This window comes from Syngnathoides biaculeatus, chromosome 22 (assembly GCF_019802595.1).
Source record: "Syngnathoides biaculeatus isolate LvHL_M chromosome 22, ASM1980259v1, whole genome shotgun sequence".
Taxonomy (NCBI): domain Eukaryota; kingdom Metazoa; phylum Chordata; class Actinopteri; order Syngnathiformes; family Syngnathidae; genus Syngnathoides; species Syngnathoides biaculeatus.
The window spans coordinates 8418986-8563164 of NC_084661.1; the positions used below are offsets into that span (position 1 = coordinate 8418986).

Below are 144179 nucleotides of genomic sequence, written 5' to 3' on the forward strand. Positions count from 1 at the left end.
AAAACAATCCAGCATTCTAATGTTGATCACAAAAATCTGCAACACCAGTTCTAATATCATAATAAAAATAAATATGTATTTGTTATGCAACAAAGTGGAGCTAGGAATTGTTAGTGGTCTTTTTCATACTGTCAAGAAGCCCTAACAATATGTTTACATGTAATATGTCTTACCTTATGCCCGTTAATTTCACTCCGACATCCGCCTTGTGAATCTAATCCTTCCTCTTACACGTCCCCTGCTAGCACGTCATCCACCTCTCCTTCGTCGCCATGCCCCCATCTGTCATGGCAGCTTGTTACCCATCATCATCATCATTTCTTCATGACAGATCAATGGTCTCTGCAGAGACAGATATCATTTCCTCCGCGCTCACAAGTAGCGATGTGTCGATCCTGTGTTTTCCGTCATTTTCTACTATTTTTAGACCGGGTACATAAGCGCATAATTGGATTTGCCGGACAAGCTAATGGCAGCGGGGCAAGTGAAGGCCCAATCCAGTGGAGGCAGTACTGTGTTAATGAGTCATTTCAGCCGCAATACTCTGTTGCTTTCAATATAGCTCACTTGTTGTATTCGAACAGTTCACCATTTTATGAGATGTGTCAGACATGTTCCAGGATTCATGCGGCAAAAGATGTCATCGAAAACTGGAGGTTGGTCCAACGTGGCGATGATCTTCTAGGCTTGGAACTGTTGGATGCTCAGTGTGTTGTGAGGTTGTCATGGTGAAGCAGGATGGAGTTGTTCTGCCACAATTCTCGCCTCTTCTCTGGCATTAAACAAAGCAAATGCTGCAGCGTGGTTTTGGAGATTTGCACTGAATGGGAGACTTTGTAGTTTAGGTTTCAAATATATTTTCTAGGGCGGCATGGTGGGTCAGCTGGTAAAGCGTTGGCCTCACAGTCCTGAGGTCCCGGGTTTAATCCCTCACCCACATGTGTGCAGTTTGCACACGTGCCTGCGTGGGTTTTCTCCGGGCACTCCATTTTCCTCCCACATCCCAAAATTGAAAAATTAATTAGACACTCTAAATTGCCCCAGGTGTGATTGTGAGTGTGGCTGTTTGTCTCGATGTGCCCTGTGATTGGCCGGCAACCAGTTCAGCGTGTACCCCGCCACCTGCCCGTTGACAGCTGGGATAGGCTCCAGCACGCTCCGTGACCCTCGTGAGGATAAGCGGCAAAGAAAATGGATGTATCAATGGATATATTTTCTGTGACTTCAGTCCTGGAACTTTTCTGACACCTCACATCTCATAATTCTGGAAAAAGTGCAAAAGAAGGAAATCACGCATAAAAATGGTGCATCTTTTTTTTTTTAAACAAGTGATTCAATAAACACGTACAAAGTATTATCATATTATCATCTATGGTGGCTCTCTGGTTGCATCTTGTCTTAAGAAAACAGAGGTAGATGTAGATGTTCAAACTTCCCACTGTTGCTGTGATCTTTGGCATTCACCCAAGCCGGGAGGATTCAGTGCTTCGACCTGTTTTGTGGAATGCGGAATTAAATAGTTTGCCCGTTTACTGGACTGGCTGCAAAGGAATGGGTGCCATGTATTAAAACTTGGCAGTTTGAATAATGTGATTCGTCCTGTTAATTTTGCTCCCTTAAAAAGTTTTACTCCGCATACATAAAAAATGTTTCCTAATTTAGATGTGAATACACTCCAACAAAAGATGCAACTCTGCAGATAAAACACATTTTGATTGGTTGATTTCAAAACAATTGTGGTGGTTTTTAGACCCAGAAATATGAGAAAAATGTAAATGTCCCAATATTAGTAGTACAATTCCATTCCAGCATGTTGCCAATTTTATGCCTCGAGTGTGTTGTCACATCCTGCTTGGCCAATGAGTATTATCCATCCATTCATTTTGAAGCCGCTTATCCTCACTATGGCCGTAGGAGTGCCAATCAAGGTTGCGACGAAGTAATACATCCATTTTACATAACGGTTATCCTCACGTGAATATCAGAATAGTCTTTTATGTTTGAACCGTTATGTATGTTCGTATTTTATAATCAATAATTAGAAACGCGCCGTTTTAAAGCTAAACAAATGCTGTTCGATGTACTGTAAACAGCATCGTGCTCTTGAATGCAGCGTCGTCTCAAAACGTTGCGTAATGGCCGTTTCCGTCTTCCGCATTTTTTTTTTCCGCAACAACCGGGAAAGGGGCTGGCGCTCTTGAACGCTCTGTGGTACTCCTCATTGTGCGCCTGAGGAAAACGTCGCAAGGTTCCGCCGACGTCGCTATGAAATGGCAGAAAGTGTTTGTGTCACCCAAGCTCAAAGATTAGGTTACGCCGAAGCCACACATGTATATTGCCGGGACCCCGGCCTGTTAGTTTGAGTGCGACCGGAGCGCCTCCCACGAAGGCTTCAAGTGTATTTTTGTTGGGTCTCCAAAACCGCCCAGGTTTTGTCTCCGGCGGGCAGCGAACGGCAACTGCGGGTCGACACTGTTGGAATTATCCGGAGAGGTAGGAGCTCAATGTCTGGTTGTTTTTCATCCCTGTTGAGCGTGTGTGTGGTGTTATTGTCAACAGTTGGGGGGTGGGGATGGCTACTGCCCAATTTGGATCACGTTTGGGACTGTAAATAAGTGTTTGCTACGACAATCCAGGACAGCAGATAGCTCAGGTCTGGCCTAACTGCCTGGTACATTGTTATGTTCACCCCCCCCTCACCCGTCTTTTGGTCGCATAGTAACCACAAAGTATGAAAACGTTGTTTGGCTAAAGCTGTGATATATACTATTAAAAGCATAGAACCGCGTTTGTCCAGTCACATTTACACCGTTGCATACTGTACCGTCAATGACCATTTAAAAAAAAAAAAAAAAAGATGTACGACCAGGGGTTTGAAATGAACAACTTGACATTTTCAATAATTTGTGGGGTTAATCTGGATACAATAGGTTTTAAAATGTCTCCAAAAAACAAACTAACCAAAACACCGGACATTCAATGTCAATGGTCTCGCTGACCTGCGAATTGCATTTTGAATATCCACTTTTTGGAATTGCATAATGAAGCTTGCTTCTTTTGCTGCAGTAATTTAATACTGTCTGTTGAAAACAATGCACGGTTGCCTGATAGCGCAGGAGTCCATAATCTCTCTGGTTCTTTTATTTCACATTATTTTGGTATTAATATATGAATGGTGGCACGGTGCCTCAGCTGGAAAGCATTGGCCTCACAGTCCAGAGGTCCCAGGTTCGATCCTTAACCCGGCTCGAAATTGCCTCGAGGTGTGATTGAGAGTGTGGCTGTTTGTCTTTATGCGCCCCGCAGTTGGCTGGCAACCAGTTTAGGGTGTACCCCGCCTCCTGCCCATTGACAGCTGGGATAGGCTCCAGCACGCCCCGCAACCCTCGTGAGGATAAGTGCCCAAAAAAAATGGATGGTTGGATGGATATTTGAATATTTGTCACCTCAACACTACCCATTAATAATCTTTTTTTTTTTTTGCTTAGAAAAAAAACAACAATACAGAAAACAAAATGGTTGAAATAGATGGCCATGCCACGCAGAGGTTTCTACCTCTTTTCTCATTGCCACTAAATTTCTGCTTGCTTTCATTGGGTCCTTGTAACGCTGCTGACCTCGCAACGTAGATTACATCCATTTTCCCCAGTTATACAGCCAGTAATTATTGTAAATGAAAACCCATATTAGCATGCAGCTTTATCTCATGACACTCAGCCAAGATTTTAGGAATGTACCCATCATTCAATTTCAAGTGATACATTCCACACATAATTTTCGCCAAAACAGGTACATGTACCACAATAGTGCCTTTACAAATCTTTCGATAACATAGTCATGTTGTAAGTAGCTGTCTTGATGATAAACTTGGTGGCATTTCCCATCTTTGCCGGTGGCAGATTCACTATCAGGAAGAATATTAATAACCGACCAAAGCATTTGTCATATAGCTGTTGTAATTGTTTGGCACACTGACTAGTTTATCCATCTATTTTCTTCGCCGCTAATCCTCACAAGGGTCGCAGGGAGTGCTGGAACCTATCCCAGATGTCAAGGGGGCAGGAGGTTGGGTACACCCTGAACTGACAAACAAACGGCCGCAGTCACAATCACACTTAGGGGCAATTTCGAGTGTCCAGTTAATGTTACATGTTTTTGGGATGTGGGAGGAAACCGGAGTGCCCGGAGGAAACCCACGCAGGCACGGGAAGAACATGCAAACTCTACCCCGGCGGGGTTCAGGTTTGAACCGAGGACCTCAGAACTGTGAGGCCAACGCTTTACCAGCTGACCCACTGTGCCCACTGACTAGTTAATACTTTCTTTTAAAGTAGAGGTGTTACCTGTAGTGGGAAATGCGCATAAATCTCATTTTGAGACAAAGCAGAACAACAATCTGAATAACATTTGACTTTTTTTTTTTTTTAAATCTTGAAGTAACCATGTGTAGTTATGCCTCCAGCCATTGATTTAGAAAAGAGCAAGCCATATTTACCAAGGCGGCAACATTATCAACATGGCAAGACTTGTCTGTGTGGACTTTGACACGTATTTGGCTCAATCAACAGTAAGGGCTCCATTTAAAATTAATATCTGTGATTGCAAGTGCCTTACTATGTGTTCTTGTATTTCTCCCTTATTTTTACTCACGAAGGTGCTCCAAAGGGCTGTCTGCAGTGTACTCTATATTTGTCAAAATCATCATTAAACAGAAGATGATGACCACAGTGTTTGTTTGGAAACATGGAAAGCAGCTGCGGTTGTCCTCCTCCAGTCCAAATATCAATAGATGTTGCTGACCTCTCTAAGTCCTGCTGCTGCCACTTGGTCACCCAAATTTAAATTCATGCAGCCCATTTTCATTCATTGATTGTCTGAAATCCCCGCGATACCTGATGGGAGATGTGCGTGACGCGCATATTATTAGAACATTTGGAAACTCGATTAATGGTGTGACAAATTTGACTTTGTGATATGGTATTTGGGGTTTGTGTGACAGACTCACATGAAGGGTAGTGGTGCGTACCTGTGGGCTGCCTGGCCCCTTTGCCAGACTATCAGGAAGGGAGTGAGTGATGTTATGATAGGAGTTCAAAGAAGAGGAGGAGGCAAAGCTGAGCAGGAAGTTTAAAACAGGATTCAGAGGAGGCTAACAAGATGGCATGCCTGGAATTAAAATGGACCCACTGGACTGTAAAATCTTCCTTTACAAAGATATTACATTGGTACTTTGACTTACGAGTTTCTCAATGTACAAGCTGTCGTTTGGCCAATTTGTTTTATTTCAGTATTTCTGTTGTGAGCAAAACGAGTGCTAAATTGTGACAGCTAACTTCATGAGAAGGAGCAGCCAGTAAACAATTCAAGTGCTCGCTTCAAGGTATTTAATGCCACTCCCATTTGTACCATAAAAAAAAAACCATAAAAACCATAAAACAACGAGAATTACATGTGTGTTTGTCTTTACATTTCCAAACAAACCATTTATTTGTGTGTGCTGAAGGGGAGTCTGACTTGATTCCGATCTAACTGCCATCTACTGATGAAATATTGACTGATTGATGAAATTCAAAATTGTCTGCATTTTTTTTGCCAGATCAAGGATGCTTATTTGCTCCAGATATTTCCTTGAAGTAAACTTGTTGCCGTAGTTTAATGTCCCTTGCTGCTTTGTCCGTATTAAATTAATGAATGCCAGTTTGGGAGCAGGAAAAGGTTACAAAACTGTCAACAACTTTGGACCAATGCAGTTAATTTACTGGTGGGGCCGGTTGCCCAAATACTCTTCCACTGCTGGCCCGCAGCTGACGTGGGCTGTTTTAGGAAGGGCACGGGGTGTAAAAACTATGCCAAACAAAATCATTTGAGTAACTTGTTGTGGCGACCGCTGACGGGACAAGCCGGAAGTCACATATATGAAAACGCAGTTAATGGTCTGCAGTGAACTTGACTATGAGGGACAGTAAATTAAAAGTACAATGGATCTTTGAAGGCTAATATGCGCTGAACGGAGGGTTGGTTGGTAGTCACGGAAATGAAGACCAGGTCAAGTCATGGTCTGAGAAACATCCAGCTATCATAGTTGGGCCGCTCTCCTCAGCACAGTGATCCAAATCCCTCTAATGATTCTTCCTTTTTGGAGTCGGCATGAGAGTCAACTTCCTGCTTCCACTCATCATCTGCCTATCTTTTTGCTCCATTGTCTCAAACACAATTGTTAAGGGTGTTGTTAAATTAATTGTTGTTAAATCGGTGTGGTGGCAGTAATGTCATTTCATGCTAAATCCACCACAGAGTAATAACCTTTACGTTTAGATATTCATTCACAGCACTGACATTTGGTTGTTCATTTTCTGCCACTTTAATTTCCTGCCTGCGTATGACTGTATTTAATAATTACATTTATAGTTGTAAGTCACAGTGTTAAATAGAGTAATAACCATAATTGACTTTACCAGTGTTTTAATGGGAAATGAAAATACATTTAGCCAGTTTGTTGTATATCACTTTGACAGTTTTTTGGATATTCAACCCCAGCTTTGGTACTGCCAAACATTTACTGTGTGTGATAAATGAAGAAATGGATCTATAAAAGCACATCTAAGCTTCAGTTTGCAAAATGCTGTTATTCTGAATGGATCTGGGGAGTTTCCTCATTTATATTTCATACAATTAATCGTTTAAACTTCCTCACTGTATAAAATTAAAGGCACAATTTTTTTCCCAATCAAATGTTTTTTTTTTTTTTCCTCTCTCTTCAAGTGTTGAGCATAATCCTCCACTTGGATGGTCAGTCACAGTCCAAGGCGAAACAATGAACCGCAACAAGCGTGAAAAGGAGTACTACAGTATAGATGTGGGCGACTCAACTTTTATGGTTTTAAAGCGCTACCAGAACCTCAGACCCATTGGATCCGGAGCACAGGGAATTGTCTGGTGAGTCACTTATATTTTCCGCTTTTTTTTTTTTTTTTTTTTTTTTTTTATTGTTGGAGTGACCTGTTGCTAATTTGATCCATAAGGAGGTGTTGAACAGTGCAGAAACACATTCGGCATTGACCTGCATTTCTGCACATCTTGCACAAAAAAAAACAAAACAACAAAAACAAAAATGTGCTACTCACTTACTTACATGATGAGAACTGTGTTTGTGTTTGTTTTTGTATTTTTTTCTCTGTGATGACTACATCTGTTTGGGGAGTTTTGAGGCTCAATCTAGTATGGGAGTTAGTATCGCTATCACACTACATGCAGGAGTGTTTCATGTACATTGTCGTTGTGATAATCCACCTATCATATGCCTTCTCTTGCCACCTTATAACAAACATTAAAGGTACACTTGTTACATGTTTGTCGACTTGAAACACGAACAGAACCGTGTAAAACAGGGTTATCACTAATTGCCTAACATTGATTTGTCTAATTGATATTATTGATACAGTATACTGAGTACAATTACAAAGATTGAATTTATTTGTTGACTTTTAAGATGCCTGTTTGAAAGCAGAATAACATTCACACATCTCCACACAATGCTCTTTTGTTCAGACAACAAATATGTAAATCTTCAGATTTTGTTCATGTATAAGATAGGAGCCAACCAAAATCCTGCAAGAATGTGAACCAATGTGAATGTTAAGACTCAAGCCCACAACCCCTCTTGATATGATTTTCCAATGAATTTGGCTGCACCTTGTGTCCAGCGGTTGCCTGAATCTTTGCTTTGCATTTTCTCTTCAGTTCGGCTTACGACCACAACTTGGAGAGGAACGTCGCCATCAAGAAGCTGAGCCGACCCTTTCAGAATCAAACTCATGCAAAACGAGCCTACAGAGAACTGGTGCTCATGAAATGTGTCAACCACAAGAATGTAACTTTTATTTCAATTTTATTCAAATTTTGGGGGGATGGCAGACTTAATTTCCATAAAAATGCAAACACAATATATTAAAATGCACACAAAACCGGGGTGACTGCACTAGACGCAATGCGTACCTTACAAAACTTCCATCTGAGAATTTAATATGCAGAACTTACCCCAGGGAAAAGCTCTGGAAAATCTGTTTTGCTTCTCAGTCAACATTTGTTCGGCAATATTTCATTTTCTGTAATGCTCATATATGATTGTAGGTTATTTGAAGAAGAAGAGTCATTTTTTCTTTTGACATCCTAATCTTGCATCCTAAAATTGTCCAAGATTTCTACCTGACACTGCGTATAGTATAAGTCAAGATCATAGGATTACGCTGTCTTTTATTCACCATGCAGCTATCCGAATGTAGAAATGAAATATACTGTTGATATTGATAATAGCTCAGGCAGCTGCAACCTTTCAAATGAACAGCGAGCATTGTCAGCATTGTGATGGTGGTCGTGTTGTCATTATTTAATAACGCTTCATCCGCAGCAAAGTAATAACCTTTTTATTTCGACAGATAATCGGTCTATTAAATGTATTCACACCACAGAAGACACTGGAGGAGTTCCAAGATGTGTGAGTATAACCCGATTAATAGCGCAGCCCGCTCATTTCTTGTAAATTAATATAGGAGGAAGCACACAAGGGGTCTTGGATTATATTTGCTGACATTTATTGGAGCTCAAATAGTTCATCTAAATATCTAGTTGGTGTTTAAGACTCTTGTACTACGCTCAGTATTTACATACATACATATTTCAACATCTATAATCACAAAAAGAAGGCATGCGTTATGTTTTTTCGCAGTCAAATGTCGTGCATCACATTTTAACATTTCATGAGTTACATTTTAAAACAGGTTCCTGACATTTAAACTACCCAGACGTGGAGTGGAAGGATGTAGTATAATGCATAGTGCAGTCCTGGGAGTAGAATGTGTGCATTCCTCTTTGTGTGTTTGTGTTTCTTGTTTCTGCCTGATTGCAGCTCAAAAGGAAGCTGAACAAATGGTAGCTGGAGGGTTGCAGGATAAGTTCCAGGATGAAAGAGTAGGCCTTCATCTATATGGGTGCACACTGAGTTAAATTTCATTGTGTATGGCTTTTGCACATTTGTACACAGTCATTTCTTTGCCTGTTTAATGACCCATTGGTGTAGTGTGCTACTTCATCTGGACACAAATAATGAGCCGAAAAGTGAGAGATGCCGTCATTTAATTATGAATTTAAAGGTTCCTGACAACATTTCATAGAAAGTGACATAACAGCTGTCAGATAACATTATGTTATCATTTATGAAAAGGGGAATTCTGTCTGTCAGTTCCTAAATGCCATGGAATACAAGTGCTGTGTTTCTGTGGAATTGTTTTAAAAACTTGGTTTTAATATAAAAATAAAACTTCCAAGTGTGATGGATTTATAATTTCCTGTGACTAACATAGCCACAGTTTTATTCGGAGCATGGTCGCATTTTGAGAACTCAATATATGCCTTAAAAGGTAAATCTCGAGAATATCTTAAGGGATCCATTGCGGTTTCCGTGACTAGTGATGGTCATTTGACTACATTTTCTTGATCAGTCAATCAATCAATCATTCTTCTTTCTGTACATGCGTACCCCTTACCGGTTATCATGACGAGGGTAGCAGGCGTGCTGGATCCTATCCCAACTGACTTTTTGCGAGAAGCTGGTGGAAGTTTTCAGCAGCCAATGGCAGGGGACAAACAACTGTTCACACCTACGGGGCAATTCATTTAACCTACCATGCATGTTTATGCGATGCGAGAGGAAACAAGAGTACCCAGAGAAAACCCATGCAGGCACTGGGAGAACATGCAAACTCCACATAAGAACCCAGGTCCGCACAACTGTGAGGCAGATGTGCTCACCAGTCGTTCTCCGTGCTGCTGTCAATCAATCAGTTCCACAAAGTTCTTCTCCGGTCAATTTAGTTACATGAACAATGCATTTCTAGTTAATACTGACAAAACCCCCAACATATAATTGGGTTAACATTCAGTTCTGATGTTTGTGTGGACAGCATTCCTTTTAACTGAGTTTATTTTATACCTGTAGTTACATCTTTGTGTATGGCTGTACTTCCGTGCATGTGCGCGCGTGCGGGATGAACTGACCTGGATGTCTTTGCAGATATCTCGTTATGGAGTTGATGGATGCTAACCTCTGCCAGGTGATTCAGATGGAGCTGGACCACGAGAGGCTGTCCTACTTGCTCTACCAGATGCTGTGTGGAATCAAACACTTGCATGCCGCTGGAATCATTCATAGGGTCAGTTCACACACATTTGGATTCATTGACATTTAGGTACAAAAAAAAAAATACCCGACAGAGTTATAAGGAGTTGACATCTACAAGTTGGTGAAACACTGTTGTTTTCACCCTCAAGGGATTGAACATTGCAGACAAAAATAATACTTAAAACTCCTTGTCACACATGCACGTCCGCACATTGCCTTCTGTCAATCACCCACATTGAAGAAGCAGCAGAGAGCCTCTTGCTTTGCCAAGCAGAACTAATTGAGCCACAGGCAGGCAGAGAAAACTAGCCTCAATACACTGGCACGTCTTGGCATGCAAAGCCTTCACGAGGTCAACAGATGACTCATGGCCACACATTTGACTCTTAAGTCCTGTAAAGAACTTAAACAGGCTCATTAAAGAGCTATACCATGGCTAAATTTTATAGTCTCGCTGCTCAGGTTAGGGTTGACCCAATAGACCAGTTGGATGCATCCAACACTGCAAATCACTGCTATATCTGATAGGACTGTTATGTGTTTTTTTTTCACAATTGCACAATGTTCACAGAACTTAAATCACCCCTACATTGGGAAATTTACTGAAACTTCACGACATACTGGCGATTGAACGCAAACAAAGTTATTGCCGCTGATACTAATTTGTGGTAACCTTGTAGGTTTGCTTGCACTTTGACTTGATGTTATCATGTAGTACTATAGCCTGACCTGTGCCGTTGCTTGGCCTACTATAGTGTAGCTACAATCTGATGCATATTCTGCACGTATTATGTAAATGAGACTATTACATCACAGTCTGGGAAAATTCAGAAAGGTAGCTTATAAAAGATTTCTGTTTGTTTTCACACACCGAGGTGGGCAGGGAATCCAGAGATCCAGCAATTTGTACAGTACTGGCGATTAAAAAGTTAATTTTCCATAATAAATCCCTTTTAAAATCTACACTTTCCTTTTATAATTCATGTACTGTATTTATAGAAAATGAATTGGCAGGTTACTGTTAATTATCTAAAAAATGTGGGAGTTCTTGTTTTCCTTTTTCGTTTTTTCATTCACCTCATCCACCACTGAGATTTCTTTTTATTTTGATCATTTTGTGTGTATATTAGTTCTCGTAACATCCACTAAATTGGCATCTCCTTCATAAATAAAATAAATAGAGCTGATGAACACACGAATTATAACACACCGTAATTATTGTGCTTTCTTGAATTTATTTTTAGTGGAATGTGCAATTTCTGGTGAAATCAGTTGTGGTTACCTGGGAATATATGGCTGAAGTTTTATGACAGTTAGCCTTTCTTTGCATTTTGACTTTGAAAATGAGTTCTCGAATTCAAAGTTTTCACTCCAATTGCTCTTACAGTGTAAAATGCAATGCCAACAATTAACGTAAGATAAAACTACAGTACATCCATGAAAGAAAGTTCTATATTCTAACCCATTTTTCTCCTTCCAAACTGGTTTTGTAGTTTCCGTAATGTTTAATTTTACCCTGCAGGACCTGAAACCAAGTAACATAGTGGTCAAGTCAGACTGCACACTTAAGATCCTGGACTTTGGCTTGGCTAGGACAGCTGCCACAGGACTCCTCATGACGCCCTATGTGGTCACCCGCTACTACCGTGCCCCTGAAGTCATCCTGGGCATGGGCTACCAGGCTAACGGTAAGTTGTTGGTGGTGGGTTTTTTTCTTTGTGGCAGGATTCTTTCCTTATTCTTCCAAAGCTCACACTCGGGGGCGGGGGGTGGTCTTGGTAATATTGACATCTTTACTCTGTGGGGGCGTACTTCCTGTGCTCAACAATGCATTGGCATGTGTTTGATGTTTTATGAGGTTGTCCTGATTGTCATGCAGCCTGGCTAAAATTCAGTTACAGCCTCTGCCTTGGCACCACGTCCCATCAAATGCAGATGGGTTGCCTTAATTCCTTAATGGCTGAAAATTACATTGTGACAACAAAAACTGTGAGGAAAATATATTCTTTTTCCCATTCTGACTCAATTCATACATCATTGATAATATTGAAGATGCATATTGAGGTACATTCGTATGAAGAAGGCCAACATAAAGTTTCCCATATTACTGTAAATTGATGCCATTAATTGAATATGGGCACAATATGATATGGCTTAGCACCTCGGAAATAATCCAATGTGTAACGATTTACCACAGCCAACATGTTTTTGTTTTTGGAAGACAATTTTTAACTCTGAGTGTAATGAGTTCCATGATAAGAAACAATGCTTTTGCTTCAAAATTGTTTTATTTATTGATTTTTTTTTTCTTTTTTTTTCACCCCTGACCGATGTCATTGACGCAAATCTTTCCCTGTTGATGTTTCTGTTGCTGATTGTCTCTTCCCTCCTTTTAATGCTGCACATTTGTAGTGGATATATGGGCTGTGGGCTGTATTATGGCAGAAATGGTTCGCCACAAAATCCTTTTTCCAGGAAGGGATTGTATCCTTGAACTGCTTGCAGCCTTTATTTAAACTACTCACGCAACAAGCTTTTTACATTCAATTGTTTTTCCCCTGAAATGGATCGCATCTTGATCATGCCTTTTTCTTCACGGGAGCTCCCTGGTGCATTATCTGATCCTCCATCTCCTATTGATGAAACACTCTTAAGTGTTGACGAGTTCAAAATGTTTTTTGTCGGATTATACTATCCACAGAGTTTCTCATTATTTTTTTTGGGTTAAAGTGCATGCATTTCATTTGAGCCTACCCACACACCTCATATTGCAAGCACATCACGTTGTTCCATGTGCTCATGTTTTTTTTTTTTTTTTTTGTCTTTTGAAGTTCTTATGAGTTTTATTTAATTTCCGTCCTGCATGCTAATTTGGTGGTTGTCATTCCATTTTTCAGTTGATGTCTGGTCTGTTGGCTGCATCATGGCTGAAATGGTCCGGGGTAGTGTGTTGTTTCCAGGCACTGATCGTATCCTTACATCCAACCATCACCCAAACTCCACCAAATGCCATCGTCTCTCATTCTTTTAAGTCCTTGTTCTAGTTTTTGCACATAACAAGAAGTCATTCATTCCATTAGGTTATTTTGATTTTGAGTGAGTGAGTAAGTAACATTTACTGTACGCTTCTGTGAGTTTGAACTTTTCATTCCGTGATTCTGTTGAATACAACTAGGGAGAGCCCTCCTACCACTTGTGGTACACGTACCACACTTTGAGAACCATTGTATTAGACCAGGGGTCCAGAACCTTTTCGACTGAGAGAGCCATAAAGGCCAAATATTTAAAAATGTAATTTCAAAAGAGCCATACAGTATTTTAAAAACTAAGTACGAGTGTATTTGTGCATTTATGTAAGACCAACACATTTAGAGTACAATAAGTCTCTGAATTATTTTAAATAACATTTTTATGCTGTTGCTCACCAATGATGACAAAAGTGCTTCTTACCATTAATGCGACAGCTAGTGCTGCACAAGTTTGCTGATGGCTTTGAAGTTCATACATCGTCAGATTAAGCTTCACACAGGCGTTGAGACTTCCATCTGTTCATTGTGAACGTAATTAAATTATATTTGCCATCATGCCGGTACGATGGTGAACAGTTCTTGCCGAGAAAGGCCTGTCTTTTATTCGTTTGATTATCTTGTCTTGATGCGAAGTTGGACAAATGTTTATTGGCAATGTCGAGGATGAACGCTTCGGCATACTCCCCATCTGTGAATTTAAACACACAGCAGAACCCTCCATCTCCACAAAGGCTGTCCATTTTTGATGAATTTTCGGTACGCCTCATAGTTTTTTTGTTTAAGCGACCTTTGTCAAAAGCGCTGCCATAATTAGATGTTCCGACACGATCAGCGTTAGAACCTTCTGCACCTCAGGACAGACTACCACGCAAAAACTACGGCAACCCCACTAGGCCAAACTGTCTCTTCGTCATTTGCGTTGCCTCCCACACTTAACTACGGCAACCCCACTAGGACAAACCTTCTCTGCACGACAGAAATCACATGTACAGTATGAGGGATCCGCGAGCATTATGCAACCACCAAAACAGCCAAGTATGGCTCGTGAGCCATAGGTTCCCGCCCCCTGTATTAGACCAACCTACCCAATTGTTTGTTCAAAAGGACTTAGTTTGTGAGAATGCATATATCATGCAAATATCCTAAATAGGATGCACAGTTGAATAAATTATAGTTGAATGAATTGAGTTTACGCTCAACTTGAGAACTATTTTGCAGTTTGAAGGACAAACGAACAGACGAGAAAAAAATGCCATTTTATTTTTCAAGAGCAATGAGTGGATAGGGGCAACATAAAAAAAAAAAGAATATTTAAAAAGTCAACAAATCTCAAATTGTCCAAAAATGCAAAATAAGGAATTGCTTAGCAAGGAATAATGAGTTGAAAATGTGGCAGAATCCCCCCTTGATTGACAAAAGATGTCTATATTTCATTTGAACCATTATGGTTTATTTAATTGCAGAAGCTAAATAGGATTCTCATGAGTTTCAAGATGCAGATCAGAATACAGGGCGTCGACTGTTGACTGTCCTGACATATGTGGTTTTGAGGTGCAAACAATGAACTGGTCTGCGTGGCGGCGTACAAGTACGTCATTGCTCCGGCACACTCAGTTAGCCCTGTACTTTTTCATTTAACTGTTTTAAATATATGGCCGAGAGGTGTTTTTCCTACAAACATTTACTGTAATTACGTTTTTAGCACTTCGTTAGTGGTTCCAGTGCATGACTGCAGGATACGTCACAGCCTAGCAGGAACAGAACTCTGTCGGTAACTTGAGAATCTATGTCCATGTTGTGCGTTTTTGTTTTTACGATTCCAACCTGGACAACTTGAGTGAGTGTCACGTGCTTCACTTTTACAATCTTCCAAATATTTGAAAGATGCTTATTCATTCAGAAGTGTGTATCCCTTCTAGTTTACTAATGTTCAAAGTTTTGATGTGCACCACTGGTTGTAATGTCTGGACCACCCAAGTTTGTTAAACTTGAAATCCTGTTGGCCCACAAATACCAATTTAAGCAGCCTAATCATGTTATAGTGGGCCAGTTCTTTTCTTAACATTTTAAATTAAAGATATTGACCAGTGGAATAAGGTGATAGAACAGTTGGGGACGCCATCTCAGGAGTTCCTGATGAAACTCAACCAATCGGTGAGGACCTACGTGGAGAACCGACCGCGGTACGCCGGCTACAGCTTCGAGAAGCTCTTCCCTGACGTTTTGTTTCCGGCAGACTCTGAACACAATAAACTGAAAGGTAAATATGACGTGCCTTTTCACCTTAAACGTCCATCCTGTGAAAATGATGATGTGGATTGTGACTTCAGAAGCCAGCAAGCACATTTAAATAGCTGTTTCAATCTTATCACACACTTGAGGCTCCCAAACAAATTCTCATGTTTTGATAGTTAATGGTATTATGCAACAATATCTAAATGTGCTTGGACAGAAGATGTTGTCCTTAGATTTTACACGTTAAAAGCTAAATTGATGTTGAGGAGGTATCTGACACGTTACATAGTAAATCAGAAAATCTGCCGGGTACGTTTGCCGTACCTTGCAAACTGCAGCCGACAGCACAGCACAAGTGACAAGTCACTGCCTTTGAATAAGCTCTTAATGTGGAAGCTGACACTTCAGCACCAAGTTGTTTACAGAGGCACAATTTAACCTCAAGCGTGTCTTCATGAGGAAAGGAGAGAATATGACAAGAACGATCAGGGTAAGCAATGCAAAGGAGTTGTAGAGGAAGGGCTGGGAAGTAGCACATATTCTTTCCGTCCTCAGTTCAAGTGTAGGAATATTGGATTTGACAACTGTGTTCCTTGTTACGGCCATTTAGGTTGCTTTATGATGGATAATCATAATTCAGTAGACCCTTGCTAGTTTTGTTTTTCATTGTCAAGAATGGATGTAGGGATCCAAGTGGTTTTTAAAAAGTATGAAAATGTTTGATTTATGTAGTTGGATTTTTAATATTTGAAATGTGATTGTGATAAGTGGCACATTTGAAATTGATTGGCCTCCAGTTTGATCTGCTCCCAAAGCGATTCCCCATTCAGATTAATGAAACAAACAACATAGCTACCTGCTCCTCCATTCCAAGTTTGTTGGCTCCAAGTCTGGTAACAGCGCGCATATCAGCCCAGACTGTGAGGGGAAAAAGTGAATGTCTGTAAATACATACCAAAAACAGTAAATTAATTTTAGCTGTGAGGAAATAAGTTCAGTCAATCTAAAACAGAATCATGCAGTTGATCACAGCTAGGTAGAGAATGCAACCAAAGAAAATGGACGGGTACAATATTCTGCAAAAGTGAGTCGACCTCATGTTTTTGTAAATATTGTCTTATCTTTACAACAGTAGAGAAATGACAATGTGCTCTTATGAAGTAAGGGTGCAGCTCGTTTACTCTCCCCTCAAAATAACTCAGCCATTAATGTCCAAACCGCTTGCAACAAAAGCGAGTTCACCCCCTAGTGAAAATCTCCATAACTAGGTCCAAGTTGTCAGTATTTTAACAGCCCTGCCTTATAACCCTCTATGGCATGGATTTTTTATTTTTTTGGAAATGACGCATGTGAAACGAGTTGAGTTTTAAATTCTGTTTTTCTCTCCACCAAAACTTTGCCAGCAAGTCAAGCCAGAGACCTGCTGTCAAAAATGCTGGTCATAGATGCTTCAAAACGGATTTCTGTGGATGAGGCCCTCCAGCACTCATATATCAACGTCTGGTATGACCCCACTGAAGTGGAGGCGGTAAGTACTCGCTGAAAATAGTTGTTCAGTTCCCCTCCACGTTCTCAGTCATGTTGTGTGAGTGCGTTTGAAATCCCACCCATTTTGTTGCAGCCACCACCAGCGATCACTGACAAGCAGCTGGATGAGCGGGAGCACACGGTGGAGGAATGGAAAGGTAGGAAACATCCCGTCTGTGTGTTCTCTGCTCTTGGACAGGCTGATGCCGATGCTCAGCCGTTAGCGCTGTGTTCATTATATAAGAGCATTTTGACAACGTTATCCTCAACTGTTGCTTGTTTACCCACTTTGTCCTTCTGTGGGGGATTATGCTCAAATGTTGAAATCTTCCTAGCAGCCCCCAATTCAACAGAAGAACTTGCTTCAAAGCGTGTCTTCAAATTTTGTCACTTCCCGATGCAATAAGGCTTGCAAAACACACTAATACACGCGTCAGCTTTATTTCCAACCTATCTGCACTCACAAGAATTTAGCTCTGTTTTGTATTGCACTGCCATTAATAAAACAAAGGAGTAATTTCAATTGATGTTTTTTTCGCTCAACAATTTAAAACAGTTCCTAGGTGTCTTAATAATATAACATGCTTTTGTCCAAATATTCCAAGGATCCAGATAGGGTGGGTGACACGGCCTAAAAATACAATGCCCCGATTATTATCATAATTTTCGTTCCACAAAAACTGGGTTCTGTTTGTAATTGATTTTATTTCCTCCTTTGTCTACAGAAAAAGCAATTGTCGGTGACATTATTCAAAACAATTTTGGCTTTCTTTTCATTTTTTCGCTTCTCGGATTTGCTTTAATTCCCCTTATTACCAAAACAGCTTTCAAACGTTTTTTTCTTTCTTGTACTTATTTCCCCGAGAATCAATCTCCACAGAAATTATACAAACTTTTTTCTTTTTTGTCTTTTTTCTTCTTTTTTTCTCTTTAAAGAATGGCCCTTTTTGTCATGTATGTAAACAATCCTTAATAATTTTAAATTTTAACAGTGTGGTTACTGTAATTGCCTTCCACCGTGTTCCTCTTTTGTCATATGGGAAGACTTTGACGCGCTCATGTTGTCTGTTTCTTCATGGGAAATAGTTTCCAGTCGTTGTTTTGTTTTTGTTTTGAAATTGTCATGTGTGGTGGGAAAATTCACTTAAGTGGGCAGCACTGGCACTGTTTATGAACCAGCTAATCCCATGTTGTTGGTGTAAGCAGTGCATGTTAATAGGGGTATTGTTTGAACTAAGGATGCTGCTGAAAAATGAAATTGTTAATCTGTATTCATGTCCAAATTGATGGCACTGTTGACTGGAAATGAGTGTGTTTTTCTTTCAGAGTTAATATATAAAGAAGTCTTGGACTGGGAGGAAAGGACAAAAAATGGTGTTATCAGAGGACAGCCAGCATCCATAGGTTAGTGTTAATCTGCTTGATGTAATTGAACATTTTTTTTTGTTGTTTTGCAGTGTTGACACTTCTCTGCTGCATATTTGCAGTTTGAAATCGGCAAATTCACCCATTAGCATTTTTGTAAAAAATTACCATTATTTCCCGAAAAACCCAGTTACACCTGGACACTATTTTGGGGCTCAGGCCAAAGCAATAGAAATATTACTTAGGCACAATCTTGTGGCGTCTTGAGGTCAAGGAACTTTGTTGAAGTAAATTGAAAGGTTTAATTTCGACTAACGTAGTGCTTTGCCAACAACATTTTTTACGAGTGCTTCAATTAGGTCAACTCCTAGAAGCGAAAATACGTTTAAAAGTGGAACAATAATTTGTTCGATCATATGGTTAAATCATGGTCATTCCCCATAATGCACTTGGGTTTGGGCATGTGCAGATTCCTCCAATGTGTAGAAAAAGAAGAAGACCTTACCTTTACCCTGCGTAGAAGAAGAAGAAAACTGAGTTAGATTTTGGTTGGCTAAGAGAAGAACGAAGCATGACACGCATGAACGCAAAATATTTTTTCAGTTTTTAATTTAATTAATTTAGCATCTTTCACAAAAACTGGCTGCATGCGAAGGACAGCCAATGGAAATTAAGTGTGGAGGAGTGTGAAACAATCAACTATCACCAACATATTAAAAGGCGGGATTGCTACGTGTGGAAAACGGCACCACTTCGGTGATAACTCGAGATGATAATGACATTGGGAGCAACAAAGAGACCGAAATGGTGCATGACAGAAACTTTCTGAGGGTCTTCAACTCCAGTACTGAAGACGACGAATTTAGTGGTTTGAGTGAACAGGAGGAAGGGAAATAAAACCAATTACTTTTCTGTTGTGTTTGAGCCGTTTTACTGCTGTGTTACAGTTACTATTTGGAAACAAGATATATAAATAAACATTTACTTAGTCTTTCTGTGTGAATATCTAATTTCACAACTTACTGATACGTACGGTGTATATCCGCAGTGTATTAGTTGGCGCTGCTCGAGTTTGGAAAAAGTAAAACAAAACGATGCACCCGAGTGGACGCTGTCGTCCTAAAAATACGGTAGTTCTGATCCAGTGCTCTGTCCCCGCTTTCCCATAGCACAGGTGCAACAGTGAACAGTGACCCCCAGCAGCAGCACCAGCACCCCTCCTCCACGCACTCCCCCGCCCACGACGCCTCCACGTCCACGGACGCCGAAACAGGCGGAGTGCTGGGCCGCTGCAGGTGACCATCATGTAAAACACCTCCTCTTGCTCTTGCTCTTGACTGTCTTCAAAAGACAGATCTTTTTTTTTTTTTAAGTTCATTTGAGTAAACAATCTCAAGGCAAGAGCTGATTTTATCGATTTCACTACGGCATGGTTTGTAAAAACCAGACTGTGATGACCTAAATGTGTTTTAATGTGGAAAGCCTGTAAGCTACTGTTTTGACAAGCTGTCACATCAACATCCGGTGACATTGTACAGTTTTGACACTAGATCGTCGGTAGTTAATTGGCACTCCCCTCGTCTGTCATTCAAAAATTATTCAAGGCTGTAGACATGTTGTTTCGATGAAGTGGAACCTCCAAAGTCAAACGCAATCAGGCCCACTGGACTGTTTGGCTTCCAAGTCGTCCTCCTTTCAAAACAACCCCCCCCCCCTAAAAAAAATATGTAAACAAATTGTACTGGCCCTAGTGTATAGACAATCATTAAATAACGTTAACCACTATAATATAACAATGATAAAGTATAACTCCTTTCGTTCACCCTCAGGAAGGTGTTTCCAGAGCAATATTGTCATTTAATGGATTTTTTGGAAGTAGAAAGTAATGTGCACATTTGCGTTTCATAGATTATCATTATTATTATTATAATGGCGGAAGGACGGAACTACGTTGACATGAGTTGTGGAGCTTCATTTAGATAAAAGTAATGCTTTGCAGATTCACACAATTTGCGGCTGGCCTCTGTCTGTTCCTACACTGCATTAAGATCATTTGATTGGTAAGGTATAATTCAATTTTAATTACGTGTATTGCTTATTTTACCAAGCAGCCCCACTATTTTTACGCACTCTACGCAAAAAGAAAAAGCTAAACACATCCATTGAGATGCTCACTGAGTCAGTCTTACAAAGTTTGCTTACTTTACAGGTGCATATTCCCCGATTGTTGTTCCATTTTGGAGGTTTCCACTGTGTGTGTGGATGGAGGGTGTGTACATGGCTCTAGTGTGACAATGGTCAAAGTGTTGCACGCAAGAATGTTTCCGTTGACAGGTTTTCAGGATTTAGAACGTGTGACGATATGTTTTTTTTTTTATGTGAAAATGGAGAGGGAAAACAAAAATCCCATCATTAGTAACTTTTAATACCGTTGTGTGTTCATGATGTCCCTTCAGACGGCTGCGGCTAAAAAGAAACCAAGAAAGTTGCATGTTTAAACAGCAGCACAGACAAAAAAATTAAGAAGAAATGACACTCTTACTTTATGCAATAATGTTGTCCTTTGAAGTGTTTGTACTCAAGAGAAAAGTGCCTGTTGTACTGTAACGAGTCATTTGTGTTGTTTTGAAGGCATCTGGACAGGTAACAGTAGTTTCCATGGAGAACCACTAGTCTGTGAAAAAAAAAAAAAATGCATTTGTATATTTTTCTACTTTGTTTTCATTTTGAACCTCTGGGGACACCGTAGGTGACAATGTGTCTGAGGCAGGGCAGTGTCACCAAGGTCTTTCATCAAAGTTTAACAATCAGCTCCCTTTACTTTCTCCGTGAGACGACATTGCTCTTATGATATTAGTAGGGGGGAAAACGGATGCTGGAATAGTTTGCTTAGCTAAACAAGCGTGGATCTTTTCATGTGAGGCGTGTCCATATCTTTTATGATTTTATATTGTTCCTTTTTTTTTATTTTGGAAAGGTGCAGAAAACATGACAGAAAAAGAGTCTTTTCCTCTAGTGCGTACATAGCTAGTTCCTGAATGCTGCTTTGGCAACATGGTCAGTTCTTTTAAATATGTCAAGAACTACTGTATGATGGCTCCTTAAAAAAAAAAAAAAAAAAGAATACAAATCTGAACTTTACTTTGGCTTGCACCAGCAAACTGTTTAAGGTTGGAGAGCAAGTTGAACAACTCTTGTGATATACAATAACAGATCACCAGCACGTCTCTAAAATGTATTTTTTTAAGATATCCTTACTAAGTTTTTCATTTTTTTTAACACAAGTAGAATATGGTAAAAAAAAGTTCATCATATTGATAGTTCAATTCAAAAAGTAAATTTATAATTTTTGTATACATTATAAATGTGTTCGTTTTGCAGCTGCTATCTAAAAAGAAATGTTTATGAAAGCACTTTTGGGTGTACATCAGGCTACCATGAAAAAAAAAATATATATATAAAAATAGACACACACACACACACACACACACACACACGTATATAAATAATTAATTTGGAGATGGGTCCCTTACAGAAATAAACTAACCTACATACACTGATGCTGAAGTTAAGTCAAAATTCCAGGACATATTTTTATGAAAAATCTAAACTAATTCCAACCCCAAACAATTGAAATGGTGCAACCCAAATTGAAGTCCAGATGTTTGAAGTGTAATCTGTGCTGTAATGTGCTTTGCTTTAAGATTTCTTCTCGAGCAAGGCAGGAAAGTTTTTTTTTTTTTTTTTTTTTTTTTTTTTGACTGTTATTCTCCCTGAAAACAAATCACTATTATTTTGAAAGTGCTCTTAATTTTCCCCGCGCAGCTTTACAGTTGCAATCCAATCGGGTCTCCGGTCTCAGCTCTTTCCGAATCACTTATCTGTCTGCTTTGATGAACTACCTCACGCTGAGTTTCTGCCACTTTTTGCGTCGTCGTCGCTCGCCTGCATGACAAGACATGTGAATAACAAATTCCATTATTATTTATTTATTTGACTGAGGGGGAGGGAAAAAAAGGTGTACTGTGTCACATTCAAATGATTTTGTACATAATGTAAAGTTCACCTACCAGTGAGAGGAGAGTCCTATGTATTTTCTTTGTTGTTGTTGTTTTCAAACTTAAATGTGCAATACCTTCAGCAAAGTGGGCTCTGTTAGCGTCGCCTGAAGGTACTCAAAAAGTGTTGGTACTGTCAAACCCCCCCGACCCCCCCCCCCCCTTTTTTTTTTAGTATGAATAAGATCAATTTGAAGTCTTCAGTCTTACCTGCTTGACAGATTGTAGGCTGCGGAAAAAAGACCAACAATGATAATAATAATAATCATATCATATATATGTATGGTGCTGGTTTGGACTTGTTTGTGAGTGACTCCAGCCAAGAAAGCAAAGTAGGCCCAAGAATTCCCAAGGAGATTAAAAAAAAAAACAAACATGCACTGGGATCTCCTGATGCCTCCTCTCTAACTCAATACAATGGAAGAACAAAACAATGTGTACTTCAAATAAAAAGAATACACTTTGACGATCGGTTGTCTTTTTCTTCATTGATCACACAGTTACCGTTTTTACCAACATCGTTTCATACAAATTTAACATGTTCATTTGGATGAACTTTTCATCTTTATTCTCTATATGTGTCCATTCATTACAATCATGTATACCCAAATAAATAAAAAGCACCATCAATGGATGACCCATAAAAACATTTAGACTTAGTTGTGACATTGCATTTATACATATGAGGAAAATGAATCTTTCTACTGGACTGCTGTGACAACTGATACGGGTGGTTGGTAGTAGTCTTCCAGGACATTCATGTGCAGTAAAAATCCTAACATCTGCCTATAAAATGCAGTGTATTTAAAATAACAAACAGTGATGTGATTCTTAACCGAAGCAAATTTTCGTGGTTTGGCCCTTTTGTTGAGTCATTTTTAATCAGCATGCAGTGCTCCATGAACAAATATGCACAGGCTTTATTTTCTTCCTAAGAGAGTTAGTCAGACACGAAAAACGGAGGAAGCGCTGACCAGTGCATTTCCTCTCAGGCTGGCTTCATCAAACACGAGTACATTCACTACAAGGGAGGGTACATTCTTTCCATTCAAAAAAAGCACAAAATCACTTTCACAATAATTGGCACCTTCTAAGTTATTGGTCAGCAGCACTTTTGTCGACATGGTCATCATGAGTAAATGCAACAACGTGTTCTTGAGGGACGTTACGTCTGCGGACCAGTCAAGCAGCGCTATTGTTTTTGTTTTAATGTTTAAAAGGACTTCACCGAAGGCACAACCAGGAAATACCGTTGTTTGTTTAAAGGCAGTGTTGAGCTTCATGTGCCAAAGTCAACATGGCAGCCAGGTCAGAAGCGTTTTGAACTGGCCTTCACTTGAACCATGACACACTGAAGGTTTGACCTGGAAGTCACGTGACTGAAGAGGGCTTGAGGGCAAATGCAGACAAGACTCGCTGACGGTCTAAACACAATACAATTGTGTGTATGTTCCATTATGTGAGTAGAGGAACTTCCACTTTACTGGCTACTAAAGTACAGTAGGAATAGTTAATAATAAATAATTGAACAGATGTGAATTTAGCAACATGGTTTGGGATGATAGTGAAGCCCCACCTATTCGCAGTCCACTATTCACAAATTCATCTATTCGCATTTTTTTTTTCCTGTGGTACCTATGTTCAGCTATTCCGTTGAAAATTAGCATTTTTTTCGTTTCTTTTTTGTGCACTTTCTGAAACACCTTAAGACTCCATAAAATGCCGTTATAGCCCTGGCTAATTAGAAAGTAGTAATTGGAGTCAAGGAAGTATGTTGGAGTCAAACATGTTGATTGTTCTAAGATCAATGTATGATGGGACCGTGCGAACTTTAACCTGATTTCTGTCACATGTATGCTTTTGCTCCGTTTGAAAGGCTATGAAAAAGCTCAAGCGAACAAACAACCGAGGTCTTAATTTTTGAGTGAAAATAGCTATTTTTATGGATGTTGGGGTGTTTGCGTTATGTTTCTGTAGTATTGGTATATTTTGTTCAAGTTTTAATATAGGGTATTCTCAACCTTTTGGTGGGGATGCGGGGTTTGTCAATTCCTCGTTTTCCTATTCGCAGAAGGGCTCTGCCCCTCTTACTCTTAAATAGTGGGGGTTTAATCTACGTTAATATTTAGCAAATATGTCACCAAGTGACACAGCAGAGATAAGTATTGCATGATCGTTTGACTCGCTACAGTTTGGTCACATTGATCAGTGCTCACCAGTAAAGAAGAGTGACTGGTTTCTTGTTCCGTGTGAAGCATGCTAAACACCTCAGAGTCCGACCCCGATTCCTCTTTCTGAGTCTCTCATTTATTTTCAGTGCACTCAAACATGGCCAAACATCCCGCTGCATTGAGGATGCTGTGAGCCCTTTTCTAAACCATATCCTGACTTCATCCCACCTTACAGGTCAAATATCGCTGGTCCTCGTACTCATGGTAAGATCTCCCAGGGTTGAAAAGAAGTCCTCCATCTCCTTCTCCAGAAGTTTGTTGCGATTCTCGGCATCCTCCCGAGCTCGCTCTGAGTTCCGGAGTTTGATTTCCAGCATGCATTGCCTCTTCTTCTCCTGCTCCATCTCCTGCTCTAAACGCTCCATGTGAGCGTATAGGACAGCACTGGAGTCCTCCAATCTGTACACACCCATACAAATGCACCATCACTTAATTTAGATAGACAGTACTCTCCAATATTCTACAGACGGTACTCACTTTTGAATTCTGGCCTCATAAGCAGCCTTCTGTTTCCTGAGCTCGTCCTTGAGATCCTCTACCTGACCGCTCAGTGTGACGTTCGTTGCGTCGCCATCCTCAGACATGATGATGGACGGAACTCCAGCTAGCATGCTCGCGTTGCCATTTTCACTGCAGGCCGCACTGCTGCCGCACAGCTCCATTGCCTCACAGCTGTCCTGCTCAGAGCTTGGATCCGTGGTGGTCCCACCGTCGCCTCCCGTCTCGGGCTCCCTCTGACCCTCCGTCCACTCTCCCTTGTCCCCACCTTCACCCACCGCTCCACAGTTGTGTTGGGCCGAGGGATCGCCGCTACCAGGATCTGGCACTGAGGTCTCACAGGAAGACGTGGACCAAGGTGTGCTGCCAACACTCTGAACGCTGCCCATGCTGGAGGAGGAGGTGACGTTGTCATAGGTGGAGAGTCTTTGTGAGGAGCCGGTGGAGTCCCGGTCCCGGGTCGACCTTTCACCTGATGAGGTGCGTCTGTGCCCCCTCAAGGAGGACAAACCGTTCATCAGCCAGTTACTGCTTCCTCCTCCACCAGAAGGCGCGGCACTTGGTTCCACCCCGGAGCCGCTCTGCTTAGGCTGCGGCTGACAACGAGGTGTAGAGGAGCTTTTAAAAGAGTACTTCCATGACGGGATACTCTTGGCCTGTTTACTCGGGCTCACCACCGTCTCCCCCTTTGCCGACGAAGGCCCCAGTTTTGGTCCAGGGTTCGGGGTCTGCGTGGTGGTGACAGCGCCGCACAGTTTGGCTTCGAGTGATGAGGCAGTGCTGTTCAGTTCTTGCTCCGGGTTAGAGATCGAGGAACTCTGCAAGTCCTCTTCAGAGATCCAGGCACCAAGACTACGATTGAGGAGCTGATGCTCAGCTTGGGGTACACTGAGGCCCTCTTGGTGCCTCCCTGAGTACAAACACTTGTGTTCCCTGATCAGGATCGTCATTAGGTGCTGGACTAAAGAGGTCCCTAGGGAAAAGGGATCACATTCACTTTCATGTCATGTATTTTTGGAGCTTTTAAAGCTCTATTCCAATCATACTTGTAGAATTCCTTTGTAATTTTATTTCACATTCTCAACAAACCTTGGCGTAGTCCTCATCACGAATCACCATTTTTATTGCTCACAAATGACTCCAGAAGCACATTTGATCAAATGTCTTTTCCAAATTTTCCAAATGTTATGTTTTTGTTGGCTCTTTAACTGGTGAGTCCCAACATTTATTGAGCCAAGACATATTTTAGATTGGCAAAATCTCATGGCACAGCACCAACCTAAAGGGAATGTACTGAAATAATGACAATACCATCTCGACAAGGATGTTACAGCTTTGTAGTGTACTCATAAATGCACTCTCGTGAAATTTGGGCCTGTAAATGAATACAAATCAGACACACTCGCCGGAATCGATGAAAGACAAACTGAGATTTAACCATTTTCAGGCCAGTTAAGTTCAATTAGATAATTTCCTACAGTATACTTGATAATCTCTCACGACGGCACAGTGGTTGGCAATCATTGATTTAAACAAAATGAAAAATAGAGCAAATGTCCTTCCAAAAAAATTATTTCACCTTCAAATCAATTCCGAATAAAAATGAATTTGTGATTGTCGTTCCTGTACCTTCCATGATGGTGACCGGGTCTTCCATCTTAGGTCGAAGGATGTTAGGCCCAAAAACTGTGGCGAGGTTCTGGACGCTCATTTTGTTTTCATTAGAGTGAGATTGGACTTCATCAAGGAATCTACGAGGGAACGGATGACATTCATCAGTAGGTTATTTCATGTATACGCTTATAAGAAATGAAATATTGACATGCCAACTAAACCAAACCCTACTTGCATATGTACTTGAGGAGATTGTAGTTAGGCAGAGGTAGTGTGCTGACTTGCTTCCCGAGCTCCTGAACTCCCTGTCGGAAAGGCAAACTTTGAAACAAATGGAAATAAACGAAAGCAGCAGCAGAGTGTGTGCATACCTCCTCCTCGTCTTTGGCCAAAAGGTGTGCGCATGTCAGAAAGTCTTCATATTTGCAGAACGGAATGACAGGTTCAGGCAGCTCTCGCAGGTACAACTTCAGCAAGGATGCCACAGTGTGAACATCTGTGTTGCTGCGGGGAATTCACAAAAATGAATGGAAAAGTTTTTTTTTTTTCCCCCCTTCTCAATTGTTTGTGATGTGCCCACCTGTCAAAAAGAGGCTTGTCACCACAGTCGAAGGCCTCCTGGAGATCTTTGACTAGGTTGGCCTGACCTGGCATTCGAAAGAGACCCTCCTCGTCCAAGCCCCTCTCCCTGATGAAATCCACACACTGCTCCACCAGCAAGGGGGCCAGCCGGGGGCCAAACTTCTTCTCATACTGCACTGTGTCCTCCAATCTCTGGCCAAATATCCCTGGAGGAATGTAAAGTACATTCATATAGTTACACTGTGCGTGGACGATCTTAAAATGTACATGAGTTCATCTGCAAAAGCGGAATCTTCTTGGTTGTTTTAACAACAATTCTACATCTAATTACAGTCAAATGCTGCATATTCATTCATGTTTCATTTTCTGAGTTAAGAGCATTCATTTAAACAAAAGTATTGCTTTGCCATCATCTTATGATGTCTTGACACACTACAGTATATTGTCAAGGCATACTTCTTTTTCTGTCGGCTTGTCCCGTTAGGGGTCGCCACACCATGTCATCTTTTTTCATCTAAGCCTATCTCGTGCATCTTCTCTAACACCCACTGTCCTCATGTCTTCCCTCACAGCAGTCATCAACCTTCTTTTTGGTCTCCCCCTCGCTCTTTTGCCTGGCAGACACCTCAGCACCCTTCTACCAACATATTCTCTCGCCACTGGACATTTCCAAACCATCTTTGTCTGCTCTCTCTAACCTTGTCTCCAAAACATCCAACGTTGGCTGTCCCTCTAATGAGCTCATTTCTAATCCTATCCAACCTGCTCACCCCAAGTGAGAACCTCAACATCTTCACAGCCACCATCTCTAATCCGTACATCATGGGCGGCCTCACCACTGTTTTATAAACTTTGCCCTTCATCCTGGCGGATACTCTTCTGTCACATAGAACTCCAGACTCCTTCTGCCAACTGTTCCATCCCACTTGGACCTGTTTCTTCACTTCCTTACCACACTCACTATTGCTCTGTATTGTTGACCCCAAGTATTTGAAGTCGTCCACCCTCGCTATCTCATCTCCCTGGAGCTTCACTCCTCCTCCGCCCCTCACATTCACACACATATATTCAGTTTTACTTTGGCTAATCTTAATTCCTCTCCTTTCCAGTGCGTATCTCCATATTTCTAATTGTTCCTCCACCTGCTCCCTACTTTCACTGCAGATCACAATATCATCTGCGAACATCATGGTCCAAGGGGATTACAGTCTAACCTTGTCTGTCAGCCTATTCATTAGTACCGCAAACTGGAAGGGGCTCATTGCGGAACCCTGATGCAGTGCCACCTCCACCTTAAATTCTTCTGACACACCAACGGCACACCTCACCATTGTTCTGCTGCCTTCATACATGTCCTGTAATATTCTAACATATTTTTCCGTCACACCAGACTTGTGCATGCAGTACCACAGTTCCTCTCTTAGTACTGTCATAGGCTTTCTCTAGGTCTACAAAGATACAATGTAGCTCCTTCTGACCTTCTCTGTACTTTTCCATGAGCATCCTCAAGGCAAATAGTGCATCTGTGGTACTCTTTCTCAGCATGAAACCATACTGTTGCTCGCAGATACTCATTTCTGTCCTGAGTCAATCCTCCACTACTCTTTCCCATAACTTAATTGTGTGGCTCATAATCTTTATTCCTCTGTAGTTTCCACAGTTCTGAACATCACCTTTGTTCTTAAAAATGTAAAGGCATACATTTGGCAATTTTGTGTACCAAGGACCTACACTATGTTGAAGTGTGTTAAGGGTTTTTTCTTGTTTGAATAAATACCTTAGCCTTGCTTTGGCTCAAAATTTACAAATAATAGCAAAATGCCAAAGTCTATGGCTTTGCTAATGTAAAGTAAGTGACAAAATGGTAACTCACCTTATCATAACTGAAGAAATAATATTAGCATAATGAACGGCCACATATTCCAGGTTTGGAATTTGCAAATTGCCGACACTTGATGACTGGTGATCTGCCTCACAGTTCTCGGAATCCAGGTTCAAATTTGGACTTACCTGTGTGGGCTATGCCAGTTTCCTCCCACATTATCCCCCCCCAAAAAACATGCTTGGTACGTTAATTGAAGACTCAAAATGGCCCGTAGATGAGATGTGAACGCAAATACTTGTTTGCAATTGGATGGCAACTGGTTCACGGTGTATCCGGCCTCTTGCCCAAAGAGAACTAGGATAAGTAGGCTCCAGCAAGCCCCGTGACCATAGTGAGGATAAAGCGTTTGGAAAAGGGATGGATGGAATTTGAGAATTTTCTCTTTCTTTTGTTGTCTATTTCTTTCTTAAAAATAGTGCTCTGGTACTATTCAGAATCGTAGTTTAAAAAAAAAAAAGATGAACATGTTGAAGAGAGTTGAAGAGTTTCATTTTCACAAATGTAGTGTATTGCTGTCATACTGTGGCATCTACAGGCAGTTAGAACCCTTCCTCAAAGATTCTCAAGCACTCTCATTTTCAATTCTAACCAAACTGCTGAACAAACGCTTGGCGAATTGGTCTTCAGTAGCCAAATGTATCTGGTTGCAATGGCATGAAAATAATCCCATTGCAGCATGTTCGGAAAGGGCGGCGCTGATCGATGATCCATGGCTGTTACCTGTTGCTCGTCTGCAACAGTTGTCACTTCCTGGCAGCTCGCAGTAATGGTGATATTCGACAGCTCAAAGGCTGCACAACAGCATCCAGTGTTTTTGCCAAGTTAATCCATTCCACTTCTGGCATTTGAGTCCACTGGAGTGCGGCTAGTCACATGGACTGAGAACTTAGAACAGTGCTTGTGTCCTGCTGACAGCACAGAAGGAATGTGCGCTGTTTTTTAGTTTTGCTGTTAATGACAGCTCCAGAGGTTGGTGAAGGATTTATTTTAGACGGAGACCGAGGGCACGCCCTGTGACTTCAGGAGGGAGGTCTCAAAATATGGCCTAGGCAGCACAAAGTATGAAATGATACCGTTCTATTATCCTCACTTTGACTTGTATCGATGGCGGGTGTGTATTTCACGTTCAGGAGACATTTACTGCAGCCTCATAATGTGCCTCAATCTACCCACTCCTCTTATTGTGTGTCACTGTTAATCCCAAAAGCTTTTTAAAAAAAAATTTAATGCATCCATAACACAAATTTTATAATTGACTTGGTATTACAATCAAACATTTTGTCGTTGTGAAGTTGTTTTAATAGCATAATAAATACAAAAAGAGCTCTTCTGTTACTAGCTGTGGAAATCAGATTAACAAATGTTATATTCAATCTTTTTTAAAAAAATTACTCAAACTTAACCTTCATTGATTATACAATGTTCTGGTTCACAATGTCAGACAGTCTGCATATATTCTTAGAATATAAAGTGCACTTGTGAGAATCCATCTGTCCATTTTCCATACAGTTTATCCTCATTAGGGTTGCTTGAGCTTGTCCCAGCTTACTGGGCGAGAGGTGGAGGACAGGGTGACAATTTGGAACTTGCTGACATGGTATCATAAGAAATGAAATTGGCATATGGCCAAAAGGGAGCAATTTTGGCCCATAGACTATGTACAGTAAATAATTAGTTTTATTACTGCACGAGGCCTGCAATTTGACAGTTAAAGCTTTTGCTTTACCTCCTCCAAAGGGTGCCCAGATGACCCGGCGTATGGCCTTGACCCAGTCATCCATGTCAGACTGGGAGTTCGCCATGAGCAAGAAGGATTCATGGCTGATCGGCGCGCGGTCCTTCTCCCCTGTTGCACCTGTAAAAACAGGCAACAGGCAGGTTGATAAAGAACATCGGAGTGAAATGCCTCACAAGTTTACTACTACCCAACAACGCTCACAGCGATACTGCCAGCTGCTCCCAGAATCAGCAATTTTAAATTGTAATGCAACTTTGTGGGTTATTATAATTATTCTTGACAGGTCTGATGTATATTAGTCACTGAACCTTAGACTCCAAATAACTACACGTTAATACTATGGAGCCGTAAATATATCATAATCATAAAGAACACTCAATTTGAACGTGATAATGCTGCCTGAATGTCATTCTCACCCTAAACAAACGTGCTGTGGGTATTTCTCACCACTAGATGGTATCGTAGCTCAATAAGTTGAATTCAGTCATTTTAACAGGCAGGCAGTTTTTACGAGTAGAATATATTTAATGTGCATTTGGTAAGATAGAGTGCAAAAAAAAAAAATCCTAATCATACTTAAAATACAACTATTCTAAGACATAAAACATGGAAAAATCCTGAAATAATGCACATTTAAAACGGACACCAAAACCCACTAATCCAACAGCAATTGGTTCTAAAGTGCGCTTTAACAATCACGTGATCAGAGTCAGTCATTGTGTTCTTTCATTTAGCTGCAAGAGGGGAGTCCAAATAGAAACTGTGGTGCTGGAAAACTAAATACTGTATTCATATAGTTCCCAATGAGCACAATCAGTATATATGTACAGAAGGGAAGATATGGAGTTGCACAACAAACAGCCCGTGGATACCTCACTGCCACTGAGAGAACTTTAAACGTTAACAGGACATTAAGGAGCCAGAACACATCTTTTGTTTCCATGCCACCGAATTGTGTCTGGATAAGACAAAGAACACACAGACGGAGATGTTCAAAATCAATGAATGCACACACACACGCACGTGCACGCACACACAAAACCCTGGCACATCTCAGCCTGAAGTGAATGGGTATTAAGTACAAAGATCCCTGGAGGAGCTGATTGCAGTAACAGTGCCTGCACGCTATGTAGACACCATTTCCAATAGGAACTTTTCTTAAGTGATGAGACATATTGCGTCGTGTCTGCATAGCGTCAGCCAGACGTTGACATTTAAGCTTGCGGGAAGGCCGTATGATAACAGAGTGTGTGAGGCTGTAGCATTTGAGTGTTTATTGCGGATACATCCTCAATTAAAAGTGTACTTTCTCCCCAGGCAGTACACACGGGCGGTGCTGGCGGGAAGCGAAGCACTGCGGTGTTGACTGTGGCGGAAATGGCTTCATGATGAATGTGAAAGTAACCGCTTATATTCCCTACGACAAAATGGAATCTGTAAGAATTGTATTATACAACAATGGAGGTTTGACGGTAATACACATAACTGTAGCTATAATTTTAGATGTTGTACCTGTGGCAAAAGAAGTGAATCATGGAATCTTTCTATGAAATGCACAAGTGCACTCAATGAATGTTGTGATCATTGTCAACACCCTCTGAAATATTCACACTCTTCTTCTGGCCCATTTCCTTTTTGGATTATTATATTATAGCGACAGCAGTCAGGGAAATCTGATTCTTTTTACAACCGCATCGTTTGCGATTTGACAAAATTATCGTTTTGTGGTGGCTGAAAATGTTGCTTCCTGATAAGAACACGAAGGGTCACCAGTGTTATCAATGCAGTTACTTAGTATTTGGATCTGGGTTGATCACCGAGTGTCATTTGGTTCACGATTGTCCAGTTCAGCCTCATCGATCAGTGTGCAGTGGCCCAAAGCAGTATACTACTACAATGGCGAAAGCTAAGGTACTGCGACAGGGTAAGCTATTGTTTGCTCAATCCGTTGATTTTTATCATTTTTGGCAATGATGACGCTCTTCAACCTATGAACATCCAAGTAGTGATTCACATCCAAAAAGGTCCCAATATATTTCCAACCCCTCCACAAAAAGGGCAAACTGTGCATGTGGGAAATTTAAGTAGCACAACATTTCCACATCAAATACAGCATCGCTCAAACAGCATTTCTGAATTAGTAATGGTGACTAAATTAATAAAGAGCTTCATTTACATCAACCATAGCATGATATGGACACACGTTTCTGATATTTCTACTTAGTGTGACAGAGGACAAACAACCCTCAACAGTATTGTACTGTATATACACCGTATATTCCGCACTGTAAGGCGCACCGCATTATAAGGGGCACCTCCAATGATTTGCCTATTTTAAAACTGCTTCCATGTATAAGGCGCATAGGATAGAAGGTACAGTAGAGGCTGGGGTTATGTTATGCATCCATTAGGTGGAGGTGCACTAAAGGCTCAATAATGATCCATATATAAGGCGCACCATCGGCTTTTGAGAAAATTGAAGGCTTTTGGGTGCGCCCCATAGTGCGGAAAATGCGGTACACTGTGTGTGTATGAATGCACAACAGGGCTACCTCAAAGTGTCTTTGTGCACGATGTCTTCACTTTTCTCAATTACTGCAGCATTTTGTACATCCAGAAATTAGCAATGCTTATTTGTGGTAAACATTTGTAGTCCTTTTCTTGAATGCTATTCTTTAATTTCTGCCAACAACAAACAATATACTGTATGGCAACCAAGAACAGGAGAGAGTTCTTCTAGTATCGTATAGTACAGTACAGTATAGTGAGCATACAGCACGGCTGTCCCAATGCCTCTCTTGGCTCTTTGATACTCTAGTTAAAAAAAAACCAAACTCCAGCATCTGTTTCCCGTTACCTTGGAGATGTTGCTTCTTCAACGTGTCCGGCTTGCAGCAGACCGGCCCCATGTCTGGGCGAACAGATCAGACGAGAGATGGTGCTGAAGCTGGCTCGGGGCCTCTCTTTGCCCTTAACTCCAGAGCATGGAGCACCTTCTCCGCTTGCAAGCGGATCTTTACGCAGGTAGCACCGATGGCCCGAAGCTGCCAGTGAGGCGTGCTCAGTGCCAAACATAAACAGAATCCATCAAGTGAGTTCCACTCTTACAACTATGTACTGTATTCCCTCTTTTCATTACCCGGTTTCCTCCTATTTCTCCTATTGAGCAGTGTGGGCAGCAGGTCCTCTCCCTAAGCCCCCCCTGGGGAGAAGTAAATCCCCAAAGGAGGAGTGTGAGAGGCTCTCTCTCTCTCTCTCTCTCTCTCTCTCTTTCTGTCTGTGTCACTTGTGTGCGCACTAACTGGAAGATGGGTTGTCCTCCAATCTTTGCCAAATAAAACTTGTGTGCACACTAAAGGAAACAGACAATACCAGTGAATCACTGTGAGATTGTGAGATAAAATCCGCACAGACTTCTGGTTCTTGTGCATAGACATAGTCATTTGCAATATCTCCAGTGGCGTATTTACCATCCCCACTAAACTATATTTGGAGTGCAATGTTACTCTTGGATAGATGAAAGCCCATACGGCTACAAGGAAAAAAACTGACCTTTATATTTGGTAACTGAGCATTAGACAAGCGTGTTTGATAAGGGATACTTTTTTATGTAATATTCTCGTGTGCCATCATCGGGCCTCAGCTGAGGATCACTGAATGCTGAGGGGCGCCATGAGGGAAAACTGCAAAGTCAAGTTAACTGTCAAACTACAGTATTCGCTCTGTCAGGATGTACAGACTACACAGCAGTGCTTGAGGTTTCATGTCTTACTAATTTGGAGGACTTTGATGTAGAAAAGATCTAAACTTGGGCCAGAGGGGGGAAACAACAGCTCATTAAACATACTGTACAGAACAGTAGTTTAAAGGGTAGTTTCAGGTTTCTCTAACATTAGTTTGAAGTACTTTTTCGAAAGCAAAAGCGAAGCAAAGCAAATTTTTGTATAGCGCATTTCATACATGAGGTAACTCAATGTGCTTTACATGATTAAAGGCATTTGAAAACGAAGAGATAAAACATTTAAAATGACATCAAAACAATAAAAAAGACAAAACCACATACAGTGCAAGTAATATGATAAAAAAGTGGACATATTCTAAAAAGCATGAGAAAAAAGAAGAGTTTTCAACCTGGATTTAAAAACATTCACACTTGGGGCTGACCTCACCTCTGTTGGCCACTTATTCCATTTGTGTGCAGCATGATAGCTAAATGCTGCTTCAACATGTTTGCTTTGGACTCTGCACTCCACTATTTGACTTGAGTCAGTCGATCTCAGAGCTCCACTAGGTTTGTATTCTCTAAGCACTTCTTTCATGTATTTAGGACCTAAATCATTTGGTGATTTATAAACCAGTAGCAGAACTAAAAAATCTATTCTAAAGATGACTGGAAGCCAGTGCAAGGACTTTAGGATTGGAGTTATATGCTCTGACCGCTTTGTTTTGGTCAGAACGTGAGCTGCAGCATTCTGAATGAGCTGCAGTTGTTTAATATTCTTTTTTTTTTTTTGGGTGGGGGGGGGGGGAGTCCAGTTAGAAGACCATTACAGTAAAGTCTACTTGAGATAAAATGTGGATGAGCTTTTCCAGGTCTGCTTGACACATAAGCCTTCACTCTCGATATGTTCTTCAGATGGTAGAAGGCAGTTTTTGTGATTATGTGATGTGATTTTTGAAAGTCAGGTCGGAATCAATCAGAACACCAAGGTTTCGGACTTGGTCTTTTAAAAATAGAGAGTCCAGGTGTTTCCCAACAGCAATTCTCTTTTCTTTATTGCCAAAAACAATTGTCTCAATTTTGTTGTGATTAAGTTGAAGAAAACTTTGGCTCATCCAGTTATTTGTCTGATTTAGACAGTGGCATGATAACAATTCTAATCTAACATGATTGCCAAAAGGATTTTATACGCAACCTGTAACCATTAAAAAAACTCAGTCAGCATTACCACCATAAATGATATATAAAAATTAAGGTTATAAAGGTCAAAGAATTCAAAATGGGGTTTTCTGATATCCATTAAGTCAGTAAGTAGTGTGTGAAGCTGTCAGGTGTGAATTATGCGTTCAGCTTGCTTAACTGCTTCACACTATCACAACAGAACTTTGCACACTCAGTCAGCTGTTATTAAATAATAATAAAAAATTCCAATAATTCCAGAGTTTCCCGGATGCCTCCAGGTTTTGATGCAAATGAGTTCAGTTCCAAATTAGGCACATGACTTAGGAATCGGCTTTGTTTGATTGCACGGCTCGCTGCAGGCACAGCATGCAAACAGAAACAAAAATGCTGCTGTTTTGCTGAAATGCCTCCAGGATTTCTTCCCCAGACATTAACCATAATTTGAAAATAGGATTACATTATTTGCTGTATATTTTGGAGGAATAGTGTGGGAAAGGAAGATGCCTGACATCTGGATAGAAAAGGCAATTACAAAAACAGACACAGACCCGACTAAATCTCAAGGTCGCTGCCCTCCAAAAATGTACCCAAATTTCATAAATCATAACTTATCACCACAAATGGGCTGTCTTGTACAGAGAAATCCTAACGAATCTCTTCTGCTGATGTGTACTATTTGGTGCAAGATTTACAGCCTGAAATGTTGCAATCATTAAATGGTTAACAAACTGTGACCTCGAGATACATCTGTTTTAAATGAGGCTGTTTAGAAGTATTTCACTGTCCTAAGTTTGAAAGATGGAAACTATGACCCTGGCATAACTACAATTTTCAAAAAGATGAAATTAGTCGCAGATGGCGTGATACTCAAACAATGCATCATAACCGTCTTCGTCACAAATTACAATAGTATAATCCAAAACCTTTACACCTTGATCTTAGTTTTTCCCCTCTGTGCAAATTATTTGGAATGATGAGTTATCAAAATCTTCAAAAAATGCTTTGGTAATGACAAATGTATCACGATGTGACATTCCTCTTTATGACAAAAATATGATAAAAAAGAATTATGTTGTCAGACCCAAATTTCGTGCTCATCAGTTTGTCTAGAAATGACCTTCACTGAACAAGCACAAGAACATAAATACTTCAGGTGAGATTCCAGATTTGGGCACTTGCATCATACTCCACATGACTATTTTCCAGTGGCCCATGCTCCCAAGTTGAGAGGATAATTGGACTTCACACCCTTCTGCAATGTTGACCGGCCATAAACAAAACACACAAGTTGCTGGTCCACTCTCTAAACATGAGGAGAGGTCCCCAAGCAAACACTACTTGGAGGTCAGTGTGACACAAAAACCAGAGATTTCCCATTGAACTAAATGTTAATTGTATTAAGTGGAAGTTAGGGTGTTAGGAATGCATATTGGTCAAGCTCACGCACACACGAACACACACACACAAATAAATATATATATATATATAAATGATCTGCGAGCAAGCAATGAAAATGTGAACAGCAAAATATGTGAGCTCGCTGACAGGGTGGACATTTTTGGCTAGTGTTTGCATTTAATTGCCACATGGTGGACCTTCACGCAACATGGTTGAGTTAGCAAGTTTTAACAAATGTATTTGGAATTTGTGAAAGGTTATTATATCAACTGATGCTTCACTGACACGTAAGTGTAAATCCTTATTTTGCAACAAATTTTAATACATGAGACCAAACAGTCCACTACCTTGTCTTTTAATAATTACATATAAATTAAGCACCAAATCCTTATTAGCGTTGCCATCATATCATGAGTTGTGACATTAGGAGATTACTACGTCTGTGTAAAAGGTGCCTGTGCAGTGTGTTACCTGGTACAATCTCGAAAAGGTGTCGTCCTGGTTCATCTGGGTTGGCTGTGAGCTCGTTCACCTGACATCCCTGCAGAGGTATACAGCCCTGAAATACACAACACAACGCTGACTTTTAACAAATGAAATAGCCAACAGGTTTTCCTTTTGCTTGTCTTCACCTATGAGCTGTAAATGGTTATATATCTGTTTTACATCTAATTTCATTTTGCACGACATGAAAGTGACAGAGAAATTATTGATAGTTTTCAAACCCCCTCGTACTACATCCTGTGTCATCACAAGAGCAATATCCTTGTAATTGAGCGGGCACCCACACAGATTATCAGCATACATTATCCAGATCAATACCCATTTAGCTCCAACAACTAAAACCAAGTTAGCTGTGAAGAGACGCCAGCGTCGGCCCTGTTAATCTGTTGACTGGCATCCTCCATCAAACGGGCCGCCGAGTCTGCCAAATCGCCTCAGCCGGCGGGCCATCGGGCCGTTGCCAACATTTGCAGCCATGGCAACAAATGGAAGCGATGGGAGCTGTGGCTGGTTGTGGTGCAAGGGGAGCATCGGAGCCAGGAGGGGATTGAAGGTTTTTGGAGGCGGGGGGAGGGAGGGTGTTCCCTCGGGTGCAATGTGTTCAGAACAACACAGGCAATTGGGGATGAATGATTTACAAAGGGCAACAAGTAACCCGAGTACTAAAATCATGAAAAGGGGAATTAGTATCAAGCTGGTCTCAAAAGTATCATTTAGTGCGTGTTCTAGAATAATTTGACAGTATAATATCTGGTTAATGCTGAAAATAAAACTCCTGCTACCTTTCTACATGCATCCATATTTGCTTGGAGGCCACCTTGGCACATGTTTTAAATTGGACCAACTTTGGCTTTTTAATAAAACCCACAGAATTCTGTTACCATGTAATGGCTCCAACTAATTAAAGTAAGCACAACCATCTTAATCAGGTTCAGCTATAAATACCCATCATCATTATAAATGCAACAACCAATTTGTCTCCCCAAAGATTAATTCTCACTTTCCTGTCAGACATCTTTTTTTTTTCCATGCAATTTTGAAGTAGCCAGTATATTTTTGGACACAGATTATGCATTACGATATCTGATAAACACACTGCTGTTGCACACTGAACATCTAACAGACAGAATCTGAATTCTAATTTTAGGAGCTTTGTTGTGACTATGGGCTTGTCCCATTAGGGGTCGCCACAGCTATTGGAATTTAAAACGTTCAGATCATGGAAATGTTGGTTTTGGGGGTTCCCCGTGGAAGAATGTAACTGCATATGGAAAATAAAAAGCCCTTTTAAACGGATTAATCTGTCAGATGAAATGTAATGTGTTCATATTCCCACACCCTTACAATTATAATCCCCTTGTTCACTGTTCACACTCCATTTCCTTCAAATTTAGTTCAGTTATAGTCATTGATAAAAAGTAAGATATGTCAGTTTATTCCCAGAAACGTGCATCTATTGTCAGCCCTGCCTTATTATTTGCAATTATCTTTGTTCCCCCTCCTCCTCCCACAAAACAGCACTCCCAGTTTCAAATATCCCATCGATTAGAGGATGAGAGGTAGAACGAAGGCGGGATGCACATTCTCACACTTCCTGTCTTCAGAGTGGGAGGTTGTGCATGCTCGTGAGTATATGCACGTATCTCAATTTAAGTCTTGTGTGACGGACGTGAATGCACCAGCGTTTGCAAATCAATATTGGACGGATGAGGATTGGCAAGATTTGATTTAGGGTTAGGGTTAGTCTTTGTCTTTGGTCCCCACAGAACAGAGACTACAGTGAGTAGTAGGTGGCATCCTATATGTGAATGTTGTGTGTATTGTCTGTACGTGTGTGTGTGAGGGAAAACACAGTGATGGCAGATGGCCTAGATTAAATAAACAGCAGTCATCCAGAGAGAAGACCATGTGGGGGGAGAAATCAATACAAATGTCAAGCTTCCAGTCAGGAATACTCAATGGTGATTATTAGGTTTTAAATGGGATCGGTGATGAAGATGGCCCTGCAGTCTTTTGCAATTGCCGCATTACATCATCCCCTCTTGCTAGACCAACATAAACCTATTCACCTAACCCGTCACCCCCACCCACCAAATACGACGAAGCGACACACCCACCCCATTACTTGTAAGTGCTTACTAAAGAGGGAACCGATGAGTCAGCGCACAGCTACAAAAAGGTGTCTTAAATTGATTCAATTAAGCGTTTTCCTTGCAAATATTTTTAAGTTGATGCAGTAATGGAGGACGAAACCTACTGTGTGTACCAGACAGTAAGCATTTAGAATGTGAGTATCTGAAGCCATCAGTTAAAAAACTCATTCATAATATTTGGTGGTGGCTGGTAATTTTATGACACCAATTACTGAAAAATGGAGTGTTATTTTTTGTAAGGGCATAATCATATGGGATCCCTGGAAAACAGAGCACAGGGCAATATTTTAATTCATCCTAACCAAATAATATTAACTAACTCATATTCGTATTTACATACAGAATATTTGATTTGTGTGTTCATTTTGTCTTAGCTTACAGTTGGACACTCCACTTTTGAAGCTAGTAGCACACACGACCACATTTTTATGTGATTGTAGCATTTCTAACATCCCAGGCGTTACAGTATTTTAAGCAAAACATTGATCCATCCATCAATTTTATTCGCCGCTTATCCTTACGAGGATCGCAGGGAGTGCTGGAGCCTATCCCAGCTGTCAACGGGCAGGAGGCGGGGTACACCCTGAACTGGTTGCCGGCCAATAGCAGGGCACATCGAGACAAACAGCCGCACTCAGAATCACACCTGGGGGAAACCCAGCTGAACCACCGTGCTTCCCATAACATTGATAAATAATTAGAATTGAAAATATCTGCTGACAAGGTGTTTTTCATCCGTACACAAAGTGTGCTTCCGCTATATTACCCAATCAGAACACTTCATGGACTTGACTGTAGTCGATCCTCCAGGCAACCATTTTTTTTTTTTAAGAAATACATTTCAGTTTTGTCACGACCTGTGGTTTGCTTTCTTCTTCATCTTTGTAGAAGTCGAGCTGGTCGGAGCGTAGCACGAACCACCTCAGTTGCCAGTTCTTCATGATGCTGCGCTGCTTCTTCAGCCAGCCGGCCTTCAGCGCGCCCTCCTGGAGGCCGGGTGAGGCCGGCTGGCAGGAGCCCCGCGTCACCTCGCCCATCACCATGCTCTTGGATCTGGCTGCACAAAACATACTTTATTTTAGTGTGGGGCCATACCACAGTTGGCAAAAGTACTTTGTACTTAATAATGATTGTCAAATAAGACTCAGATAATAAGATCCAATTTAAAAACAATAATGTATTTTGATTATTTGGCACAATACAAAGAGGTTGCTTTGCACACACACAAAAAAAGTTTTGATTGTGCTGAATTGCGAGAATCAGTTCATCGAAACAATTCAGTCAAATGATCCAGTCACTAAATCGTTCAGTACTTAGTCATTCACCTTCACTCATGTTACGGTACTGAGGTAAGGTGCATTCAAGGACCATAGTACGCGGTCATTTGTGAGGGATACCTCGTTACTTATGTGCTATGCATACGCTAAAACTAAACTGAGAAATGAAGGAATTAAAGGTTTGTCTATCATCATTGTTTGCGAAAGACAACACTACTCAGAAGACGTAAAAAAATGTCATGTTGTCCATTTTTGTTTTGTAACATTTTCTGTTATTTAACGAAAAACTCACCAGTTCACTGTTTTCAGGCTGAGGGCCACTGTACCGCGGATAAGGCTTTATATTGTAAGGAGCTTTGTTTCAACATAATTGTGCTTTGGCTCCATCTTGTGGCATCTATAGGCAATTATAAACCTTTATTCGGAAAGGGGTCAATCACATTCTGATTTTCACAGTTTTTTTTTTTTTTTTTTTAGTCAAGTACAGTTCAGTATACTTGCCATAAATCATTCTTGTGGTAATGTCATGAAAAAATATTGTATAGATGGGCAATATTTCGTTTTTTTTTTTGTATCCTTTGAGGTGTCATCTTAATGCTCACTACTTCTCGTTCCTCCATCTTGCTGCTGTACTTGTTTTTTTTTATCCACCTTGTAAATCCACAGTATCTAAATCCATCACTCAAGATCCAATCTGCTATTGACTTAACCTCTCTCTTGTTACGTCTTAATCACGTTGTGTCACCATCTGTGACGGTTGAAAAAGTAACAATCCATTTTTTTGTTCTGTTTTCAAATGCAGGGAAAGCAAACAGAATAATCGAGTGCAGATATCCGATAAAACTATTTCAGTTCATTAACAAAACATTTGTACCTTATTACTTCCTCACATTGGTACATGCTGAATACAGACTAGTCAACAAATGTTTTGAGAAAGATTTGACTATTCCATCTGTCTTGGCCACATGTCAAGTTTCTTCTTCTTTTCATTTTCATCCGACAGCGCAATCTGTCATCGTGTACGCTGCTCTTCAGTCAAAAAAACAACAACGAAAAAAAACACCACCCTTTGCCCCTGGGCTACAACACTTCAAGATGAGATACAGAGGCAGCGTTGCACAAATAAGAATAGAGCACAAATAATGTTGAGAGAGTGATGGGGTGAGCAGACACACACACTTCTGTAGCCTGGCGTATCAAGTATTGTGACCCCTCCCAAGATGTCACCTGTCTTCCATTTGGGATGGACTTATTGTCTTGCCACAAGCCAAAAGAAAGACAAGAGTTTAGATAATAGGACCACATGGGAGCAACCGACTGAAACATTCTCAACACATGTGTGAAACCTGAGCTCAGTCAAGGGCAGATTCAAACCAAAGGGACTGACAGCACAGCCATGTCTCAAAGTGACGTCAGACACCCCCCCACCCCCGACTGAGATAACACACATTGTCCACTATCGCTTTTAAAAGGATTCTCACGAGCTGAGCAGGGGTTCAACATTGCCACCACTCAGCGTTCACCCAGAATCACAAAAACCATTTACCAGTGCAGTGACATTTTGCTGCCAACTTGCCCATATGGATTTATTGTACATAGTAGGTATGAACTCGTGGCGGGGTATGAAAACAAGGCCGAGCGATTTAATGGTCATGAATAATTTATACGGGCGTCCTCCCAGCTAGCGCGCGCACGTGCAAAGATATGATCAATTCTGGAGAAGGAATATGGGAACGGAGAAAGGGGGAAAAAAAGAAAATCAATTCAATTTCATTAGCTAGAAGCATAATGTTTTATAGTGCTCGCTCTCTGTAAAAAATGAAAAATTAAAAAAAAGCATGTTGGAGTGGATGATTAAGGAGAGATCAGTTTGTAACTGACCTCGTCTACGCATAGTTGATCAAGGTATTTATAGAATCATACGTCTAGAAATATAGTTGACAGTGTAGATCCCCCTGCATCGTATTGCGGTGGTTTCCAACATTTTGGGTCAGGTCATTCAAATATTAGAAACACCCTCGTAAGATGCAGGATTCACCTCTAACACACGCAATTTAAAATTGGGAATTGTATAATATATTTGCAAAAGGAACACACAGATGCTGATTTAAAAAAAAAAATTTCTATCATTTGGTCAGACATTAAACAAAGCACGGCCGGTATTCTTGGCATGATCTTATATATAGAGCAGCCTCACTAGTTTGGGGGGCACAGGGGAACTCAACAGTGGCATTTGATCACCTTATTATTTGCTTCGTGGACATTTCAGGCCCTGGGGTGTTTACTGTATGCGTAATACTAGCATTAGCATACCATTGTGGTGGTATTTTGGGTGAAGTGAGACATCGGAGGACACTATTCTTTCTGCTTTGGTCTTCAAGGCAACTGCCATACAGTCGTTATGATGTCTAATTCTATCAGTGCAGTTTATAAGATGGTATAACATTTTGTAAGGTGTTTCAATAGTGATTCTACATGAAAAACACTTCAGTACACCCTCAGTACTTTTCCTACATCTACCGATGACAGCGTTGTATATGCACATCACTCAACCTTTACAACTGATGCAAAATATGAACTAATGCCTGTCACCTTTGAGGTGAGCTAATCCAATGTATGAAAGGTTTTATTTGAAGTATGGCGTAAAAACAGCTTCTTGTACAATACCCAGATGATTAGCTACATCACAGAACCGGTTTTATCAGAACATTGAGTCAACAAAAGTATGTTTGTTCACCTTGCGCTTATTGTTTGACTCAACCTCCGTAAAAGTTGATCTAAAAACCAAATATCAATCTTTTGCTTGTGAATCACTGAAGGTGTAGTAGTACACACGCCTGCCTTTGGTGAGGGCAGTGTGAGGTCAATTGCGGCATGTGATGGTGTCGATATCTACCCTGTGACTGACTTGCGACCAGTTCAGGGTCCGCCTTTCGCCTGATGCTAGCTGGGATAGGCTCCAGCTTTCCCGCAACCCTTGTGAGGATAGGCAGCTTTGTTAATGACATGACATGACATTCTTTCTCTTGATAAAGCACCTGCCCATTTCCAAACACTTTCTCAAGGTTCATTCCAAAATTGATTTCCTTCTTAATCCGTTTAAAGCCCATTTAAATCACTTTGGTGGCAGGCGTCTGTGCCTCTAAAAACTAAGTTGAAGTCTTGCTTTGGTGAAGTGTTTCAAGGTTGCCATGTGAGACAATGTTGGAACATGATAATAAGCAACTGCAGATGAGAGACATCAAATTTCCCTTCATCATCTTTAAAGGAGTTTCTCATTTCCCCCCGAACAGTGCATCCAAAATGTTGAAATCGATTAACTGAAGTTCTCTTGTAATATTTCGCATTTATGACGCGTATCCCTTCATTCGTCTTACTTAGACGCGGTCTAGTTCTTATCGTCCATGTGGTACTGCTCTTACCTAATCACAAATTGCTCTGTTATTATCGAAAGGATGCAGACACATTAAATATCATAAGCGACAAACAAACATTGATTATTCTCTTTTCTGTTTTCTATTTTTAAATGCATGGTTTGCAATGAATATGCACTTAATGTTGCTCTCCATTATTAAACCAATAACATAAGGATTGAAGTGAATTCTACTCACTCAGGCTGAATGGCATCTGGCGTCATATTCGATCAACATCCATCCCATCAGTCACGATGTTAATGATTGTTGAGGTAAAAATCAACACCTCATTAAAATATGGAGTAACGCTTCTCCTGTGAGTGGCTGCAGAGAGAGCGTCGAGGGTGCTAGGCTGACATTTAACTACGGATGCAAAGCTCAGTTGTGTTGTAACGGGCAAAATAGACAACATTGAGGCTTAATTAAAAAGTTTCTTCAGGCCACTGTGTATTTGCTGCATTCCGGGTAAATGCATTGCCCAATATAATTACTATTTATTCAATCATTAAACTGTTGAGACCAGGGTGTTTCTCCTCAAGCCATTTTAGTTTTAAGATCATACATGAGGGACTGAGCAATTAACTTTTTTTTTTTTTTAGATTCTCAATTCCTAATACATTTCCATCCTTCTGTGCCTGGCCAGTGCTCACATAAAAGCGTTCCACTCTTTAACACGTCAGCTGTGTGTGAATGTAACACATGCGGCTCTGTGATTCACAGTTTAGTCACTGATTTTTTTTATTTTCATTTTTTTTTGTTGTGCCCAAACTCCAAGTCGAACATTGTGTTCATGGTGATTCAGACCTTCCTCGGGTAGGTGGAGCTACAATGTGGCTGCTTGTGAGGTATTATGTTCAATTATCAAAGGCTGGAGAAGCAAAGGACAGGCATGTTCAGAAGTTGTAAACATAAGTAAAAAAAAAACAACTATATATATATATATATATATATATATATATATATATATATATAATAGGCCAGACAATTGTACTGCATGCATACATTTCCATCATGTTTAATGCATTAGTTTCCCCATGGGTGCCTTCAGGCACAAGTCTTAGCAGCAGGCGGCACGCATCCAAAAATGGATCTGATTAGCTCAAAATGAACGTGACACATACGCCAAGCCTTTCATACAGTCAGTCTCCAAGTACCTGCCCTTCTCCAAATACTTTACGCTTGATGGATTAATACAGCAATCTGTACGTCTGTCAGGTCAGAATGTTAATTAATACTGTTACGTGCATTATGAATCATGGGGTGTTGTTCACAGGGTGCCCAGCTGTTTGTTAGCATGCTAATTCCTGGTTTGCAGGAGATGGTGAGAAGAGGGGTGGTGACCCATTAAGATTCTGGTGCCTTGATGGTATAATTGCCCCTACAGTGATTCTATCCATCCTTTTTATCCTGTTAAGCAGGGGTGTCAAATTCATTTTTGTCTTGGGGCTCGTTGTAGATATGCTTTCCCCTCACACAGCCACTATGAATATGAAATCCTATAATGGGTTATTTGGCTCATATTATAGCAAATGCACAACAACTTGATGGAAAACCAATTTTTAAATCAGAGGTTCAGGATAATTGGTTGTTCACCTATTGTAAAAAAATGGGACTGATTAAAAAAAATGCTTATCTACACATTATGTTATCTGACAATTAGAAATTTTGATACAAATTTGAGCAAGAATCATTGATGTTTACAGTTTTAATACAGTGCGTCAACATGTAAAGAAACAGTTTTTACCAGTTAAATGGATATTGAGCTACTCCTTCTGGTGTGGGCTGAGGGGTACAATAAAGGGCAGAGAAATGCAAAGAAAAAATTCACAACTCACTCAATAAGCTGTAGTAATAGCAATCAGTCAGTAAACAATGAATAATTTGTCATTTTTTTCCACAAAATATAAAGAAAATACTGCGTACCTGTGTGTATTGCTATATTGTCAGTATTGCTCCACTGTTTGTGCTCAAACATTCACTGCTTAAAAGGTATCACACTTTAACACAGATGCTACCCATCTATGGCACAGCGCTCATATCAAAATTTTTCCCACTATGTCAAAACCAAAAATCTGCAAGACAGCTTGTATGTAGAAAAAAAAAATGCTGTTTGGACCACTGTACACAGTGGACTCGCACTACTGACAGTAGTGGTTTAGGGGCTGCTTCTCCACAACCCAAAAAAAGGAAAGAAAAAGACAAAATTTGTAAAAAGTGAATCTGTGGATGTCAAATAACGAGTATGCACTGGATATCATAAAGTAATTTCTCTAAAATGCTTTCATTTTTCCCCCACAGTCACCATAATGGTATATTAAAAATATTCTTGAAAAACAGCTTACTACATTTTAAACGGAAGCAAGTATCACTCTCAAGGATGATCAAATGGCATTCTGGCCATAACATTAGGCACACCTCATACAGTAAATACAGTTGTTCCTCTTATGGAGGTAAACAAGGTAACTAAAATAAGATAAAAGCATTTCCTACCACTGAATGTTCCATACAACTCTATATTGACTCACGCAAAAAATGTCCCTAAGGCGGCCTTCATATACTCATCAATTCCAGACAAAAAAAGAAAATCACGCGACCGTCTGACTTCCTTTTATAGCGCCCATTAATCCACCATAAAGCGACATTTTGTTTTTAATATGTGTGACACGTACCATCAAGCTATCCATGCACGTCATTTCACACATATACAAGGATGCCCAGGCATCCCGGAGGAGTTTAATTCCATCAATCTCGTCGTTGGGCGGTGATTCATGGTGGGCAGAGTTACAGGTGCATCAGTGCGGAACTTGCAGTGGGGCCTTGGACTGCTGATAAATGACCTAGCTGGTTTTGTGTGCGCGTTCAAGTGTGTGTTTAAATCCACACACTGACAAGCGGCGGGGGTGTGGCAGATCATATACTGTAGTGCCCGCATGAGGAACCTGCAGTGAATTGGAAACGATGCGGCAGTATGTGCATTTCATGTGCGCGTTATCTCCACGTGTGTACGCGAGTTTGCCATTAATGATTGCGCCAGTCGGTGCAGCCGTTATTCATGCAGAAAGGCAGAATGTCAAAGAGTTGCCGCGCGCTGTGCGACTTTGATCATAAAACCATGGTAATGCATAGCAAAAAGATGCTGTGGAAAGGGAAGCAGCTGATAAGCAGGCAATTAAAACACTGACAGAATATCTGATGTCAACTAAAAGAAAAATATAGCCGACCATGCACGTAACCTTCATCTAGCTATATGCCAGTGAGATATACTGGCAGGAATAACAGTAAATGCTCTTCCATTATAGCAGAAGGTATTATAAACCTGTTTATTATTCCTCATGGTGTCCTGGAAGTAAATCAGATTGTTGTTTCTTGTCAACAGGCCCAGATTTCACAATGAGTACATTTCTGAGTAAACTGAGATAAGATGGTCCTTATTTCAGTATTCATAAGTTTTGCAACATTTGGTTTGGTGGTCTTGTAAAATGGCCAATTCGCATCATGGACATCGTCAGTCACTTGTTTCATCGATTTTCTCTTAACTATTTTGCAGCAGTTTGGCGAGGATGAGTGCCAGTTCAGTGCTGAAGAATTTAGATCTTTGGGATGGATACAGAAAAAAGAAGAAAAGAAAGTGACAGATATAATCCTAATCATGTTTTATGCGAGCAGTTAAACGTGGCAATTCATAAAACACACATGACCAATGCCTATTGTCTGATAATGCATCCAAACGCACGTGGGATCCTCCTAAAGAACAATTTCGCGCAGCTCCGGGAGAGGATTTCAGCTTCCCACTGCCATTATCGGGAGCTATTCATCGCATCTTAATCGCATCCAGATGAATAATTGGAGTCAGGGTGGAAGGAAGGACACGTGGACATGGACGCATATGCACACATGGGCTTATTAACGCATCCTTTTTCAAGTACACACACATCAGAGGTTACGCACACACACGCAGCAGCAGCAGCTGCTGACGGGCAGACTCATAGCAGTGATGAAACTAGAGATGTAATTGCTTCCAACCAGATTCTACGCCCAGTTGTTCTTGTTGAATATTAAAACTGTACATTTCTGCCTTTTTTTTTTAAATTGCAAACCACTACATTATTGTAGAGGAGAAGTGAGGCAGCAGGATAAATGTGCTAAACTGCATGTCACAGTTAAGCACAATTTGTACGGATTAAAGACTATCAATTAAAAATAGTGATTTTTGAAAACTGAACCCAACAAATAAATACATAAATAAAATGAGGTGAATTGATAAAGCGTCGTACCTCTTCTGGTCTGTCTGATCTTGGGACTCAGCATGGTTGTCATGGCTTGTCCGCATGCTCTCCTCTCAGCATGTTCGTGTACATCCAACCCACAGCAGCCCTGCCTGTCTACCCCTCAGCCTCCTCGTTCTCTCCCTCTCCTCTCTCTGACCTTCTGCAGTGCGGCCACCAGCTGGGGGGGTTGGGAGCACAGGGGAGGGGAACGGAACCAGGGAAAAGGGGGAGGGACTGGACAGAGAGGAACTACCTCTCTCGTTTTTTTTCTTTCTCTTTCCGAGCACACGCCCAGTGGCATCCACCCCTCCACGCTGCATTATTCATAGTGGCGCATCCGCCTCGGGTGGATGGATGGAGCTTTTTGGGGGACTGGAACAATATCGCAATTTAATCCTGATTTTAGCTTCAATTTTCACAAGCAACATCTTCTATAACTTTGAAGCATTTCAAAGTAAAAGGGAATTAAGTGGGGATGGAGGCGGTTGGGGGTGTCGTTTGGCAGGTGTCACCTCCTCCTCTACCTAATTTGGACTTCCTAAGCTTCTCTCCCCTCATTACCGCAACCCCTCCACCTCATCCCTGTCTAATTCTTCCTCCTCTATCATTTGCTCTCGCTATTCTGAGAAGTCAATTTGGTCTTACGAGAATTCCCTTCTACTGTAAAGCCATACCTCCATTTTAACCATCCAGCTGCTCATCCTCACGAGGGTCGCGGGGGTGCTGGAACCTAGCCCAGCTTTGAACCACTTCCCAAAAATATGGCCTCTTCTAGTTTTCGCAGAGTGACATTGCCAATTGACTGGAAGTCACATGTGCGGGACTCCCAGATGCTACGCTGGGTCGGTAATTACTTGCTTCAGGCATTCCAGTGGCACAACTCCAAAAAAAACAGGGGAGAAAAAATACAGTTCCAAAAGGGTCTGATAACATCCCAGGCCCCTGGAGCCGCAGTCTATATTTGAAATGGATACAACTAAACAGATTGTACCATTAAGTGCAAAACAAATTGAGACTTTTGTTTTGCATTCTGCAAAATGTTTTGTTTATAATTATTTGGTGACGGAACAAAAGTGTGTTGTCACGGTGAGGCTGGATATCAAATATTTGTTTTGAAGGAAAATTTAATTTCATATTGATATCTGGAGGCTCGTCAGAATATACAGTGGACATAAAAAGTCCACACACTCCTATTCAAACATCAGGATTTTGCGATATATACATAAAAAATAGACTAAGATAAATGATTTAAAACCTTATTCCACCATCATTGTTACCAAAAACATGTCATGCCATTATTCAAGCCGCTTATCCTCACTAAAGATGGAGCCTATTCCAGCTAGCTTCGGGAAAAAGACTGTTTACCTCCTGAACTGGTCGCCAGTCAGTCGCAGAACAGATATCGACACCATCACTGAGTGGGAATCGATCCCACGCTGCGAGCACCAAAGGCAGGTGTGTGTACCACTATACCATCAGTGACTACATAAAACATGTCTAACTCAAATTACAAAAAAATATTTGAAAGTAAAAATGCTAACCCGAGATGTGGTTGCACAAGTGTGCACACCTTCCCACGACTCGGATGTGGTTGTGTGGAGAATCGACCAATCACGATCCAAATCATGTTCACTGGCGTCAGTCTGTCAGAGGATTCTGTGCTAATACTGGCTGCTATTGTCATAATTCCTGCCATCTTGACTACAGCCATAGATTTTATCCAAAAAAAAAAAAAACAAAAAAAAACAGCAGCACCCAAACCCTGCCCCAAATACATATATTTTTTGTCTTTCTATTAGAAGCCCGAAGGTGTTGGTTAATCCTCACTGCTAAATTGAACTGGTCATAACTCCTTCTGGTTTGATTTAGGGCCCAGTTGCATCCAAACAAAATCAGCTCCAACGCATGATTCTGCCTCCACCATGCTTCCCTGCTGCTATTGTATTCTTGGGTTGATGAGCAGTGTTGTGTTTGTGCCACACGTACCCTTTGGGACTGATATTCAGAAAGTTCTACCTTGGTTTTTATCAAACCACAGCACATTTTCTTATGAAACCAAGGATGAACTCCACTTTTTAGTGGCAAAACAGCACCACATGCCACTTAGACGTGTTTGTAATACATTGATTACATTACACAAGGGCTTGGCTAAAAAAAATAGTGACGCAATAGTCACTCAAAGTGAATATTACCATTTTTGACACTGCTCTTGTATCAGATTTCTTTACACTCTCCAATGCGTACCTAGTGAAGCATCTACGAAAGAATAAATTGGATCAGTGTTCTTATTTGGAGCAATATTTACAATCTATAGTTCAATGACTGCGACTGTTTTGTTGGATAAAATAACAACAACCCCCATGCAAACCTCTGCCATATTAACACTGTGCACAATACAGTATTCGACAGGTCCACTCAATCCTACTCTAACAAGGAATCAGGAGCTTCAATCATTCTGGGATTCTCCCATCCTTTCGAGTTCAATTGCAAGAACCCATTTGGCAACAATTTACAGAAGATTTTTTCTTTTCTCGTGTGATGTCTAAATATACGCACGTCAAATCGGCTTTCTCGTGTTGTTGCAGGAGCAGCTGCGGCAGAGCAGCAGCCAGCCTCCCTCTTGCTCCCGTCGACACTGGATAATAGCAAGAAGTCCTGCACTGCAATTGAATCAGAGGGGCCGCAGCTGCTCTTATTACAGAGCAAAGAGGGAAGGAGACATCGAGAGGGTGGAGGGATGTGTTTACGTGTGTGTGTGTGTGCATGCCCTCTTGTGACATACATGCACTCACACACAAAAGCCTACAAGCAGCTGAAATGAAGCGGCACATGCTAAGAGACACACATGCGCATGGACACGCATGCACACATCGATCAAATCCAAATCGAATGAGACCCAGCGCAAGATATGGGGTCACGTGACCTGAAAGAGTATAAAACAGTAAAATGAGAAACTAGTTTTGAAATGAGGAGAAAAGGGAGAATAAAAAGCCTTTTGTGGCAGTCTGTGGCTTTTCTGAGGAAAAGCATTTGTGACCACCCCGTCGAGGGTGTGGCACTGAAAGTTGTTTGTGATTCTACTACCCAACACTGTGTTGTTTTTAATCCTAACTGGAAACATTGGAGAGGAAAAAAAAATGGGGCCACACAAAAACCTGCTGATAGTGCAGGGCTTAAACTGTGTTTTTTTCCAGATTTTTCAATCTCCATTGACAACACAACTGCCAAGGCTCAAGGTGATCCCGTGCAACAGCTGTCCCTCTTGACCCACAATACAGCCATTATCTGCTCCCCACTGAAGCCGAATAACATCACTGAATTGGAGAGAACCTTCTGAAATATTGAAAACGCAGGATGATTAAAATTTCATCGGCGCAGGAGGGGCTTGTGTTAAAGCGGGCCAGGCTGTTGACTTGGCGTTATTGATTGGGCACCACCGGCTGGAGCGGACCCGCACTGTCTGCTACAACCGATTTGACTCCAAAAAGAACATCCTTTCACACTTTTGATTTTAGTCAAGCTCCTTATATTGAAGTACTATAAATAAAAAATATGCTATCTATCTCCTGCTGCTGTTTAAAATGACAAAACAAATGATATTTGAATATGAACAGCCCAGCCATCATCTCACACTTGCGTCACCATTAGGACAAAGAAAGTCAGGTGATGGCTTCTTAAGAGACTAGTTTGATGGGCTGAGGGGAGACAAAGTTGACAGGTGTTGCTTTTGAACCCCTTTTTGCCCCCCTCATGCTTACTCCTCTCTCTCTCTCTCTCTTCTCTCTCTCTCTCTCTCTCTCCTCTCTCTCTCTCTCTCTCTCTCTCTCTGATGAACAGCACATGGCCATGACTTCATCCACTAATGCAATGAAGAGAGCTGACAGAAAAAGCAGACTGTGACAAAAAAACCTGAAGATGGCATCACGCTACCCTTTTCTTTGTCTCCAGTAAATATGATGCAAACATTTACATTATATCAGTTACACATTTTTTCCCATTTCTCTCAAAGTACCCATTTGTTTGAACCCTGTATTTTATACACAGAGCCACTATGACACATATATTACCAGGTATTGAAAATTAAAATGATCTGGATGGTACACTGGCTTGCAGGGGTGGACCCTCAGGACCTTTTGAAGCATTTACATTTACAACCCTGATTCTTGTATTTTACCTCTAAACTTGCATCAATTTACTACTTTTTATATTCTCTTACTTTTCACAGTGTTTCTCATAATCCAATTAGATGTCTGCCCAGGGTCGTCATATTCAGTCGTCCTGGCTGATGTTCTAAACTGAACCCACCACCACAAATCAGATTTTGAATTTGGTTCAGAATATGACACCTTTTTTTGAAAGCCAATTTTGACTCCCAAAACACATCATTAGTCATTCATACACATTAAAATAATTAATATATAAAAATAATACAAATAAGCTTATCTGGTGAGTATGATGTACTTTCATTTGTGTTTTTGTTGCAGTACTACATATGGATTCTGGACCTCTCCACATTGATGTGCATATATCGTGTTTTTGTATAGTATGGATGGTTTTGGTAGTCGTCAATCCCCACTAAAGCCTGTAAAACTAAATGCATGCCACTGTTGGCTTGTAGTTGGGAGATTAGCATCTGTCAGACTTTGCATGACGATACCTCAGTATCAGAATCAGCTTTGATGGCCAAGTGTGTAAAAACACAAGGTATTTTTCTCCAGCAGTCGGTGCTGTCCTGGTACGACATTCAGAACAAAGAACAAGGAACAACATAGCAACAAGAACAAAGAACAAGAGACATTTCTGTCTATAGGAACTACAGTATTCCTTATAAGACGTGTAAGATGTAAAATCTTCATTTAGAACAGCTAAGAGATAGTTTAGCAGTTTAAACTGATGAATTGTGCGGTCTCCAAAATATAAAAATATATTTAAATATATATTACTAATACTAATACTGATTGGACCAGTAGGATGTGAGTGTCCCAATCTTGTTTATCTGCTCGGCGAGCGTTAGCAGTGCTGCGTTCATGCTAGCTTGAGGCGGAATATATACACCGACTAGGGTGAAAGATGTGAACTCACGTGGCAAATAAAATGGCGTACAGTACAAAAACAGCGACTCTAAATCCGGGCTGCGGTGTGTGCTGAGTTGTGTAACGTCCGTGCACCATTTCTCGTTGATATAAAAGATATAAAAGCATACTCCACCGCCTTTCGATTTCTGTGTTAGCTCAGCGACACGGTACGTACGATTGAGGTGAAACCTGGGCAGCGTGATGGCGGCGTCGGGCACTTGTCCACAAAGCCAAGTCTCCGTGAAGCACAGAGCCTCAGAATGTCCAAAGTCTTTGCAAGTCTTAATCAAAAGCTGAACTTCATCCATTCTGTTGGCTAGGGAACGTAGGTTCGCAAGATGGAACGTCGGAAGCGTTAGGCGATGTCCCCACTTTCGCAGCCGGACTTGTGTACCGCTTTGAAGAGCGCGCTGACTAGCAACTCCAGAAACAGATTCAGCGAATTGCCGAGAGTTGAGGAAAAAAAGTCAGGAGAAGACTCTCTGATAGTGAGCAAGTCCTTTCTTGTGTACCGTATTTTCCGCACTGAGGCGCACCTAAAAGCCTTTAATTTTCTCAAAAGCAGACGGTGGACCTTATATATGGATCACTATTGAGCCTTTAGTGCAACTCCATCTAATGGATCCATAATGTAACCCCAGCCTCTACTGTAGCATCTATTCTATGCGCCTTATAATGTGGTGCGCCTTATACATGAAAAAAGTTTAAAATAGGCCATTCATTCAAGGTGCGCACTATAATGCTTATATTGCGGAAAATACGGTACTTGAGTCCCGAGACGCAAGAACAACACACAAACATATACAGTACCAGGGAGAACGTGCTGCCACACTGGTACGCGCAATCTTGGAATTTTCTGTTAAAGATTCATCACATCGGTGGACCGACTGGTACAATTCTCATATTGCTTGTAGAGGGTCTTCATGATCTTACCACAAGTATTCATGATCAGTTTGCCTTCTCTCATTCGCGACCATAACCTTGTTGGCTTACAAATCATTTTGTAGGATAAAAACCTGCTTCTCCAAATGTGGTATTTTGTTTTCAAGGTTTTCAACTGGCAGCATCAGAATTAAGCTTTCCTTTCGCACAGCGGTTTTTGAGTAAATTACAAATTCAAAACCGCAGACGGAGCCCCGGCCTGTGCAGTCATTTCCTGCCAGCTGAACGCTCAAAAGGTTGGATTTGTGTTTGCAAATGAGCGTGTCGTCCTAATGGCTTGCTAATGTGTCTATCATATTATCTCTTTTTGTGAGATAATGGAAGTGACTCTTGTCTCGAGATATCCATGCAAATGGAAGATGAAACTTCACGATAGCGGCGCATTTGCTTTGGACGCTGCAGTTTTCACCGGCCTCTCGGTCGATATAGGAAACAAAGCCGAGTAATTAAAATGAATTCAATTCTATTTGTGGCCACATGGCTTGGCTGTCGCGGCAGTTTTATTCATCCTGCCTGCCCGTCTGTGTTCAGGCGACTGATGTACTGGGCGAGAGAAAGCGAGTCGAGGATGGAGAGCAGACTAATGGAATACCTTGAGTGGGGAAGCAAGGAGTCACAGAAAAAGATGCTTCATCTACAGTATTTGCATGTGCATAGCTGTGAATTGATTTTCAATAGTACTGGCAGAATGCGTACATGCAGTAGGATTGTGTATAGAGAATTAGATTGTAAACGGCCACCCAGCTGCAGGGCAACCTAAGGTCTAGGTTTATCATTGATTTGTATTCAAGTTGGAATATGACCAGGGCTTTGGAATACTTTGAATCTCATTAATTCTAAATGGGGGGGAATCCAAGTACATGAAATTGGATGTGTATTACTATCCGCCGGTGTAACAAAGGTCAGATTCACAGCTTGGCTGAGTCAATATCAGACCGCTTGCATCCTAATGAATGTAATCTGATGAGATCTTATTTCTGTCCACTCAGCACTCCTCAGCTCAGTCGTATGGGGTGTGCGGTCATTTGCACTTTTTCAAGTCGTATCGACCCCTTGCGAGTCACAAGAAATTGGAGTGAGGGGGGAGAATTGATCACCTCCCGGAAATAATGTGGTGAACAAACAGGATAAAGGAAATCAACTGATTAGGCAGCGCCCTTTACCACATTGACACTGGAGCTACAATTTAATTGTATGTGGAGGTGGATTGTAATATTTCTACAGTTCCCCAGAATCAAATCCATCAACTCTTTTAATTTCCTTCCAATGTTAATCAGTGAGTATTTCAATGAATTGACCAGTACTCTTTGCAGCCCTCTAGTGGACACAAGTAGATTTTCTCCTGTGTGAGGGTTGCATGGGGTCATGCGAAGGCTTTAAAAATTCACAAAACAAATCTTTCTGAAGATTTAAACAGAAGGAATTTCACATTTTGAATAGAACTGGAGTACTGAAATAATTTTTTAGATGATGTATTCTAACTTACTGAGAAACCTTTGAATGGCAAATGCATGCATTGGATTATCAGATGATGTAGGAGCTCACTGACCAACATTTGAATACAAAATTGTTTAAATACCCACATTTATATGGCTGAATTATAGCAGTGATTCTCTCAAATGCAGTATGGGTGCTACATATGGTATGCAATGTATGTAAAAGAATCCCTCCCGAAGTACAGTTCAGTTGGATTTAACTCACAAATTCAATACATCCATAATACATTTTAAAGATTTGTTTTTATTAAATATACATTTTATTGTATCATAGTTGTAAATGTCTCCCCCCCTTCCTCCCTATATTTAAACACACAGTGGGTTGCAATACTCTATCTGCAGCCCGTTGGGAAGCAAATTATTGTGGTACCTGTCAGCCGGTCCCAAGCCCGGAAAAATGCAGAGGGTTGTGGCAGGAAGGGCATCCGGCGTAAAACTGCCAAGCATATATGAGCGTTCATCAAATGACTTCCATAACTGATAGGTCGTGGCCCGGGCTAACTACGCCCGGCACTGTTAATTTGCAAGGCATAGGTAGAAATTCAGATAATCTTTGTCAAAGACAAAAAAGAGCAGGAAAGCGACTTGGTCGGCAGAAGAAGAAGAGGCATGCACAGTCCCTACAACTGTGTGTTGGGACTTTGAATGTTAGGACTATGACAGGAAAAGCTCAGGAGTTAGATGATATGATGATTAGGAGAAAGGTTGATGTATTGTGCATCCAAGAGAGCAAGTTGCAAGGGAGTAAGGCTAGAAGCTTAGGAGCTAGGTTTAAATTCTTTTACCATGGAATTGATGGGAAGAGAAATGGAGTAGGGGTTATTTTAAAGGAAGAGCTGGCTAAGATTGTCTTGGAGGTGAAAAGAGTATCAGATCGAGTGATGAAGCTGAAATTTGAAATTGAGGGTATTGTGTATAACGTCCTTAGTGGCTAGGCTTAGGTGAAAAAAGATGACACGCTGTGGCAACCCCTAATGGGACCAGCCGAAAGAAAAAGAAGAAGAAACACAGTGGGTTGCAATAATATTAAATATGTATTTTAACTATTTCATCTCATGCCATGTGCTCTGAATTTGTTCCTTAATTTGTGTTGCTTCCACTAGCTTCCTTCTTTCCGTTCTGCAGTTATCAAGGCAGTTTTCGCATAGGTCGCATGCATGCGCCAGGTGGAACTTCCTTGGGATTTCAACTTTCTCCTCGCCGGGTGGCGGGGGAAAAGGATTTCTGTCCAGGTTGGCTTTTTGTAGCTTTTGGAGGTGCGCGAGGCACTTGGGCACAGAAGAAAATTTGTTGTCAGAGAGGCCGATATAAAGGAGCTCCTTCAAGTTCCCGATGGCCGTGGGAAGCATGTGAAGCCGGTTGAGGCCCAAGTAGAGCACCTGGAGGTTCTGCAGAAGGCCGAGCTCCTTGGGGACTTGCGTGAGACGGTTGTTGCACAAATTCAAAACGATCAGGTTCTTGAGGAGGCCGAGGGTCGGTGGGATCTGCTCCAACTGCAGTCAAAAATAGGAAATTACCACATACTGTACAATGTTATGTCATAGCAATTAAGTTGATTGATCTTAGCAACCAAAGTACAGTATTTGTGGCCTTTAATGGATAATATAAATGGTTATACTGGAGTCAGTTATACCAAATATTTGTCATGGAGACACCCTGTTGTACTCACGTAGTTGCTGTGCAGGTCCAAAACTTGGATGTTGACGAAATCAAGCATAAAATCTGGGAGGCTGACGATGAGGTTTCTGCTCAGGATCAGTTCATCCACTCGGCACAGACTCTGGATGCATGCTGGAACGGCGTCCAATGCCTTGAAACTGAGATTGAGGCGCTGTCTGCCATCCGGTGTCAGCTGGATGCAGTTCAGCGCCATTTTGGAGGTGAATGCCTTGCTTCTTGGAATGTTCTTTTTGGGCATCCTTCCGCAAGGTCACGTTGAAATGTTTCAACTATGTGAACTCTTCAGCTGTGACTGCATGGTTTGCATTAACATGAACATAAAATAACCAGATCTTTATTTGGAGACATGATCTCTATCATACTGCAAATTCAATGTTTGGTATATTTGTGACAACAACAATCAGGAAATAGGAGTCAAGTGATTTCTTACCGGCATTAAAAAGTTAACATCTAAATGCCCCCAAAAATGGTCGGTGTCGTCAACTCAGTTCCCAAACAGCAGATGAGAGGAAAAGACAACCTTGAGCATGTCATTTCTCTGAAAGTCAACAATATCAGCTTCAATTATTGTGTACCTGTTGTCCTCTGTGGCACGGCAATCACCCCAACAATTATCACGCTTGTTTTCCTGTTTCCTAGCAACTGTCGCAGGTGTCGTTGAGTAAGACAGCAGTTACAGCGTTGTATGTTTATATACGGTCAATTCATTGTACAGCTGCTTCAAAAAAATCTAACAGGTTCAGAAAAAATTCACGTGCTAATTTGAAAATGGTTCCATTACATACAGTACATTGAGTTAATACATTATTCTTACCCAGTAAATTTTTAAATCTCTCTCTCTCTCTCTCTCTCTCTTTCTCTCTCTCTGGAATTAACAATTAATCCTCCAATATTAATTTAAGTTTTAGATTAAAAGGAAAGTGCATTTTAATGTGCTCCATTGTTTATGGTGTAGATCTCTCGTGCCTGCGTTACCGCTGACCTTTGTACAACATTGCTTTTTTAATGTCTGATAATTCTTATGGTGTTTTCCTCTCACTATGAGATATTCTGTGTTTCTTCAAAGATCAACAGATGCATGTTTCGTCTCATAAAAAATACATACATTGATGGCACTTTTTTTTTTCAAGATTCCTATAGTTACCACCATTCTCCTTGATTTAAATCTAAAACCTGTTTCCATAGACATGGGTCAAATTTTCCACAGAACATTTCCTGACACCTATGCAAATAATTGGAATTTTATATATTTTAATTTTTATTCATTTTGGGTTACTTAAGGAGCAGTCGTCACATTTCAGGGTGAAAGTGTAAAAATTTGTGTATTTTTAATTTTTTCTTAATTGCTGTCAAATGTCGGGACATAAGAGTTTTTAAATACTTTAGTTTGCCAACGTCTGCAGAAGTGCAGCTAGCTTTTTGGGATTTTCCAAACAAACAAACAAACAAACAAATAAATAAATAAAAATACACGTGTTATGGAATCAGACATGACCGAACTGTAACAATTATAACTTCAACTCGATGATTCATGAATGGCGCTTGTAAACTGAGAATTTTGAAATCCAACATCCTTATATCCCTGGATTTACTAATTCATTGAGTGTCTATATTTTGAACAGTGTTGGTAACTTTAATCATATAATTTGTACTCACAGTGCCATCTGCTCTTTATTAAAAACTAATTAACGGGCTTAATTAAGTACATGTAGTAAAACGGGAACTCGAGAGCTGCCAGTGAGGTAACGCAATAACGTGTGTGCGTGACGTCATCACATCTGTGCTAGCTGTGTTTCGTTCAGTCAATTGCGCTGACGTCATACCTCCCGCTCGTTGAGTGCATGCCTTCACGGACCCTGACAAAAAAAGATAGAGTTAACAGGCTTGAATGTAAAGAACTAAACTTGTTTTAAAAACTTTTTTCTCCATTATTAATATTATTTCAACTGGGGTCACGTGTGTGTGTGTTTAAGTATGTACAAATCAATATTACTCGACGAAAAGTCCACTTGAATTGACGTGAGCTGTGAATCATGACGTAGGAACATAGCTTGTAACGTCACTGTCCCTTTAGGAGGTACTTGTACTGTCATGCGTCTCGTGACACATCTTTTGCGGGCTGGGGGTTTGGGGACAGTATTTGTATACTAGTACCACCACTAGATGGCAATGCGTTTCACCGAATCAGTTCTACTGAGTTGTGATGGATGTACCGGGAGTTTCATTTAAAAGTTTTGTGCATTTACTTATTACTTAAAATGTTCAATATCTTGGCGTTGAATTTTTCTTTACTCATCAATTTTCTATTCTTTTGTTTTTAATTTTATTGTGGTGTGTGTAGGTGTGTGTGTGTGTGTGTGCGCACATATATAGTTTTATTTGACAAATTTGTCTGTGCTATTTAATGTAGATTTTGAATAAATTATAAATTGTAAAATTATAAATTATATTACGTGCACATTTTGAATAGATATTTGCATACCTTGGATTTGACTTAAAATAATCAAACTAGTCAACAAAAAATAATGATGAGCTCTACCATAAAGGTGTCATTGTCTAGTATTGCTTGATTTTGACAAATATATGAAGATTGTCTATTTAAAAATACTATCTGGATTATTCACATCACATGCTTTGTATTTAGGGTACCATTCCCCTCCCCTGCCAAAACGATAATAAAACCTATAAACCTTATTTTGAGGTCTACCCCACTCCGTATAAACATTTGACTGACTCCACCAATGATCCAAAGGCCTTTGCAACTCAGCAAACTTGTTTATGTCTTTTGAGTCCAAACAAGCAACTTAATTGGGTAGAAAAGTTATAGCCTGCTGGACATGTTTAGGAAAGCAGGCACCATGGTGGCAGAACTTCATGTGTTTGTCTATGCTTCAAAATGGATGTGGCTTTCTGCCCTCAAACTATATTCCTGGTATGTTATATTTGCTTTAGTTGTGACCATTTAGGAAGGCCATTCTTTTTTTTTTTTTCGTTTTTTTGTTTTTTGTTTTTGTGGACGCTTGTTCGCGTTCCAGTGGGGAATGCTGACCGTTGCCGAAAAAAGTATTTATAAAGGAAACAGAATGGTGCCGCCTCATTTGGCAGTTGTCAGATGCCTGCATGTGATTAATGTTAAAAAAAAAAAAAATCACCACAAAAAAATAAAAAACATCGCAACATCTTTCAGTCATCTTACTAAAAAACACTGTATTTTGGCTTTCAAAGTCATTCTGCATAAATGTCATTAATATTGCACAGTGAGCATGAGCCAATCTGTTTCTCTTTAGTCTACTTGGAAAAGCAGATTAAAGCAATGGCAGACAAGTTTTTACAGTGTAATGTTTCATCACTTCATGTGTCTGTGACAGCCAAATGTGATGCAAAAAAAAAGAAGAAAAAAAGGTTTTATGTAACCTGGAGTTTAAAAAAATAAAACATCTATGCAGCCATTTTTAATTGTGCTGGTCCTCATTAGGATTGAGCATATCACTTTTGAGACAGCCTACACCCAAGAGTGGTTGCTAGTCAATCAGCGGTCACGTATAGATCATTCAAACTCACATTCACATCTAATGAATATATAATCTTCGTTTAATCTAACGTTCATGTTTTTCAATGTGAGAGGAAGACAAGAGTGCTTACAAAAAAAAACACGAGGGGAATATGCAAACTCCACATGGGAAGGATGGAGCTGAGATTCAACCTTGAAGGTCAGAAGTGTGAAGCAGACGTGCAAACACTGCCTCTATTTAAACATCCATACATTCATTTTATGCACTGCTTATCCTCACTAGGGTCTCGGGTGTGCTGGACCCTATTCTGTCTGACAGGGTACACACTGGGAAGAAAAAAACAGCCAATCACACTCAGACCTCCAGACAATTTTGAGTCTTCAGTGAACCACTATCCATGTTTTTGGAATTTGGGGGGGTTGGAAGAGGAGATAACCCAGAGAGGCACGCCGAGAACATACAAACTCCACACAGGAACGTCAAAGGATGTAACCGAGAACCCATTTGCTGATTTATTTCTTGCAATTTTGATGAAAATTTTTATATATGGGGCACGGTGACAGCTGTAGAGCGTTGGCCTCACAGTTCTGAAGACCGGGGTTCAAATGCTGGCCCCGCCTGTGTGGAGTTTGCATGTTCTCCCCGTGCCTGCTTGGGTTTTCTCCTGGCACTCCGGTTTCCTCCCACATCCCAAAAACATGCAACATTAAGTGGAGACTCTAAATTGCCTCTAGTTGTGATTGTGAGTGCGATTGGTTGTTTCTATGTGTCCTGCGATTGGCAGGCAACCAGTCCAGGGTGTACCTGAAAATAGCTGGAATAGGCTCCAGGACTCCTGCGATCTGTGAGGATAAGCGGCTGGATGGATGTTTGCTATCTGACAAAAGGCCCGCTGCACTCCCAGGAAAAACAGATTTAGTACAAAATATGACACTCTTAAAGTGGTATTGGACACTGTAGTGTCAGACTGTCTTTCAAAGTATGAGTACACACCTAGTGCATCGGTACTCTTACCTGATAATGGCGAATCCTTACTCTTCACACTTGCTGGTTGTCTGACATCATTTCAGTAAAGATAGAAATGAGACCAAAACAGGAAGTTGACTTTTTTTCATGACCTAAACGGAAGGGATTGTCCTCTCCTGGACGCTGTGTTGTCCAGTGTTTCCCAATTTGGGGTCAGTGTCTTAATCCTCCATCCTGTGATTTTGTTGCACGCTTTCATTATGTTCATTTTTGTCAGCTAAAACTGTGGGTTTAAGCAACCACACAGGATATACCGCTTGTGTGTGTGTGTGTGTATGGAAGGAGATGAGGACGCGAGACATAATTGTTGTCGAGACATGCGGCGGTTTTGTCTTTAACAATCGGTTTTGTTTTCCTCTTTTTGACCAGTGACATCACTTGTTTTATACATGAGACAACGTCTGCAAAGTCCGCGATTTTGCCCTTACGCAACGGAGCATCGCCGTGTCAATGAGTTCCTTGCCGTTTAAAATAAATGTAAGGCTCGGCATTGCCTCATGCACATGTGAGCGTCAGCTTGCTCTGTTTTCTTCAATATTTCAAAAGAACGTACTGTCGGTAGACTAAACCCAACACTTATCTCCCCTCTCATTGCGTGAGCACCCGCCCACACTCTATGCCAGCATGTAGCTAACTGAGGCATTAGTCAGAAGGACTGCTTGAACCCAAGGAATAATATAAAGTACAATATACAAAATGAAAGTTTTTAAAACGATATAAGATAATAATGTGATCATTACGCTGTTAAACTTTCATCAATGGTTTGGTATATTGTGTTGTATGTACTCATTATGGCTTGTTGGCTATGTGCAATTTCTACATTGCAATTTTTTTTTTTAAATATATTTCCTGACCGCAGCGAGTTGGCCTCCATTAAAACACAACACCACATTTAACCCGATTGCAGTTGTTTTTTTTTTTAGATTTGCCACACATGGGAGTCATTTTCCTGTCAGGGCAGGGGGCGCTATTAAATTATAGCATAATAAGAAGTAGGTGCTATAAGAAAGCAGAGCTCTAAAAGTGTGAACAGTTAAACGCCGAACATAAAAATGCGGTGTAGTAAATAGGAATGGGGAGGGGAATAGAAGTATTGTAAAGTTACAGTCTGTTCAAGGTTGTGCCCTTTTGAGGCTTTAGAATATGTTTCTATAACACGAGGTGAGGAAAAGTTGGAGCTGGAGAATGAGTGGTTGTCATGGTGCAATTTTTCTAGTAGAAACCAGCCACAACCTTCAAACATACCTTACTTTATTGACTCTTTTACAACATACATTACAAAACAAAGACAAGTTACAAGGCCATACTTAGTTCATCTGCAAAAAAAAAAAAAAAATGCTGAGGTAATAAATCAAATAAGAAGGGTAATTTACTCTTACACACTTCTCATTGCACTTCCTCCCCATGGGATGTAATTAAGAATAAAGACTTATATGCTGAAACAATACAGATGCAGTCAATCTAATTTTTAGGTAACTTGAAAACTTTCAAAAAAAAAAAAAATCACAACCATATCACTGCGATAGATGCTTTTAGTTAAAAAAAAAAAAAAAGGAAACTGACACTATTGAATTTAAAGGTTGGGGAAAGAGAACTGAGAAGCAGAGAGGCCCCAATCGCACACATGGTCCTTGTTACGTGAGTCTCAGGAAGGTTTGGAAGAAACTTTGCATTTCACAGTTTTAAGGACACGTCAACAATTGGACGGCAAATTTGATCCATTCAAACCACTGTCGAAACAAGACAGACTGAACTTGGCGTACGGCTGGAAAAATTCAAACGTCAAGGGCATTGCATATCTGGAAATGCCAGATTGGATTGCGTCACCAATAGTTAAATAATAAAGTTTGATTTGTAGTAACAGTTCTAATCATGGTATAGTCAGTGTAAATACTCTGCTCCACATTCTGAAACCAGGTAAACACCACGTATAATGTGTTTAATTGAATTTAATTGAGACATTTGATCCATGCTTAAAAAACAATTTTGGGAAGATTAGTAGCTGGTTGTTATATTGAAATTGAAATTGAGCTATATCCAAATTGCAAACTCCTATTATTGTGCTCAATTACCCAAAACATTCTGATTTTCACAAAATAAAAGCATTTAACAATTCATTGATTATTAATTTATTCATTTTAGGTGACAAAACGGTATTGCGTGAACCAAAAACCATCTTTCAGGCATCGTCCAGTTTGCAATAAAATGTGGAATTTAAAAGGGGCCCCAATGTGTATCCATGTCACTATTCCACTTGATAATGGGAGTAGTGGGGGAGGAGAAGGAATCTGTTGCTTTTGCGTCTGGGTTTCAAATTCACAGTTGCGGCTTTTCCATGCCGCGATCCAAAGAGCAAAATGAAAATAAGAGATCGAAGCACTTTTAGTCTGTCGAGACAGGCACAGGGCGCTTATCACGAACACAAAGTAAACCTTATGATGTCAAATACTCTTCTTGGATTGAACGCATCGTGCTGTTTGTCGGCAGTTTCCGAAGATTTACGGCATTTGTGTAGTTTATCGCACGCGCAAACGCAGTCCCGTATTGATTTGTCGGTGTGTGCGCGCGGGTAGCTGCTAAATTGGCTGTTAAAACACAAGATGAAAGCGTCTGACAAAACTTGACAGTCCGAGGGGTGCAGTCTATGGGCTAATCGCTACTTTAATATCAACTGTCTTGAGTTGTGGGGAGTGTAAATTGCAGCGTGGCACACAAAAACAGACGGCACACAGATGTTGCGTGGCGAGATAAGGCTGGGGGGACACGCTCGGAGCAAATCTCATGTTGAATGACGTTGGGTCACGTTCGCGTTTGTGTTTATCGTGTCTGTGGCTATCGACAGAGACATTTTATACAATGAACTTGAATGAGAAACAGCCGCTGGATGTAACATTATGTCACATAACTACCCCCCCACCTCCCCCACCCTGCCCACTCCAGTATCAAGCTCATAAACAAAAAGCAAATTATGTGTTGCAGTAGTTTTCAGGTTAGTCTGTCAACAAGCTCAGTGAAGCCTCCTCTTTATTGATTGGTCACCAACGCGCACTTTTCCTTTCACACTACCCTCGACTCTGGAATTATTATATTTCAAAATTGTAACTATTATGCTGGCAGAACTGCGTTAAGATTTTTTGTCAATTCAATAAAGCTAACCAGCTAAGTATCGACCTTTTGAACTTTCTATATAAGACAACTAAATGTGCTCGCTTAACACTTGATGCAAAGACGAGATAAATTCTCAGATAACGGCAATTGTGCCATATTTGAGCCTTTTTTTTTTTTTTTTTACTCCCTTTCCACCAAAGTCAGCAAAGGAAAAATCCTAACGTGTAGTCAAAACCAAGTTCGGCCAATCCACAGACTCCGTGATTGTGATGTGGAACCGAGTAGAAAGAGACCTGAATTTTCTGTTGTTTCCACCACAAAAAGGGGAGCAACTGTTGAGTGTTTGTATAAGGTGTCTCCCAAGTAATTCACAATAAAAGTGACCAGGAGAAGTTTGCGACCAGAATGTAGTAACCAGATATGCTAGCAGAAAGCCATTTGTTCTCTATGCTGTGCTTCTATTTCTTCTTAGTCGTCTGAATGGCCCTGTGGCACTATACCGCCTCTCACAGGATAGTCTTGGTACTACGACATCCAAGCCCACTCGCAAGTGTTGGTGCAGATATGTGATGTGTATCCTGCTTCAGCAAAAAATCTCATGCATCTAACTTCTAAAATACTGTTACCAATGATAACTTGAGATTTTTTTGTGGTATTGCTGTACATCTCCACCAAGTGCATCAAACATGCTGCCTTACCCCAATGTAAACATGAATATCTTCACCTTTTCAGGCCTCATTAAGAAGTGTTAGCAACGTTTGTATGAAATTATATGTAGAGTTTCAAATGAACATATTACAGTACAGCTCAACTATCACTATAAATTAACAATCCTATTTACAAACAAAGCAAAATTAGAAGAGGACTGCGTTTCTATAGCTGTTGTTCCCCAAAAAGTATCTGTGCGTACACTGTGCCATTCCGTGAGGCTTTCCCTTCTGGAATTGGCTTGACCAGATCCAACTCTGCGTAGGTCAGATTTTCCTCCACTATCTTAGGCTAAAGATAGGAAGACAGAGAGGGGGTGGGGTGAGGGTGGAGGGATTAATTATTGTGGGGAACGGAAGGAAAATTTTTTTGCAAGTGTCCTGTATATTAATACTTCATCCACCCATGCCCTAAGAAAAGGGTGTCACACTAATTATTGTGGAGGGCCACATTGTAGTTACAGTTTCCCTCAGTAGGCCATAATGACCACATCTATTTATGAACGAGTTTTGGTTTTAGTTCAGAAATTAAGGGTCATGGGTTTTTCAACCATTATTCATATTTGGAAATATCTTGATGTTATTTATGGTACATTATATTACAATTTGAAATTTTGGTACAGATTTTAACAAAATGCATGGAAGTCAACACACTAGATTTGCCTTTACGGGCCACATAAAACCATGTGGCCGGCCAGATTTGGCTCCCGGGCCTTGTGTTTGACACCTGTGCCCTAAAACATCAAGTCATCGGAAAATAATTACAATGCTACTCCAGTTACATCCTTAAGATTCTCATGATTGTATTTGACGTTGTTTAGATTGCAATGGTGACCAAATACAAATGACTTATTTGGTTTTACAGTCATTTGGAATCAATAATAAAATTGTGAAGGTCAGCACAAGAGAACAATATTTGGAAATATGGTTTGTACTCACCAGAACTACTTTCCTTGATTGTGGTTTTAAAAGTTTGGGTTTTCTTGCTCTGTCTCCAATAGGAACTGAGGGGGTGAAATAAAGGTTGTTGTTTTTTGTTTTGGCCACAAAATATGATGTGTATTCAAAACAACGTGACACATTACAATAAGCTGCGGCTGGGGGAAAAAAAAAGAAATAACCAGCATTCTATGGTCTGAAAATCAAAGCCCCAAACCATCAACTTTTGCAGTCGCAGACCAGCAACTTTTCTATTTCAGCCGTTGATCAATGTTCCAAATGTGGGGTGAGATCAACACAGGAATAGATATGATAGATTGCATTTTATCTGATAATTACCGAGGAGATCCAAGATCTGGGTTGTACGTTAGCTTCAGTCAACAAGGCTATTACTCAAGTTTATACTTGGAAGAGGCTGCATGTTTCCTAAGTAACACACAATCAACTCAACCAAGTAGAACTGGAAATTTTAGACTCATATATGAGGTAGGCCAATTTTTGCTTTCATTAGGTATTTACATGCCAGATCTAAAGAAGACGGAGCAGATGGAAGTCTTTAACATAAGCTGAATAAAAGGAATCTGCACCTTTTGCTGGTATCTCTGGTGGTATTTCATCTCTGCAATCTCTGCTCTTTTTCTTCCTGTATCGCCTCTCCTTCTTTGGCAATGCAGGAGACACGCTGACCACACTGGTGACCGTTTCTCCTGAGCTGCAGTTAAGAAAACAGAGCATTACTATCATAGTTTCTTTGATCACTCGTTACTACTCCACCCAATTGTGTCTCCAAGTGAACCAAATTCAACTGTACAAATTAGTAGAAACAAATATCGCCATCAGTCCATTTCTAAGGCACATATTCAGTTCTGGGTCATGAGAGCTGGGGCATATCCCATCAGAGTTTGGCAAAAGGCAGGTTACACCCTGGACTGATTGCCAGGGGATAGCTATACTAAAAAGTAGTTGTGGCAACACATATAGCGGCCCAACTTTATCCAGTTGAGTCATAAGTGTGAATGTGAATGGCAATAGTGCCTTGTTTATATGTGCCCTCTGATTAGCTAGCGACTAGCTCAGGGTGTACTCCACCACTTGGTTGAAGATAGATGGAACAATGCTAAGCGGGACAGAAAATGGATGTTTGGATAGATAGATGATTTTGATTTACTTTTGCCTCAAATATATTAGATTAAAATTAAGGCTTAGGTCTTCCTTTCTGTTCTCCTGTGCTCGTTTTATCGAGGTTCTCTGGTCTTTAGCTAAACCAAAGACTCAAAACTGTCCAGCGGTGTCAGTGGTTGCATTTCTATATACCAGACCAGTACCCGGCTTGTCACCTAAAATCATCTACGATAGGTATAAACTTCATCTACACCCCAAACGAGGTCAAGCTCGAAAACGAATGAATATGATGAATATAATATATTTTTGAAAGTGTAAAACCTCTGAAGACAGAGCTTAGTTTACAAAAAAGTCAACAAACGCTACAACATGCCAGCCAAATAGTTATATTTGACTCCTCATTGGACGAGACCACTCATTTCCTTTGTGATGATGACGATTGGGACAACTGTTTGGGAAAACAATATCAATATAAAGTCTTACCTATTTCGAGAGCTTTTGACCAAGTGGTAATTATCTACAAAGAAACAAAGAAGAGACAAAAGCCTAGTTAATTGCAAACTAATTGAATTTGAGTTTGTGAACATACAAAAGGGTTAAAATAATGTAATGAAAACAGAAGGGTAGCTGGAGAGATCATAGATCCATAGCGAGAAGTTAAATCTGTCTGCTGACCTTTTAGCCGCTGCTTCCTCTGTATGCACTGGGAGATTACTGCCAACGTGAACATGCACATGGACAGCAGGCCCACGGAGCAAATTAACACTGCACAAAGGTGAACATCTGAAACCCACACAAAAGAAGAAGTTGAAAAAGGGATGTTTCCGTCTTTTATTTTTAGAAAGGTATCATTTGGATGGCACTATTTTTGCCGCACACATACGCGCTATAAATATGACGACTTACCTTCAAACAAGCTCCACAGGCTGTCTTTGGCCTCGGTGGCCGGAAACACATGTACTATACGGGGGGAGAAAAAACACACACACGGTGAGAAAAAGAAACATGTGAAGTCTATAGTCATGACTGCGGCTTCCTTGCTGCCTGACTAAATTTACTGTTTAAACAAAGCTACATTTAGCACTACAGTACATCTTCCTGTGGTTTCATAATATAAGACTGGTGTGACACAGAAAGTGATATATTTGACTCAAGTAGACTGATAATATTAGTGACCCTTTAAAAATGATGAGATCATTTATATAGGAAAACTTTCTGTTGGAACAATTAAAAATGTCCCAGATAACCTTGAATATACTACAGTGAAATTTTACTTGGGCCCCCATCCACACGTTCATGGTTACAGAAGAATAATTTGACAAAGACTTGCAAAATAGAACATTGTGGGGCGTATAAACATTTGTTTCTACTCTAGTGGTTGCATTTCATCACTCTGACAGTATTTCAAACAGACATTGAAATAAAAAAAATACTTATTCTTCAATCCATCTTTAAATATTCAGGGATTGTTGTCCCGTATTAAAAAATAAAGAAAAAATACTGTTCAGTACTTTCATACTTGAACTGGTTTTAGAATGGTGTCCAAAATGTGTATTCTTACAAATGAAGGGTTACAAGTGAAGGGTTAAGGCCGCAAATTTAGCACCACCGGACTTTACTGTTGACCGGCTAGATGAGCATGTAAAGCACATTTGAAGTCCTAGAAACAGTCACAGGGCGAGGACAGGACAGGACAGGACAGGACAGAAAAATCCAACAGCAACATTAATACATACTCTAAGCAATGTAGCCAGGAGAAACGCTACGGAATGAAGATAATACCGGATCGTAATTAATATTGCAAACATGTCCTTCTGAGACTGTTTAGGCCCGCTGAGAAGGGCTAGCTAACGGCTCATCACTATCAGTGTTGCAGAATATACTTTCAAAATGACATCACTTTCACAATGCATAATTTCATCACATATAAGATGATCTCATGAAGCATTACAAACAAATAGAAAATGATGCCATAGAGTTAGATTAAAGCTGATACTGCAGCGCTACGTAGACTGTTGTGGACCATATTGGTCACTACAACTGCAACCATGAGCCCACTATTGACAATAGTTAGATTTTAATATCACTACTGTGCAGTTTTTTGTTTTTTTTTTGGAAAATCACCATGATAAGGCCTAAAGTACAGCACGTGCTGGAGGAGAAAAACACATTTCACCACCAACCTCTTTCTAAACTGGCATTTTATACGCCAGTTCCTTGAAGCCAAGGTAAGCCAATGCAAACTGCATCTCATTTAAACAGTATTATTGAGTAGCGGACATTGGGAGAGGTTTTTAAATCATGTAATGATATATAGAAATGTAATGTCAGTCTCTGATGTCATTGCATGGTTTTGGAGTAGGGCCAGTGTTTCAGGTTTCATGAAGGTTTCTGTGTCTACTTAGCTGGGTAGTATATTCCAATAGAGCTCCATAAAAATAAAAATGTAGCTGGTCTGCCACAAGCAGTTATTCACCCGACTAACTGCTCCACATTACTCGTTTCTTTATCAGACCTAATTTGATTGGCCTCACGTTCCCTAACTATGGACAAGAACAAGCTACAGGTAACAATATACATTGGTCACGTCAAATTTACTTATCAAAATATTCAGAAACACAATTCACTGTTCAATTAATTGTTACCAGAGTTTTATGAAGCTCTACTGTAGCAGAATGTGACTTTAAAGGTTCCACAGTATGTTGAGTCCAGTATACACTGACTGCTAACACTAATTGCTTGAATTTTTTTATTTTTTTTTAGATAAAATGGAAGTACAAGGGGACGGACAACACAATGGTCCAATTCGTGAGTATTTAACTGGTTATAGCCCTGTCACACCATGACCTTCTGGCCAGCGTCCTATAGCATTTGAAGAAACATTGGTAGTCGCCCCTGGTCGCCGGGATAGCTCCAGAGTAGCATTGTTTCCACGCGAGTGAACGTCAATGATCGCTGGGAATCGGCGGAGAACGCCGGTCCGGAAAAAAAGTTTTGAACATGCACAAAAGTTCTCATCGAGACCAGCGTTCATCAACGTTTAATTTTAAACGCTGCAGAACGTTCAAGAACATATGTGGAACCTTTTACTAAGGTTCGCCGAGCGTTGCACGCGTTTGCCTATCGTTAGTCAGTCGTAACTCGAGCTTTACTTGGTTGTTACTTCATCGTTTGCTTTGCAGTGAACGACTCACTGGCAACCTGTCAACGCCCACCGAACAATCCCCTAGCGCACACAGCGTGTAACCAAAATGAAACGAACGTCGTTGGGTGTCCAATGAGTGTCATTCGAGCGTTTCCCGAACTTCCATGCATATGGGTATATAAACCAATGCTTTGTAAGCAAAGTTCATTTAATTTTAAGCTACAGTAGAGAGCACCTACTATGGAAGATCCAGAAAGCAGCAATTTGTTTTCGCGGAAAAACTCCACCAGACTATCCTCAACAGCCCGGTCCAGGATCCTGAAATCCTTTCTCTGCTTTTTTTGTCTCTTTGTCGGACTGTCCTCACTGGGGTTTGCAAGGTGGTTAGGGTCCCCAGGGGGTGTCACATGGTGCGTGACTTCGTGGACGTGCTCTTCCTCCTGCTATTGTTTTTCCTCCAAACACATTGCCCGTGATGAAAGAGGCTTAGCTTTCTTACTAGCAGCGCTAGTTGCTGAAGTCCGCGCCCTAACTTTTTTTCTTCTCGTCGCCATGATGCTCACTGTTCTAACTCACGACAACAATTGAAGTGACTATGAACTTTCCAACATTTTAGTGCCGGTTCCACTGTAAAAATTACACGCCAGCAAAATGCTTTTCTGTCGTTATTCACCCATTGGTCACACGCTCAACACACTCATCTTACGTTGACAAATCGCTCGATGACGGGTTTGCACACGCTAATGGTTTTTAGGGGTATTTTATTTGGTCGCTGTTACACGCTTTTCGTGCGTTAGACACATGTTAAGTCATGCGTTAGACACACGTTAATCACACGCCACATGTGTCATCCGCGTTTGAGAACGCTGAAAAATAGAACAATTGAAATGTTCAGAGGACGTTGACCAGAACGTCATGGTGTGACGGAGCCTTTACCAACTTGCTATGTCCGTTTTTAAAATGATCGTTTCACCGATGTTACAGGCCGCCGTTTCCGACGAAGATTAGGACGAGGAGTACCTAACGTGGGAGCGCTCAGAGTCAACGTTTGTGTCTCCAACCAGGAGATCACGATTTCCTTTCAAGTGGTGCCGCCGCCGCCCGGGGATGGTGACAATGAAAACAATCCCAATGATGCCAATACTGAAGAGAGTGAAGACATTGACCATAATCCAAGTAGCGAAGACAGCGATGGAAATATCGAAAACAATGACAGGGATGCCAATATTGAAGACAGCGTTGAGAATAGTGAAGACATTGACCATAATGCTAGTAGTGAAGACAATGATGCCAATATTGAAAACAATCACAGTGATGGCAATATTGATGATGACGACGACTATAATGAAGGCAACAATGACAATAATGACGACGCCATTCCAAATATTGACGACAACGATCCTAATAATAGTGATGCCAGTATAGAACAGATTGACAGTGATGCCAGTGTTGAACACAACGACAGTGATGCCAGTATTGAACACAACGACAGTGATGCCAGTATTGAACACAACGACAGTGATGCCAGTATTGAACACAATGACAGTGAAGCCAGTGTTGGAAATGACAACAATGACAGTAATGTTGAAGACAATAACATTGATGCAAATATTGAAAACGACAACGATCCCAACAACGAAGACAGTGGTGCATCAACTGAAGATAGCGGCAGCGATGCAAGTAGTCTCCAAAGTGAACACCAAACCGGCGAAAATCCAGAATTCAACATTTCAATGGGCATCATGCCATTTCCACACGGCAATATCGCACAGAACATTTTCGTCGAATTCCATGGAACAAATACAGACGGCTTTGTAAGTGACATTGAAGACAGCGAAAGTTCCTTGGAATGAAACAGAGGACTACGACATTGAATAATGACAATATTTTCAACAAAAACTAGCTCTGTTCTAAAGGACTGGGCTTTTGGACCAGAGTGTCTAAAAACTGCTTGCAAATAAAAATAAATGTTAAGTAGTTTGCTGGGGTCAACACAATTCTGGATCATTCAAAAGATCACAAGAGTGAAGAAATTAGGCCTGCAGTACGTTTTTTCTTCAAATACAGAAGACCAACACTGAGACTTGGGGCAGTTCAAGATTTCTTTCTTTAAATTGCCACTATATGAATAACACTGACCATAGTTGACTAACTGGTAATGAGACAAGACGGTTAGGAGTAACTAAACACCCAGGAAGGAAAAAGCCTGTTGACTGTATCAACTAAGAACAGATTGGTTGAAAAACTAAAGCACATGATAAATGTGGCTTAAGTGGAATGACAAATTGTCATAATTTGAGCACTTCCTCAAGTTAGCAAAGGCTCAATTATCGGTGTGGGGTATGTTAGGATGGGGTTTTTCTCCCTGATCTGCTTAGGGTCATGGTGGACTTGTAATTGTCTTCAGTGTGTTTACGATGACATCCTTTTGCATGTGGTCAACAGTGAGATCGTTCGACCCAAAGACGAGCAAAGGCCATTTAGGAATTGACCAGAATTTTGTACTGGCGTGCTCGAGTGCACCATACTGTAAGCAGTAAAGTTTTCTTTGTAAACTTGGAGGAAATGTTGAAAACTGGTGAAAAGGTCTGGATGAGACACCATGAGACACCAGACTGGAGGAAAGAATAGCTATAATCCTCATAATACTGTCCCGAGGTTTACATGACTTGATTATCTTTCTGTGGGGCATCATGTTTTTGCGTGGATTACAATGAAAGAACATCAGAAAATCTCTAAATGCTGTGAGTCCAGCGCGAGTCCTGAGTTGCTCTTCTCAGCACTGAAGCAATTATCACTTGCAATCATTCAATAAAACGGCTTTTATGCCCATTGAGAATGAGCCCTCTATTTAAAGATCTTAAATAGACTGCAGTACATTAGGCTAGAATGAATAAGTCAACCATTAAAGGAACAGTTGCATTTAAGGCATTGTACACTGATGTGGACTTGGCTGAATGATGAGTCTGTGTTCACTGTCCTCTGATTCAACCACTTTTGTCGTACTCTACATGACCGATCTCAACAGCACTCTCTCACACTGCATTGAACATGCAAAATTCTGTGGACTTGCAACCCAGAACAAACTTGCTTGCTACTTTGAGAATCTTCATATTTCTTGGTAACTTTCATCCTACTAGAACATGTTTCCACGTTTTTAGGGGAACATTTTAGAAACATCCCATACTTCTGCTCATATTACTGACAAAAATACACAATCTCAATATGCCAAGGGAAATCTGCAATCTTTTACTACCGATGCAATCTTTTACTACCGATGCTGCATGAAAAGACTGACTGAGGAAACACCTGGCCACATGATGCCATTGGGCCGCAGGGATTCCATCAGTTCCCCATCACATAACAAAAGGACTTGTGCACATATGGCATATGCTTACACTTCAGTATGTACTCATTAGAGTGAGCAAGAATGATTGAGGTGGAAGCATCTGCTTATTTTTGCAGTTAACTACGAATAAGCAAATTTTCATTTGAACCCATTTTCATTACCCCAAATCCATGAGTTCACAACAGAAATTCAGTTAGCAAAATTGAAATGTAATGCTACCATTAGGCATTTTCAGGTACTCTTGTGCCTTGGTAAAATACAAAGTGTAAGGCTTTGGCAGAAAATACAATCATACAATAAAATCTGATCAACTCATGAATTTGTGTTGAATAAAGTAAATATACGTTTGTTTTTCAATTTTTTTGGTATGTCTTACAATTGAATCCCTGCTCAGTATAAAATGTCAAATAGGTATGAAAAAAAATCGAATAGTTCCATTTGGTATGTCAAACCACCTTAACCAGAATGGCCTGTTCCATTTCTGCAAAGTCTTGTCTGTGCTTTGTGGCCTACATTTGGAGGAAACTCTAGAATGTGGCCAATGTCAATAGCTTGTGTTCAGGTCTGCGTGCTGGCCAGACCCAGATTTGGCCCGCGTCTCCGTCACCGAAAGTCACAACCCACAAGATCACACATCAATGGAAAGTTGGGGTGACTGAGAGAGAGCTCGAGTTTTTATGGAAGGGAAGAGAAAGTAACTGTTTTTGTATCTTCTCAGCTAATGAAAGGAACATACAAGATATTCTTCATCAAATTTGCAAAATCTTGGAGGTGAACTGAATCCATAGAAAACATGATTTAAGAATTTTAATGCAATATGAGGAGTCCACCAAAGAATCCTCTAAAGGTGTGAATGTCAAGTTTAGTACACTGAAACATCAGCAGGTTAGACCTCAGCCTTTAGTGAAATTACTGTGTCATAATATGGTAAAACAAAATGCTCATTGGGACAGCCAATCGAAAGGACCGAAATAAGCAAAACAAAATTTTCTTTTACCATTCAGCAATTAGCCTAAACTCACACCACAACAATTCCTTGTGCGAATGCTGAGACCATCAAAACTTTGGGCGATTTGCTATTATGTGCTTTGTTAAGATAGATGAAGTGAGGAGAACGATGACTAAAAAAACAGCTGCAGCCCTGTTTTCATTTCTCTCTTTGGGACGTTAACTTGAACCAAAAACCATTGTGGGAGCATCTCTTACCAAGCGACACAATTTATGTGGGCATTGGATTTTTAATTGGCTAGCTTAATTGACTTTAACTCTATTTTATCCCACAATTTTGAGACTTTTAGTTTGGTGAAGTGATGAAGCATTGGGATGAAACCAAATGCCACTTTCTTTAAAGAAAGTTAAAAGGTTTCTGTGCCACATGTCATCTGTTCCGCTCAGTGAGTCAGTAAAAGCGGCACTAAAACCTCACACTGCCTGCGCTCATATTTCAAGTTGATGTTTTCTGTCAAAGCTGCAACTTATTGCCGCGGATGGTCCTTTTATATCCAGGTTGGATTGCAACCAGTGACATTTCTCCCTTCCAATCCAAAGTAGGAAAATCCAGTTTGCTTTCGAGAAAGATCAAGAAACATTTTGGAGGAGTTCTGCAGGTTGTGGGCCTACTTGTCTAACTTTACTGTTGCATTTGAATGATTTTCAGATGTTTTGCAGTGCTGGTATATACGGCGTATGGCAGATGGTCAATGTCATCTTTATTGCTCTTTACTAATGAAGACAGTTTCAACAGTGCACAGAAATGTCCGTCGTAAAATCTCAAACAGCTTGGTCACATCTGGGACCTCTCTAGCAACATCTGTGGCTTCACGGAACATCTCTGTGGACCAACGTGTAAAAATGTAGTTTTGCTTCTATCAAAACAACATTTGACAGTGCTTCTGTTGCGGTGAGTGAAGTAGCAGTCCTAGTCCCGCCCTACATAATGAATCCACCAAGGTCCTCCGACAACTAATTTTAACTATAAGAAACTATAACGGCTATCAGGTTCTTGTTTTGAAAATGAAGTTAGTTATGTGATACAGAAGTTCCTCGCTGCTCACCTCGGAGTTCGGTTGTGGCCGTGGAATTGGATGAGGCCTTCCAGCGATCTTGTTGCTTTTTGAACTCCTGAACCCGACATATGTATAGACCTCGGTCCCCCTCGGACACATTCAAGATCAACAAGTCAAAGATCTTGCCCTGCTTCACCACCGTCAGCTTCATCTTGGGCCACGAGAAACTCTTGGTGTAGTTTCCATAGAAGCGGGCCTTTTTCATGTTGACCCGAGCAATGAGGAGTTCGTCATCTGGCAGCTCCAAGCCCGCCGGCAGGAAGGTCCATTTCACGACGGGCATCGCGGAATTCCTTCGCCGCTGGGACACCACGCACGAGAGTGTGACGTTTTGGCCCTCCTGGACCACCGTGAATGGGGAAGGAGTGATGGTGACGTTGATGGTAGAACACAAATCTGTTGAGGTGAATTTTTTACAAATGAATTTTTTAGGAGATTTTCAAACAGATGACAGTTTAGTTCACATAGGAAAGGTTTGTTGTTGCATGTAAGTAATGTGCCAGGGTTAAAACGGGGAAAGTGTAAAAAGTTGATGGCCACCCAAAAACAGTTTGAAATTGTCTGAAGATGGCGGCAAAGGATGACTTTTTCAAAATGAAACTCCTCAACTCACTTCCGAGGCACCAAAATGCCACCAGATGATGCCTTAGAGGTATTGTTTCATAAAAAGTAAATCGGTGTTTGTGAATTTTGGAGGCTAGTTTACACCAAAATTCTGCAAAGTGGCAAATTCAGGAACACCGAATATGCTCAGTCTACTGTGCTTCTATTGAACGAGAATGAGTCACGATAGAGTTTCGTTAAAATTTGTAACCACAATATAAAGAATTATATCTGCACAACCAGTTGAAAACTAGTACAATACCCATCACATTAACTCACCTGAAATTTCTGAGACATACACAGGTATTAATGGTTTTTTTTTTTTTTTTTTTTTGGTTGTTGGTGTTAGCATTGGCATGTGTATTGCATTGCATGACTGTATACAGACATTACAATATGATAACAAATTGTGGGGAACAAACTGCATATTTCCTTATCATTAAACTTATATATCTTCCATGCAAACTTTGAGATGCATAACCAGCTTTGACATGACCTGAGATGATGTAGAGCCACAGGAAAAAGCAAAAAGGCTTTTACTTCCCTGTCTACAAACATGCAACATATAGTTTTGCCCTACCAGGTCACCCTAAAAAAACTTGACAAAAAGGACTTCTGTTGACTGTTTTAATAAATCTCTCCTCTCCTTTTAATCTTAACTCAATATCTGATCTTTTCTGTCTTTGTCACATCCTTTCTGAAATTTCAAACATTTGTGCATCCCTCCTACCTCCAAACAACGCTTGAACCAGGAGAGCCAAAACCAGAGAGGAGACCATTTTCCACGACTGCAGCCTCCATAAACCTTCAGTTCAATGGTAGTGAGGAAAAGAAACCCAAAGTTTCCTCCGCCTCCTTTTCCTCTTCTTCTCCCCCCCTTTTCCCCTCCAACAGAGAAGTGTAATATGAAACACGGCACTCTGCTAAGAACCTCCCCAAAGAACATTTCAGCACACTCACACAAACACGTACAGGAAAACATACACACTTTTTTAAGGTGCGCACACACGCATTCTTTGCATCTGGCAAATGAAGGGGAAACGTGAGTTCCTGCGTAGGATGGAGGGCGGCGAGGAGCGTGTGATGGAGTACGACGCCGGGAAAATCACACTTCCAGCTGTGGAGAGCGGTGGGCGCAGACCTCAGTCATGGCTTTTATTTTAGACGAGGGAGGGGGCGCCAACGGGTGAATTCGTCTGTGCCTGTGTGTGGCCCTCGGTTACACTGAGAAATAGGTTGCCTGGTGGTCTACATCAGGGGGCACCAGGGCGCTGCCAGGGTTCGCATAAGCAGCCTGCGGCCTTTTCTACAAATAGCTCAGCAGTGATGGGAGATTGTAATTTCTGGGGAATGTCGGTGACGTGATAGTTTGAAATAACTTGTGAAGATTCATAGAGGTTGTGTGTTGCATTGATATTTGCTTCCTACCTTGTTTATGCGTTCTTGATTCAATTTGGAGGTAATCCTCAATTTGATCACTCTTATCACAAATTATGACTTCTTCATAAAAACAGGATAGAAAAGGTTATGTGGACCAATCTGTTATTTCAGAAATATCGGTAGCCAATCACAGTTGCTGTCAGTTTCAAAAATGTTGTTGACCCCTTGTCCACATTATACGTATTAATTTGAGCATCATCCAAGTGTATACCAGTGCCTTATTGTTCATAAATTGAAGTGATTCAAATTAGAATACCTAAAAACAACAACAACAAAACAACAATGAAGCTAAAGAAAGAAGATAAAAATAAGATCATGGAGTCCTTGCAGAATTCCGTTTATTTCAATGTTTATTTACACGTAACACATTGAAACAAATCTTACTGTGAAAATCTGTGAGTAAAATTAATGCTGTCCAATTAAAGGTTTTTAATTGGCTAGAGGTGCTACAATATGGAAACTAAGCAATACTTTTGCCTAAATTAAAGTTGTCAAGTCACTTTATGATAATTCCTTGACAGTAGTCAAATGGTTGGCAACATTTTGTCATGTTACTGAATGATTAGTTCTTTGAATGCGGTGTAACAGTATTTCCGACATGGAATGTATTGCATTAAATTTGTAACTCTTTATATTTGAAAAAAATTAGGCTGCTATTTGAAAATGTATAAATGTCTGCTCCGATTGTGTTTAATCTTCAACAAAACTAATAGAGCCCTCAGCATAGAGCCGTCTTTGAAAAGTTCTCCATGTGTACTGCTGTCCCCTTGTGGCAGGCAACTTTTTCTTCTTTTTTTTTTCATGCTGGACACTCGTGCTGAGTAGGCCAAATAAAGAGCGTGCAGTATGTGTGTCAGTAGAGCAGCGGGACAGCAACAATACAGGGCACGTCTATCTACAGCATGGGCTCCACGGTTGTTGGTTTATTCTCTTTTCAAATCATGCGGCTCCTCCCATCTAAATAAAAGTGGTCTGCTCTTCGGATCTGTGGAGACATAGTTGCAAAACATTGAATTTTAATCAAAAAACACCCGAGTGATCAAGCAGTTGAGGAAGGACCCTTTTGGACTCATGCAGCAAAACGTGAGCGTAGACTGCCCCCATTGCCCTTTGGTTCAGATGCCACTATCGTCGGGTTCACACCATCCCTGCCAGTCAAACTGCGTGACCTTTAACATTGCATGTCATTAGAAACCTCTGCCGCAGGATACTCTCATTGGTTGAGCCCATCGACATGTGATATTGCGGTGGAAAGTTGAGATCTGTAACAAACTTTGAGATTCTGATCATTTATTTCCCAAATACCTTTAATTCTGAATGGTATCCGGCACAAAATGGCTCCAAAAGCCAAATATCAATGAAGCACAAATTATAATGTAAATACTGAGGGTCCTTGTTCCCTTCAATTCCATTCCTAAAGTGACCAAACTTGAATATGTACCCGAGTAAGACCATGCCGAGTGTATCACTCACCTGTGCTAATGCAACTAAAGTTCAGCACAATGGTCGAAACCACTCATATTAAAAGACAGAATACTGCACAGTATTTACAGTAATTGTCGCTGACTCACCTTTTGTCTTGCATGTGTTTTCTGATCATGCAGTACTTGATGATCATAAAAAGGGTCAAAAGCAGACCGATGCCACATCCAATTAAAATGTATTTGATTTCTGGAATTAAAAAAAAGTCACCATTAGGGAACAACAAACCAGCAAACAGGATCAAATGCCATGGTTACAATTTTCAAAGTTGTCATTAGATGATGACGCTGATGTCATGTGGCGCGATTGTGAGTGGAAATTGTAGGAAAACAATTTGTGTGATGTCACAACATACAACACACTTATGAGTTACGGATTGGCATAAATGATATGAAAGTATCCACTTGGCTCACGACACGAAATACAGCTCGAGGTGTGATTGTGAATGTTTTTTTTGTCGATGTGTGTCTTTCATTTGGTTGATAACCGGTCTAGACTGTCCCGCTGTATCTCACTCAAACTCTGCTGGGATCGGCTCCAGCTCACCTATGACCCAAATGACGGCAAGCATTATAGAAAAAGAATGGATGGATAGACTTTCTATCCATTACTACGCGAGATACCAACATGGTTTTTAATAGAATATTTATGTAGTACAAACCAATGGGTTAAGAAAAAAAAAAGATTATTTGCAAATGAGATAGTAACGTGACTGACCCAAATTCTTTTTGGCTTCCGTGCCTTCTCTTCCACCTTCGATTGGGCTCGTCAGCAAAGTTCCTGCAACGAATTTGAATCAGGTCACAAAACTGTGCTGTGCAGGCAGACAGGAAGAGCATCAGGTGCACGCACAGTGTCGCTTGCAACTCATTAGGATCAGCTGCATGGGAAAAAAAATGTCAAGAGTGACCACTTAAAACAATGGATGAAGCATTATTCGTGCATTTATTGGGCTGCAGGGACATGAACGCGAGGACGTTCTCAAAGGACAACGCAGGGCAAAAAGAGTTCAGTCGCTAATTTTAGACATTGCATGACATGCGGCTGTTGTTGTAAACAGCGATGCAAGTGCCAAACCCCTCCTTGCGTCTGACCTGACGCATTCTAAAATATCTAATTGTTAATTCTCCACGCCTACAACCGCAATAATGATCACACAGTATTATAAATTAATTATTAAGTGGGATAGTAAAAAAAAAAGAGTCAAAATGTTATGAGAATTAACTCATAATATCGGAATATAGGACTAATGCTATTATTTTAATGTCAACATCCATAAAATGACCAGAGAAAGATCATTCATGAGAATATTAATAATACAGAAAAAATGTATATGCTACAATCATAAAGAGGTCATAATATCATCAGCATATTTAAATATATGTTTTGATTACAACTCACCAATGATGAGGATGGTGCTGATAGCAGAGGGCTGATACATGTTGAATACTTTCAAACTCTTCTGCATGAGCTGCGCGGGCTGCTGTGACTGTCCCCATTTCCTGAAAGTATGCTTTTTACATCCTTGCTGATTAATCGATTAGATGATAGTCAAAGTCTGTACTAGGTCTCCCTTCGACTCAGATCATGATACAAGGTCAGAGGAATGTAAAATATAAAAAGAGTTAAGATCCAGGAGAAGAAGCGTACTTGGTTTCCCTTGGATTATTGTGTGTGGAAAAAAAAAGTATATCCAGTTGATTTTTTGGTAGAGGCAATGTACATCCCGATTTGGTCACTGTATTATTCTATTAATAGGTAGATAATATAGATGATTGAATGGATTACGAGCAATTTGTGTAAATTTAAAGATTTTTTTATGAGCATAAATTATTTTGACCAACGTCTTAAAAGAAAGACAGTGGGTTAAAATATTTACCGCTTTAATCCAGACTCAGTTTGTCAGCCGTTTTGTCAAATAATCAAAAACGCCCTACTAGTTTAATTTTCTCATTGGGGGTGAGGGCCATGTAGCAATGGACCACATTGATCCGTGTGGCTGCCTTACTCGACTCACATGTACACTTTCATATCTTCCACTGTGCGTTCCAAGTCCTGAGTGCACTTTACCCATCTGCCCCTGGGTCTAAGTTTCCTACAGGCACGAGAGGCCCCCAGGTCGACACATGCGGGTGTCAGTCACGGCGGCATAAACAAAGGCGGTGGCGAGGAGGCCTGCCTCTTTTTGCATTCTTCACCTACTTCTGTTTTCTGGGCCACGGAGCTTGCGTGAAGCGAGCCGTCATTGCCGCCTGTGTGGCTCTACATTTGATTTCTATCCGTTCACATGCAACATAGCGATGCGGCGTCAATGTGTGTCAGTTGACATTTGACCATTTCCGTCATCCAGAGTCTGACCCAGTTAATTATCACAGGATGCGGTCAGGTAGTAGTTATCAATAACGGATCATATTCTCTTTTAGTGACTACCTGCTCCACCATTCTCAACTCAAAAACTAAATTTTATTTTGTTTTTACAGCAATCAGTCACGTATACAGTAGAAGAACGAGGGCACACAAGTAGAACAAGTACATATTTACTATAGTGAGGCAAGACTGTACACTGGTTGACAACTGCGTGGTACTAGTCTGTATATAGTACTGTATACAATTAGAGACCTTTCTCATAAGTATTATATAAAGCTTTACTCAGCAATAGGGTTTGGACCTGAAAGGTTCCTCACTTCTTCCTACTACTATTGAACATTTTTGTTTTTCCTTCACCTTGTCTTGGTTTGTTTTCGTACATGTTCAAAAAGACAACACGTACTACTAATGACATTTTAACACTCTACTAGTAAATATCTAGTCGTATTATGTGTGACACTCGCTGCGCTATAGTGGCCTCCATGATAATAAATATGCACAGTCTGTGATGCTTTACAAATTAAAAGGCCATATGAACACGAATATGCCTAATATACAGATGTATTTCAATAAATCTGAATATCAGAGTTTAAAATTAAACAAATACAACTCAGTAGTTAAGAGTCATCAGACACATGGGAAAATGTTTTTTTAAAGTCCCAATTTCTCCCTAATTTTGATCACATCTTAAGTCATATTCTCATTGAAATTGTGAATTCTGGTTTTCAATATAATGCACTGCAATTGTGTTTCTCTTTTTGATTTGAACAAATGAAATGAATGATGTACACCAGGCTGGATACGAAAGAGGGAGAAAAGGATCTCTCCAGGTTGACCAGACAGAGGGATAGAGATGGGAAGGATGTGCAGCAGGTAAAGGTGATTAAGGATAGCGATGGAAATATGTTGACTGGTGCCAGTAGTGTACTAAATAGATGGAAAGAGTACTTTGAGAAGTTAATGAATGAAGAGAATGGGAGAGAAGGTAGACTTGAAGAAGCAAGCGTGAATGACCAGGAAGTGGGAAAGATTACTAAGGGGAAGTTAGAAAGGCACTGAACAGAATGAAAAATGGATAGACAGTTGGTCCTGATGACATACCAGTGGAGGTATGGAAGCAATGTGGAGAGGTGGTTGTGGAGTTTCTGACCAACGTATTCAATAGAATACTAGCAGGAGAGAAGATGCCATAAGGATGGTGGAAAAGTGTGCTAGTCCCCATTTTTAAGAACAAAGGTGTTACAAAGGTTAGAGATTTAGATGGTTTGGACATGTTCATAGGTGAGAGAGTGAGTATGTTGGTAGAAGGGTGCCAAGAATGGAGCTGCCAGGCAAAAGAGTGAGAGGAAGACCAAAGAAAAGGCTGATGGATGTTGTGAGGGAGGACATGAGGACAGTGGGTGTTAGAGAAGAAGATGCATGAGATAGGCTTAGATGGAAAAAGATGACACGCTAACGGGACAAGCCTAAAGGAAAAGAAGAAGAAGAAATGAATGTTTTCTACAATAAAAACATTTCTAGCGATACTCTGAGTCACATGCAAATGCAATATTTGATGAATTCAGAAGTGCAGAAAGGTGCAGTTGACAGTGTTAGTCTGTGACCTCAAGGGTTTTCAAACTGGGGGAGGAGGGCAACCATCAACTATCATAACTTTTCAGTAAGTTACACCCAGGTGTTGTAGTTCATGTTTTGGTTGATTACTCCCCCCCCCCCCCTTAAATTTTTCAGCACCCCCTGTGGCTGTTAAACTTGGGGGGGGGGGGGGTCAAGCTGGGGAGATGCCCGCGTTTTTCATCTCAATATGTGCGGTATGTCCAAAAAACATTGGGAACCAAAGTGTAACCTCATGAAATACACTATGACAAAAAATAGACATGGTTATGGATAGAATGGCTTTAAAATGGCACCTTGAAAGAGCACAGTTATGTGCATACCCAAGGGGCATGGAGATGGTGGGATGTGAAGAGCGCACTATAATTTTCTTGTTCTTCAGGCCTCTGGCTCATTTAAACACAGATACAGTAAATGCGTAATAGCCATCGAGGTAAATAAACAGCAATGAAATCAATGTTGGACCCTCGGGTGTGACCTCATGTGTTGTTTCAGCGTGACTCACGAAGAGTTACAAAACATCCCTTCACTCAAACCTTAATCTCGCGGCAACAACAGCTGCGCATGTCCTAAAACCAGACGACAACGTCACAGTTACGACACGGCTATGGACAGAAAGCATCATGCCGACGCACGTTTTGCTAATCTCCACTTTAGGCGTTGTAAAGTACATACTGAACTTGTGGGATTTGACTTGTAGATTTGTCAATTAATACACAAGATACCAACACTTTTTTTCATACCTTTGCAATGACAAAGCTCAGATGGGTCATTCTTCAAAATAAACACAAACATAAAATAAAAATACAAATCATTCAATTATGGCAAAGAAATTTTACAATGAAAAAAATCAAAATTGAATTGAGAATATCATAAAAGATGTAAATATTCAAAATCAAGCTATATAAAAGCTAAATTCTGTTGTCTAGAGAGCAACATTACAATATCTTAAAGGAACAACAAATCAAAACTGAATAAGAATTAAGATGGATTTTATAAGAAAAAATATTTTTATCATGAATTTGTATTTACCTTTAAAATGATATTGTTCAGTTTTGATGTGTCAGAAGTGCATTCATTAAAAATCAGGATAAATTAAAATTTCTTCATTGGGTAATAAGCATTGTTAAAAATATTACAAAAATAAAGTGAGTATAGAGTCAAATTTTATGAGAAAAATATCAAAATGAAAGAAAAAATTTTAGTTTTACAAGGAAAAAGAAAAAGAGTCAAGAATAAAGTCATGTCACTTGTTAATTCCAGATGGACAAAACAGCTAAAATGTCTTTTTTGTGTGTTTCGATATAACCACAAAAAAAAAATAAAAAAATACAAATGAACAAATAATATTTTCACTTTGCTGTACACCTGACATCTGCTGCTGGTCTAAGACTTTGCATGGGAATTTTTACTCTTGTATGTTACATCAAATCCTCAATCCAAACAATTGAGTCCCTGCTATCTTCTCAAAAGGTGACTAACAGTACAAAGGGAAGTCCGTGTGGCAGTGGACCACGCCGTGCTGCTGCTTTTCAAAAATAACCAATGACAGTGTCCATTTCAAGCTACTCGGCCTGTCTTAGGCCCTGCTACTCGACACCCGGCGGTTATTTCAATCGGAACGAGCTGGCTGCGTCCATGAGTCGCTGCTCGCTTTGGCCACACTGACTTGCACGTCTATTTCGGTAGCTTCTCAGCTCGCGCTATCAGGAGCCTGGCGCAACCAAGTGCATTTGAACATGGAACAGAAGGCCTGACTCACATGAGCTGAGATTTTTTTTTTTTTACCATTAATGAACTGGATTCTGCATTGAGGATTTGTACTACTACTTTCCAGATGGCGACCTTCGATGCAACATGAAAAAACATCCAGAGGGTGAGGAGATGCTGAGATGACATGTATTTGTGTGTCTGTGTGTTTTAAAGCTAGACAGTTGATGTTCCAATTTTATTTTGAATTCTGATATAAAAATGAAAAACATGAGGTACAACTGTGAAGAAGACTACTAATTCATCCTCTAAGTGTACACATGTATACAATGCAATTAAAAGGGACAGTATCTCATTCGTTGGGTATAAATACGCTAGCAGATGCTCGGAAAGTACCCCGTCCGCGTGCAGTCTCAGGTTATGAGAGTTCTTCTCGGCTACAAACATCTCAATGAAAAGCCAAAATTAGCCTCACTAATTAACATGGAATTCTGTGGATGCGTCTACCAGTCCACAAAAAAGTCTTAAAGAGCCATGCCGTAAAGTGAACAGGAATTTGGCCAATTTAGAAAATTCTAGGGCCGCAACATTGGCAAATTCATACTCGTGAAATTGCTCAAAAGAACCCCAAGTACATTAGAGGTTTTTGCACTGCCAGCTAATGTGGCTGGAATAAGAGGTCAAAAGTTGATCATTTCAAGAATTTGCCATGAAAAATCGGTACGCAATGGCTCGATCACTGTTATCGAAGTTTATTATTATTAATAATTTTAATGTACATGCTTAATCCATCTGAATCCATTGTTTGTAATTCCTAAAGTTTACCAGTATATATTTGCCATCGCCCGGAACCCTAGTGAGGATAGCAGTACAGAAAATGGACAGATGGATGATCTGTCATCAATCATATCTGCATATGAACAAAACTGTGGTTATGCAGCCAGTCAACGAGTGCAGTAATATGCCACGGAGTGACCATGCTCCTGGGTCAGGACATATAAATGGGTTAATGCGCTATTCTAAGAGCTCACCCAGATAGCTACCGTAAGATACAGTAGAGCAGCTGCGGTGGAAAGGGGCACAAAACTTTAAATCTAATGTTTTACTTCCTGTGTGCTGTCTACCTGCTGTCATGACAATTCTTCTCGGCTGTGAAAGGTTGATCCCTGATATATGCAGTAAGTGATTTGATTACAGTTGAACAGGGCAAACAAAATGCAATGAGTGGAAAATTGGCTTTGCTATCTTTCTTATATCGAAAGCATGGGCTCATGACTAGTAACAGCGTGCTTGGTGCACGATAGGGAGCCTTAAATAGATGCCCATGGTGAATTGTTTGTTTGCTGGTATGACAGAAGCCTGCACAAGTCATGTACACACAGTTCTGCATAACAGAGGTTACCAACATGGCGACTGCGGGCACCAAGTAGTCCTCAAGGACCACATGAATAGACCATAGCCCTGTTCTAAAACAACTTACCACTAATGGGACATTGTGATTTTCTAAGCATTTTATATATGTGATCATTTGCAAATCGAAACCAAACCTAAATTCCTACACTGTTAAATTGTTACAGGTAATTGTTGCAAAATATCAATTTGACCAGTGTCTTCACAAGGATGAATATCCATCCATTTTTTTAGCCACTTGTCCTCATAGGGGTCACGGAAGTGCTGGAGCCTATCCCAGCAGTCAACAGGCAGGAGGGGGGGTACGCCCTGAACTGGTTGCCAGCCAATCGCAGGGGACATCGAGACAAACAGCCCTACTCACAATCACACCTAGGGGCAATCTTATAGTGACCAATTAATGTTGCATATTTTTGGGATGTGGGAGGAAACTGGAGTGCCCGAAGAAAACCCACGCAGGCACGGGGAGAACATGCACACTCCACACATGCGGGGCCAGGATGGAACCCTGGACCTCAGAACTGTGAGGCCATCACTTTCCAGTTGATCCACCGTGCCGCCAGGATGAATATCATTAGTTATTATTGATTATATATGATTAAAAGTAATTTTAGCATCTTTGTTATTTCAGGGGGTGGCACGGTGGCCCGTTGACAGCTGGGATAGGCTCCAGCACTCCACGCAACTCTTGTGGGGATAAGCAGAAAAGAAAATGGATGGACGGATGTTATTTCAGAAGTGCGTATCAAACTCTACATCCCTAACCATCAATAATGACCCAAAAATTAGCTTGCTGTATATGATATAACAATGCATTCCAAAACCATCTTTTTTTCCACGATCATGTCAATGTATACATTTGCTGAAATTTGTACTTCAAGCACTCACAATTCTGTCTGTTTTCGGTCTCTTTCCCAGGAGGTTTTCACAAGCTAACACATGGCTGACGTCAACCTGAGCATGACTGGATTCGCTCGTGTTTGAGAAGGCCATAAAGGTGATGGCGCAAGGCAGGAAGAAACCTGCTGACGTAAAGGGCTGCATGGAAAAGCGACACTTGGGCCACCGGGTAGGAAACATGCTCCACCATCGCTTTCCGAATGGCTTCACCGACCTGCTCATGGATGAGACCGACCGTGAGGTCAGCACGCTCACTGACCGAGCCTTCCGGAGTCTATGCGTTGGAGATGACGCCGTTTACAACGACGACTTCTTGTACGGATACTCACCTTTCAGCTGTCATAAACCGTTGCCTGGGGAGCCGGTTAAAAAAAATCCACAAAAGGAATCTAAAAAGCCGAGGAAAAATGGTAAAGACAAAGATAAAAGCATCTCCAACATGTCATCGTTTCTCAAGGCGTTAAGTACCACAGGGGAGAACTGTGAAGCAATGCTAATCAAAAATGGCAGCATTGCAGACTCCAATGGGGAATCATGGGATAAATCTGCACTCCGCAGCATCCAAAGAGAACTATCAGAATTTTCGTCAGATTATCACACCGATCTCGCTGGTGGACACAATCAGAAACATGCTTTGGATCAATCAGGGCGTGATTCATCAAGTAAGATTTGCAAAGGTCTGCCTTCTGGAAAATCATCTAAGGTCAAAAACGGGAAATCTGCAGTCAAACTTAAAAAGCTAAATGTGAAAAACTTTTTCCTTCACAGTGAATTCAGCCCTTTTCAGACATGGGAAGGTATGAACCAATTTTGTTTTAGCCGTGAGAACAATTCTATTATCCCTGCAGACATTACCCCGAAATGGTATGACCTACCATTTTATAAGGAGTTAACAAAAGCTCATATTAATGAGACTTTGCAAAGAGAAGAGATTGTGAAAGAAGGTGAGCCCCCTCCTCCTCCTGCACCCTGTCTTCCTGCTCTCCCACCACCTCCTCCTGCACCTTCTCCTCCTGCTCTTCCATCACCTCCTCCTCCGCCTCCTCCTCCCGCTCTTCCACCACCTCCTCCTCCACCTCCTCCTCCTGCTCTTCCAGCACCTCCTCCACCTCCTACACAACCTCCTCCTCCTGTTGCCCCTAAACCTGTCACTTCCACTTCACCACCCAAGGTCCTGCCAAAGCCCTCAGCTGCACAGCCTCAGAAAAGGTGCTCTTCAGATATAACTGATGGACGCGCCGTACCCTGGAGGCAGAAGAATTTAAGTGTGAAAAGTGCACTTCCACTACCGCAAGAGGATCAAGACAAGAGCTCAACACCAAAAATGGACAAAAATATTTCCTTGATCCCAAATGTCACCAAGTCTAAAGAAGTGAAAGCAGTTGAAGAAGTCAGCCCTTTGGCTTCAACTCCATTCAGTATCTGCCAGCTAATGACACCCCTCATTCCCTCAAGACAACCAACAGAAACATCAGAAATTCTTTCAGCCATCCTTTCGCCTTCTGTGCTGGACCTACCCCACAGACCTCATTCAGAAGCCAAACTTACACCTGAACCTCCAGTCAAAAGGGATGGCTACAAATCTCTTGCTTCAAGCATCCTCTTTAACCTCAAAGACAACAGGAAGCGAGTCAAGAGTCGGTACAGTCCACCCAAATTCAAAACTTTAGAAGCATCTGGGAGTGACACCCAATCTCCACTATCAGAGAATCTTAAACAAAACAACTCAGACGGCGACGCATCTTGTTTGAGCACTCCTGCTATTTTAAAAGAAGGTCAGACGGTATGCACTCCAGCTTTAGAGTCTGTCCACCCCCCAACTGCTGCTCTTACAGAGCATGTAGCTGATAGGTCAAAGTCTGATGATTATTTGTTATCCAATTTGCTGCAAAACAAAAGGGAAGCTGTCGGTAATGGGTATCAAGGCAATGAAAACTCCCTAATTACGCGTAGGAACAAAAGTCACGTTGTTAAAAAGCAAAATTATCCTTCACTTAATCTGTACAAGAAAGCTAGCCCTGTTGTATCAACAGATTACTCAAATGAAATTTCACTTTTGAATCCTTGCAACGTACCACCAGGGATTTCACCAAACATTAATCGTGGTCATTCACCCGTTTTGGAACCCCCAAAACATCAGGAAGCCCTTACATCAAGTGAACCAAGTTGGAAAGAGCCACCAAATGTATCGGACAAAACAAACATCTATGTGCCATCCTTGAAAGAAAAATACTTTGGAGAAGAAAGTGATAGTTCTAAAGCTAAGGATTTCGGGGGCCAAGCTTTGAATACAATGGATTTCATCAGGGCCGCAAAGGATGCAATTAATGCAACAAAATATAAAGCATTGCATAGAAATGAGTGTGAAAGCATCACTCAACCTATATTAGAAATGGAAGAATTAAAGAACAAAGACAATTTTGTGTGTACCAAAGACATTATTCAGAATAGAATAGCAGCAGAAAATGATCTATTTAGAAGTGCGACAGAAAATAACGTTATCATAAAGAAGGACCCACCACCGGTTCCAAAGAAAAACTTTACCAAACTTAATATTCAACATGCTCTTGATAAAAATAAAACACACATTAGTGATAAACCTTTGAACTATGATTTGCGGGAAACACTTCCAGATAACGAAGACAGGCTAAAGCACATCTTCTCAGATAGGCTGAACAATTATATTAAATGTCAGAGGTATTCTGGAAGAGAGGAGGAACACGGAGATAATGAAGGTGAATTGAAGGTGAACTTGAGAATCGAAAAGGATGCTGCGAGAGAAAGTGAACACATTATTCACGACTTGAATGCTCTGAAAGAGCTTGAGAGGGCTCGACTTTGCCATCGAGAGAAAAGAACTGAACTTCCCAGCATAGACGAGGAGGCCAGAGCTAAGAATGATTTGATCTCCAGGGAGTTAAGGAGCATCAAGAAGGGAATGCTGTCTATGAGAGGGAACACTTCGGCGAAGCGGGAAATATTTGCCAAGAAAGAGAAGCAGCTGAGTAAGCAGGAGGCTCCCATGAAGATGGGCACCAATGTCATGATAAACAAAGCAATTGTAAATGACAATTTTGACAAGGCTAAATTGGCACTGGAAGAGATCATCTTGAGTAGACAGATGACAAGGAATAAAGCCACAGATCAGGATGCAAATATATTTGCGGGAAATGTTTGTGATGGAAGTTATAGATCACGGGAACAGGCAAGTAGAAACACGTTGAAAGAATCAATTATAGAGGCCAATGAAGATGGATATGACACCATAGAAAAAGAGAGAGACCTAAGAGAACGGTTGGGGGATTTGAGAGACCATAAGATGATGAGACATATCCTCTCCAGGACTGAACCTACACAGGGTGAGACCCAGAAATCTGACCACAGAGCGGCAACTCTGCCTAACCTCAGCAAGACTGATAATGACTTAAAGGCCCCTTCAAGCTTGGACATGAAGAATGCCAATGATAGACTAATTAACAGTTCCACTCATTGGCCAGAAAAGGATCAATATACAAATCAATTATCTGAAAACACAGCTGAGAGAAGGATTCCCGAGAACAAAATGTTAGATACACCCTCTGTTCCTCCTCGGAGTAAAAAAGTAGGAAATAAAAGAAATATGAGCAATGATAATGATAAAGATCTCTTTAACAGAGATGATATAAAAGAAGCACAGGGTGATATAAACATGGTACAAAATATAACAAGCTCAAAAGATGCCTTGCCAACAAGCTCCAAAGAAGAAATCAGTGATGTAGCTATTAACGATTTTGTTGCTCCTGACTCACATTTGCTTCCCAAGGAGACAATTAAGACTGGCCCCGAGGCAAGCACAAGCACCAATATTTCCTTCTTAAAACCAGAGAATGCAGCAATTCACATCCTGGCAGAAAATCTTGATAAAATATCCAAAGACAAGGGTGATATGGATACAAAGGCTCTCCCCAAGACTATAATTTCCCCTGAACTGATTGTAAATGGTGTTGGTGTTGACGACCACACCAGTATGTCCTCCAAATCCTCCTATTTCTCTGTGGAGAGTCCACCACACAGGAATACTGAATCAAACATCTATCACTCTCTGGAGAACCTGGATAAGGTTGGGCTGGGCAATAGAGCAGATCATGTTCTTGGACCCATGAAAAAGAATTTAAACAAGTCAAAAATGGAATATTACTCATTCAGTGATCTGGAAAGTGAGTTGGAGCAACCAGTAAATTCTGAAGAAGAGAAAAAATCTCACAAAGAATGCAAAAAAAGTAACGGTGAATGTTCTAGCCCATCCCAAGATAAATATATTCAAACACCAATGTCACCATCTAACATGTATGTTCCATCTTTGGATATGCCTGCGTTGTTTAAAATCAAAGACAACACTTTTAGTCAGAAATTGAAGAAGACTGTACAATCCTGGACACCATTGGGCCTAATGAAAAACTCAGAGAAGGAAGACGAGGATCTACATCTATTAAACGAAAATCCAGATCCACCATTGGCAAATGAAACAGCTCCCTCGGTTGTAAGTGAAGTGTACAAGACTAAAGAGATTGTGTCAAATGTCTCATCACCTTCACTGTTGACTTCAGTGGTTCCGCAAAAGGAGAACCCAAAGAAACCCAGTGAAGGAGGACACCCTGCTCCTCGAAAGAAGAATGACAGCTTTTCTTTGGTAAGTCCCATACCTAAAGGTGTGGAGACTTTGACAATCCCACCGGCAGAGTTGAATGTATCAGTGGTTCCCAGTGAACGCTCCGGGTCCACTTGCAGTTGTAATGACAGCCAGTCGGGGTTTCCCAAACCTCCCACTGTCTTACCCAAATCAGAGCGGGCTGTTCTCAAAGCTATGAAGCTGACAAACCGACGGATAAAAAAGGAGGAGGGCCAGAAGTCAACTCCGAGCAGAAGCAAGAGGGAAAAATCAGAGTCGAGGAGTAGCGAGAAAAAGTATCATGGAGAAGGTCAGAAAAATGATGGAAAAAGCAATGATAGAGTCCTTGTCAACGATGACGAACGTCCTCAGAAAAAAACTGGAGTGAGCCATAGGACAAGAAGAGTGAGCCAAGACTCGGTAGAAAGCAATCACCTCAACAATGGACTTGCAACTGAACGTGGCCGCAGCAGTGTCAAACAAACTCAAGATAAACCAGACCAAAGACACTGCAGCAGTGATAGGCTTATCAATAATGTTCCGGTGTACAAACCCCACATTGGCGATAGACCAGTGCCCAACACTCGCTCTCAAAGTATGGACAGATTCTTAGAGAGAGCGGGGAGCAGGTACAGCACCGGCACGTCTGTCAACGAGCGGCTCGACCCGAGAAGTATGCGCGTCGAGAGATCCATCATGGACGAGTTTCAGCAGAGAGGCCGAGCCAGAGAGAAAATGAGCAGAGGGAAACCGGTGAGAAGGAGTCAGAGTATTGACACGCACTATTTGCAGGCCCCTCAGGTGCCGGTCTTGTCCCGCCAGTCAAGCCACACCAGCCAACTCTCTCGCCAGTCCAGCATTGAACATGCCATCGTCACGCAGTCCTTCCCCATGACCCAGCGAAAGCTCCTTCAGGATCCAGACTCGGGACAGTATTTTTTTGTAGACATGCCCGTCCAGGTCAAAACAAAAACCTTCTTCGACCCTGAGACAGGAAGCTATGTGCAACTGCCAGTCCAACCCCCAGAGAGCGCTGTTCTTCAAGCATCACCCATGGAGGTTTTGTCCACGCCGCTGGTAGTGTACCACGGCTTTGTCCCAGTGCCTCTGTCCCCCATGGTCCAGAACACAACCGTCCAAGTACCTCACATGGAGCAAGAAGAGCTACAGCACTTGGCCATGCCGGGGCAAATCCAATGCATGGATGGGCATCCTTATTTGGAGCCTGTCTATGGGCAGCATGAACTTGCGTTGGGCGAATTCCTTGGCACTGAGGAAGAAGATTGTCCCAGTTGATAGGATTAGGAATGTTCTTGCACATAAATATATTTGTTTCATTGGATACACCTTAATCCGGTGGTAATTTTTTTTAATGGATTTCACGTTGGAATATTTTTGTTTACAGGTAGTGCTTTGTCTTTTGCTGTCTTCCTATATTATTTAGTTAGCTTTTCACAGTTTTTTTGTATTACTTCCCTCTAAAAAAATATAAAATAAACAATTTATGTATTTGAATATTCTTTTAATCTTATGTAAGTAAAAAATAATGCCATTTGATTTGTTCTATAGCAAATGATTCTAAAAGAGATACTGTGCATCTTTGTTCATTTTCTATTATGTTTCTTTAAATGCAGCAACAGTAGTTTGACTATTTCACTGTGCTGTCGATATCTTCGCTATACAGTATATTTGTTCAGTTTTAACACCATTCTGATCTGTACTTTACTTCCTTTTTGCTCTATGACTTGAATATACACTGAAAAGAGAATGACGTTATGTTTAATATGCATTACTGTAAATTGAAGGATTTGGAGAATCTGGTTGTTTTTTTAAAAGTTATTGTGATCATGAATTACTCTGTAAAAAAGACACGTTTGAATATGAATGTGGAATATATATCATAAAATCAGTGTGTAATAGTACTGGTGTGATGTGAGTTACTTGTAAAATGGCATTTTATTTGCGACAATGTTTAAAATATTTTTCATCATTTCAAGTTTGGAACTGCATATAATTCAGAATTAACCCCACCGAATATGGTGAATGAGTGTGAAAACCATAAAAATCTCATTCAATGTCAAGCTGAGCTAATATTTACACCATGTGTGTGTTTAAATAAGCATGCAACATGAATATGATGTGATCTTGGAAAATAGTTTGGCATTTTTTTCTTAAATAGGATGAACCAGGGCTAAATAAACGGGTCTGAATAATGTATCTAACCAATTAAAAAAAAAAAAAAAAAAAAAGAGAAGAGCAGTATTTTAGTGCATTATATTTTGATTATTGCGTTCATAAAGACCCACTGAAAGCATGGGATAATTGAAGTACTACATTGAGTATTATTGTAGAACATGATCGCAGCACCTCAACATTAAAAAAAAGATCTGTATTAAAATACATTTGATACAAAATGAAGAGTTTGAAGAGTCACATTAACTAAGCGTGACACCTATGCTGCTGTCTGCTGGTGAAATTACAGAAATTCAGAATAATGGAATAATTTTACCATTACCCGAGAGCCAACTGGAAAGTACGATAGCATTACATTTAATAACAACATTTAGAACAGATATTTCAACCGACTGTTACAAAAGAGTAATGTTTTAATGACCCTACGGAAAACATAACGTCATTTTTTGACAAAATATGCACTTAATGTCGTAAAGTTGCTTGCTTGATTGCACATGCTATTTTAAAATGATATGACACAATATGTGTATTGCTCTTCTGTTAACAACTGTATACTATACAATAAAATCAAGGGGGGGGGGGGGAGACACTAACTGTCCAATCGGACTATTGTGACATCATCCAATGCTCACAGCCACTTGAGGGGGTAGTTGCATGGTATCTGAGGATTGCTACAATATGCAGTGATGTACGATGAGTGTCCTCATCCTCAATATAGTTTGAATTCAGTCATTTTCAATAGCACTTTTCTGATTTAGGGTCATGGGTGAGCTCGAGCCTACCCCAGCTGCTTTGGGACAAAACCCTGGACAGGTTCGTGCTCAGTTGCAGGGCACAGACTTAAACAAGCACCCCACAGCGACCCTCTCGTGCATATTTTGGGGATTTGAGAGGAACCGGGAGTACCACACAACTGCTCCACAAAGGAAAGCTGCAGGTGAGATTTAAACCCCCAACCTCAGCAATGCACTTCGAATACTTTACAGTACATTTATAAGTAATTTATTACCGGGGATTACATTCTGGACCACTCCCACAATAGATGAAATCCAAAGAACTGGTGACATAATTCTTTTGATTATTTCTACATATTTTAAAGCTGTATCATACTCCGCACTATTTTATTAATCTCTCCCAAACACTTATTAATCTCTACCTACAATCATATAAACACTTTTTATTCTCAAACACCTTTTAAACTCTTAAACATACAGTAATACACAGTAGTAGTGTACACGATGTACATTTTATTCCTTGTAATATGTTTGAACAATTTTATTTATTTTATATTTTTAAGGCTAGGAAGCATTTACTTTAACCGCAAAAAGAACATGCACTCAAAATCCTGTGACATTGTGATCTATGAACAATAATGAATATGGGGGGGGGGGAACGGACTTGCAGTGCTCTGAATTTGCAATAGGTGACCTGCGATATCTGGAGGGAACATTGTATACAAGTTTTTCAAGGTCTAACTTTTTTTTTTTTTTTTTTTTTTACTTACAATATTCCTCCAGGGCAGCCAGTCTGCCTTACGGTCCTGATATCCTTCCACTGGTTTTTGCATGTTCATCCTGTGCTGGGTCACACATTCCAAAAACATTCACGTTAGGTTGAAGACTAAATTGTCCTCAGGTATGAATGTGATTTTTTTGTTGTTGTTGTTGATGTCAATATGTGCCCTGCGGTCGCCTGGCCACCAGTCCAGGGTGGATTCCGTTCCATCTCACCTGCAACCATACCAAGGATTAAGTCTAGAAACTGTCTAGATGGATGCGATTCATCTAATTCACTCATTTTGTCTTCATAAGTGTTGCCATAAAATCTCTGTCTAAACAAGATCACCTTGACATGAGGAATATGTTGTCAGTTGTGGGTCTAAAACAATCACATCTTTAACATTTCCTCATGAGCTTATTGTCCCGTTGTCGTAAATTTGTGAGGCATCAGTGGCAGCCGCAGCTCATAGCCACCATGTCGTCATATTGTTTTAAAACTACATTCTCTTCATCATCGAAATATAACAAACTGATGGACTGGAGTTTGTCGGGCACACAGCAGGGTGCCTCCACTTCGTCTGTGGACACCTTGAGCGCGTGCATGATGGAGCGCACGGTGGCATGGTTGGTGGCTCGGAGGTTGCCCCCGAGTGGGAAGGGACAAGAGCCCTTGCAGTGGTAAGCGTTGTAACCCCGTGGCGAGATGATCCAGCCCGACCAACCGATCTCCTCGAAATCTACAAAGAGGGGCACCCTCTGGCAGGACCGGGAGTGGCCACGGGGTCGGGCCACTGGGGCTCCACGTCGCCTCCTAGTCGGGTGGTTGGGGAGTTCAGAAGCAGCAGGTGCAGGGTGGGCTGGTCCTGGGGTTAGAGAATTATTGACAAAATTCGAAACATGTCAGACGCATAGCCATTATGGAATGTTGGATGATTATTATTGTGGCTGTAGTTGTAATGCCGAAAAATGGACAAAGGTGGTCGGAATGCACTACGTTTATTGTGCTACAATTTGGATAAATTGTGCTTGTCAGAGTAGTGTGTAATGGGCCAGGTTTTTCATTTTACTCGCATATTTATTTTAAAAAGAAATGTGTAACATTGTCACATTCATGGTAAAAAAAAAAGTTGTCAAAGATTTATCTTTGTCAAAGTTATTTTTACAGCACAAAAGCCTGGCATTTGAACGGGTGTGTGCACACTTTTCATATCCAATGCATCCTTGTTGCTGATTATGTAATCTACCTGGTGAGCCTAAAGTGTTGTGGAGCCCCAACAGGAAAATGGAATTTAAAAAAAAAAAAAAAAAAAGAAACTCATTTAGACGAGAACCTTTCTTTTTCTAAAGAAAACATTTCTCATTAGAATTGAGTTTTTTTCATGACCCTTTAGGGGCTCCATTTTTTTTCTTGATGAACAAATACAAACAAGATTGTATTGGTCAGCGATTTGTGAATTTGCACATTCAGATTTTATTTTCCATCCATCCGGGTTATCTTCACAAGGGTCATGGGAGTGCACCAGAACACCAGTTTGGGGTGTACCCCGCCTCCTGCCCGATGACAGTTGGTACTGTCTCCTTCACTCCCGTGACCCTAGTGAGGATAAGAAAATGGATGGAATGATGGATGGATATTATTCATAAGTAACAAACAGCACTTGTGCTTGAGTATAATATTTGGCTAATGTACATGGCTCTGAAAATAGCAGCACATCATTCTGAAGCATACATCTAATTTCATTTGGGCAAATTCTCAAGTAGGTAGTCATAGTTTGGGGCCTGGAACAGACACAAAATAGCTTCATCAAACTAAGCTAATTAACGTGTATTTTTTGGTATGCCTCTCTGAAACTTTTTCATGCCACCTGCTGTCATGACAGACATCCCCCCCCCCCAGATTTGAAACCGTAAAGCTGGAGTCAGGGGTTGACTTGTAAATTTCAAGCATATGGCCATTTTTTTAAATGTTGAATTCTCAAAATGATCATCACATTTTAATGCCATTCTGCTGCCACATTAAACGAAGTTGGCAAAAAAAAAAAAAAGCTTTGCAATTTAGTGTGGCCCATCTTCTGATGATTGGAGCTATTTTAAATGACTTAATATGAGCCATGGATTTCACCCAAAATGGTCATTCTAAACCCAGATGGCAAACTTCCTGTTCAATTTGAAACATGAACATCCCTTTATGGCAACTGTTTGGACCTAAACTACATACAATACATATTCTGGCATGCATTTTTTTGTCAGAATAATCTTAATTCAAGTCGGCTCAAGTCACTCCCGTTTGCAGTTTTTGACACATTCCCCCATCATCTTACCAAAGTACGACCGATTTGATGCTCCTGTCCTCCCATCGTCAGAGAATAAAACCAAGTAGGCATTATTATTTCCTCGCTCTCCATGCAGCTTGGATGGCATCACCGCTGAGTCCATCCAGGTCCCAGGCGGCAGTGTAGTCACCACCAGGATGCCGTTGTTGTGCTGGCTGTAGCGGATCCACTTGGACACCTAAAAAAATAAATTAAAAAATAGTCAGCTGGTCTGGGGTATTCTTATTTTAACAGTCGAGATTGGATAAATGAAGAATACCAACCGTGTGTGTGACAGTGAAGATTTCCCATCCCTGGGTGTAAAGAGGAACGAGTCTGGAGGTGATGAGGTTTCCTTGCCAAGGCTTCACTTGACTATCCAAGACTTCGTACAAATCCACCTGGAAGACACAGATATTGGTTATTGAAAAAATAATCCAATTAGATCCCATAATGTACCTTCCATGACATCTTTGCTGTTGTACTGTAATGTGGACCAATGAACAAGTTAAGATGCTTTACACTATATGTAACTAATCTCTGACTATTTTTCACCATTTGTGAAATATTTCTCTGTTCCCAGTTCAAGTAATAATTAACACACCGAAATAAAGTATTTAATTATCAGTTGCATGTGAACAAAAATGTCTGTGTTGGACTATCACAGAAATGTTTCCTGCCTTGTATACACTAACTGCGTTAATCCACAAATGTGGTTGGCTTCCATGGATCAAAATTAATAGTAACAGAAATTGTGTTTACTTCATAGAAATGGGGCCCGTATGACTTTCCCAAGAAATACTTCTTTTTCCTTCGAAACCAACGGAACTCAGCTTTTATCATCCTCTCTTCTCTTTCAATGGAAGACAGGTTAAAAAAGTGAAATCTCTCGCCATTGCGACCTGAAATATAAAACACATTTTCAGTAAACTCACCTCATGTGGGAGGGCTCTTTTATTATTGATTTATATTTTGCATGCCTTTCATCAAATTCCACATCCATGTTTGACTTCTAAAGTATGCACATGCTGCACTTAAGTAATGGTAAAAAACACAAGTACTGATTTACCTGTTGTACTAAATCAACAATTTTAAAAAGTACTCATTCTGAAATGTACCGAGTAGAATGTAAACACTTTTTACTGTGAGTTATATCCACCTTGACACAAGTTTAAAAAAAACAAAAGCAAACAAACATCTGCACAAAGATGCTTTTGTCTTTTAATAACTTACATTGTGCTCGGAAGAAGAAAAATAACTCATGGCCCATGTTGCATGTTTCAGAGCATGCTCAACTTTTATGCACAAACATGTTACTGAAGTTTTGCTAGTGCTGTGAATAACTGAATAAGATAAAATGCTAAATCGGCTAACAACAACACACAATTTACTTGCATACTTTTTGTATGGGACGGGATAAGATGTACTGAAAATGGATGGTTAATACTTTTTTCTTCTTCACCCGAAGCTTGGGGTTTTTGGCAGTGCATTCACAATAAATTGGAATTCTCTTTTCTCTCCAAATCTGTTGCGCTGTCTGTTATTATTGTCTGGATCACATTCCTTCATTTAATGATACCAATCAAATCATTTGGCGTGCGTAATTACGCATTTGAAAACCCATTACGCACGCGAATGTCTTTCCCAGCGTTGTTATAAACATAAATGAATCAAAGCTGTTCTTTTAAGTAACACTAACCTCTATCCTCGAAGCTCCTCACTACGTTTCCTTCCAGAATCTCCTTCTGACTTTTCCTCGCGCCGCCCGACGCGGACACGGCGTTAAACAGATCCAACATGAACCGAGGCGCCTTCTTGTGGGGGGCCACCGCCGCGCCCAGCTGCAGATCCCTCCAACTGAAGGAGGCGCCGAGCGCCCCCGTCAATTTCCTGTCTGGCTCCGTGTCCGTCCGGCTACCCCCCGGGCCGGCCAGCCGCCAGGTGACGCAGCGCAGCTGGAGGGCGAGGACGAGCCAGGCGCGCAGCACTCCTCTGAACATATTGGCAAGGGGCGGACTGAACCTGACACCTGCGGGACTGCGCGTGATAAGGACGTCACGCGTCTGCCATTTGACGACTATTCGGCTAATTCAGCGGATGATTGGAGCCTGATGGATGATACAAGGTGGGGGCGAAAAGACCCCGCAAGCACAAAGGGAAGGGGGTAAATTTCACCAAAGTGAGTCGTAGTGATTAAATAATAATAATAATGAAATGAATAAATAAATTTCATCCCTAATCCGTAAACAGAGGAAAGCTATTTATTTAGTTTTACGACGGTGAAAACTCATTATTTTTACGTTTGAGAATGGTACATTGTTATCCACCGTTTTTAGGACAAAAAGTCACACAAACAGTAGTAGCAGTTCTGTTTTAATTATGTTAAGTGCATAGTTCAACACCCCCCACCAAAAAAAAAAAAAAAAGAACAAAACAAAAAACAAAAAAATAATCGCTCTAGATACCACAATCATGGAAAGCATTATAATACAGTCGGGTAGGAGGTCCAAGTGTTCATAAAAAAGAACATTTTAGTTCCCCAAAACAATTTTTTTCCACATTATTTTAAGACACTGTAACACAATGCAAAGTTTAAACAATAACATTACGTTAAAAATAGGAAAACAAAAACAGTACTTACATGATGACTCATTGGAAATATATTTAACTTTTGCACATGAATGTGAAATAAATACTTTACCAAAAATGTTTTGAAGACAGTCCTCAAAGTATAATCAATTATATGTAGACAGTGATTCTTTTGGTGACCATGAGAGAAAACCCGAGTAAATCATCCAGTTAAGGCTGAAGGCCTTTCAATTTTTACATTCTTTTTTAATAAAATTTCAATTTTGTGTTTACACATTTTTTCCATTTTATGGGAACAATTAAATTACTTAACAATAAATTAAAAAAAATTAAATGCTGAAATAAGTCAAACATAATACCTGTATAATAATACCTTTGACACAATTAAAGTTAAAATACATATATTCAAGTTGAAAATACTGAATTTGGGTATATCTCAAACATTTATTTTTATACAATGCATGCCTTGGAAAATGTGATTTTTAAAGGTCCCATGCCAACAAATTGAATTTTTGAGCTATTTTATGCATAAAATAAGTAAAAATCAGTCTGTGATCTGGTTTAAGTTTTACATCAATGCAGCTTTTCCATTTCAACCTAAAAGACAAACCCATAAGGTTTGCTGAACAACTGGATCAAATTTCCAGGTGTTTGTGACATAGAATGTGAGTAATGGTTCAAGTACATTAGAAAGTTAGTCATGGCTGAAGTATCTGTCTACTTCGTGGCTGGAACACACTTGCTCATCTCAGGAAAACTGGCGGAGTGACAAGACGGCAGCATCATGTGCAAAGCTTTGCATCACCTGCCAAATTTAGATGAGTTGAACAATGAATGGCTTCAATTTGTTTGTTGGAGGTGGGTGGGGGGGAATCCCAACTCAACCCAACAAATCCCTCGAGAGTATTTTAATGGTGGGAGTTACAAAAAGCCATATACGTCAAAATCATGTTTTGTGGTGAAAAAACGATGGGCTCATACCGGCTGCCGTTTTTTCATTAACAACATCCTAAAAATCATCCATTTCATGACAGTGGCACTTTAAATAGATGAGTCAGAGTGACGCCAATCAACTGCCAAGTGCAAAAGACCAACAAGAAATAGCTTGAAAAAAGCATTTGAAACCCAAATCAGTTTACTAACCTAATAAAAGGGACATCAGAGATTATAAATAAAATACTGATAAAAATAGAAAAAAAAAAGAAAAAAAGAAAATAAAAATAAAAATATTGCTGCTATTACTACTACTACTATTACTATCAATAATAATAATAATAATAATGATAATAATATATAATGTATAAAAAATGAAATCAAGACTGTATGAAAAAGATACAACAAATTAAAAAAGTATATTATAACAACACATGCATGATACAATTTTTGATAACGATGCCAGTCACATTTTTGCTACGGTGATGCGTGGAGTGCATTTTACACTAGGGCGAGGAGGGCTCAAGCAAAGTAAAGTTTCTCCATTATTCCTTTTTTTTCCCCTATTTATTTAATTTTTTTCCTGGCCATCTGTCTGTTATCAGTGCGAAGCCAGTTGCAAGAAAGCAAACGAAGAGCGGGAGCCGTGACGCACGCAACGCGCATTGTTAGCGTGCACATGTGTCCCCCAAACGCGAACACATTGGTCACCTTGTCCCCAGTGACCCCCTCGCCCCTCCTGGGCTTGTTTGGACAGTGACTGAGCATGACGCTCGTGACCCCCCGCATGAGGATTCATACGAGATGATCGCCCATCAATCCCACGGAATAAAATGGATCAAATTCTCAACACCACAGGGTTGATCAAAAGCTTAGTCTTTTTCACCTATTGTTATCTGATAAGAAGGGAATGACTGCCCATATTTGGGGGGTGCTCGGGGCGGGGGAGGGGGGGCATTACTCATGTTTAGGGCCTTCATAATGAATGCATCTTGTCTGATCACTTCCCAGCCATGCTGTCAGATAAGACAAGATATTCTGGAGTCAAAAACAAGTTACCTGAAGGTTCATGCTGATTGGATTTGATTCGACAAAGTCAAGTACACATTTGAAAGTGTGTCAAGCAAATAAAATCAAGCTGAATATGAGCACTTTTTCTCTTTTTCCGCAAGCAAAGTCACCAGAGGACCGAGAGCTCAGAGACATTTGAATCTCTGAGTGACGATCCTGTGGTGTGGGGTGTGGCAAAAGTCATCTTTCTTCTCAGTTCTGCTTGGAAAAAGGTCGGTAGCTGTTAAATCCGCTCAATTATCACTTAAATCCTTTTGTTTGTGGTCAACACCAAGCGGATGTCCGTGTAGGATGACAGAAACAATAAAGACGATCAAACACTCACCGCACTCATAAGGTTCTAAAAGCATAAATGACGAGACTCACTCCCCTCTAAAAGCATTTGGTTCAGAAAATCCAATTTCTACTAGTGTGTAATAACCCAGGATCTGCTGGCCTCTCTAGCTCCATCCATCCCCTAATTGATGCACAAGCAGCACAAGCGCACGTGACTGCTGCATGCAATGGGATGTCTTGTAATGTTTACAATACCCATGTGCTGGCCACACATACCTGACCACGTCGGCCCTGTGACATCAACCTCGTCCCGTATTGAGAGCGCTCACATGCATTCAAGTGAGGGTGCATACGTCCTTCTATGCAATTATTTTGGATTGGGCCAACTAAACACACCAGCCACAAGATTACTGCTACTTGTACCAAAACGTATCGTATGTCTTTACAAAGATAGCATCACCCAGTTTTGACTAGCCACAAATTTTAAATTGCAGTCAGGCTTGCAAAACCCTGATTCTGATGCATTTTTCAAACATTTATGTCATCGTCTGATATTGTTTTTTGGCTGGTGAAGCACGTCAGTGACCAGCCATCATGCACATCTGACCGTTCCTGAACAGGCTGCAGGATTAACAATTGAACACCAGGTGGGGATGTTGACGTGGTTATTGCCATTCCCCAATCACACTATGTAAAAATGAACGTTCTTCCTTTTTTACTAAAAGTGAATCACAATCTATATAAGTCAAATCACTCACTGTTTGTTTTTGGGTATTTCTGCTTTTATTTGTCTTGTAATATTCCCACGGATTGAAGGATGTTTTATTTCCATTACCTTCAACAAGTCTTGAGTTGATTCCACTTAAGTATATTGTTATATTATCATTATTATTATTGTACACTACCAATGATATAGTATTTGGATGAATGCGAGCAGAGCATAGGACTAGATTTTGTACTCCAATTCAATAAGTAATAAAGAGAATTTTTACATGTGCTACTACCACAGCTTCTGCCACTTACTCAGCATACTGCTCAGTTTTCATTTATATTCCTGAAATATTGTGTTGGAGGAAACATCAGCAAAAGCTGTGGTAGGTGAACGTCCCGTTCGTTTTGGTTGTCCACTCTATCAGCCAAGGGCCACCTGGCTTCACATCTGACAAGTGTGTGCATGTGTTAATGACTTCACCTTGTGTTAAATACCTGTACTGAGGCAATTAGCCACACAAGGAAGGCATTTTACCACGAGCTCTGGCGGCCGCTGCCACTGCCGCTGCGATCTCTGAATGAATAATGAAGAGGAATACAATCACAGTAAAAGTGGAACCACATGACAATGTGACATTCAAAATGAGAGCCCCCGTTCCCTTGTTGCCACTCACTGCAAACAGATTCAGTTTGGATTTTTTTTTTTGGGGGGGGGCAATTTTTTAAAGTATTCTTTTAAATACGTGGCTTGTTTAACCATCAATAATTTGTAAAAGCTCAAACTGGTGAGGGTTTCAAACTTCCCACAACATGAGGCACCCAAGCACAATCCAATAAAAACATGTTAAACAAAAAGTCTACATTCAGTATATAACTCATTTTTGATTAATACAAATGAATGAATATGGACTGTATGGAAATAGGGCGGCACGGTGGATCAGCTGGTAGATCGTTGGCCTCACTGTTCTGAGGTCCCGGGTTCAATCCCGCACCCACCCATGTGGAGTTTGCATGTTCTCCCTGTGCCTGCATGGGTTTCCTCCGGGTACTCTGGTTTCCTCCCACATCCCAAAAACATGTAACATGTTTTGGACACTCAAAATTGACCCTATGTGTGATTGTGAGTGCAGGCTGTTTGTCTCGGTGTGCCCTGCGATTGGCTGGCAACCCGTTGTGGGTGTACCCCGCCTCCTGCCCATTGATAGCGGGGATAGGCTCCATGACCCTTGTGAAAATAAACGGCGAAAGAAAATGGATGGATGGATGAAAATATCACTGAATATTTTATTGATTTGGTGTACATCCATCCATGTAGGAAGCTGTTGAGTTGGATTTCATTGCAGAACTGTACCTAATGAACTGTCCTGTTACTTTACAGTAGTAGGAGTCAGAGGCTTGTAAACCAATTAAGTATTAAGACGATATTTCTCAGATATATGTATTAATTACAACATTTGTCAACGGTTTAAAAAAAAAAGATTACCGAATAGGTTACAGTTGCAATATTAGTGCATACTTTAAAGCCCAATAACCCCGTAAGTATCTGTGTACTGTACATCAAAGAATAATAAATTGCATGTTTAATGTAAACACAATTGCTTATTTAGTCCAGTCATGTACACAATTACATTGCGCTAAAAAATGTCATAATATTAACATGTTGTTGATGTTGCCGACCCAAATTATGTGCGCAAGTTTACATGTCGTTCAAGCTTTAGTTTGGAAAGCCATTAAAGAGTATTTAGTTTTGGTTCAAGCTCCAGAGGCAGCTAAATTATGATGTGCTCATGGACCAGCTTGGACTTACTTTTTTTTTTTTTTCTTTCCCCAGTCGAGATCCCATTTCCCTCCGCACATGCACTCGTGTTGCGCTGCACGAGGACCTCACCTTTGTGTTATTAAGTCCGCCAGACGCTACTTCATCTGGCAAGTTGTTGCGGTTTTCGGTGATATTCATAATCGCCGAAACATACTTGTTTCCCTTCTGACTCTCTGCTCGTTATTATCCAATATTTTGCTGCACCAAGTGACATATGACGTTCACCTGCCCGTAATTAGACTGTTTGTTATGCTGCTAGGCCACCTGCATGGTCTGCTTAGCTGGTATAGGTGTGTGTGTGTGTGTGTGTGTGAGAGGTTTCGTTTGTCAAAAACCATTCACATCTAAATGCATGTTTACCTAATTTGACTCCACTTACTCAAGTATCATTAGAATTTAATTTGGGCTCCCCTTGTGTTGCTAACGTGGATGAAGCGCGTATGCGGATTTCCAGACTTTAATATTCTCTGCTGATTAATGACAATGAGAACAAAGTGAGACTATTCTGACTCGCTATTGATTTTGGAGGCTCACGCAGCCGTTGCATCATTTACCACCCTGCTCCTCTTGTTTTTGTAAACTTAAAATCTCATTTGTCTTCGAGAAAGGTTAGCTTTACGCCATGAAAAAAAAGCAAAAACTACTTTTTATTTTGTAGTTTACAAAAAGAGGCAATTGTCAGTAGCATGCAAAGGTAGAACGGTGTAATACATTTATAAATGTTATAAATATGTATATATATATATATATATATATATATATATATTATATATATATATATATATATATATATATATATATTATTGCATCATAGTTGCGAAATTGGCCCAAAAAACGAAATAATGCTTATGTTTCCATTATTGGTTCGCATTCCTGTGCCTTCAGGTGTTGGTTAACGGCACAGGCGATGTGCAACTGTGTGATAAAACATCAAATCATATCACGTGTATTTTTAAACTCTCCTAGATGATTTGAAGAGATTATTATACTATTTAAGTTGGCTGGTCGTTCATGCTTGCAGCCCATTATTGCTGAGGTCTTTTATCTGAAATGCACATCTCATGCTCCCCTTTTTCTGGTCTTTATTTGCATAAACTGGTCACCAGTATGAAAAAAAAAGTTGATAATAAATGACGCAAGGAGAAACTGGAGCAGGGCCTATCTGCTTCAATTTTCTTTTCATATTTCTTTGTTTAATCGCAATGTCTTGGTTTCTGCCTTTGACTCTTGTTGTTGTCCTGGAACAGGATTTATTCAGAACCCAGGACTCAGCCAATGTAGAAACTTTCTACAAATAATTTTAACATAGCGAGGTCCAAATTGATTATGAATGAATTCCATGCAGAGATACTTCAGTTTAAGAGTATTTTGAACATCTACTCTCAGTAATCATGCATTCTACCCACAGTGGTCTAATCGTGACACAGGAGCTCTAAACTTGCTAGAAGGCTCAAAGAGAGCACAAGCTTCAGAAATTGTAAATATGTATTATCATATCTTTTCATAGTACAACACTGAAGAAATTAATGATTTATTTAGTCTTATTATGCTATGGTTTTAGACCTGTTTTTGTTCCACATTTGACCAATTGGCAAGATTACATTCGACCCAATGACAGGGTTGTGTTTAACTCATTTTGGGGTAGAAAGCTCCAACCCAACATAGAGGGTTAAACCCCCTAACCCAGACCTGCTGGTTTAACATTTGACCAATCCAACGGCAAAATCACGTTCGAACCAACGGGAGGGTCACACACGACCTGATGGTGTGGTCGAGTTCGACCCAACTCATTTTGGGATAAACAACCCTGACTGAACACGCAGGGACCCTAACCCAGACCTGCTGATCTAAAATATCCACTTGTCGGGTGGGTTCAACTTTAGGAATGCTTTGGGTTAACCAAATAACTGGTCTTAGGTTGTTTTAAAAAAAATGTAATTAAAATATAAAACTAACTAAAGATTGTTAAGTTTTTAGTGTATGTTTGTGATCTATGTATCTAAAAAAATTATCCTGCATTCCAGACACGAGGAACTGATGACTTGTCAATGTTTTCAGAATAGAGACGAGTAATCTAATACAAGCCTACTGTCTGCGACGAGCCCAACATATGGACTTCATCCCATGCACACATCCATTTTTCATCATCACCCTCCTCCCCTTACTCTACCGTAGCTCCTAATGGTCGATCAGTGGGCCATTTCTACAAGCCAGATACTCTGCACGCTTTCATCCTCATCACCTTCTCCCACTGTTTGGCTTCCAGGAATGTCTTCGAAAGTGTTTTTAAATGTTGCAATGTTCCAAGGGTCCTTTCAAAGTCCTCCTCTCATTGCGGTTTTGGAGACCTATGTATGACTATTCTTTATTTCCTGCAAAGACTCGAGGAATAATCGAAGGCAAGCCTCATATATTGCATAAGAACTTCAATTGCTTGTGTGGAGTTAGAAGATCACGTACGTTTGCCTAAGTAGACCCTCATAGAAGGAAGGATTTATAAAGTGTTTTATAGCACGGCGAAGGCCAAATGACTAAATGCCTTTGAGAAGAAGTTGATAACAGTTTGGGCAAAGTGTAATTAACTTTAATTATTGAGTGAAAAATATAGTTTGCCCCAGCCAACCATTATTTTATTATTTTTTTTAATAGAAAAACACTCTCTCATGACCAGAAATGCATTTATTTATGGGTAATGCTTGGTTTTGGAGCTGCTACTGCTTTTTTAATGGGCCATTATGATGGCGGAATGTTTATGAGCACTCAGATTGCGGCGTAGCCTTTACCGTGCTTTGTCAAAACTCCAATCCAACACCTTTTAAAATATTTAATCTGTCAAGGAGTCAAGGTCATAGAGGCGATGCTTTCTGCTTTCTATTTGCTTCACTGATGCACACAAGCTGCGATAGGGCGAGAGAGGTGTTAAGAGCCAACTAGTAGCAGATGTAACAAATTACAGGGCATTGTTTCATTTGCGCTGGAGGAATTGGACTGAACTTGTTTAAGTTCCAAGTCTTGCCTGAGCTGCAGCCCCCCCAGGATGGTTTCAAATGTGTGGTCAGTCCACACCATAAGTTGCATACAGTAAAGCCGTAAAGCCCGTTTCAAGATGACAACCAAGATCTGACTTTGGAATAATGTAAACAAAACTGTCTATGGTTGCGCTAACCCAATATTGAAAATACTCCTGGCCATAAATATAAAAAAATGAAAAATAGTATACCCGTTCTTGAGGGTGCCTTCTCGTGTTAGAATTTTCATAAATGCAGAATCCCATAATTTTAATGTCAAGTCAGCGTAACATCTTCTTCTTCTTTTCCTTTCGGCTTGTCCCGTTAGGGGTCGCCACAGCGTGTCATCTTTTGCCATCTTAGCCTATCTCCTGCATCTTCCTCTCTAACCCCAACTGCCCTCATGTCTTCCCTCACCACATCCATAAACCTTCTCTTTGGTCTTCCTCTCGCTCTTTTGTCCGGTAGCTCCATCCTCAGCACCTTCTACCAATATACTCACTCTCTCGCGTCTGGACATGTCCAAACCATCAAAGTCTGCTCTCTCGAATCTTGTCTCCAAAACATCCAGCTTTGGCTGTCCCTCGAATGAGCTCATTTCTAATCCTATCCAACCTGGTCACTCCGAGCGAGAACCTCAACATCTTCATTTCTGCCACCTCCAGTTCAGCTTCCTGTTGTTTCTTCAGTGCCACCGTCTCTAATCCGTACATCATGGCCGGCCTCACCACTGTTTTGTAAACTTTGCCCTTCATCCTAGCAGACACTCTCTATGTCACATAACACACCAGACACCTTTCGCCAGCTGTTCCAACCTGCTTGGACCCGTTTCTTCACTTCCTGACCACACTCTCCATTGCTCTGTATTGTTGACCCCAAGTATTTGAAGTCATCCACCCTCGCTATCTCTTCTCCCTGTAGCCTCACTCTTCCCCCTCCACTTTTCTCATTCACGCACATATATTCTCTTTTACTTCGGCTAATCTTCATTCCTCTTTCCCAGTGCATGTCTCCATCTTTCCAATTGTTCCTCTCCATGCTCCCTGCTTTCACTGCATATGACAATATCATCTGCGAACATCATGGTCCAAGGGGATTCCAGTCTAACCTCATCTGTCAGCCTATCCATTACCACTGCAAACAGGAAGGGGCTCAGAGCTGATCCCTGATGCAGTCCCACCTCCACCTTAAATTCCTCTGTCACACCTAAGGCACACCTCACCATTGTTCTGCTGCCATCATACATGTCCTGTACTATTTTAACATACTTCTCTGCCACACCAGACTTACGCATGCAGTACCACAGTTCCTCTCTTGGTACTCTGTCATAGGCTTTCTCTAGATCCACAAAGACACAATGTAGCTCCTTCTGACCTTCTCTGTACTTTTCCACGAGCATCCTCAAGGCAAATAATGCATCTGTGGTACTCTTTCTAGGCATGAAACCATACTGTTGCTCGCAGATACTTACTTCTGTCCTGAGTCTAGCCTCCACTACTCTTTCCCATAACTTCATTGTGTGGCTCATCATCTTTATTCCTCTATAGTTCCCACAGCTCTGAACATCCCCTTTGTTCTTAAAAATGGGAACTAGAACACTTTTCCTCCATTCTTCAGGCATCTTTTCGCCCGCTAGGATTCTGTTGAATAAGTTGGTCAAAAACTCCACAGCCATCTCTCCAAATTGCTTCCATACCTCTACCGGTATGTCATCAGGACCAACTGCCTTTCCATTTTTCATCCTTTGTAGTGCCTTTCTGACTTCCCCCTTGGCAATCATTGCCACTTCCTGGTCCTTCACTCTTGCCTCTTCAACTCTTCCTTCTCTCTCATTTTCTTCATTCATCAACTTCTCAAAGTATTCTTTCCATCTATTTAGTACACTACCGGCACCAGTCAACACATTTCCATCTCTATCCTTAATCACCCTGACCTGCTGCACATTCTTCCCATCTCTATCCCTCTGTCTGGCCAACCTGTAGAGATCCTTTTCTCCTTCTTTCGTGTCCAACCTGGTGTACATGTCTTCATATGCCTCTTGTTTAGCCTTTGCCACCTCTACCTTTGCCCTACGTCGCATCTCGATGTACTCCTTTCGCCTCTCCTCAGTCCTCTCAGTATCCCACTTCTTCTTCGCTAATCTCTTTCCTTGTATGACTCCCTGTATTTTGGGGTTCCACCACCAAGTTTCCTTCACCCCTTTCCTACCAGATGACACACCAAGTACTCTCCTGCCTGTCTCTCTGATCACCTTGGCTGTTGTCGTCCAGTCTTCCGGGAGCTTCGGTTGTCCATCGAGAGCCCGTCTCACCTCTTTCCTCAAGGCCGGCCAACATTCTTCCTTTCTCAGCTTCCACCACATGGTTCTCTGCTCTACCTTTGTCTTCTTAATCTTCCTACCCGCCACCAGAATCATCCTACATACTACCATCCTATGCTGTCGAGCTACACTCTCCCCTACCACTACTTTACAGTCAGTAACCTCCTTCAGATTACATCGTCTGCACAAAATATAATCTACCTGCGTGGTTCTACCTCCGCTCTTGTAGGTCACTATATGTTCCTCCCTCTTCTGGAAATAAGTGTTCACTACATCCATCTCCATCCTTTTTGCAAAGTCCACCACCATCTGCCCTTCAAAGTTCCCCTCCTGGATGCCATACTTTCCCATCACTTCTTCATCGCCCCTGTTTCCTTTACCAATATGTCCATTACAATCTGCACCAATCACAACTCTCTCGCTGTCTGGGATGCTCAGAACTACTTCATCTAGTTGCTTCCAGAATTTCTCTTTCAACTCTAGGTCACATCCTACCTGTGGTGCATAGCCGCTAACCACACTATACATAACACCCTCAATTTTAAATTTTAGGCTCATCACTCGATCTGATACTCTTTTCACCTCCAAGACATTCTTAGCCAGCTCTTCCTTTAAAATAACCCCTACTCCATTTCTCTTCCCATCTACTCCGTGGTAGAATAATTTAAACCCTGCTCCCAAACTTTTAGCCTTACTACCTTTCCACCTGCTCTCTTGGATGCACAGAATATCAACCTTTCTCCTAATCATCATGTCAACCAACTCCTGTGCTTTTCCTGTCATAGTCCCAACATTCAAAGTCCCTACACTCAGTTGTAGGCTCTGTGCATTCCTCTTTTTCTTCTGACGCTGGATCCGGTTTCCTCCTCTTCTTTGTCTTCGACCCACAGTAGCTGAATTTCCACCGACGCCCTGCAGGTTAGCAGTGCCGGGGGCGGGCGTTGTTAACCCGGGCCACGACCGATCCGGTATGGGATTCTTTAGATGAACGCTCATATTTGTTTGGCACAGTTTTTACGCCGGATGCCCTTCCTGACGCAACCCTCTGCATTTATCCGGGCTTGGGACCGGCCTACAGATTGCACTGGTTTGTGCCCCCATAGGGCTGCATTCAAGTCAGCGTAACATAGATTGAATAAATGACAAAATCCTGTATAAAGTCAATCAAAAAGCTAAACATGCGCATAGTCATCTGTAGATGTATACATTGAGGTCTTGCACAAATCCATGACGAAGGTTGATTGATGATCCACCTTTTCATGTTCTGTAGTGCTTGTCGTCATTAGCTTTGTGGCTAAGCTGCAGCCCAGTACAGTACAGTATGGACTAGTTGCCATCCAATCACTGGCCACATACAGTATAGACAAGGGTATTTACAATCATAATTCAGAACAATGGTCACCTTTACTCGACCTTTATGCCAACTGTACTCAACTCCAATACTAGGGTGGCCAAGATTTGAACCCCACACCTTAGATGTATGAGTGAGACGTGCAAACCACAAGGCTCACGCTACTGCGGGGCCATTGACCAAAAGGCATGGAAAGTGAACTCAATACAGTACAAGGTGGACCCTTTTCCTCCTGCAGGTCTCAAGCGTTCCTGATGAGGGCGGTAAAGTATCAATTATAAGGTAAACTTTGTGCTCAGCACACATACAAAGGGCAGATCAATTGAGGTTACATTTTCTCAAGTATTGACATCTGACTTGGTAAATAAGCAAATACGCAGAAATAAGTAATGCCATAAAGACGGCGTTTATCTCCTTCATAGTTTCAGCCTCTTGTGATGATATTGTTACCTATGTAGCAATACAAAGTCATCAGTTTCTATAAGATGTCAAGAAGTGGATGTGTAAGCCATGTTTACACATTTGTGTGCACGGTCATGGCCCCTCCTCTCTAACCATATGCCACCAAAGAGGGCTGAGGTGAAAAAAAAAAAAAATACATCTACCCATCCATTTTCTCCACTGCTGCTCATCATGATGCTTCTGGCGCATCTGTTGGGGCTTATCCAAATTTGAGTCATCAACGAGCATTAGTATGTTTTTGAAATATGCGATGAAGTTGACTACTGACACAAAACCCACACAAGTAACGGGGACGTGTAAACTCTACACAGGAAGGCCAAAACCGAGATAGCGAGCCTAGAATCTTACAAGTACGAGACAGTGTGCAAAGGTGCAAATTTTGACACAGATTCACCTATATGAATTTTAAATTATTTAATTTTAACAATTCATTTCTTTTTCAGTTCACGAGAAATGACGTGTATATTGCCACATTTTCCAGCGTGGAACGTGCTTGATGTTTTTGTAGGGTTTATTGGAGTAATGTACAATACGTAACTGCGGGGAGGCTTGCTGATTTTGACTTGATTCCGACATTCATCTTTAGTTATTGCGTAACACTTTTCCTTTACCATATAGATGGGTGTCGCAAGACGTCTACTACATATTGGGAACGTTGCATGCAGATGTTGTACACGTTCGCCATTTGGTTGCGGAACATTTGATGGATTCCTCCTTGTGGTTCCCCTAGAGAACGGCTAGTTAAATACAGATTCCCTTGAGCAGCATACTTCTTTAAAGATTTTCCAGTATAAGCAAAGGGCGCATTAATGTTTCATTTTTCTCCAAGTGAACTGTATCAACTTTCAGCATCACATCAATCTTTTCTCTGTGTTTGTCATACCCGCCATTAGCATTAGCTACAGTACACGACGCATAGCGTTATCAAGTGGCAACATTTGGCCTTGGAAATGATGTCATACCAAGGTCCCGTCGGGATGCTGAGGTCAGCTAAGAAGCCATAAAGACCTTTGGTTAAACCGTCGATTTGTGTTGCTAACCTCCATTATTGGCAGTCGGGACGAGATTAGCATGTGGTTGGAGGAAGACGATCTTTGAAGATTTGGCTGTGGTTCCATACGGTGTTCCAAGTATGGGGATCTATCGGTGGGAATGGGAAGATGGGTCCAGTGTGGGATTACTGCATTCTTGAATACGTATGGAACAATACACACACTCATACTCCTAAATGGTCAGGAAAAATAATAAAGAAAGGCCGGAGAACTTAATTTCGGATGACTCATTTGGCATCCTGATTTTTAAAATCATTACTGAGTCCTATGAGACATTTGCATTCACGCTAATGCACCTCTCATTACATCCAAGCAATTTTCAAACTGGCAGTTGCAGTGATGTATTATTCTCTGATTGAAATAATGTACACACTAAATCGAGGAAAAGCTCAAGTTGAAGATACTCTTGATCCACAGTATGTTCCAGTCACCAAACTCTACAAGGACTTCAAAAGTATGGGAAACACAGCAGCACCTTTCCCCATCCACACCAACCCTCGAGGGTATTTTGTATAGAGTTTCTATGTGTAATTGTACTATGAAGCTTTGTAAGTGCAAGTGATCATCACTGCTGCACTGTCTCTGACACCAGTGACAGAGTTTTTGCACAACCGCTCTAATTAGACTGGAGTGCCTTGTCATCTCCTACTACTGTTATCATGGAAGCAGGTGCTACGGAAACACATGTACACACACACACGTACGCGCACACACACGCACGCACGCACACCCACACCCACACACGCACACAATATATTCGCAGGTGTTCGAACCCACCATCATAACATCCTTACATGAAGAGCAATATAAAACAGTTACTCCACTCTTTAGAACCTATCCTCGACATTTTGTGGCATCTTGGTGCCCTGGAACTATGTTGAAATGAGTCGAGGTCCCTCATTGAGACTAAAAATAGTACTTTGACGCCATGTTGTGGCATCTACAAACAATTTTAAACCTTAGGTGGGGATTTTTGCCTTTTACAGCAATGCTTGGGTTCCCGTAGGAAGATCCAGAAAATACTACTACTGTATACATGTAGCGTAGCTGCCACTGGTATTTCTCTTCTGTCTCGTGTGTATTCTCATACACGTGGCGGGTTAGCTAACTTCCCAACTCATTTTTGAGCAAGTACACACAAGTCAGTACCCAATTACAGGGAATATAAAGACAAATACCATTCACACTGACATTTATGCCTCTGGACAATTTAGAATTTTCATTGAACAGAAAATGTTTTTTTTTTATGAATGTGGAAGTAAATTGGAAATACCTGGGAAGAAAAAAACCTGAACCATAAGGCTGACATGCTAACCTCAAGCCCCACCTTGCTGCCCCCTGTGCTGTATTATCCTGGGTCTTGTCAGTGGATGACTAATCTGGCAAGATGCTCCTTGTAGCAGCTGCTAGTGATTCAACAACACACAAGGCTTGGTGTGATCAGGGCAACGGCCGCTCCTCCGGCCAAATTACTTCAAGATTACAAAGCTCTGTGTAAGCTTGGTGGACGCTGCCTTGAAACAGAGAACCTGGTGGCACTGCGCAATGCTCTATGCGTGCCAGTGATGTCATTTGTTTAGATGGGAATAAGAAAGGAGATGCAGGAAAGATTTTGCAATTTCGTTGCAATTTTGTCTCTTCCTTCATCTGTTTAATCTGACCGCTGTCCAACAAAACCATTATACAGTTAAAGTGAAAGTTCCAAAGATTGGCTGCAGTCCCGCCTTGTAACTGTTTCTACTTGTCAAGTGCAGAACATCGCACAACCTGTCTCTCTAGAAGCCCAGCGCATTTAACCCCCTCCTATAATTATATATTTCTCACTAGATGTCTCTTCAATAATAATACAGCGAAATGTAAGGGGGCAGAAGCTCCTGTTTTTGACCCAATGGCATGCTTTATCACAACTATTGATTTTGACAGTAGTCTTATGCTGTTTCAATTGATTAACTCCCCTCAAAAATCACAGGGAGGAGGAACCTTGGTGTGACTTTCAACCAGCATTTATCATTTGATGCCCAAAGACAATAAGTGTCGAGAACAGAATTTATTTTCCCTTTCACAACAAAGAAAATGAAATATTGACCTGCTTGCTGATCGTGAAAAACTAGCACATTATGACATCCTTATTGCAAAAGTATATTGTATCTCGAATTTTTCTTCTAAGACCTGGTCTAAAATGCTATGGGCCGAAGTACTCACTTGTGGGCCCAAGTATTAAGTTCCTCTGAATTTTTGAATAATTTATCTTCACAGAATCTGTAAAAGTAGAACTGTATGCAGAACCTTTAGCGATCAGGTTTCGCTTCCTCACTATTTAACACTATTTAACAATGTGACTTAAAACATTACCCCTGGAGGTTGGGGGGGGGGGCAGGTGGTGTTACTGAAAAGATTGTAAATATGCCAATGTCTTACACTTTCCCCATTTGTAGTGACATTGTAAAGAATTAACACTCAGTCACAGTGCACCGTGATACTTCCATGCAGTAAACACTGCATTACTGTGCCACTTTGGCATATCAACCACATTTAAATCTGAACCCACAAAAAAAAAAAAAAAAAGAAGAACGGACTTGGCCAGGAATTAGTCTAATTATGCATGAATAGAAAATGGCCGTGTTGAATTTACCTCATTTCGTTTGTCTAAATTGGCCTTGTTATGGTGTGACATAAGCAGCCCAGACCAAGTCCGAAACTGTGACTTAACTGATGCTATCACAAACATGTGCTGCCCAGGCTTCAACTAGGCCAACATTTGCATGGATCTAGGCCTGAAAGTAACTGAGAGCAGGGAGGGACACAGTGGAAGGCCGGAGAGTTGCGTCATTCATCTGTGAAACAAAATACATTTGTGCTTTCTCCTCAAAAAAAAGAAAAAAAAAAACCCAAACAGCATCTTGATCCTTATTTATCCTGCAAATAAATTGGTCGGCAAATGCATTTAGATCAATCATAGTTTGTTGCATTTTGTGATAATTATGGCCAGACAGAACAACAGTACAATCAGATTTCTTGCCTATAAAATGATTTTTTGGATAACCATTGATTGATAAAATTGCTCATAAATCCCCTCATCAATAAAAATAAATGAAAAAAAACCCCAAAACAAATGTTACCAAGACAGAATTGGCATCTTCCGAAAAGAAAAATATCCCAAATTGGGTGAACTTTTTATGGCAAAGCAAAAAAGTCTATCATAATTGTTTCGAGTGCTTTCACCTCCCTTCTGATGCAATGGGATATTCCAAATTGTGTGAGGATTTCATTCAAGAAGAGGACAGAAATTAGCAAAGCAAGCTTGTTAGCATGTTGTGAGGAAAATAAAGATTTATCTCAGTGGAGAAAGATTCAAAGAAGGCGAGAAGAAAAAAGAAAGTTTATCTAACTACTCATGTTTTCAACCTCTCTCTAGGTGACAGCGAATAAGCGTTGTTAGTTTTGGTGGTACTACTGTCAGTGTCAGCTGAGCAGGATGCAGGAGATAACGTGGAGAGTGACACTTTTCGTCACAAAGATGTGAGTATCAAAGTTGTCAAAATGGTAAAGTACAATTAATGAGATGCTGATTAGTGTTCTTTGCAATTACAGTAAATGAGACATGATTCATTTGATTGACAATTATGAAGGGTCAATGACTTTACTTAACATTGGAAACTTGAGAATTTTCTCAAATTTACACTTTTTAGTTGATGATAAATATTCAAAATGTTTGTACTACACTAATGTGGAGGGCTGTATAGCTGGGTTTGCTTTGTGTCCCCAAACATAACATCATACTCATCGCTCTTTTAAAAAAAAAAAAAAGTCCAGTTCTGATAAACCTGCTAAGACGGATCTGCACTGATCTCTTTTGGTCTCCACCAGTCAAAATCTCCGCCAATTTTTTTCCAACTCACGTAGTTCTAAAGTCTTCCCAAGCCGACTGTTGCCGAGAGTAAAAAAAAACCTTGATCTAATTCAGAACATCTTGAGGTTGCTATGCAGAATAAAAACATGACCCCGTGTTTGCAGTAAGTATTCCAGAAATGACATTTCTAAATAAAATGGATCGAAGATCAAATATCAACCCAGTGGAAGCAGCCACCTTCAACTATGTTTTGCAACCTATGGTCTAGCCTTTTCTCCTTTTGTGTGTGTGAGAGAGACTCTTTAATTCTACACGGCAGCAGGACTAATGGTTCACGGAAGTGAGAGAAGAAAATGCGCTAAAAAGGTGACGGTGGGAGGTTTGTGGGATTTAAGTGTGTCAGCAACTGTCTAAGTTTGACTCTCACTTCCTGTAAAATCCTTTTAGCACCAAGCTGAAATAACAGACAATGAAATACAGCTCCTCTTGTAAAAATGGCCGTGATAGGAAAGCAAAGAGGTGCGCCGGAGTGTGACAGAAACGTTTAGAAAAGAAAAATAAAATAGTGACGATCCAGAGATTATGTTAATAACGTGCATGTATGTCATCTGCCTGTATTTGTTGCTAATAAAATGCAAAACAGTCATGACAATATCTCAAATGTTGTGTGTCCAAGGGAACAATAAGGGCAGAAACTATGACAGGACTCCCGCAACATGGAAGCAGAACCAAATTTAGTTGGGATTCAATGTTCATAAATAAAAATAATACATGTAAACAGAGGGCTGACAGTTGAGGGAGCAGCAACATTCAAGTCTAGTGTAGTGTAGCACGTCTTAAATCTCCAATGTGGTAAAAATAAAAACGATCAAATGGAGTGACACTAAACTAGAAGCTTTTCAGGCGGGAGAATTTTGCCAAATATTGGATGCTAAAAGACATTATAAAAAGTGACATAGCACTCAAGAATAATGTGTTCACAAAAGTATTGAAAAATTATATTTTATAGGAATTTTACTGGATTGTGTAGGTTTTGTGAAATCCTATTACCAAGCAGAGAGCTGTCTCAACAACTCTTGTCGTCCTACCGAGGCAATTCTTCCTAAATATATAATGATTGTGCTGTACCTGTGTGTTCTCATAAAGAAAGTGTTCCTGTTGTGGCGTCAGACTTCTGCTTTGGGGCACCTCAATCAATGTATGAGGAAGGAAATGTTAGAGATAACATACAGATTCTACACAACTACAAGTCACAAATGAAAGTAAAGCCAAATGTGAACAAAGTCAGTTGCTTCCACTGCAAAATGTATCCGTGGTTTTGAGCAAATATTGCCATGTGACATCCATTGATATGCACTCATTAAATGGAGATCAGAAAATACAACTACAAAGGTATCAATTGGGGAAGATCCTTGCCAAGTTAGAAAGATTGTGGTCTGTTTGTCTTACAAAAAACAAAATTTGCAGAAATCCATTTATAAAAGTGAGTGTATATTCTTTAAGCTCTGGAAGGGCCAAATGACCATGAAATTATTCACTGCACTCTGCCAAGTCTCAAGGACCATTTTGAAATGGGAAACACCATTCATTCCATACTGGCTTACCGTTTTCAGGGTTACAAGTAGCTAAGGGTTTTCACTGATGGTGTAGTGGTACACATGCCTGCGTTTGGTGCGGGCAGCATGGGATCGATTCCCGCTCAGTGATGGTGTTGATATGTGGCCTGCGACTGACTGGCAACCAGTTCAGGGTGTAGTCTGCCTTTCGCCCGAAGCTAGCTGGGATGGGCTCCAGCGTTCCCGCAACCCTTATGAGGATAAGCGGCTTGGTTAATGAAATGACAAGTAGCTGAGGCCCATCCCAGCTGGCTTTGGGCCACAGTCAGACTGCACCCTGGTCTGGTCACCCGTCAATCACAGGGCACACAGACAACCACATTCCTACCACTACTCAGTGGGAACTAAACCTAAACTGTTCAGCCACCTAGAACAGCGAACAGTCGACGAGACTCGACATCAAAATCGGAGGCAATCGGATTCCTACCATCCGTATTCTGAAAATCCTTGGCGTCACCTTCGATCCCTCGCTGACGTTCCATGAACACGCGTAAATCGTGTGCTCCAAACTCAATAAAATAAACAACGTTCTGAATTGCCTAGCTGGCACCACATGGGGTCAGACCAAGGAGACCATCCTCACGACGTATGAGGCCATCCGAAGATCAATCCTGAACAACGCGGCGCCCGTGTGGACTCGCAACCCAAAGCCAATTGACTGGGACTCCCTCCAGGCAGCTCAAAACACTGCCCTTCAAACAGCCGCGGTCTGCCACAAAATGGCTTCCATCAATCACCTACTCGCCGAGTTGAAACTCCTTCTGGTACGCAAGCACAATGTGATGCTCACGAAACAATTCGTGCTTCAGTTCTACCTCGCTGGACATCCTAATCACGAGATGACAAGGCAAGAAGCATGCCCCAGACCGATGCATAAAACCATCCGAGATATCAAGCGGACTACAGGCGGGGCCTCTTGGCGGTCCATCAAACCGCCGTAGCTGACGGGATCGACGGCTACAAACCCAACATCGTGTTGGGAGGCTACCCGCCTCCAGTAGCCGAATCCGAAAGACAATTCACGCGGCCGATGTGATCGACGCTATTGCAACTCAGTTCGGGCTGGTGTCACAAGCTCAACAACTATCAGCATCGACTCAACAACAACATCGTGGATAAATGCCCATTGTGTGATGTCGACCCCAACGACACGCATCATCTCTTCAACTGTGCTGAAAAACCGACCACGCTGACGGTCGTACATCTGTGGAGTGCCCTGGCCGATGTGGCTCACTTTGTATGATGCTGATACGGATACGGATTGATACGGAATAACTACCGTCGTACTTGGCTACAACAACAACTAAACCAAGTCATGCATGCAAGCTAATAGTTCTATTGAGAGCAAACAGTACTGAAGGACATTTAAATTTTTGGTTTTGAAATGATTAATTAATTAATCCTATTTTTTCACATTACAAAAACTTTGTATTTGAAGGAGTTTGTAGATGAGTTTGTCAACATCATGTGTGAGATCTGAAATATAAAAAAAAATGTTGAGATGTTAAAAGTTGGCATGTGTGTGCCCTGAGCAACAAACTAACAAGGCTTTCTCTTGGATTCTTGTTTTCCCAGTTTGCAGCGCTAATAAAACTTTGAAGGATTAGTCACCTTAACTCCAGTGACAATCTCACAACAGCAAGCCTATTTGGCCCTTATTTGTCACCATAGTTGCTCCCGAAGGACCTTCACATTGTTCTCAGACGTGTTGGGGCCACATAAAGTTTGAATTAGACCTGGCGCCCGACTAAAACCACTTGGGTAAAATTAGGTATGAGGGCTGCCTTTCTCTCACGGGCTCTTTTAGGGATTAGATGACGTTATTGGCGGACTGATATGCTTGATTAAAACGGCTGATTAGGATGCCGAATGGAGGTGCGTTTTACTGCTTCACCTAAAGGGGTTACAGTTGGTGGGGGTGGCGGTTTAAGAGTTCTTACTCGCGACCACGGTACGATTATAATAGCTAGAGCTCTGGACAGCAAGCAGTGAACTGCTTGTGAACCTTGATGGTGAGCATTGGAACAATGTGTGCGAGGAGGTGCTGGTCATTTGGTGGGTTTTGTTGATCCACTGCAGTGTTTTGCTCGAGTAACCTCCAGGCCAGCAAAAGGGAACGTCTTTGCAAATTTGAAAATCACTCTGGAGATCAAATGACTAACATCTAAATGAAACTAAGGCACTTCTAGATTGTGAACCCTATTTAAGGCCTCTGCAAAGATGACAATTGACAAGTGACAATTTTCCTCCTGTTAATTAATATTCCCAATGGTACCTTTGCCTAACTAGCAAATGATTAATTTCATGACAATCATATTTATATGTCATGACTCCACTCGTGATTTCAAACAAGAGGTCCAGCCAATCATAGGGCACATAACAGAGAACACAGAAAACAGACATTAGCACTCAAATTTCAACTGATACACAATTTTGAGTTCTCAATTAAGCAAATGGGAATGCTTTTGGATTTTTTAAATGGAGAAGGAAGTACCAGGAGAAAAGCCCACGCAAGAATGGTGAAAAGTGAAAAAGTTCACGCTGGAAGATTGAGACCCTGAGCCACACGTGCTCACCATTATAGTACCATGCTGTCACAAATACAGTGATGAATGGAAAATAAATGGATACAAAAACGGCCCTCCCGTGGTTCCTTGGCACCAAGATGCCCCAAGATCATTCCAAAGCTATGTTTTGAATAATAAAACAGCGAATATGTGTGTTTTTCAGCAAACAGAGTGTAAGTTTAAAAGCCAGTATATAATTCACTAATAGCGAAACATGAATATGTGGGGGGACACTGCTCGCTTTGAGTTAGTCAAGCTAAAAGTATACTTATATGGGTGTTTTTTGCTTATTTATGTTGTGCAAATACAACCCTAAGTGAAAACAACTTGCTCAGGAGCTATCAATATAGTTACATAAATCACTGAACAGCTACACTCCAATAATCACTCCCGTTAATGCTCAGGTCACCAACACAAGCTGTAAATCCTCACTTCTGGTAGCCATCAACTTGAACTGTTAACACACACAAATAACTCTTATTGGTGGGTCTCAATTTAAAAAAAAAAAAAAAAAAAAAAAAACAGGCAACGGAAAGACTTCTGTGTACTAATTGGAACAGCAGCAGTAGCAACAGAGTGACATCATGTCTTCATTAACAGGTGCCACATCCGGTCAGCCGTTCATGGGAAAGTTTTAATTAAACGTTGTCGTTCAGCACCAGCGTAGGTTGGCGATTAGTCGCTAGTTAGGCGCTGTTGTCAATGTTTACGACGTGTCAGCGAGAAGGGAAGCAGACCTGTTGCTGGTGCTCGGGGTCAAAGCCAGCGGTCAAGCAGAGGCAATGAGGTTGGGGGGGATGTTTGACCTCAGTCGTGCCCGGGAAATGCTGCTAACCAATATATTGTAACTGTTTTCCTGTTGGGAAGCGTTGAACACTTCACTTGGACTAAGTTTTGATTTGTTAGGTACAATGTTATACTGTGTAGACATTTGCTGGGCCAGGTTAATCATGTATGAGGTTAAAAAAAAAAAGTTGTGAAATATGCAACTGGTTCAGATTGTACCCTGGTTCCTTCCTGAAGATAGCTGTGGGGTACCAATGCCCAGCAGCACTCCCATTACCCCCATCACCATGCACCAGTCCAGATTTTAATGGACTACACTACTCAGAGGCCACTCATTTACAGGATAGGGCCAATGACTGCCATTCGGGGACTATAACTCACGACTGAACTTCTCCAGTATATCCTCACATGCACTCTGTCTCTATAGATGTTTAAAATTGGCATAGCCACTCCCCCCAAACTTCAGTTGTAGAGCCAGGTCCACTACCAATGTCCTGGATGTGGCCCCTCATTCACAGGGTGTAGCACTAAGGCCCCATATAACATTCAAATCTGGATCATTGTAATTAGGCACATCATGATTACTTTCCTAATCTTTATTACAGCTGGTGTCCTGTCTTTTATTGTCTTCTCTTCCTAGAGTATATTAGTTATCTTTTTACTGTCTCTCCTTCCAAACGTTAATCTGTCTGACTGAACTTTTCAATAAAGATCCATCAAAATTCAAAGAACAAGAGAGGCGGTTTCAAAATTCCATTGCGGCACAGTAAAACTGTGCTGGCATAAAAGGGATACAGATCCTCCTTTCTGTTTAGCCTAACAGAAGAACAGGACCCAAAAAAAGTAACCCTTAAGTGAACAGAGGCACGACTGTGAAAAAAAGCATGCAATTAACAAGCAACTGCCACACAAACAAGCACATGTGCACAAACACACATCTGCGCACACGCTTGGTGAGGTCCGCTTGAGCAGTGGAAACAAACAAAGTTGGGTTATGACAATTAGAAACCTGGTCTGAACTTTGCTGTTTCCAGAACTTAGTGTATAGGAATAATTAATCATGTCTCCCTGACACACACACACACGCACGCCCGCACGCACACACACAGGGCTAATGAACAGTAATATTCAAACATGTGGGAACCATTTGTCCACCAACCTCCTGCTCTCTCTATGACAACAGAGAGGAACACAGCAGCAACATTAGGAAAAAGGAAAACATGCCTCTGACTAGAGTGTGATTAGAACGTAGCACACGGTTCAATTGGACCAGGTGCCATCTTGATGGAGAAACGAGAACCAAGGATGTCAACGCCGTGATTTAGACTATTCATAGCTCTTAATACATGCACTGAAGCTCATATCTTTCAATGAGATGCACTATATCTTCATTAAGAATATCAAAAGAAAATGATCCATGTCATGACAACCTTGCTTTACTAATATAATAATTCATTATTTAAAAGCTTGAAGGAAATGATTGTCTGTTAAAAGTCACGAAAGGACACACGCAGTTACATGATTGATTCGTTCCACCGTAGATAAAGCCTGCTGGGAACTTTGCGGTCTGTTTCACATCCATGAAAACTGTATGAATATGCTTTTATGTAAAAACAGGTCTTCAAGGAAACACAGGGTCAGTTGGTTTTGCTAACCTTTCCCCTTTGCAACGAGAAGGCGAGTTTCAACGTGTAAGAAAAAAGCTTCGTGATTCGTATGCACAGTCATGTGTTTGTGGCCCTGCGAGACGCAAGCTTATGAGGTCAATCACCCCCGAATAATGCAATGACCCAATGTGACCTTCAGATGACAGAGATCAAGGCCACAATTTTCAACCACTGCAACACCAATTTTCTCATCTGATTTGGAATTTTTCTCAATTATTTTTTAAAAAATCTTTTCATTTCCATTTCAGGTGACGTATGTGGCACGGCTTTGTCTACCAGAATACTTGGAGAAAAGCCACACAAGCACAAGGAGAACATGATAACAACTGAGCCATACATGCTAGACCACAGTGATGATTTAGTTTGTGACCATGGTACTTAACTTCACTTAAGAATTTGTACAAAACAAGGTAATTGAAAGGATGTACTGCTTAGAATTTTGGTATCTCGGAATTTATCATTTTTACATTACATTATTCAGATGCCATTCCGCAGTGGAAGATAAACGAGCGGAGTACTTTTCAATTGTCAGTAGATTGTTAGATGCTGTAAGTAGATATATATACAGCGGTCAATCGCAATCGGAGTGGAGCCCCATGCAAGATATCACCTCATGGGGTCCCAATGATCCTTAGAAAGAATCAGCCCAGGACTACACGCCAGGACTTGGTCAATGACCTGAAAAGAGCTGGGACCACCATTTCCAAGGTGACTGTTGGTAATTCACTAAGACGTCATGGTTTGAAATCATGCATGGCATGAAAGGATCCCCTGCTTAAACCAGCACATGTCAAGGCCTGTCTTAAGTTTGCCAAAGACCATTTGGATGATACAGAGGAGTCATGAGAGAAGGTTTTGTGGTTAGATGAGACCAAAATGGAACGTTTCGATCATAATTCCACTAACCGTGTTTGGAGGAAGACGAATGATGAGTTCCATCCCAAGAACACCATCCCGACTGTGAAGCATGGGGGTGGTAGCATCATGCTTTCTGGGTGTTTTTCTGCACATGGGACAGGACAATTGCACTGTATTAAGGAGAGGATGACCGCGGCCAGGTATTGTGAGACTTTGGGGAACAACCTCTTTCCCTCAGTCAGAGCATTGAAGATGGGTCGTGGCTGGGTCTTTCAACATGACAATGACTCAAAGCACACAGCCAGGAAAACCAGGGAGTGGTTTGGAGTGAGCTGAAACTCCGTGTTTCTCAGTGACAGCCCAGAAACCTGTCTGATCTAGAGAAGATCTGTGTGGAGGAGTGGGCCAAAATCCCTCCTGCAGTGTGTGCAAACCTGGTGACGTTTTGACCTCTGTATTTGCACACAAAGGCTACTGTGCCAAATATTAACATTGGTTTTCTCAGGTATTCAAATACTTATTTGCAGCTGTATCATACAAATAAATTGTTAAAAAAAAAAATCACACATTGTGATTTCTGGATTTTTCTTTTTAGATTATCTCTCTCACAGTGGATATGCACCTACAATGAAAATTTCTGACCCCACCATGATTTCTAAGTGGGAGAACTTGCAATATAGCAGGGTGTACAAATACTTATTTTCTTCACTGTACTTCACTATAAACAATTTCAAGACTTTTCTGTAGTATGGGACATGTATAACCCAAAGGTGTTTGCATCTCCAATTATGCAATTATGGACCTTGTTAGGGTGAGGAACATCCGACAGTCTTTGCTCCTATAGTTTATTTTTAACATCCAACCGAACAGTCAATACACGACTATTTTCTCTGCACTTCAAACTCTTCAGACATAGAAATGTACAATCACGCATGCACACGCGCACACACAGGAGCCTTGTTGAACTTTCTCTTGCAGGTCAAGCGGTGAAGGAGGACAAAGTGGTATCTATGCTCCGGCGTTGATATTTGTGTTGGAGGCGCCACGTGGCCTGAGCTCCATGTTAGCTTGAGGTAATTACGTCTGTACACCAGCAATATCCCCTCCCATTACCACGCAGTAATGGGCCTTGCTACACTCTCTCAGGCACGCGTGTGCATACATGCGCGCACACACACACACACGCGAGGACTCCAGAACAAGAAGAGTCACACACGCCACTCCTTGGCGTCCAATGACAACATCAGCCAGCCTCGATGTGTCGCATCTACTCTTTTCATGTTTTTGTGGCGTCACACGTAAATCTCCGTTCATTTTCTTTTGATGCGTGTAAGTGAGCGTTTTATATCGATTAGGACTTCAAATATATTGTAGATCCATGCCAATGTGGAGTGTATGCCACAGCACCACAAAGGTAACATCACTGGTCATTTAGTCATTTTGCATGTTTTTGCAATGATTAATAAATAGCAATAAATCTTTAAATGAAAGCATATTTAGCATAACTATTAATATCTTAGTCCTATAAATGACCTTTCAGTATTTTGCAATTTTAAAGCACATTTTTTAGTTCTTGATAAACATGTGAAATTATTGCTATTTACTTGCATTCCCCAACACTTGTGATTTCATGTTATTCGTGACTTATTAAAAAAATAAAAATGTTTGAAATTACTTGTTCCTGGTTGAAAATGGAAAAATTTTGAGAGCTTACTGGCTTCTCAATGCCATTCATATTGGACAGGCTGTCTAATACATACATTGCATATATAAAATAGATAAAGTACAAGGTGTCCTCCTAAAACGGATTCACTCTTTGACCGTCCAATACTACGGCACATTTTTTGTTTTTTTATTATGCCATTGTTTTAATTTATATTTGATGTTATTTTCTTTGATTTAATAAGAATTGTATTTATCTTAATAAACAGAAATTCAAATGAAATTTATGAACAATGACCCCTCAAAGAAGGAATAACATTTTTTGGGACAGTATGTGTCACTTTTTCATAATTCTTCACATATAGAGGTCTCTTTAATTTTTATCAAGCATCTGTGTCACACTAAAAAGGACAATTGTGGGAAAAATGCAATAAAGCACAAGAACTGAGGCTGATCTTCATAACATAAACACACATAACATTTCAGAGCTTTCATATTATATAAGAATGCTAAAATATGCTTTTGCAACAAAAAGTAAAGTATCACTTAAACTTCACTCATCTGTTTACAATGGGATGAATTCTCATTTTTAAAAATTAATCTGGGAGAGTAGTGTATTAGGTACTGCTATTTTGGTGTTAGTTTTTAATGTAGCTGTATGAAAAGTACCCCCTATGATGCTGATTTTTTTTTTAATGAGGAAAAAATGGATTTGAGGAAGGTGTGTAGGTTTCTGAAGTAGCTGATGCACAAGGTCACTAAAGGCCATCATTTAAGGAATAAAAGAGTATTGGGCTATTATACTTGATAGAGAATAAATAAATACCCAAAACCTACTCACATTACAAATACACATATTTCACATGCCAAATGTTTGTGAGAACTTGCAACATCCAAATAGGACTACCTCAATTAACGGGTTCTCACTACGCACTGATTTTGAGCTATTTTTACACTTATTTCTACACTTTTCAACTTTACTTGTGATGCTCAGCATTTTACCTGTATTTATAGTTATATAGGGAAAAAACACACAAATTTAAAGACCCACTCTGAAGCAACATAAATGTTTGTTACATTATGTTCCAGGTCATTTGGTGTTACAATGCTGAATATAAGAAAGTAGTTATCGTGTCAAACAAAAATTGAAAAGCACTAAAAGGGAGCAATTTCAAAACATTAGCTGCTGCAAACACAGATCCACAGTAGCTCCTATTGAGGGTAAAAACATATGTGGGCTGCCGCCAGCGGGACGCTAAATACAACAAAGTAGTGGACCAGCATTGAAAGATCTGAGCCAGGAAGTAACATAGCAGCTTTTTAGGCCAGCATGAGAAAAGACTGACACACAGTCAGATCTTTAATGGCCATCTCATGTAAATAACCTCCACGCATTAGCGAGCAACTGGCGAGCTTCGGGCTCTCGTCTGTTTAGTCACGCGTCCTTTACTGCGAGCTCTGGATAGAGTCAAGTAGGAGATGGTGATGGATGTTTAGATTGCAATAGTAATAATCATAACACATAGTCAGGGAAAAGGCATAAAAAACATTGCTCCTTTACATAAATCAGGCACAAGAGCACAAGTCGAGGGGCAAATAAAAGCTGTGAGTCAAAAGCGACACATTTTACAATGCTTAGCACCAGAAGGATTTACTTCCCGTTGACTACGTAGAAAAAGCCGGTCAAGTGAAATAACATCTAATTTCAAATACAGACAATCATGCATCAAGCTAAATGTCAGGCAGTGTGTTCATATTAGATACAGATACTGCTGTTGTCCGATGTTATGTGAATATCTAAATCACAATTATCAAACTCAAGGTCCAGGGGCCAGATCCGGCCAGTCGCATCATTTTCTGTGGCCTATGAAAGCAAATCAGGTCTCTCAACTTCCATGATTTTCATTGTCCAATAATTACATTGCGCTATTGCAAACAGGTCTGTACTCGCTTCAGCACGATATAGTCATCATTTTGGTCACAAGTGAACAGGATTCTATCCCAGCTGACTTTTGGTGAAAGGCACACCTTGGACTGATATTCAGCATAAGATGAAGCACTTTTACCCTCACATTAAAATTTAAGGACAATTCAGGGGATAACTTGCATGTTTTTGGAATGTGGGATAAAGCCAAAGTCACTGAGCAAAAATCCACAAAGCTCTATCCAATTTGCATCTTAACGCTGAAGCTCTGTAGATTTGCGATTATAGTTAACAATGCTTGTAATCGATATTGAAAAACACAGCTTTTAATGTCTCAATGTAGTAAATATGCATGGATGGATTACAAACAACGTAAAAACCCCTCTCCACAACAGCAGTACGCAAGCGCTAGGCATCATGAATTTTAATGGTCACCCACCCAGTTAAATCTGTGAGCCATTTTTGAGGGGAGGTCACGTCACAGCATGGAACCGCTCACAACCTCTCCGTTTTAGCAGTGGCCCTCGTCTCACTTTTCCTCATTACTTTCAGTGGCAATAATATTCTTTTACATAACGTCGAGTGCTTGCAGTTAAAAGATAGGAACGCATTCCATTTAAAGTTGGTCTATGCTGTAGGGACAATTCCTCGAAGAGGATAGAACAATTAATAAGAGTTAATTATAATACAATTATCATGGCAATCCCTTTTTCATGCTCCGACCGCTTTGGCCTGGTCTTCATTTTGTAGCAGACATCAAGATTTGATGTTTTCTTTACATAAGTGAGCCTTGAGGTGACTTAAAGCCTGGGATAAAGCATGCATGTGTGTTTCATATTGAAACTCCTCCGTCGGCTTGTACACACACACACACACACACACACACACACACACACATGCAACCCAATCTCGCAGGATACCGCACTGTATTAGAGAGGATCTAGTCAAGCGACCACACGCTGCGCAGACAGAAACTTGAGCAGCCTGCACAGGATCTACCCTGGAATTTACTGTTAGCATGATAAATAACATCTGTGTTCACAGTGACGCCGGAGGTGTTACAATTCCAATATTGATTGATCCACGTTTTAAGAATCTAATCACTCCAACAGATACCACGAAGCAAGGCACGTTTGTTTGCCCATTCACCTGGTTCCCAAAACATTTAAAATGAAAATGTTCTCATTTGCATTTTATGCACAATCCTACTGTAGATTGTAGATTTACAGTAGAGTCTCCAAGATTGAACACAGGCCATTCAGGGATTTGTCAGGATTTGGGAGTTTTATTTACAAGTGGCAATAAATAAAAAAAAAAAAAAAAAACAGAACAAAACAGTGAAATGGTCAAACTTCTACCATCATACAACCTTTATTAACCATTGTGCCTTTGTGTACCATTTAAACTCTTTACCATTCAGTGAGATGGAATTCCTGTTTGCCGAATGGTAACTCTTCCCCTGGAAGAATGGACAGCCTTTGTGGGCAAGAAGGGTTCGGCTGTGTGTCTACATTCACAGATGGGGAGCATGCCAAAGCATTTGTACTCAAAGTTGCCAATCAACATTTTGCCAACTTCGCATAAAGACAAGATAATCAAACGAATAAAAGAAATGCCTTTGTCGGCAAGAACTGTTCACCATCGTACCAGGATGATGGAATATCAAATTCAATTACTTTCACAATTAACGGATTGAAGTCTCAATGCCTTCGTGACGATGTGTGAAACAGACTCCCACGCCATCAGCAAAACCATGCAGCACTACCTGTCGCATTAATTGTAAGAAATACTTTTGTCATGGTCATTGGTGAGTAACAGCGTAACAATGTTATTTAAGATAATTCAGAGACTTATTGTACTCAAAAAGTGTTGGTCTTACATAAATGCTCAAATACTTAGTTTTTAAAATACTGTATGGCTCTTTTGAAATTACATTTTTAAATATTTGGCCTTTACGACTCTCTCAGTCAAAAAAGTTCCCGACCCCTGGACTAGGACAACATGCAAAGTTCCCTAAACCTCAAAACTGTGAGACAATTCTCTGTCAACATAAAATTCATTAACTCATGCACACACACAAACACAACCTTAACATGAAATATTATAAACAGGTATGCTAAGTCAGGCATTGTAGGTAAATTAAACACAAGGAAAAATTGTAGCCTACAATTTCTAGATGCTGGAGAATAAATATGCTTCCGTTCCCACTACAGACTGCCTGTAAATTGTGTTACGCCCAATCATGTACTGTGAGATTTAGTTGCACGCGCCTTCTTTTATTTCCTGACTAGGTTTGTCATCTCCACCGTGACTGACACGGCAAATGTTTTGCCAAATTAAACCCATGCATCCACGGCGATCATGCCCTGTCACATTTGGGCATCCTGTCCCAGCGCATCTTCTCATGGTCATCCCGTTTTGTTAAGTCAACTGCTCTTAACCCCAAAAACAAACAACAAAAAGACAACAAACTTTGATGACAAAGGCAAAAACCTGAAGAAAAGAGTATCAGATGAGCTTCAGGAATTTTTTTTTTAAATAAGTATAAAAATTTGTTAATAGCAAAAGACATAAAACATTGCAATAACTGACAAAATGTGATTCGTTTAGATTCTTTTCAGGACCCTTGAAAAGGATGGGCCTTCTTCTGGAATATGTCAAACAAATTAAAAAAATTACGATAATGACCAAAGAACCTAACTCATCGAGTTAATCCTTTGACGCCTGCCGCAACAGGTTCTGTCACCTTGTGATATTTGGACTGACTGACTTCATTTATGGCATTGAACTTCACTGTATTATTAGGAAAACATTAGCTGGATTGAAAGAGAGTAGAGAACAATTACCTCGTTGCCTCCATGCCATCCTGAGTACACTGTAAATCTTACAGAATGTACATTTTTATTTTTTTACAGTTTCTATTCCGCTTTGTCAGACCAGAGCACAAATCCTTCCTATGAGACTCCCCGTCTGTGTAAGTTCATTGACAAAGTAACCCTTCAGACACCAACTCTAAATGTCACCAGTCACCCCAAAATGAGCCAGATCATATTCGCTATCTGGCTCTGCTGGCACAAGTCAATCTTGCTTTGTGATTTGAGCAAAAAGATGTTTATTTTCATCCGAGGCTGCGCATGCGGAAAAGAGAGGTCAGCACTGACACGTTGTAAACAGCCAGATTGGATGTGGGATTGAATGGTGTTAGTGAAAGGGGACCTCTAGGTAATGATAGGTAATCATTGAGTTAAACATGGTGGACGCCAGTTGAAGATGGCGAGGAAACCCAGAGCCAGGTGGAGAGCAAACCAAATATATACAAATGGATACAAGCTTAAATGCGCGCCCGACCATTCCATACGTCCGCCATTATGGACGGAACATATGCTGCGGGTTGAGTTGACCTTCAACCTCGCTGTGGATCCACCTTTATGCTTTCAGTAATGGGCCTCCTCTTCCAGTAAAATCACGCCTTTCTTCCCGTTATGACCAACTTGTGTATGCTTCCAACCGCAGAGCAGCTTGTGACGCAAACTGGTAAAAAAAAAAAAAGAAAAAACCCGACGATGGAGTGACTAGTCATGTATTAACTGGAAAATAAGTGATGTGAAACATCTTAAAATACAATGGTTCTACATGGTGAACATGCTGAATTGATTAAAACTGTCGTACTGCATGCATTATTCGTGCCTCCACTTTCTCTTTGCACAGGGAAACCAATCAAAGTAAATTATGATTTTTTTTTTTTTTTTGCCCGAGCATACTCGAGAGCTGTCAAAAAAAGGTCAATTTCCATCATTTTCCAGTTAGGCACCAAATAAAGGCTCGGTATTAGACTGCGGTGTAACCTGGATGGTCGCGTTATTAGTAAGCCGCATAGCAGCAAAGGGTTATGGTTCCTGCTGAATCCCCAGAGAGGGCTGGAACAGTGCAGAACAACAATAGGGGTCGGGTGCCATGTTTAGTCTGCGTCTGCGGAGGCTTACAGCAGATTCAACGCTCTGAAACCGGAGCATTCCTTCAGACCAAATACTTTGAGACTCTCTCTGCAGCAAGATTATTACATCTCAGTGGAGTTTTCATGTGTGTCCAAGTCACACTGAAACGCTAATATCGCCATGACCACACCTAATAAGAAGGATAACAGTTGTTCAGAATGTCTACCGGGTACCGCTTTGTTATGGAAAGCTGTTTGCGCATTCATTCTAATAATCGATAAAGTAGTTCAGCATCATGTCTCTTTCTCTTACTAGTTGCTATTAAGACGCAATTGGTATCCGTTTATTTTGTCCTGGTCACAGTCATGGTTGAGCTGAAACCAGTCCCACGTGACGGAGTGAGAGGCGGGCTACATGTGCTGGATTGACCCACATTGCTCAACTAGATAAATAACCAAGTTTTGTCTTTGCTGTACGTGAGCCACCGAGAAGGAATCACTGTTGTAGATGTTTGTTTTCTTGTAACATCCCTTTTGGATATCACCGGACGTGAAAAGGTGCAAATCTGGAAAGAAATCTATTGAAAAAAAGAAAAATGTCCTAAATGTGAACAATTTCTAAATAACATGGGGAGTTTGGAATCCTGAAATTTACAAGTCAGGGTACTCAATATTTTTCCATTTTCATAGGCACGCAGTGCAGAAACATCATAAAACTTTTGAGTTTAGTTAAATTGTCAAATGGGGATGGGCAAATAATAATATGAATACAAGAGAATTAGTCACAGACGAGGCAACGGTAACAGAAAAGAGTGGCCTGGAGCTGATTTAGGAATAACAATAATACGGAAAATAAATAGAACATGGCCAGACTGAGACAGGTTGCAGAGAAGTAGGAAGACAGAAATGTTAAAGCAATAAAGACACACACCGGGGTTTCCTTCAGCCCTTCAACACGTTATTTTGTTGTCAATGAAAACAGATCTGGAGAGTGAAACATCCCGGCCTGTCACACACTAAACCTGTCTGACATTTATCAGACGTGACGTTTTGACTTTAATTAGATGGTGTGAGTTTGCAGCGGTAGTTTGTCTGTCCACATGTTCCTACTTTATTGTGAAGTCTTCTGGCTGCATTTTCCAAAAAAATAAAAGGCACAGCAGTGGGGCCACAAGCAGGACGCCAATATAACAGGGCTCAGGTGAAGGGAATGTGAGAGAAAGTAACACACACCAGGTAGACGGACATTAACTTTGCATAAGTCATTCACCATTATCCAACACCAAACATTTTCTGACATACCCTAAAAGATCCATTCCAAGCATTCTTCCAATCAGTCATTATTGCATCCATCCATTTCGATGGTGCTTGTACTCATTTGGGTCACAGGTGAACCAGAGCCTATCCCAGAGAGGCCGAGTACACCCTGGATTGGTCACTAGGCAATTGCAAGGGCACATACAAACAACCGCAGCGTCTTCAATTAATCTAACGTGTTTTTGGAACGGAGGAGGGAGAAGCCAGAGTACCTGGAGAAAATACGAGGAAGCTTGGGGAAGGATGTGGGAAGGCCAAGCTTCAAATCCTGAACCTCAGAAATGTGAGGCAGAACGTGCAAATGGCTATTTTTGTGCCGCTCATGTAGCTTAAGATTTCCAAAAAAAGAAAATACCAACGTGCCAATGTCAAAGTGTACAGACCAATTCTGGACCACGGCAAACAACAACCTCACTATTAAACACAAAAAAACTTAAACTGAATACCTCTGACTGAAAATCAAAATATAGTGCTTATCTATGCAAAGACAGAATATCAATGTGTACTAATGTGCATAAAGTAAAAAAAAAAATTCTGTTCCTTTATAAAAGCTCTTGTTACCGAATGTAAAAAAGTCCCATCATAATAAAATATTTGTTGGTTGTATAAATACACAGCCTTGAAGGTGCACAGAGGAGAATACCTAACATTCATCTATCTTCTGTACCAGCAGTTTCCAACCTTTTTCACCACAGACAAGTTTCATGACGTGAAGACATTATGAAGGACCAGCACAGAAACAAATAAAAAAAAACCCGATTAAATATATGACAAATCATCATGTAAAAGTAGTTATAATGAGTAGAGTAAGAGTCCTGCATATTTTGATATTCAACAAGATAGCCGGCCTTATTACATTTTCCATAGCATGGCGCGTTGGAAGTTGGGACATGGTAGCCACGTCCCAAACAATTAAGCTTTTCTCTTTTGTGCTCTTTCTATTTCACATGCACTTGTTATTCTTTTTGAGGCTACCACTGCATGTATTGCAAATATTCCTGAGCTTATCTGTGGTAAAAATGTCAGCCCCTCCATGCTCAGTCAATGTGGAATGCAACTAGGCCGGGCGAAGTCGGTGTCCTCCCCAGTGTGACACGGGAGTGCCCGAGTTGAAAATTGAACCTCAAACATCAGAACCGTGAGACAGATTTTCTAACCAGCAGTGCTCGGCTGCCCTGAAGGAACGGCGCCCCTAATTTTGTAAAATAAACACCCACTGAGGCCACTGTTGCACTCAACTGAATCCCTTTGGTGGCTGCGTTTGAAATCCCAAATGCTTATTAGAAATAGAGCGATGGGAGCTGAGAGAAACAGAAGGAAAGAATGGAAAGAGACTTAAAGAGAGCGTTCGACAAAGCGACGTCGGGAGGAGGCGGGCAGCAGCATCAAGTCGGAAACCTCTGGAAAATGTCGACTGTGTGACGTCAGTCTGGAAGGCGACACCTCTAGACCAATGAAAGTTTCCATTACACACACACACACACACAGTGCTGATGTTTGGGTTGCTCCGTGTTTGTTGTGCAGGTTGAGGTGTGCGTGCCCTGCAAAAGGAGGGGCACCGTTTTTGAGAAAATACACGGTGACCAAGTCTGCGGTGTAAGGTGGCGACATGGGTGTGTATGAGGTAGAGTGTGTGCGTGTTTGTGTGTGTGAGGGTGTGGTATGTCAAAAAGTGTGTTTATGGTCCTGGTGGCACGCAGTGGACGCCTGTACATAAATAAGAACATGTCAATGACCGGTAATGTGACGGTGATGTCATGGTCATTTATGTGATTCTCCATTTGTTTGTGTGGTGTGTATATTGGCTGTCATTATCAAACACATGACCGTACATGGACATGGAGGTTGAGATTGCTTTAAAACTCACTTTTCCTGATAATTTTAGCAATTTTCCATCGCTCGGCTACAACTTGGACAACGTGGTAAAGGTGAACTGCGGCGAAGTAAAAGAAGAGGTTGGACAAGCATTTACAGGAAGATACATTGGACGCAAATATTGCAAATACTCCTCCTTCAAAACGTGTTTCACCGGCACCCAAAGAGGTTTCTGTTATTTGTTGACTGCAGAATGCCCGAGAGAAATTCCGCAATATAAGGTCATTACCTTTGGACTCTGTCGTGCACTCTGGCAGCTCATATTTCCCTTCGGGGTTTGCTTGTGTCTGCTCACAGCTAATTATTTGTGTAAACCCGAGCAGGCTACTGGTGGTGGATTTTATGGGATATATTAGTTATTTTAAGTTAACATGGAACCCAGCAGGAAAACAGAAAAGTCGCTAGTTTAAAGAAAGAAAAAAGGTGACTTATATGTATGTTTGTAGTTTACATTTGAGGAAAAACTCAGGCAATAGGACTCTCACTTTTTTAATTATACATAGCGCTTTAAAATCTAATGGCTAAAACTTATAGCTCGGTCAGGAAAATCATATGGAATGTCCATCATTCATTTTACAGTATACTGTACAATTAACAATGATCGGAAACAAAGTCTAGACAAGGTGGTACATTACATGACTTTTAGCTGTAAATGCGTAATTACAATTACTTGTTATGAAATACAGTGGACTGTATTCAACCACTATTACTCGTCTTGTCCAAATGCTACGCAATAGCTAATCCATTTTAATAGTCCTATAAAAAAAAAAACCTTGTGCAACTAAAACACGGTTGTGCTGTTAAGTGGAGTACCCAAAATTTGAATTGGGTTTACCAGAACACTGCCAGAAATCTGTCAGTTTCTTTTTCATGTTGAAGTTTTAAAGGGTAAAGAAGAAAAAAAAGAAGTTGGGTGTGACGCTCTGGTGCAACTAAGCAGAAGAAACACAGCATCAATACTTGGGAATCACAATCCTAATTCACAATTTCAAATCCCAACCATTCAGTGCAACAACAAAAAAAAAACTTTCAGAGCAGAAGAACAGAACTTTCAGATGGCATTTAAAAGTCCACCATCTTCCATCCATCAGACTTTGCTTAATTATAAATAAAGATCAACGATACAGAGTCCATTTTACAGATACATATGTATACATATCTACATATACAGATAACTCACACACAATACCATTAGGGAGCAATTATTTGTTGCTTTTGACTACTCATGCACAATAATTTTAGGGAGCAATTTTTTGTTGCTTTTGAATTCCACAACAGAATTAAAAAAAAACATTCTTACTGTTTGGTCATTATGTCTGTATTTCGACCTATTATTACATAATGTCCATCTGCAAAGAATATACATAAAGAAAAAAAAAATCAATTACAACAACTTGGCAACACTGCTTCCATGCCCAAAATAAGGCCCCATCAATCATAAACCCTTACAATTATCCCCCTTATGCAACCCCTGGTTGTAGGTTAGTCATTTAGTATCTTTCCAAAACAACATCTAAAGCCAAAACATTTCCACAACATGATATGGTGTTATAATAAATAAATAGGCTTCCAATGGAAACATTTTAAAACGAGCGTACCTCTCGGGTTCAGCTTCTTTTTAAGCAGCAAACACGATTCACTATATCAACATTTAAGAGATTAGAAGACTGTATTGGAGACATTAATCAAATTGATGTGTGTGTGTCATCCTCGAGGTACAGTACTTGGTCACTAAGAGACATTTCGTTACCAGTGTGTGTTTCTGCGGGCTATTGCATCAGATGGATAAACGTCGATTGTCTTAATTTTCCCCCCATTCAGTTACTCTACTTGGTTACATTTGGATAGGGACAGAAGGTGGAGACACTCACGGCACACGCACAGGCACACACAGCCTCTGAGCCCTCCTTAAAGATACACACTATCTGAGGATTATGTTGAACGCTTGTCCAAACACACCGAAAAAAAAAAGTGGTGGCAGGCGATCGCCAATGAACATTAATTGTGTGTGTCGTTCCTCTTATAAAGGGCCAGTTCACGGATGCATGTGGTGCTGTTATTTAGCGGCAGGCGACCCTTGTGAAAATGTTATGGTAGCGAGGCTCTGGATTAGGTGTCAGGATGGGGGTCCACAGCTACCGGGAGGGGGTTTGGGGGGGAGGTCTGTGCGTGTGTGGCTCAACAATACTGATGAATGGGCCGAATGAATGAATGTGTGTGTTGGATTGTGTAGATTGGACTGATGCCCTGTTTCTATCATACGTGCATTCACCACCTGATTTTGATTTAAATGTTCGCAGTGCTTATAGAACATGAACTTTTCAATCATGTTGCATCTTTACATTGCTTCTTGGTTTTTGAATAGTATTGAGATGACAACAGCGGTGCCCTTTTACAAGAAATGACAATTTGCTCAAATGACAAAATGTTCAATGCAACGTAAAACCTGCATGGGATATTACATCAAATTAATCATGTAACATTTTTACATTTTGGCAGAGCTTTTCTGTTATATAGGCCCATTTCGTTCAAATGATGTCCTTACACTCCCTAAGAGTTTAAACTTTTTATTTTGAGAATCTGATCCTCAGATACAAAAATTATATAGTTCATTTTCTTATAATTTCATCAATTATGGTAGACACATATCCCACTGAACTTCCTTCCTTAATTTTACTGAAATGAGTACAGTGGACCCAAGCACCAGCAGAGTCACAGATTTGTTTATATATTTGTTTAAGTTTTTTCAAATGTTTTGTTTAATTCAAAAACGTTTTAAATATAATTTTTCTTTTTCTGATCATTAATTTTGTGGTAGAATCTCTCTCTCTTTCTCTCTCTTGCTTTTTAATGATCTAGATTTGATTCTACATGGATTATAAAATTTAATAAATTAAAATAAATAATCATATTTCAAATTTTATATTAATCTGTGCCCATCGTTTTCAAAATTTTAGTGCCTCAATCTCATTATGTCCAAAATGAAGTTTGATTTGCAACATATCTGAAGATGCTATTTATTTATTTGTGCTTATTTATTTAACTTTTTTTCCCCCTTCTTGCTTAACATGCATTTTCGGTGAACACTATCATGGATGACTCACAGTGTCATGAAGAGTTTGTTTTATTATTCTTTTCCAACTGTCATTCAGTCGTCTCTCTTTTAGACCACCGGAGGGAGCCTCACAATGTTGTTGCAATACACCAGAGGGATCTGTGATCTGAAATGTCCGGGGGTGGCAACCACGTTGCATTCACACAATTGCACACAGGAAAATATAGGGTCATTTCTGCAATATGCATGAATCTCTTAAAGTGATTCACAAATATTTAATGTCTTTATTATGATTGCAGAAAGATGAGTTTAATGGGTTCAATGAGTATTTAGGATTACTTATGCACTTGTATCTGCAAAAATTGAAGACCAATATATATAAATTGTGTGAATCACGTGATTTTCATTAAGCCGTCTGTTTACCACAACACACCTTTATCTTTACCATTATAAAAGTATGTTTCAGTGAGCCACCACCATTTGCTCAGTCAATAAGGACTGCCTTTACTATGAATGTCTCAAATTTGAGATCAATTGTTTTTTGGAAAGAGGGCTTTAAACGGGGCTGTTTCAGGATGGGCGAGATTACAGAATTGGATTTAATTTTTATGTGCGTTTGCCTTTACCGTTGTTGATCAGATTACATGAAAAGTACCGATATACATTTGAGTTCTGGGTTCATCCTAAAAGGGATTTCAAACTGTACCTGTCCCTTTGCAAAGGCTGCTTTCAGTGGACTCCCTGTTAGGAGTCCACATGGTGGAGATGTGCCGTCAGAAATCTCCTCTCTCACCTCACCTCTGTGACTGATTTAAACCCCGGAGGAAAAACCTGCATGAACTAGCCAGACTATCAGACTCCAAGAACACCCCCTCCACCCCACAACCCCCACACACATACTCTCTCCCCAAACCCTCACCCTTCCTCCCTTGACATGAGTCAAAGAGGCCTTCTTCTCAACGCCAGCTGACTGCAGAAGAGGAGAGAGAAAAACGGAGAGGCATAAAAGCGGTGAGTTTACAGGAGTAATCGAGAGTGGAGAAATTAAAAACATTAACTCGGGAGGAGGAGTCTTTGATCAACACCGTTTGACTTTTTGATAGGCCCTTCATTACTTGTACACTGGACTCAGCAGGCCGTCTCATTCTGCATTCTGTATAGTAATCTCAAGTCATAATTAAAGAGTGAAAATTACATAAAATGACTTTACTCTGATCCTATAATGTGGTGCAGTTCAGTTTCCTTGGTCATAATACAAAGTGTACAGAAAAAGTTTCTTTTCCTTAAGATACAAATCTAAACTAATGTTCCCCATAGGAATAACCAATGAATTCCGTGATAACCGTTTGGGTCTTTTCCAGGAACAAAAAGGTACAGTCATTTTTCCAAACTGTCAAGTGTTAATGGTATTAAAGCGACGCATTGAAGGGTTGCCACGTCAGTAAATACAGCTATGATGACACCCTATTGGAAACCAAATGTGATGACGTCAGCATAAATCACAGCATCGCTGCAACGTTCCTGACAAGCTTTTCCAAGCCATTAAAGAGAGGTTATTTTTCAATTGCACAATATATATAAACCACACTCATATCGGACTAGTTCTATCCTACAAGGTTTTGAAATGCGTTTCTCTTTCATGATCCAGATCCAAACCATCCCTTTATGTGGCCCATCAGAGCAAATAACGTGCTTACTTCTATGCATTACGCACTGTCTAGTAAATGTTTTTTTTCTTTGTATTTTGGCACAAAATGTCTTCAGTTTAAACAGATATCAGCAAATGTTGCAACGGTGCAGTCAAATCGTGGTGGTGAAAGACCACCAGTTGCTGACCTTAGCATCCCACGCCCATGAGCATAAGCTGGACCGAGCCTCCATTTCCCTGTCTCACATCATCTAACGCCTGAAGTTCACGTGCAAACAAACACACACGTCCAAAGTGTTAAAGACGAGCCCCACCTGCTTAATGGCTCAGACAGTTCGGCTACTGTAACCAGAGGGTGTGCACTTATGTAGCATTAATGAACTCACCCGGACACACATGCACTCACGCAGAACAACAGGATTGCAAAGCAACCTCTGCTGCTGCTACAATGAACACTGAGGATCTACTTTCCTGACTGGCGTAAAATTGGCGCACTAGGCTTTTCGAATTGTGGAGAGGAGGGTTTGACTGGGTTTTCATAATTTCATTCGAAACATGCGTAGCGAGCCTTGCACCTCACAGAAATCAAGATGTCAGTTTTTGCACTCTGCCCCAGTTGCAAAGTTTACAAAAGTAGAACTCTATATTTTATCAAGCCAGCGAGATACATATAGAAAAACATCCTTTTGGATTCAGTGGTAAGATGAAACTGAATAATGACTGCAATTTCAACTAGGATGATTTTTCACAAAGGATGCTTTCAAACTGAGTTAAAGTTAAATTACAGTTAAATCAAACAGCAACCTTTTTCGGAGCAGGAATTATATGAAGAGATGGGATGGGCTGATAGAGATGCAGGAAGTCTAACCAAAGAGAACGGGAAGGGTTCTACTGCGTTCGCTTGATGGAACAGCTGGCACGCCCTGCGTATGTAACAGTAAATTGACACACTTAAGGAAATACAGCAGGAAATGCTGCTAGACGGGCAGGCATCCATCAGTCATTCTGCTCTTCTCTGGCGCTGGCAAATTAGCAGGAATTTGTTGGGGAGGGCTGATTGTTTTCTCTAAAAACGGGGCTTGTTTTAGCTGGGGAAGCCGCCCTGTAGCGTGAATCTTGTGTGAATGGCGGTGAAAGGAGGCGTTCATAAGCAGTGAGGTGGCTGTGGTCTGTGCAGACGCGCTGCCAGCCACGCGACCTCTCACGCTGCTCTAAGGCTGATTTGCTCGTTTGGAGGTAAGACCCTTCAGGGCCTTGGCTCGTATTCAAGCAGCTATGATTGCGAGTGTTAAGGAATAAAAATTGTTGCAATGAGTTCCTGATGAAAGGCACAGAAATAATCTTGGTCCAATTGAAGAAATCCCCCACAGCAAAAAAAGCATTCCCCTTCAAACTCCCCGTTATAAAAGATGCTTCTATAAAAGCTTGCCAGGACACTGTAAGCACAGTCACTCGTTGTAAGAATGTGGAGCAAATCAAGCATAGCATGCACTCAAATCCAAAAAAATCCACTTTAAAAGCATGTGATTGCACTCTGATTTCATTAGCTTTAAACCAACAGATCAAAATGCGCAGTTCTCAATGCAAACACTTTTACTGTTTGAACTGATGGCCCTTTTGCACAGAAGGACAATAGCGAGATTATAGCCTGAAAAGCAATAAAGTCATTCCCAGAAACACACAGCTGGGACATCTTCCTCTACATTGCTTAAAGTCCTCCATAGTGGATATATCTCACACCCTTGATCAAATCTCAGGTTTTTGTTGTATAAAACCATGAGATCAAAGAAATTAAGAGATTTAAAAAAAAATCGAGCCCCACGTGTGTAACTCAGTCTCATCAAGGGTAAAAAAAATAAATGGGATGATGTGGTTGCACAAATAAATGTACAGTGAGGATTCACCAGTCACATTCAAAGTGCGAGTTAATGACGCATTGTAGACATTTATATCCATTGTAGGCGACATACGAGACAAGATAAGCAGGAATTGTCACTTGTTGTCTCTCAAAGATTTTTTCTGAAATAGAAGTGGAGAATAAAAATGCATAGCCACTGTGTTCCACCCATAATTACATTGCATTTACCCCCGTCATATGATGTGCCAGCACGGAAATGCAATAAGGCAAACATTTTGATATGATAATATCAAATTGCACATTTAGCAGCTTGGCTATATGAACAGCGATCTGGCTCCAATATTTTATTGAGTGGGTTTGATCACCTTGACACGGCGCGTGCCTCCAGGTGGTTCAACGAGCAGTCAGAATGGCAGCTGCTGCAGCTGAGCCACTGAAAGGCCCAGCAGTCGTGTGCACGTGTGTGCGTATATGTGTGTGTGCGCACGTGCAGCCAGCTGTGGGGGGAGTTTGAGGTCTTCTCCACACTAGCCAGCACCACCTGGGGCAGCTCAGCTTCCGTTGTCTTACAGTAGCGGTCGACCACAGCTGTAGTTTTGAAACAACAAGCTCATAAATAACGGCAGCGTTGGGCTACATCGTAGAAAATGTCGTTGTAATCGTATCATTACATAATTGTTAAATGCATCGCCACTCCTGTTCTGCATCATCATCATCATCAATTGCTCGTGCAGACAAGGGGGGTGAAGTTTAATCCAATTTCTTACAAC

The 144179-nt window shown here is 40.7% G+C and overlaps 6 protein-coding genes and 1 long non-coding RNA gene across 12 annotated transcripts; 2 read left to right on the top strand and 5 right to left on the bottom strand.

The window, feature by feature from the left end:
* Nucleotides 1-2110: 2110 nt before the first annotated feature.
* On the top strand, nucleotides 2111-22857 carry mapk8b (mitogen-activated protein kinase 8b). Of its 2 annotated transcripts, none has more exons than XM_061810008.1 (12): nucleotides 2111-2493; nucleotides 6763-6936; nucleotides 7741-7870; nucleotides 8436-8494; nucleotides 10070-10208; nucleotides 11700-11865; nucleotides 13075-13146; nucleotides 15284-15466; nucleotides 16845-16969; nucleotides 17063-17126; nucleotides 18295-18372; nucleotides 19508-22857. In XM_061810008.1, exons 2-12 carry the CDS (start codon nucleotides 6815-6817, stop codon nucleotides 19630-19632), a joined length of 1263 nt encoding a protein of 420 aa, XP_061665992.1. In that variant the 5' UTR covers nucleotides 2111-2493; nucleotides 6763-6814; the 3' UTR covers nucleotides 19633-22857. The 2 variants fall into 2 exon arrangements, with proteins under 2 accessions (XP_061665992.1, XP_061665993.1); XM_061810009.1 differs by having other exon boundaries at nucleotides 2120-2493; nucleotides 19503-22857.
* A 120-nt stretch (nucleotides 22858-22977) lies between these two features.
* si:dkey-191m6.4 (rho GTPase-activating protein 22) lies at nucleotides 22978-62624 on the bottom strand. Of its 2 annotated transcripts, XM_061810975.1 has the most exons (9): nucleotides 62575-62624; nucleotides 40755-40954; nucleotides 37712-37799; nucleotides 30928-31056; nucleotides 27315-27522; nucleotides 26966-27238; nucleotides 26750-26871; nucleotides 25100-26093; nucleotides 22978-25021 (listed from the first exon to the last, which is right to left on the bottom strand). In XM_061810975.1, exons 2-9 carry the CDS (start codon nucleotides 40938-40940, stop codon nucleotides 24799-24801), a joined length of 2223 nt encoding a protein of 740 aa, XP_061666959.1. In that variant the 5' UTR covers nucleotides 40941-40954; nucleotides 62575-62624; the 3' UTR covers nucleotides 22978-24798. The 2 variants fall into 2 exon arrangements, with proteins under 2 accessions (XP_061666959.1, XP_061666960.1); XM_061810976.1 differs by lacking the exons at nucleotides 37712-37799; nucleotides 40755-40954; nucleotides 62575-62624 and having other exon boundaries at nucleotides 26966-27039; nucleotides 27106-27238; nucleotides 30928-31146.
* lrrc18b (leucine rich repeat containing 18b) lies at nucleotides 57384-58697 on the bottom strand. 3 transcript variants are annotated; one of them, XM_061810978.1, is made up of 4 exons: nucleotides 58624-58697; nucleotides 58479-58531; nucleotides 58038-58340; nucleotides 57384-57861 (listed from the first exon to the last, which is right to left on the bottom strand). In XM_061810978.1, exons 3-4 carry the CDS (start codon nucleotides 58284-58286, stop codon nucleotides 57412-57414), a joined length of 699 nt encoding a protein of 232 aa, XP_061666962.1. In that variant the 5' UTR covers nucleotides 58287-58340; nucleotides 58479-58531; nucleotides 58624-58697; the 3' UTR covers nucleotides 57384-57411. The 3 variants fall into 3 exon arrangements, with proteins under 3 accessions (XP_061666962.1, XP_061666961.1, XP_061666963.1); XM_061810977.1 differs by having other exon boundaries at nucleotides 58479-58544; XM_061810979.1 differs by lacking the exon at nucleotides 58479-58531 and having other exon boundaries at nucleotides 58038-58334.
* A 2940-nt stretch (nucleotides 62625-65564) lies between the features above and the next one.
* Nucleotides 65565-78435, bottom strand: vstm4b (V-set and transmembrane domain containing 4b). Its single transcript, XM_061810514.1, has 8 exons — nucleotides 78356-78435; nucleotides 77011-77418; nucleotides 69369-69422; nucleotides 69138-69245; nucleotides 68946-68979; nucleotides 67928-68052; nucleotides 67341-67405; nucleotides 65565-66693 (listed from the first exon to the last, which is right to left on the bottom strand). The coding sequence occupies exons 1-8, from the start codon at nucleotides 78402-78404 to the stop codon at nucleotides 66568-66570; spliced, it is 969 nt and encodes a 322-aa protein (XP_061666498.1). The 5' UTR covers nucleotides 78405-78435; the 3' UTR covers nucleotides 65565-66567.
* On the top strand, nucleotides 70506-73504 carry LOC133495637 (uncharacterized protein DDB_G0290685-like). Of its 2 annotated transcripts, XM_061810516.1 has the most exons (4): nucleotides 70506-70690; nucleotides 70976-71028; nucleotides 71226-71270; nucleotides 72592-73504. In XM_061810516.1, exons 3-4 carry the CDS (start codon nucleotides 71231-71233, stop codon nucleotides 73458-73460), a joined length of 909 nt encoding a protein of 302 aa, XP_061666500.1. In that variant the 5' UTR covers nucleotides 70506-70690; nucleotides 70976-71028; nucleotides 71226-71230; the 3' UTR covers nucleotides 73461-73504. The 2 variants fall into 2 exon arrangements, with proteins under 2 accessions (XP_061666500.1, XP_061666499.1); XM_061810515.1 differs by lacking the exon at nucleotides 70976-71028.
* A 1129-nt stretch (nucleotides 78436-79564) lies between the features above and the next one.
* On the bottom strand, nucleotides 79565-81388 carry LOC133496066 (uncharacterized). Its single transcript, XR_009793714.1, has 3 exons — nucleotides 81265-81388; nucleotides 80637-80736; nucleotides 79565-80050 (listed from the first exon to the last, which is right to left on the bottom strand). It is a non-coding gene; the product is annotated as an uncharacterized LOC133496066 (long non-coding RNA).
* A 15947-nt stretch (nucleotides 81389-97335) lies between these two features.
* On the bottom strand, nucleotides 97336-101200 carry LOC133495910 (bone morphogenetic protein 2-like). Its single transcript, XM_061810963.1, has 5 exons — nucleotides 100900-101200; nucleotides 99963-100102; nucleotides 99485-99601; nucleotides 99210-99399; nucleotides 97336-97751 (listed from the first exon to the last, which is right to left on the bottom strand). Exons 1-5 carry the CDS (start codon nucleotides 101198-101200, stop codon nucleotides 97336-97338), a joined length of 1164 nt encoding a protein of 387 aa, XP_061666947.1.
* Between the last annotated feature and the right edge of the window lie 42979 nt (nucleotides 101201-144179).

What these genes read in the sequence shown, in the direction of transcription:
- mapk8b (XM_061810008.1), top strand. Translation starts at nt 6,815, where the DNA reads ATGAACCGCAACAAGCGTGAAAAGGAGTACTACAGTATAGATGTGGGC. An exon ending in CCGCTGGAATCATTCATAGG is followed by an intron (nt 10,209 to 11,699) that starts GTCAGTTCACAC and finishes TTTACCCTGCAG; the next exon opens with GACCTGAAACCAAGTAACAT. An exon ending in AGGACAGCCAGCATCCATAG is followed by an intron (nt 18,373 to 19,507) that starts GTTAGTGTTAAT and finishes CCCATAGCACAG; the next exon opens with GTGCAACAGTGAACAGTGAC.
- si:dkey-191m6.4 (XM_061810975.1), bottom strand. Translation starts at nt 40,940, where the DNA reads ATGGTGATGGGCGAGGTGACGCGGGGCTCCTGCCAGCCGGCCTCACCC. An exon ending in AAGAAGAAAGCAAACCACAG is followed by an intron (nt 37,800 to 40,754) that starts GTCGTGACAAAA and finishes TGTGTATTTCAG; the next exon opens with GGCTGTATACCTCTGCAGGG. An exon ending in CCCGGTCACCATCATGGAAG is followed by an intron (nt 26,094 to 26,749) that starts GTACAGGAACGA and finishes CCTTTTCCCTAG; the next exon opens with GGACCTCTTTAGTCCAGCAC.
- lrrc18b (XM_061810979.1), bottom strand. Translation starts at nt 58,286, where the DNA reads ATGCCCAAAAAGAACATTCCAAGAAGCAAGGCATTCACCTCCAAAATG. An exon ending in TGGACCTGCACAGCAACTAC is followed by an intron (nt 57,862 to 58,037) that starts GTGAGTACAACA and finishes TTTTGACTGCAG; the next exon opens with TTGGAGCAGATCCCACCGAC.
- LOC133495637 (XM_061810516.1), top strand. Translation starts at nt 71,231, where the DNA reads ATGGAAGTACAAGGGGACGGACAACACAATGGTCCAATTC. An exon ending in ACAACACAATGGTCCAATTC is followed by an intron (nt 71,271 to 72,591) that starts GTGAGTATTTAA and finishes CCGATGTTACAG; the next exon opens with GCCGCCGTTTCCGACGAAGA.
- vstm4b (XM_061810514.1), bottom strand. Translation starts at nt 78,404, where the DNA reads ATGGTCTCCTCTCTGGTTTTGGCTCTCCTGGTTCAAGCGTTGTTTGGA. An exon ending in GTCAAAAGCTCTCGAAATAG is followed by an intron (nt 68,053 to 68,945) that starts GTAAGACTTTAT and finishes TCTTAACTGCAG; the next exon opens with CTCAGGAGAAACGGTCACCA. An exon ending in ACCAGAGATACCAGCAAAAG is followed by an intron (nt 67,406 to 67,927) that starts GTGCAGATTCCT and finishes TCACCCCCTCAG; the next exon opens with TTCCTATTGGAGACAGAGCA.
- LOC133495910 (XM_061810963.1), bottom strand. Translation starts at nt 101,200, where the DNA reads ATGTTCAGAGGAGTGCTGCGCGCCTGGCTCGTCCTCGCCCTCCAGCTG. An exon ending in ACGGGCCCCATTTCTATGAA is followed by an intron (nt 99,602 to 99,962) that starts GTAAACACAATT and finishes TGTGTCTTCCAG; the next exon opens with GTGGATTTGTACGAAGTCTT. An exon ending in TCTTCACTGTCACACACACG is followed by an intron (nt 99,400 to 99,484) that starts GTTGGTATTCTT and finishes TTATTTTTTTAG; the next exon opens with GTGTCCAAGTGGATCCGCTA.